The sequence below is a fragment of the Taurulus bubalis genome, assembly GCF_910589615.1.
Source record: "Taurulus bubalis genome assembly, chromosome: 3".
NCBI lineage: Eukaryota > Metazoa > Chordata > Actinopteri > Perciformes > Cottidae > Taurulus > Taurulus bubalis.
In genome coordinates, this window is record NC_136591.1 from 30,701,436 (window position 1) to 30,826,433 (window position 124,998).

The 124,998-nt window shown below is 39.3% G+C and overlaps 2 protein-coding genes across 2 annotated transcripts in view; one reads left to right on the top strand and one right to left on the bottom strand.

Annotated features, from left to right (window-relative positions):
• lama2 (laminin, alpha 2) overlaps positions 1-33,288 on the top strand; it is a 177,849-nt gene extending 144,561 nt beyond the window's left edge. Inside the window, exons 49-74 of the mRNA XM_079214692.1 lie at positions 1,053-1,207; positions 1,666-1,809; positions 5,392-5,525; positions 6,627-6,786; positions 6,865-6,989; positions 8,082-8,244; positions 8,826-8,970; positions 9,285-9,423; positions 9,918-9,929; positions 10,478-10,598; positions 11,437-11,592; positions 12,084-12,137; positions 15,550-15,701; positions 15,913-16,089; positions 19,029-19,212; positions 21,135-21,221; positions 25,503-25,615; positions 28,012-28,105; positions 28,673-28,768; positions 29,217-29,297; positions 29,485-29,562; positions 29,753-29,831; positions 30,292-30,423; positions 30,651-30,781; positions 31,377-31,596; positions 31,753-33,288. Of these exons, the coding sequence (XP_079070818.1) occupies positions 1,053-1,207; positions 1,666-1,809; positions 5,392-5,525; positions 6,627-6,786; positions 6,865-6,989; positions 8,082-8,244; positions 8,826-8,970; positions 9,285-9,423; positions 9,918-9,929; positions 10,478-10,598; positions 11,437-11,592; positions 12,084-12,137; positions 15,550-15,701; positions 15,913-16,089; positions 19,029-19,212; positions 21,135-21,221; positions 25,503-25,615; positions 28,012-28,105; positions 28,673-28,768; positions 29,217-29,297; positions 29,485-29,562; positions 29,753-29,831; positions 30,292-30,423; positions 30,651-30,781; positions 31,377-31,596; positions 31,753-31,913 (3,293 nt within the window). The 3' untranslated portion in view covers positions 31,914-33,288. The remainder of the gene's footprint in view (positions 1-1,052; positions 1,208-1,665; positions 1,810-5,391; positions 5,526-6,626; positions 6,787-6,864; positions 6,990-8,081; positions 8,245-8,825; positions 8,971-9,284; positions 9,424-9,917; positions 9,930-10,477; positions 10,599-11,436; positions 11,593-12,083; positions 12,138-15,549; positions 15,702-15,912; positions 16,090-19,028; positions 19,213-21,134; positions 21,222-25,502; positions 25,616-28,011; positions 28,106-28,672; positions 28,769-29,216; positions 29,298-29,484; positions 29,563-29,752; positions 29,832-30,291; positions 30,424-30,650; positions 30,782-31,376; positions 31,597-31,752) is intronic.
• A 4,872-nt stretch (positions 33,289-38,160) lies between these two features.
• LOC306734890 (regulator of G-protein signaling 6-like) lies at positions 38,161-108,300 on the bottom strand (the record flags this gene model as incomplete). Its single annotated transcript, XM_079216298.1, has 17 exons — positions 38,161-38,211; positions 39,574-39,627; positions 40,506-40,595; positions 43,780-43,966; positions 45,762-45,887; positions 46,916-47,026; positions 50,141-50,202; positions 50,598-50,699; positions 51,105-51,179; positions 51,377-51,458; positions 52,613-52,689; positions 52,930-52,994; positions 54,426-54,477; positions 56,776-56,882; positions 57,735-57,785; positions 59,567-59,663; positions 108,079-108,300. 17 exons carry the CDS (start codon positions 108,298-108,300, stop codon positions 38,161-38,163), a joined length of 1,611 nt encoding a protein of 536 aa, XP_079072424.1.
• Between the last annotated feature and the right edge of the window lie 16,698 nt (positions 108,301-124,998).

Sequence of the window (124,998 nt, forward strand, 5' to 3'; positions counted from 1 at the left end):
ACATTTTGGGGGCTAGTTCAGCATTGATGAATACTTTTTATTGGCAAATGAAATATTTACCATTGGGATAGAGTAACTAAGAACTATGACCGCTCTCTGAAACATATTTGCTAATGAACTTCTTTTGTGTGAAAACATTTGTTTATTTCCTGTTTATCCATTACTTAATTAATGTTGTGTTTTTCCACCTAAACATTGTAGTTTAATAACTGAAACTTGAAACTCTGTGCCCAGTGAAAAATATTTGTATGCTGCTTTTTAATGTATTACTTTGCGGGGGGTATTGTCTCAGACATACATTGGTGAAATCACCCAGTAACTGACATTTGGTCTCTTTGTCTCTCTTTTTTTCAATCCCCACAGCCATCAGTATGTATATTTCAATTACTTTAGTATAAGAACTTATAGTTATAAGTGGTGCACCAATACTATGCTGTAATTACCAAATAATGATGAGTGTAATGTTAACACAAATGTTGTAGGCATCTGTTGGCTTTCCTAGTAAAATAATTTATCAGGACATTTCCAATCACCACAAAAACATTTTCTCATCAACAGCATTATTTAATGGCGGGTTTTAGCCAATCGATGACAAAATTATCTGATTTCAACAACAGTATCGGTGCACCACCCATTAGTTTTATGACCATCTTTAATAGCTGTACAGTAAACAGTAGTTGCTTCTAATAGCCGTTCTACCCGGCTCTGCTCGAGCATGACAGCTCTGCACACTGCAAAGCATGGAACTTTTTATTTCCATCTCTCTTTCTTAATTTCTATCGTATTCAGCTTCAAGCCTATATTTGACTTTAAATGGTATAAAAAAAGGTTCTCTTTGAATGCTGAGCTACACTAATTGTTCGGCTCTCACTGGCTTCTCCATCTTTCTCGCTTGTCCTACATTTTTCTCCTCCTTCTTTGAGTAATATTAGTGATTTCCACAGCTGCCATCATTCCATGCTGTCTCACCTCTAATACTCTGTACAGTATTTATGATAACGACTACTACACTGCTCTGTATCACTACTCTACTTTTATCTCTCGCCCCTCAGTCCACGCTGCAGGAGCTAAAGTGAAGGATTTAGAGGATGAAGCTGACAGGCTCTTGGAGAAGCTGCAGCCAATCAAAAAGCTTCAGGACAATTTAAGGCGAAACATCTCGCAAATCAAGGAACTGATCAACCAAGCTAGGAAACAAGCTAACTCAGTAAGTCATCAACACACTGTCCGACTGAGAGTTAAGTGTATGACGACACAATCATACCCTCAACAATAGTTTTACAATCATGTACTAAGATTTCATGGTCATAAATATCTGTAAACTCACCTTGTATTGTTTAATAAAGTTAATTAATTCATGCAATTATTTTTCATGTATTATTTATGCTGTATTTCCTGCAAGTGCAGTTTAACGTTGGTCATTTCTTTGTAAAAGATAAAAGTGGCTATCTATTCCTCTTTTCTCTCCAAACCATGTTTTCCATGACAGTAATTTAAGGCGTCTTTTTACGATCTGAGATATACATTTTATACCAAATACTTTCTTGTTACTTGTCAGTTTGGGTCGCAATGTCAATTTCCGAAAATTACAGAAAGGTTCATGACAAAAATTTGAAAGAGGTTGATTTTTTTCTTAATTTCTCTTCTTTTTCTTCCTCTTTCCAGATTAAAGTGTCAGTGTCATCAGGTGGTGACTGTCTTCGTAGTTATCGCCCTGATATCAGGAAAGGGAGGTACAATACCATCATCCTTAATGTTAAAACCACCACACCTGATAACCTGCTCTTCTACCTGGGATCAGTCAAATATGTAAGTATGCGATTGAGTACAAAGCACAAATATACAACATTTAAGTATTTCATTGTCAAAATTACAGTAGTAGGTGCACCTTGTGCTTTATATTGTATGCTCATTCTCTTGTAGATATTTTCTGGAAGCTTATCTTAACCTCAATTATAATCAGAGCAGCAATATGACTGGAGTTAAACCATACTCTTTAGTCACAAACAGCTTCTTTTTTTTGCATCTGGCCAAAATATCAGAAATGTTTAAAAACCAGAGGGCTGCCAGGAGTTGGTCCTCACAAATATAGATAACAGCATTACCAAAACTTAACTGTGATCTATCATCTATGTACAGTAGATATTTAAAGCTATCAATCAGACTTGTATTTGCATGATAATACAATGATAATAACACTCATTTGGTCAGTTTTAATAACTAATCCGTCTGTTTGGCTCTGGGAGAAATAATGATCAAACTTTGTCTATATATGGCTCTTGTATTATTGCTAACAAAATAGAACATCTAGTTGACACTTTCTCATTTTTTATGTTACATATTAAAGCATTAATCATATTTAAAACAATGTTGAGGGGTTGTATATTGTGGCGCATTTGTCATACTTCAAAATGTTCCAAGGGTGTGCACACACACACACACATAAACAAACTCAGAAGTATACATGCACAGAGGGAAGCACACAATTGCATTCCCCTTTCTCAGCCACACACACAGCCTACACACACTCCCAGAGTGATTTGTCTAATATAAGAATAATTAATACTTCTTGACACATACTCACTAACACCCTTATAAACATAGCACACTGCTGTTTTAAGGTACCACTGATAATCCCTAAGTGTGCATATTTGTGGGGACGTGTGTGTGCGTGGGGACGTGTGTGTGTGTGTGTGTGTGTCCTAAGGAGCAGCAGCAATTAACAACAAGTTTATGTTGCTATCTGCTTTAGCCTGATTTCCCCTGAGAAATCACTGCTTTGCTTCATCTGACTGGGAAGTCTTGAACGCGCATTCAAGTGTGTGTTTGTGTGTGTGTTTCTCTCACTAATATTCTCTAATAGGGAAGAATTCAGTATGAATAGTAATGCTCTGTTTGTGTGTGTGCGTGTGTGTATGCGCGCACACCTCTACCATTTCACTAATAGTGTGTAATGCCAGTTGAATAATAAAGATGCTGCACTGTGATCTGTGCTAATGAATAATCGCCATTACCCTGGAGAGTCTAAGTGTGTGTAGCTGTGTGTGTGTGTATGTGTGTCATTTGTGTCTTCAAATGTGACTCCCTAATAATACTATATGAATAATAATGTCCGTGTGTGAATGTGTACTTCAAAGACAATATCCAGATGAGAACATATGCTAAAAATTCTCTTATTAATTTTTTGGGGCTCATACATAAGTAATATGACCGTAATCAAAATACAGCAAGATCCTGCGAAAATCTACTGATAGTGTAACGGTTAGAAGGACTAGGACCCAGAAGCACGACTCACGAGACAGAGGTAGCAAACTCAGAATCCTTTACTTCACACAACAACACTGGAGCGCTTGATTCCGAAACACAAGACAATCTGGCAGGGAACAAGTGCAAGTGAGGGGACCTAAGTAGTGAAGACTAATGAGGGAATGTCCTACAGGTGAGACGGGGATGGGCCAGGTGCAAGGAATGAGGGCTGACGAGGAGGGAGTGACTGATGAAGGGGGCGTGAAGCAGGATCCGTGACAGATAGAGACAGATGGAGGAAACTTCAGCCTTTGTACCCTCAGAATAAAGCGTAGTGTGAAGACGCTCCACCAGTCACTCATGCACTATTCCCACAGTGACAAATACTCCATAGGGTTCTCTGTTCTAAGTAATCTCAATAGAAATTTTGGGATATCTATTAATCATCATCATTTCGCATCACTGCCGACAGTGTTGCTTAACTCATATGTTCTCTCATCTCAGAAGGCTGGAGTTGCATTATACAAATTTCGACAAAAAAACAACAAATTATCATGTATTATTTTATTTATTGCATTATTTAAAGTAAAAGTCGCTCTAATCCATCCTTTGCTTGGCTGGATACAGACCGTCTTCACACCTGAAGGCTAGAGCTGTATCTGATGACCTCTGGTTGAGATGTGTGAGATCTAATGATCAGTATGCATATCTTGCCTAAATTAAAACTTAAACTTGGCATGTTTAAGTTGCTATCTGATTACACAGCAGTCATTTATAATGCACATTCGAGTCGGACTGAAAAGCTGGGAAACAACCAGGGGGTTAAAATGGGGGAACCCTCACAGCCGATCCACATATATAGAAAGTGTTTCATGGAACAAATAGGCTTCATTTTATAAAATGTATCACCACAGTTCAGGATTTATATTAAGGGGCGCTGGCCCCCCTTAAAACCGCAATTATTCTCTCGGCGCCCCCCCTACGATTTGTTCTATTTTAAGGCTATTTTTATCGCGTCTAGTGATGCGTAATCTTCAAATACAGCTGTTCAAAACAAACAAATATCCTGTTGTATTTCATTACAGGCAGATTCCCCTCACTCCCTACGGTGGGTCGAGGAGATAAAATCAAGGAATCAATACATGCTCCTGTAGATTCGTTGATTTCTGTATTTACAGAAGACTGAGTCTTCCTCACATCTCGCTTAGGTTTCGCTTCCAGTGTTTATTCCGGTATAATCCGCGGCTGTATTGGTGCAGCGGAGAGGGGGGAATTACTGTGGGGTGACATTATACTTTCTGACTTGTTGAGTGAGTATCTCGATGCCTTGGATAGAATGCCACACTGCAGCGCAAAAAATCAACTCACTTGACATCCTAATGTATGAAACTGCCATGTGTTTACTTATTAATGGAAGGTGCCGGAACGCCGCTCTGGATTGTTCAGGCCCACTTTAACCCCCCAGGGCGGCAACTAAATGAAACTTTGATTGTGGGTTGTGGGCAAATTCACTGCTGAGAAAACTACTTTGACCAGCTTTTCAGCCCAACTCCAATTAACTTTCTTGTTTGTGCAAAGACCACCATCACAAAGTGTTGGATTACTTCGTAAATGTCCTCCATGTAATGTTCCCGATAGCATTTAAAGGGTAATTTCCCTGATTTTGACACACTGATTGTGGACCCAATGTAGGGATTTAAAGTCAGGATATTTGGTCTGTTTCTTTTAGAACCCACAACTTAATGGCAGTGCAGCACAAAATTCATGTAGTACCTATTAAATATACTTGAAAGCCCACCGCAGCCCATAATAGATACAGTACATCTGTATACAAACAAATGAATAAAGTATACAGTCTATCTATCTATCTATCTATCTATCTATCTATCTATCTATCTATATATGATGGCCTTGTGATGGCCAATTAACTGAAGCAATCTGGTTCAAAATTGGGGGAAACAATACAACAAACCTAAATAACAAAGAGATCGTCTTTATTTCTCTCTCCTGCTCCTCTCTCCTTCCTTTCTCACTTTAATTAATTTTTGACATGATGACTTATCACAAGCAATATATTGCACAATGTCATATTTCAAAAACAGATAATATACAGTACATTGAGCATATGTCTTCCGTGTGTCTCAGGTTGATTTCCTTGCCTTGGAGATGCGTAAGGGGAAGGTGAATTTCCTCTGGGACGTGGGTTCAGGTGTGGGGAGGGTGGAATATCCTCATCACACCATCCATGATGGGAACTGGCACAGAATAGAGGCGTCTCGGTAAGGAGTTAGCACACACACACACACACACACACACACACACACACACACACACACACACACACACACACACACACACACGCACATTCATGCACATGCTTTGTATCTCTGACACATATACAGTGTTTTTTTATTCAAACTGGTTTCCAAAGCCAACACCGATGCTGTGCTGTTGTAAAACCAGGAATATTGATGAGCATAATGATGATACACTGCTCTGGCACTTACATTATATTCAGACATACATACATTTGCATAACATGCACCCACAAACTGAACTTACAACGTTCGAAATTGGCATTACAAATGCATAGCACATACTGCATCTCCAGGTCCCACTCTGTCTGTATCTTACTAACAGGTTGCTGATCTTTATCACAGTATTTATATACCTTATTATTTATCTATGAATATTTTTAAGATTTTAAGAAAGCCCTATTCATTGCAAACTCTTAAAAAAAATGTTATATCCTTACTTTTTAATATTATTTTGGGGTGTGCCAAGGATATCAAATATAACACTACACTACAACCTAATTCAAACAACAACCAATAGTGTCAGCAAACATAACCCAACAACCACAGGACATCATTCTATTCAAGCTGCGGTGGAAACATGTTGTCTCACTTGGGAAATGCAGCCTTGACAGTGTGGCGCATCATTGCAGAGATGCAGTATAATCTAGTAGGTCTAGTTTTTCTCTGTGAAAGCTACATTGGTGCTATATACAGACTATCCAACACCAGAGCCATTCACAGCAGCATCATATATTACCATGCAAGAGATTTCCCAAATGTGTTTTTCAATGGGATCACACAGACTATAAGTCTTAAAAATGTGCCCCTACTCGACAGAGAAATGCTGTTCCTGCTTTGAAAACAAACTCCAAGGTGGGAGATTTCACTTTACAGCTCTGAAGTTGCACTGCTACAAACTTGTTCCACTACGCATTTCTATCATTCATCTTAAGCACCAAGAGTTCATAAAAACTGATTCCAAGTGGCTTCGACAGCTTCAGTCATTGTAACTGTCTTTCAGGAAATATAGAATGGCAAACAAAGTAACATCAAACCCGTCTTTCTCCTTCTCTCTGTCTCTAGTAATGGGTTGAATGGCACTATATCAGTATATCCTCTGGAAGGCGCTATGGCTGCTATGATGCCGACCCCGGCCAGTGCCAACTCGCCCACAGCCTACACCATCTTGGACGTTGACCAGAATGCCTACCTGTTTGTAGGAGGAATATTCAGCACTGTCAAGGTATGTCCGTCTCTTATATGTGTGTAACAGCATCAAGAAACCTGTCGATCTAATTATTTTCCTCCTTCTATCATTTAGAAAGCAGATGCCGTACGAACAACAACGTTCACCGGCTGCATGGGGGAGACCTTCTTGGATGGTAAACCTGTTGGACTGTGGAACTACAGAGACAGACACGGAGACTGTAAAGGATGTGTTGTCAGGTATACAAACACGTATTCATAAAGTTTTCATATTTGATAAATGCTAGTGCAGTGCCTGTTCAAAACTTGCCCGTTCAGCTGTGAGAGAAGCTACAGGGTGCCTTGAAACTTAAGCATACTTCAGAGAACCAGTTGTGAGAACTGCTTGCTGGTAAATTATACCGAATCATTCATTTAATAGGCAGTGTGCAATCCATACTGGCAGTTACATCCGGCCCGGCTAGGGCAGTTATTTTGCCGGCAATAATGTTGTAATAGTGGATATGGATGCCCCCCAATATCCGGCTCTAAACGGGAACCGATAAGATAAGTAAATAACAGGAGTATCAATGAGGTCTGGCGTTAACGGTTCGGTACTCTAGAAGTTACAGAGTGAGATGTCCGCGGAAAAAAGCAGCGTTGCAATACTCCTCTCTTTCTCTCTGTGTCTGTGTCTGAGTCGTGCTTTACTCTGACACACACACACCGACCCAATACAGCGTGAGACACACATCATGGATGACAAAACAAAAAGATCCAAAGTGTGGCTACATTTTACTGAAGTAGGTGCTGAGAACTCTCGTATCAAATGCAATAAAACCCTCACAAGTAAGGGAGGGAACAGCAACAGTTCATCACAGCCTTTGGCCAACAAGCAGAGAATACATTCTGTGGCGAGCAGCCGTCCGTCCTCGTCCATAGCCGTTAGAGATGTCATGCAGAGTTTGGTAATGAGAATAGGCTAAACAATGACAGCTAATCGCACAGCTAGTTGTTTAACTGCGACTGTATTTTAAGGATGTGGGAACTTGTTGTAGATTGTCAGGCTGAGGCTGCAGCCATGACCCAGCAAAGTTTAATTGTAGTCATCCAGCATTCATGTGGCGTTAGCAGGCTATATCTGGTAAGTAGTGAACCGCAGTCAATGAGCAGCTTTCTTTCCACTGTGGATTACATGCTAAACTGGAGAGAGAGAGAGAGAGTGAGAGAGAGAGAGAGAGACAACAGGCCACTACATTGTTACTTTGCAATTTATTTTTGTCAATTCCAACTCCTTTGACAGTTGGAAATGAAGCAATAGTAAAATGGATTATTTCTTATCTGTTTTTGTAGCCCGCAGCGTTCAGATAGTGAGGGGACAGTTCAGCTGGATGGCGAGGGCTACGCCGCAGTGGGGCGACCCACCAGGTGGAACCCCAATGTTTCCTCCGTGACCTTCAAGTTCCGCACATTTTCCTCTGAATCTCTGCTCATGTATTTGGCCACTGAAGATATGGTACGTATGCAACATAGTGAAAGGGGATGAAACCTAAATGATTATAATCCATGTAAATATCAGATCTGATAGCCAGGACTAACTTTGCTTTGTTTGCCAAACGAATATTTTAAAGGTACCACCCTTCCTCCACGACCGATGTAGAACCAATAAGAATAATTTTAGTGCGATATAGTCACAGTTTAGAACAACAACAAAATACAACAAATTATAATCAACACACACACACACACACACACACACACACACACACACACACACACACACATATACACACATGTTGAGCTGACAAGTTTGCAAAGTTAACATGCTGCAGGAAGTTAAATTATTTTAGAGTAATGTCTGGAATGTGCTCTTTCGTTTTTAATTCCCATATTTATATGTTTAGCCACAAGACATGTATAAATACATCAAAATAAGTCAAAGTCAGTTTTATTTGTCACTTCTTCTATTTGTGCAAACATACAGAAGATCTGAAATTGTGTTTCAGGATATATTGTTTTCAGCCTTTCAGCTATTGGATTGTTTTGGGATTTTAAATTTCACTACCTCACAACAATTTCTCGCTGCTACCTCTGTAGAAGGACTTTATGTCCCTGGAGCTGTCAGAGGGCAAGGTGAAGGTGAACTTTGACCTCGGGTCAGGAGTTGGCAGTGCCGTATCAGCTAACCGCCACAATGATGGGCACTGGAAATCCCTCACCATGTCAAGAAACAAGAAACAAGGTAACACAACAGCAACAATCTACACTAGGCCACGAGTCGAGAGCAGCATGAAGGAGATTTGATAATCTGAAACAAATTATACTATTATATTAGTCTAGATTACATAAAACAATAAGTATTTATCTTTGTTCAAACAGGTAGTCTCATTAAGATGAATACATATTTTCTTTTACTCATAATTTACATACACAAGACATTGGTTCCACATGAAATAAAACAATTACAAGTAGCATATCAAAGATTTAAATGTCAAAGTATATCATCTCTGTCAGCCTGTTCTGTTGTTATTTATGTCTCTTCACCTGTTTACAAAGCCACGGTGACCGTAGTGGACATTGACAGTGGTGCTGAGGAGAAGATAGTGACCTCGTCTCAAGGCTCAGCTGCTGGTCTGAACCTTGGGGAACACCAGAAGATCTATTTTGGAGGGCTGCCTACCATTGGAAACTACAGGTACACACACACACACACACACACACACACACACACACACACACACACACACACACACACACACTGATTTAAGACATTCAAGTGCACATTTAGACAGTTGCATATACTGTACATGTATTTACTGTAAAGTAGGCCGTAATATGTTATGTATATTTTATTCAAAGTGAAAGCAGGATTGTTCACTTTTTGAAGATAATGTAGATAAGGAAGTTTTTCTAATTAATATGTAATATACATTTTAACCAAATTCTCCTAATGTTAAATGTCTATGACACTTAATTGCTGTTAAATTAATCTAGTTAGACTGTTTTTTTCTTTAGATTAATGAGTAGGTGAAGTACAATCATCTGTTTCACAACAATTATAACTCTTCTCACATCTTTTAGTCTGTCACAATCCATGTGGCAGAATGTTGATGAGTTTAGATTAGTTATTAGTTGAAACTGTGTTTGTGAAGTGTGCTAATGTTCTGATATTATGTTTTATCTTAACAGCATGACAGCCAGGTAAATAAATACATCTTATAATAAGAATAGTTTGATTTATTTTGCCCTCTGCATGAGGCTAGCAGTGCTGATGACGCTGTACATTTCAAAGTAAATGTTTATGTGCCTTTGTTTGTGTCTTGGCTGGCATCTGATGGCTCCTGCTCCTTCACACGGCAGCTGGAAATCACTTTCTCTATCCTTTATTTATCAGATTTTTATGTTTGTCTGTTCGGAAAACCTTTACGTGGAATTTCTCACAATTTTGACTCTGCCTTATTTGAATCATTACTATAAACATATTCAAAAACCTGACATTACATATACATGAATTATGCTATGAATGGATTCATATTATACATTCTGCGTAATATGGACACACGGCATATCAAGACTTGACTTCCAACCGTCCCTCTGCTTCTGGATACATGATGCAATAGCTTTCCTGCTGCAGTAATTCATCTTTTTTATTATTTGTATTACACCACTGAGAGACAGGAAATGCAATGGAGTTTGAAAGGTCTTCAGCTGTATGTACTTTTATTAAAACTATTGTAATATTGTGATAGGTCAGAGGTCACTTTGAAGCGGTATGCTGGCTGTCTTCGGGAGATTGAAGTCTCCAGGACTCCCTATAGTCTCCTCAGCAGCTCAGATTATACCGGGGTCACTAAAGGATGTAATGTAGAGGTAAGATTGTCTACAGCTATGCAGTATATTTATACTCTCACAACACTTAGACTCTATTATAGAGGTAATAGAGGACTGTCTAATTGCATGTAGCATATGTCAAAATAAACATCTGCAGAATCTGCTAAAACCTGTATAATAGTGTTAAAATTGTCCACTTACATTGTTCCATTGGAAGTGATTTATCATAATTTATTTTGTACATAACTTTATTCAGGAAATAAAAGTGTGTTTCTGTAAGACATAGTAGGAAAGAGAGAAAGAGTGAAGGTTAGAAATGTAATAAGCAGTTAAAACTGTATACGCATTGAATCATCTGCATCGGGAATTTCAATAACATGACATTCACCATGATTTCTATACACTGGTGCCATTCATTTGTAGAAACATTCAGCCATGGTTGCAGAGTTTATAAAGATTGTATGGAAGATTATAAAGGCCCAGGGTTGAGTACATGTAGAGTGAAGGTCTTTCGGTTCCTTATCCGTCTTTTTTCTTCCTTCACCAGTCTGCTAGGCAACGAGTGGGTGGTGTGTGTGTCTGTGAGCGTGTGTGCGTGTGTGCGTGCGTGTGTGCGTGTGTGTGAGTATTTTAACTTTGAAACCAACTCAAAATAATGAGAAGTGACTGATGGTGCATCTGTAAAACGGCAAGCATCTAAAAGTTATTCTCTTGCACTGTTATAGTTAAGCTTGTTAAGACTTGTTTTTCACTACTTTAGCTTTTCAAATCCTTGTTTTACTTTTCCATCTGACTGTGATTTATATAATTTAAGATTTAACAATTCACCTATTCACTGATGTATGTTTAAATACTTGTAATGTTCTCCTTCTCACAGAACCTGTATACAGTCAGTTTCTCTAAGCCGGGATACATGGAGCTGGGCGGTCTGTCGCTGGCGGTTGGCACAGAGATCAGCCTGTCATTCAGCACTCGGGCCGACACTGGGACCATAATGCTGGCAGTAGGCGGAGCTTCACCAATCGGCCAGCAGGTTCCGTTTCATATGTTTTGTTCATTTAAATTGTGACTCACTTTCTTCACGTTGCGATTTATTTTGCAGGTCCGTAATTTCTAAATAATTCCAGGAAGAATCATGGAAAAGACTTGGCTTGAATGATGAATTTAAAAACCAAAATAATAAACCAAACCAAATACGAAACCAAATTAATACATTTGTTATTAATTTATTATTATATACTTAAATCTTTATGTTGAATTGTATGGTTGAATGTAATGAAATTATTTAGTTTTTGGGTCTGCGTACAGTATACATTATTGAAACTGATTCTTTTTAAGTTTACAAAATTAACACTTTTTCTAATTTCCATATATGGTATAATTAATAATATATATCAAATAATCATTAATAGCGGTTAGGTATGAATCCCTATGTTGGAAAATATAAGTAAACTTGGGAACCTGTAAAACAACAAAGCATCAATCCATTTATTCGCCTCTTTTCTGAAAATCTTTCCACCACAGGTCCGAAACACAAACCTCCTGAGCTCCAAGAGGAGACGCAGGCAGTCGGGAGAGGTGGGTTCAACACATGGAGACACTCTCACACGCCCACACTGTACCCTTTACCTAATGATGTTTTCATAAGTGCATATTAATGAGATTTACATTTTTTGGCAACTGGGCTAATTGGATTCCCCTTTATCAAACACACACACACACACACACACACACACACACACACACACACACACACACACACACACACACACACACATGTCCATTGACAGATACATATAGTAGCTGTCCTAGCTTTTAGCTGACCATGCAAGCATGCATGCACACACACACACACACACACACACACACACACACACACACGCACACACACTCATACATGCACACAAGCATTCTTTCTTTAAGTGAATGAAGTTTCCATAAGTGCATATCAATGAGATTTGAGTTTGTTGGCAGCTTTGCTGATTAGATTGTCTTACGGCTAAAAACATTCACACACATATATAAATACACACACACACACACACACACACACACACACACACACACACACACACACACACACATGCTGACTCACACGCGCTTCAAGTCCCTGTACTGATACAGCCCTCTTTCATCCTAATCACTGATAAATAAACAAATCCAGTCCTTCATCTATGCTGGAAACTGGTATATTTTGTGTTTAAGTATTGTGTCTGCACTTGTGTCTGTGTGTGTGTGTGTGTGTGTGTGTGTGTGTGTGTGTGTGTGTGTGTGTGTGTGTGTGAGAGAGAGAGAGAGAGGACAGAGGGTTACCTCTGGCTTATCCATCATCACTGGTTGTTGGGCGCATAAATCTATTTTTACTAACTATGCTGGCAGGCAGGGCGTGTGTGTGTGTACATGTGGTTGTGTGTGTGTGGAGAAAGGTTAAGCGAGGTTAAAAACACCATCAACTCAACTTGGCCCTGACTAATGGGTGTTTTAGAGAGGGACAGAGAAACAGGGGAGAGAGAAGGGGACAGGAGACAAAGGATGGAGGGATAGCGGAGGGAGATTTAGAGGTGAATGGAAGGAGAGAGGGGAAAGAGCAGAACCGGAAAGAAGTGAAATGATACGAAGGGGGAGGAGAGGAGAAATGACGGGGAGAGTTGATTGTAGACAGAGAGAATGGTCACAGAGAGGAGAGATGAAGAAGAAAGTAGTGTGAGTGTAGAGTGTAGTAAGATGAGGGAGAGCCAGAGAGGTAGTGAGAAAGATGAAGCCAAAAGGAAAGAGAGAGGACAGATTGTTCAGCTTGACCTTTCACAATATATATTTCACAAATCTGGGGCATTTTTGCTTAAATAAAGAAATTATGCAGTAATAGTAGTTAAGTACTGAAGACATATAGACGAAGAGATAAATATTAAACAAACACGAAACACCCTCCGTCACCCTGTCTGTATTCTGGACACAGTTCTGGTCTGCCATACTTATACAACCTTGCACCAAAATTGGCTCACACATGACACCCAAAATATGATCATACATGTATAAACTTCAAAAGCTGAGGGGTTGAAAATACTGAAAGTAGAAGAGATGTGTGAATGTTTTACATGTGATTTTCTCATGAGTGTGTAGCTCTTTCCATGCATATTAGCTGCAACACAGTCTGTTGCATATTCTTTCATGTGTGTGTGTGTGTGTGTGTGTGTGTGTGTGTGTGTGTGTGTGTGTGTGTGTGTGTGTGTGTGTGTGTGTGTGTGTGTCTGTGTGTGTGTCTGTCTGTGTGAGTTCATCTGCAGTAGTCTGCCTTTGTCTGTACGTGTGACATGTGACTGCGTCCGTACACCTGCGTGTGCGTGTGCATGCCTTTGTATCTGTGTAAGTGTGTCTGTGCGAGGCAGCTCGGCGAGAGGCATGTTGTAGCTACATCTCAGTTCAATTTGTTGCCGACCTCAAATTGAAATTCCATTTTCAGGTGGTAAATTGTCTCCCACTTCGCCCTCTGGCACACAGTGAATTAAAATTCAAATTAGCCTGACCCTGCACCACTGCTCTCTAGCACCTCTCTGTCTGTCTCTCTCTTTCTCTCTCTACCCATCTCTATCTCGCTCGCTGTTTTGCTCTCTGCCCTCTCATCTCTTCCCCCTATTATCCTCTCCTTTCTGTTCCTCTCATCTCTTGTTATCCTTTCCTCTCCTTTCCTCTCCTCTCCTCTCCACTCCTACCTCTCTTATTTCCCCCCAATTTCTCTCTATAAACCCCTTCACCTCACCTCTCCATACTCATCTCCTCTTTCGCCTTTTGACTTCACTTTAATCCCCAGTCTTTCCTCCCTCCTGTTTGTCATTTCTCCTCCCTTCAATCTGTTTTTTTTTTTGTCCTGCCTTGTCCTTCCTTTCTCCTCCTCTCCTCTTCCCGACAAACATTTAAAGAATTACAACATGCATGAGGTGGTCAAATGTAATCCCAGTTGGCTACCTAATATGCATAGTGATGGGATATACTATCAGATGAATCCTTAATGGAACCGTTTTGAACAGATTCACTTTTATTATTTAAATCCTTGTTTCATGAATTCAAGCAGGTAGCAACTACTGCTGAGAACTTTCTCTTCAAAAAGTCCAAGCTGCTGATGTTTTAAATTCAGATGTTTTACAGGACATTGATTTTTGTTTGGCATTATTAAATATGTCTAATGTATTTATGTTTTTTTGGTTTAGCAATAATTGTTTAGAAGTTCTACCTAAAAGCTTTTTCCAGACATTTATTCCACCTTAAAGACAGCCGAAAGCTCTTCAAAATTATATATTTATTTTAATGTATTTGATACATTTGTTTTGTTGGTCAAACTACTACAGTCAGAAATCAACGTTAACGCTCATTTTATTATTTCTAGGAAACAATCTTTAATCTGATTTTATTCATGATTTTGTATTTGCATTTTTGTTTACTTCTGACCTTGTGAGACTTTTATTATCAGTTTTATGTTTTTATTAAGTAACACAGTAATCTTATTACTGCTTACCTCAGACAGGAGACTCTTGAAAAGAGCTTTCTTATCTCAACAAGGTTTGGTCATGGTTAAATAAAGATTATATTTAAAGAAATAACAGACCCACTCTTATAAAGGCTTTAACATGAATGCAAATGTTAATATTAGATGTGTGCTCAACATCAAAATGTTTGCTAGTTCCCCTTCATTTGCTTGTAGTTTCTTTCATAATACTCACTTTCTTATTTTTAGGTACCCATGTTGAGTTCATAATGTTGGATTCTCATATTTCCTGTACTCTTTCCTTTTAAAGGAGTAATGTAGGATGAAATGGCTTTTAACGTGGTATATACTGTGTATCTATAATTGTTGGTTTATAGTAAAATTCAAAGCAATCTTTCATACATCGACCTTAAATGTACCTTTTACGTTTCATCTCCAGCTCTGGGTCTTGAGAGTAGTATGGATTTACAGATTTCCACAGATAATGAAGTGTGTCTCCATCTCCTGCAGCCCTACCTCTCAGTCTTGCTGAACAAAGGCTCTCTCGAGGTCTCGTTGTTTACCGGCAGCCACAGTCTGCGTCGTGTCATCAGACGACCTGACCAAGGCACACTGAATGATGGGATGGAGCACTCGCTGCGCATAGAGAGGCTGCCTGGCAGGTTGGTGTGTGTGTGTGTGTGTGTGTGTACGTGGGTGCGTGCGTGTGTTTGTGTGTTCAGGCCGTGTTGATGTTCCTATCTGTGCCACACAATGTCATGTTGCTATTGAAGACTGACTTGTACTTTGCATAATCAATTTTATACTGTGTGTGTGTGTGTGTGTGTGTGTGTGTGTGTGTGTGTGTGTTTGTCTGTGGGTGCTTTCTATCAGATCTTTTGCAGTTCAGGTGGATGAGGAGGCCAAGAGGGAGGCAGCGCTTCCCAACGACCAGCCAGTGAGCTTGCAGCGCATCTTCCTCGGTGGTATTCCTGCAGACGTAGAACAGACCTCCAACAGAGCCAACGTCCCATTCCAGGGATGTATATGGAACCTCATGGTCAATGCTGTGTATGTAACATCTCATCCATATATGCACCCAGATTTATTGAAACAGGCTTTTCTTTTTTTTATCTGGGCACTTTGGTCTTTCTTTTTTGAAGTACCAGTATTGGAACCGATTAGAGAAGTTCAAGTTCTTTATTTAACCTATGCACAACAACTACATTGTACAACTACAAGTATGTATAAAAAAGAATCATGCAAGTAAAAACAAAATAAGACTCTAAGCATACATTTGTGCAAGTTAAAATATGGGACGAAATATAATATACAAATACTAAAGCCATGTTTTATTATTCTGATACATCCACAGAGTAATGTGGTTCTAACATCACAAAATACATATATAGCAAAAGAACAGTCAACTTTTGATTGCTTTTTTATTTTTAATTCTCTGTCAGTATTTCAACCCGATGGAGGCAAAACTGACCAATTTGATATGATATGATATGATGTGATATGAATTTTATTCGTCAGCTGGTGCTGAAATTTGTCTTGCGACCTAGCAGCCATTGCATGTTTAAACAGAAAACATGAATTACACACATTGACATGACACATTGAAACACAACAAATTTACATACATGGGTACAGATAGTCGAGAGCACATTGTCCACCACTCCGCCTATCTCCGGTTTAGCATCAAAGTCGATTGATGGACAAAAGACTTTTTTAGTCTAACCTTCTTGAAAAGTGGTACCTCGTATCTCCTTCCTGAGGGCAATAACCTGTATTCACTATACAAAACATGATTAGTGTTTGAGGTGATGTTTTTTGCCAACCTCAGCATGCTGTTGTCATACGTGGAAGCATACAGCTCCTGAAGTGGTTGTCCAACAATCTTTGAACAAATGTTTAGTTGTTGTAACATTTGTGACTTTAGGGCTACAGACAGACATTCATACCAGGTGGTACTGCAGTACTGAAGGACACTCATAATGACAGAAGTGAAAAACAAAAGAAGAATCCTTCTACTGGCACCAAAAGATCTTAAACGGCGAAGGAAATAGATTCTTTGCTTTGTTTTCTTACACACTGATTCGATCTGATCTTTCCATGAAAGAAGATGGTCTATTGCTACTCCTAGGTATGTGTATGAACATACCTGATCGATCTGTTCACTATGAATAGTAATAGGAGATTTGCATATCTCCAGTGGTGTACCAAAAGCAATCTCTTCTGTCTTTTTTGTGTTTATGATGAGAGCGTTGTTATCACTCCATTCAACCACCTTATTTACTCTCTGCTGGTGCAGTCCAGGGTCACTGAAACTATTTAAGAGAGAAATTAAAAATGTGTCGTCAGAGTACTTTAGAATGTACTGATCTGGTCCTTTGCTCCTACCCTCAGACAGACATTCTTCAGTACGACAACTGTCAGTATAAAGAGTGAAGAGTAGTAATTTACTTTATTCAGTAAACTTTAACTGTTCACTTTAAATGCACTATATTGATACTTGTGCTTCAAACAATACAGCCTTCCTACTTCCCAAATGTTTACCCAATAATGTTTCCTGGCAATGGAAGACGGACATCATTTTGACCTCATACACTGCTGGGTTAAAGTGTTGTTAATATGATTTCAGGAAGTCATGATGATGCTGTTGAGGATTATGATGATAAAGTCAGCGTCTCTTTCTGCCTGAACAGCAGTAATAGAGCTGTCCAACATCATACAAATACTCATAAATCAAATTACACTCTCATCTTTGTGTGTTTATGATTTTGTCTGTTTATCGCTCATCTCATTTCACCGCTATCACCCCGACGCTGTAACTTCTACGTAATATACATCGGACTGTCAGTGAGTCTTCATCATTCTTTTGTACATTTTCTTGGAACCTACAGTAATTTATATTGAATATATAATATTTTTCTTGAATAATTATATAGATACTTCTTTTTTCTAGCACATAGGAACCTTGCCAGTGAGTGTACTGTGCTCCTGACGCTTGATCTTGTTCAGACTACACGAAAAACACATTCTAGAGGCTATGATTAAATACAAAATTTATGGAAACACAACTGGATGCACATTTGCTCTAGATGGCACAGATTTTCACCCCCAAAATCTACTAACTCTGTCAGTAGCCATTGTAATAGTAAGTTACGCCTGAAGGTTCAATGGTACAGATCTATCATGTATTGTTTCAGCTTAACTGCTTTGGCCAAGCAAATTACATTACATTTCATTTAGCTTACGCTTTTATCCAAAGCGACTTACCTTTTTGCTCTATACACCAAATGGGCTGGGTTCTAAAATGCATCAATTTAAAGTTTCTTTAAATATTTCAGGTACTTTTTCAAATACTTATCAGTCACTTTTCATTATCCACATGAACCCTAGTTTACTTTAAAACTAATGTATGGCTGGTGGGTCATAAACAGAAAGCCTAAATCAGAGCACACAAGGCCAAATTGCCTCCTACCATATAAGCGGTTTCTGATAAGCAATGTAGCATTCAAAAGGCTAATTTTCAAACGAGTCCGGAGCAATGCTCACGCTCTACATGAAAAGCACTGCGGCTCCATTACATCACTTCACAGAGAACAATGGGGGCAAAACAACATCTATTTCAAGCTAATATTTTCTGGTCTCGCTCAGCTAAAAACTAACTTGTTCAACTGTCTTTAGCAGTTTAGACAACAGACACTTGACTGTCCGGCTGTTATTACAGACATGTGCACTAACCACAGAAACTTGCATCGTTGTTGCAGTTCAAGGCAGCGTGCTGCTGCAGAATGAATATAGGGGATAAGTGGATATTTGGCATTATTTTTGGCATAAAAAAAAGACCTGGCTTGGGTTCCGCTAAAATTATAGCGGAAACACTAACATGTATTGAACACCTGTGCTGTATTCAAATTAAAATAGACTGCCAAATTGTTTCTGTTGGAATCAGATAAACATCGCACAAGTTCAAATCTAATCGCTCATCCATCTCTCAGTCTCTCAGATTTCTCACTGCCTGTGTCCTTTGAGAATGCCGAAATCGGCCAGTGCCCCAACCTCACCCCTCCGCCACCGTATCTGCCAGAACCGGAGGAACCCGAGAAGGAAAAGGATGAGTCGAAGCCATTCAGTCCTCCACTGATCCCAACCACAGTTACACCAGCTCCAGGTCCTCCTGCTGTAAGTGGGTCAAATAACACATGAACACACACTTTGACTACTTAACCTAACAGAAGGTCTTATGGTATTAAAACTCTATAAAATATGTTAGAAAAGTAAGAGATGATTCATACTACACCACCGTTTTATTATTTACAGTAATACAATAGCCAATACTTTTGTTTAGCAGCCTATGTTTTTATGTACAGTGACACAATATACATATATATATATATATATATATATATATATATATATATATATATATAGAAACTGTTTAGTAAAAAGTAGCACACACACCTGTATGCACACACTTTTACAGAAGAGCACACGTGTCCTACTCCATATATATATTTTCGGACCTACTCACACATGCACACAAACTCACACCTATTTCTCTCTGATGAAATGCAGCCATGGCCTCGCCCTGTTAGCTTTGCGCTTCATCACATTGCAGTTGCACAGCCCATTAATTCTTCTTTATGGTCCCTTTAGCCTTGAGCCACAAACTCCACCTCTGGCAGCCCGTCATACAGTGTGGAGCCATGGCACTACGCTACGCTAACTGTGCATGCCATTTATGCTTTATGAGCCAAAACACTCAGCTAACATTTAGCCACTATGCTAAGAGGCTGGTAGGCAGTCATTCACATCATAACCTTCGCGTTAGGATAGAGTAATTCATATATGTAATATATTATAAGCCTTACAGGGGGCATAGTTTATCAGTTTACCCAGTTACTTGCTAAACTACACCTCTAAAAGGACATTGATCATGAAGCACAGAGACAAAGAGTTGGCCAGCTTTGCTATAACTCTGTGGTGTGTTGCTTTATGGGCTGTAAGATCATCTGCTTTATAATATACAGTAGCCTAAAGCCTGTGAAAAAGACATAGCTCTACGTTTTAACGGAAGTGGAAGGTACGTTTTTTTCAGTGAGCGTTTTGATTGTTGGGTGTTTTGGTAATGTCGATCTTGCTGACTCTTGGAGAATTTCCTTTACAACCACAACAAATTACAATATAAAAATGTCTTGCCAGATTTCAGCGGAAATCTGAAGATTTGTTTAAAAACAATTAAGTCTTAAGAGGAGGTGACATTTACTCCACCAACATCACTGTATTATAGAGAACCAACGTCTCTTGGAATGTAGCTTCTGTTCCAAAGTGTATGTGTGTGTGTTTCAATACAATGTCAATTCAAAGTCATTGTATTTAAAAATAATAATAATAAAGATTTTGATGTGTAGAGACAGTAAACATAAATAGTTTCCACCTTCCGCAGTAGTTCCCATGTTTCTGTTTTGATGCATCATGTCCTCTAGTTAAACGCATCATTATGAAACAGCTTTTGTTAATGATTATTATTATTTTAATTAAATGTTGGGCACAATCTTACACAATTACCGTAATCATTTTGTATTTCTATTTTGAAATGGTTGTGCAGCTGCACCATGTGGCTCACAAGTTGCTCCATGCGTTTTTCATCAACAGCAAAAGGATATTGTCTGACTGAAGAAGTAATCACAGCTGACAGTAAACAATAGTCTCAGCATGTGCTTGAATAAAGAGGCTTCTCTATCTTCTGTCACTACATATTCTGTACTTTTTTTAGATATTGGTGGCCACACATTTAGAGGATGAAGAGGCTCTAGAACAGGCACCTTACAAGCTCCATTGAACCTCTGAGCAATAGTCTACTTTCACTTCTATTACATATTGTTTAGTGGTTGTGTGTTCATTGTGCTTCAAATCAGGGTAAAAAGGGGTGTAAAAGTTTCTCCATTGCTTCATTAACTTCTTTGACCTTGTTTATGACATCATCGCCTGCCTGTTGCCTAATTAGCGGGCTGTGTGCTTGTCATAAACGTTGTTCACCATGCTGGCTCTGTGGCTGCAACTAATCCCCCTTCCTTTCCACTTCCTGACTGCTTACCCTGCAGGAGGCCACGCCCCCTGCCGCACCTGCTGCCACACCCACTGCTGCTGCAGCCCCGCCCACTGCTGAACAGGAGCCCAGCTCTGATGTGGTATACATACACACACTTGCACACACTTGACAGTGTTTAAAGAATGAGGCCGGTGTGATATTCTATATTGTTGTGTTTGTTCGACTCTCAATACTTCTTACTTCCCTACCTTGTCAGACTCTGAGCCTCCAGCCCCTTGGTTACCTCTGTCGGTGAAAATCTTTAAAAATGGGTCCCGAATATATCAAAATAAACACATAATGTGATGGGTCAAGTAATTTCCTAAAAGTACGTCTAGTAGATTTGAGCAAATGTTAGTTTAACAGGAATACATAGTGTTTCAGTTGGGGACTATTTCCAGCCATGGATTTGGTATTCTAGTAATTATACATTTGCTGCAGACTGAAGGTGTATGAGGAATTGATTAAAACAAAATGCAATGCCAAATTCATGATAGTGAAGCCAGTGCAATGGCTGACACACTGATATGTTTTAATAGTATTTTATCAACACTGGAGCACTATGGCTTTGGTTACTCCGACAAAACGTATTAGTCAGATCAATACATTGTTGGTTTTGGTCTTCTTGCCAAAAAATATAGAATATCATAAAACTATTCCTAATCCTATAACTCACACACTTGAGTATGAACCATTAACCACTGTAACCTCAGAGCTTTCTGACTTGCTCTCTCATATATCTTCCATGTTCGCTATCAATCTAGAATATTATAATTTAAGGACATTCAAGTCTGATGATGGCAAACCAGATTACAGCAACGTTTCATTTTAAATAAGATATCCCAGTTATAGGAGATACGTTATTCCTTTCTTCCATTTTAAGTGTTTATTTTCTATTTCGACCCATATTCCCCTTGAGAAACAGTTAAGTAAAGCTTTTTTTCACCTTTGTACAGAGCGTTTTTGTTGACCGCAGTCTTCTTATGGCCACTGACCAGCTTGGCTTGAGCAGCTGGGGGTTAAGTGCTTTGCCCAAGAGCCCTTGACATTAATTATTGACAGAAGGGAGAGCCTTCCTCGTTTGATACACTTATGGTGAAGTGTTGTAACAGGCCACCCAGTTGCTGTCTCTCATTTCAGCAATTGCATTTCTTTTCAGGTAATTAGTTTACATAGTGATGTACTCTGAGTGTCCTTTAAAGCATGGGTTCTTAACCTTTTTGACCTCTGAGCCCAACTTTTCAAGTATACAAAGTGCCTCTGGGCCCATTCAAATATTAACACTGTATTGATCATACTCTTGGTTTGATTTGTATTCAATAACTAAATCAAATCTACCTACAGTTTAACAAGCAAAAACCTTGTCAAATAAATGACATGATGCAATGTGATCATCACAAAGACATGTATTGATCATGTGTATCAACAAGTCATGGAACAAATCAAGCTAATACAATAACTAATTTAGAGGCTCAAGTCAGGCGTATTAACACAAAAATAACTAATAATTAGATTTTTCTACAAAAACAAGGGAGACTCTCAAAAAATGAGATTTTTTTATTTATTTGATAAACAATATGTGGTAATAAAATAGATGCACTGTGCGAAATTATTATGAAAGTAGTTTCTTTAAGGATTAATTGTATTATTGAACAACTACAGTGCTCTCGGTTAATCCAAAATGTTAAAAAAAAAAACTCAAACTTCAATATTTAAGACAGTAAAAGTGAGGTTTTTTATTTCTTAAGAGAATATCTGTGTATGCACAATTATTGGGCAACTATTACCACACAATTCAAAATAATAATTTTCAAATTAAATAAACTGTAAATAACATTTAAATAAAGTACAAATTAAAATATAGCCTTATGATGTGAATGATATGCTTCAGCAGTCTTCATGTTTGCAGAACCAGAAGTTGCTCTTCATATCTGTGACAGCTGGCTTTCACAGCACATTTGGAGTTGCCAGTCAGTGACAGACAGACCTTTTCTACATCTGGTACATTGTCCTTTCTCTTGAAAAATCCCACCGGCTTCCCCAACATCTGTTAAAAGGAGCATTGCACTGTACTGTCTTTAAAGTTAAGCAGTGAAAAATTGTAGCTAAAGCTAATTACTACCAGAGTAGCTTCTCTGAAAACTACAAAAAGCAGAGCAAGGACTTTTGATCTCTCATGAGTGGTGGCAACGACACACACACACTTATACAGAATCCAGACTAATGACTTCAATTGGTGTGACCTCCAACCCAAGACCAGCAACTCTAAATGGAAGACAGTCTTCCTATTGTTAGCTTAATGGAAAGATGCAGAGGGAATGAGAGAGAGGGAGGGAGGAAGAGGAGGATAGAAGACAGAGAGGACAGAAAAGGTGCAGCCATGGAGGAAGAAGAGGAAACAGAGAGAAAGAGGGAGAGTCTTTCTGAACAGAGTGGCCGCCGCCTTTTGTTGGCTTAATGGAAAGACGGACAAGAGGAAGCCAGAGAAGAATGAAAGGAGAGGCAAGGAATGAGTTTCTGAGCAAGCGACATCTCCCTTTTGTTAGATAGGGAGAAAAGGGAAAGAGGGAAAGAAAAAGAGGGAGGTTGAGGAGGAGGAGCGGATATGAGGACAGAGCGTGATAAGAGGTGAGTGTCAGCTGTAACAAAGCAAGGTCACCGTGTGGGGAATGTCTTCACTTGAAAGAGAACAAGAGAGGAGAGGAGATTAAGACGCACGTATACACACACAGAGACACTTGTGTGTGTGTGTGTGTGTGTGTGTGTGTGTGTGTGTGTGTGTGTGTGTGTGTGTGTGTGTGTGTGTGTCTGTCTCAGATGCTCTCCCTCTCTCTAACTGTGTCTAACACTGACACTGGAGGTATGACAAAGCCGCTTTGTTAATTAATAGGAGATGTATCCAAGAGCGGAAAGGAGGAAGCCCAGAACGGAGAGCTAGGAAGAAGAGATTGGAGGAAAGAAGAGGAAGAAAGAAGGGGAAAGAAAAGACAACCAGTTGAGGACAGGTTGAAGGTCTGGGAATGCCTTCCATTGGAGGCAGGGGTGGGTGACAGAGAAGAAATAGACAGGTGAAGAAACATGCACAGGTAGGTAAGGTCTGAAAAGAGAGAGCAAAATAGACAAGAAGGGCAGTGAAATGAAGAGGAGAGGAGGAAAGATAATAAGAAAGGAGCAAAAGGAAGAAGTGGTGGTTGATGAGATGGGAGGAGATGAGATTTGGCAAGGTGGGAAAAGTCAGAAGAGCAAAAGAAGAGGAGGGTAGGAAGACAATTAAGTACATGTTGTAAAAAGGTGAATGAAAGGAGGAGAGACAGGTGAGAAGTGGGTGAAGAGGACACAAGGTGTCGACAAGATCATAAGAGGTGGAGGAGGACACAGCAGGTAAAAAAACAGGAAAGTAGTAGGATATAGAAGTAGATGGAGGCAGCAGGAGGAGAGTGAAGAATAGAAAGGCGGGAAAGATGGAAGGTGGAAGGAGAGAGAGAACACTAGAGGAGATAAAGGTAGATAGAGGAAGAGGAGTTGTTCGGAGGATAAAGCAAATAGTAAATAATGGAGGGGTGAGGTGGACAGGAAAGCAAAGACTAGAAGAGAGAAACGTGAGAAAGTGACATGAAAGGGGATTGGAGAAGTAAAGTGAAGAAAAGAAAATAGTCACAGATGGAAGGAAAGGAAGTGTCCTTGTCCAAGAGGAATCTTGGACAAGGACACTTCCTTTCCTTTTCAAGAGAAATCTTGGACAAGGAGAGTAGTAGTAGATAGGAGTAAGAAACTACGATGCCATCATTTGTACTATTACACTGACATCTTCTGGTCACTGACTGAACTGCGCCCTGTAAAATGACAAGGGGAATAGTAATACTCATCTAATGCTTTGTTTACCATGCTGCTAAAGTGAGGCATAAATCAAATGGAAATCAGACTAGAGTGTGTTTGATGTCTGGTTCAGATGATAATGAAATATGTGCAGGATTTATGATAGTCGAACTGTGGGAGGGTCCGTTGATTTGATCAGCCAAATCCACCTTGGCAGCAACCGATTTGAGGTGATGAAGAAGAAAATAAACATTATTGCAATTAGACCGATTTTAATAGACCTAATGCTGCAACCTTAAAAGTTTCATATCGTATTTGCACAATAAAAATAGTATACTGTGTTATTATTGCACATCCAAGGCCTATTGTTGTATATAAAATAACAGTTTCATGACCCTTTGTGACCAATCAGCCCTTTAGGTCCCTGAATATCAGACGCAGAAACCCTATTAGTGTGATTGACACGTTCTGCTCAGGTGTTATGGTTCTTATTGACAAGAGGCAATACAGGAGCAGTGTGGTGTGACCCTGTCAGTGTACCTGACATGTTCTGTCCAATCTCCAGGATTCATGTGCATCAGCTGTGGCCCCGACTGCACTCGAGAAGGCCTATCAGTTTGGACTGACCAGGAACAGTCACATGAGATTTGCTTTTGATGACACAAAAGTCAGAGAGAGGTATGTATTCACAATGAATAATCATTTCAGTATTTTATTTTGTGGTGCCTATTCATTCCTGCCTGAAAACAGTTCCTGCCTTAAGCAAATCAGATTAAAAAAAACAGGCTCATTGGAGCCTTACAAGCTATCTCTCATAGCATGCGCCAAGCATGATAGGCTAGAAAGAAGTCATGTGAAAAGAGATGCAAACGCGGATATAATGACACAGCACAGACTAAAACCAACTACGAATTGTGAGAATCACAAACATTATGGATCTTTGTGACAAATGATCGTACATCTTGCAATGCTAGTTACGCCCACCCGCCGGTTTGCACTGTTAGCTGCGACACGCCAGCTCAGCCGCCATGTTGAGAGCTGTGTGGAGGCAATGTATATGCTCAGAATTTAGCACCTTAAAGTAGAAGTATTATATGCAAAATGTACTTAAACGTGTCAAAAATAAAAGTGCTCTGAAAGATTGCTTGAGTGTTTACATTATATATTATAACTAGTGATGGCGAGGTGAAGCTTCCTGAAGCATTGAAGCTTTCCATCCAATTGGTTCGCTCATGTGCCGAAGCTTCATGGAGCTTCATTTGCTCTACTGCGCCACCAAGTGGACAATACATGTAAAACAGGCAGAGTGATCATAACGACACCATGGCTTTGGTGTGTGAAGTTTTAAATTGAATAAATTATGTTTGTGACGCCAATACATCAATTATTAACTTATTAATATTATGTCTATCTTTATGATATATTGGCGGGGTCAAAATCAAAACTCGAAACCAATTGGGAGAGGGTTGTGATGTGACTGTGGGTCAGTGGTTAGAATATCCAACTTTCAGTCAGAGGATCGGTGTTTCGAGCCTCGGCTCCGCTAGTTCATGTTGATGTGTCCAATTTTTTTTAAGTAAAAATAAGAACTTCTCCACAGTGCTGGGCTTTTTGAGACTATTTCGCCTGCTTTATAAAATACCCTTTCACAGGCACACATGAAGCTGGGTACAGAGAGGAAGGGGGAAATCCATTGAGTTTCTCTGCCTCTTATATTTCAAATCGCACGGCAAACCCACGAACCATTTTCTGAATCAGTCACGTGGTACGGCGAGGCTTCAAACGTCACCGCATACGTCATCGACACAAGCCTCGATACGCGCTTCACCAAAATCTACCTGGATTACTCGACACGCGCATTGAAGCCTCGACACGAAAGGACACATCACTAACTATAACATTATTATTAATGATGCATTATTAACGTGTGAGTCGCATTGACTGTTAAAGCTGGTCGAGCTGTAGCTCATGTAACTACTTTATATTTTGTTGAGCTATCTGTCAAAATGCTTCGTATTTTATTAAGCTAATGTTAGGTTTGTATGTAAAATCTTGAACCTCAAAGTAAGTTGTAGTAGCCATTACATTTAATATGGTGGAGTTAAATTAGAAAGTAGCCTGAAATGTAAATACTACTAATTACATTAAAAGTATTTTGTACAGTAAATTGACTTAGTCACATTCCACCAATGCAAATGTTGCTAAAATCTTGCCACATGTAATAAACCACGGTGCTGTGTACCTTGTCAGGTCTATGCTTAGTTCCCACATTATGGCGTGCAGCTCTAAATAAAGGAAGGAAAGTGAGTGATAGTTTGGACGGGAGGAGATACCAACACACAACATCCTCTATAAATAACAGTGTGTTGAATTACTTATCATGTCCTTGACTTGACCAACCTTTCTGATCCACAAACTGACAAAAACAACTAAATGATGTAAGGATGAGGAAATACATCCCAGACAGATATACACCCATCAGTTCTTGAGACAAGGCAATGTTTTGTGTACATTTTAGGCATGATATTAATCGAATAGTTGTGTTAGTGGATGAGTGGAATAATGAACGGTAGGATGTCCAAAGACTTTGGCTGTATTTGGGGATCAGACTTAACATGCACTTACTGGGCATTTTCTTTAAGATGTAAAGCTTCTTTGTCCAAATCAAAATGCCAGCGCTGGAAAATTTGATCAATCGGCAAGATCTGTGTTTGACTTTCTTAAAACCTCTATTTGTCATTTTACCATGCCCTATTAAATACTAATCATTTTATTTGAATATTTTACATTTGTTTTAGAAATTAATTCTTTGTTTTGTTATTTTAAGTGAGAATATATATTTTTGGGGCATTTAAACCAACAGCCAAAATATTTCAAAATGAAACGCTTCCATCGTAGGAAATTGCTTTTAATGTTGCTGTGAGAATCCAGTGTTCTGTTCTTTTTTAGCATCACAAAGACAGATTGTATCTGTTTTAGATGATCTACTGTGCTTTTGGTGCATGTGTTATTATATGTACATAGTATATGTACTGTTTTATAATCAAAGATTCATGTTTGTATGTGTGTCTCAGGCTAATATTGGAGTTTGAGCTGAGGACGAAGGAGGAGTCTGGTCTGGTTCTCTACATGGCGAGAATCAACCACGCAGACTTTGTTACCATACAGGTATCCATCTACTGCCATTCTAGAAGTTTACTTTTCCTTGTTGTTCCCACAGTTCTAGTTTTCTTTACAAATGTATTCAAGTTGGTATAACACAAGCTGCTTCTTTGTAGTATAAAGCAAAGTTTTTGACATAAGCTTCAGCCCACTTCTTTTTGGGCTGTAAAGAGTAGCTCACAAAGTATGACAGCGTGGAAGTGATGTCTATTTTATGAGAAAAAAAAAACAGAAAAGAAAAAGTTAGAATTTCGAATTAGAATCAGAACCATTTATTGCCACATATGTTTTTACATACAAGGAATTGGTCTTGGCAGGACGTACATAACATTTAAACAATAAACACAGTGCAAAAAATAGGAGCATATTAAATTAAAAATGTCCCTAATTGTAAATGTAATCTCATATCCCCCACCCTTTTTCCACATTGTTTTCTGTCTGTGCACTGTGAGACTGTACAGGGACTAAACTTGTTTGTCTGTTTCACCAAGGAACAAGGTCCATAGAGGGTCATATTAACCCTGTCAACTTGTCATCCCTCCGTCATGACCCTCTGTCTCTCTCCTCCTCTAGATCAAGGACAGACAAGTTTGTCTCGGTTATGATCTTGGTCATGGAAACATATCTGGCTGCGTCCCCTTCTCCATAAATGATGGGAACTGGCACAAGGTAGGACAGTCTTTCATTCATGCTTGTTCATTGTCTTGGTTAAATACTGCGTTTTGAAAAATAGTTCCAGGACAATAATACTCTACTGGCCCACCGTATTTTGTCCCTTTCATTTGGCTGTGTATAAAGGGGATAATTAGTTTTAGATATAAAGATACTGTTGCATATTGATAATTTTCACCATTTGTTTTTGTCAAAGCTTCCTTGCTTTCTGCTATCCTGAACATTCGGTACTGGAGACTAATTTACCAAAAGTCCCAACTTTCTAGAACAATTAACAACTACGTTACATCATTAATGAACACATGTTGGCAACATTTGTGTTTCTTCACGTCCAAGACAACATGACCAACAGTCTCTGTTGATGCTGTGACTGAAGTTGTCTATTGCTCTAAAATATTTAATGTTTAATGTTTGTCCATCTTTCTAACCTCCTTTCATTTTTCAGATTCGTGTGAGTCGGAATAAGCAGAGATGTTTACTTATGGTTGATGGGCGATACAGTAAACAGATGATCAGTCCAAAGAAGGTACAGTATTTATTTCCATTCTAAAGATTTTAACCTTTTCTCACATAGGTTCATGGCAGACGAGTAAGAAGAAAATATAAAGAAAAGGGATCTAGTAATAAACCACCAATATTACAGCCATGCATTTGTTGATCAAGATTGTAAAATTATTGTTTTATTATTGCATTAATAACTTCTTTTCCAACAGGCTGACCTGTTGGACGTGGTTGGAATGCTGTATGTCGGTGGATTACCACCAAACTACACCAGCAAGAGAATAGGACCGGTAAAAGACATACAGATACACATACATTGTTTAAAGTTTGCCCGTTAGTCCAGGATTCCATATTTCTGTTTAGTTTCTATTTAACACATAAGAACAGATTATTAATATCCAATAATTGTGGGTTCATTGATTGGTATTTTTTAATCATTTGTAAACATGAACCAAACATTCTCTCCTCTTTTGTCTCTAGATTCTCTACAGTATCAATGGATGTATCCGTCACTTGAAGATGGTTGGAGGGGCTGTAAGCACCAAAGCTCCAGCAACAGGTCAGAAATATGTATTTACGACTGCACATAATTACAGCATGTAATATGTTAGTACATTTACTCAAGGATTGTGTATATTGTGTAATATTATTTGTAACAAATTAGTTATGATGTTCTGTTATTGGATAAAATAAGAGTTTATTGATCCTGGGAGGAGCTTCACAAACGTCTAAGGCGTATATAAAGTGATTAAAATGATCTCTTCCTTTACCAGCTTCAACAGTAAAGTGCCTTCTTTATGAGGACTTTTTACTTTAATGTGATGTTGACACATTTGTACTTTAACTAAAGTGACATTAGGAATGCAGGGCTTTGACACGAATGTCTTGCTACTTAAGTAGAAGATCTGAGTGACACACTCGTAACTGTCATTTGTTTGTTGTTTATCTTAAATATTTGTGACCATGCTGTTTTGGTTTTGCCTGTGGTTGATCAATCCCTCCTCTCTCTCTTGTCCTAGGCCGCGCTGAGGCGGTTGTTGAGGACTTTAAGTTGAACATGGCCACGCCCACCTCCAGTCACATGATCGGAAGATGCTTCGTTGCCACTGAGACTGGAACCTATTTTGAAGGCACCGGCTACCTGAAAGCAGGTGAGATGAGACCCGACTCGTGTGAAATGGAAACATTAGTTATGAAATCTTGTCAGTCATGTGTTTAGCTACTGGACTGTCACAGCCTAGCAGCTGTCTTACGACCACCTATCAGTGACCTATGAAAAACAGAAACCCAGTCCAGTTTTACTCAGGAAGGAAGCACTGTTAAGTTTTCCTTTTCTTGTTTTAAAGATTATTAATACACACTCTCGTCGTCTCTCCAGTCTCTTCATACAGAGTGGGTCTGGATGTGTCGATCGCATTCGAGTTCAGGACCAGCAGAACCAGCGGAGTGCTTTTAGCCGTCAGTAACCAAGCAAGCGATGGACTGGGACTCGAGATCGTCGAGGGCAAGGTACGTAACCATGATCATAGGAATAGATATCAAAATATATTCTTGTTTGTTCTGACAGAGTTTGGAACATCTAACCTAACTCTCTGTTTTCATTATTGAGCAGACAGGCATGAGTGGTACTATGCTTCTTCTTCTTTTATGTCTAAAGCTCACTAAATAGTTGAATCCATGACCCGAAAGGAGGAATGTATCGGACAATTCCTAGACTGACAACCAGTGGCTGTATCTGCTCCCTCTTTTAAAATGACACAATTTCCCCCTTAAGTTTTTCTTAGGATTATACAATGGGATACAGTATAACATGTTTATCATGAATATTATTGTTATTTTGTGGTAAATTAATCTAACGGACAGTTGTTATCATCTAACTCGTCAGAAAACAAAATTAAAAAAGTATACTTCCTAAAATGTTGAACTATTCATTTTAATCTACTTTCTTGAAGGTTTTATGACACATATTAGAATATGCAGTATCTGGATTGAATATGTGTGCTTAAAAAACATCACAATACAGATACTTATATACACATACAAGTATATAAATGGATGGCTAGATTGATAACGGAGAGATTTTTTTAAATTTTTCTTCCTCTAGCTGCTCTTCCACGTTGACAACGGAGCTGGGCGGATCACAGCGGCGCACACGCCTGAGGGCGACGGCTTCTGCGACGGCCAGTGGCATTCCGTCACGGCCAAGAAGCTTCGCCACAGGGTGGAGCTGCTGGTCGACGGCAGTCAGAGCCAAGCAGAGAGTCCCAACGCACGCTCCAACACGTGTGACACAAACGACCCCATCTACGTCGGAGGATATCCGGGTATGACTGCCTTCGAAAACACGTCCATAAAATAGCGAATTTACACGTGTCAACACATAGGAATTGTTATCTGTTGTGATGGAATCCAGAGCAACTTTGGCATGTATCTCACCACACATTACGCTGTGAAATGACACTGTTTTATTTCTCTCTCAGATGGAGTTCGCCAGGCAGCTCTCTCGACCAGGACTTCCTTCAAAGGTTGTTTGAGGAATCTGAAGATCACCAAAGCTTCCAAGACCATGGAAGTGCAGTTCAACAAGGCTCTAGAGATTAAAGGAGTCCAGCCTCTCTCTTGTCCTGCAGTAGCTGCCTAACCGGTACATAGAGCTTCCTTTGTTGTTTGCCTAATACATTACTGTCTCCGTCTTTGAACCTACACTGGGGACAATGTTTGTATCAATGAGTAAAAAAAAACACACACCTTAATTTGTGCAGGTGTGGGGTCCAAAAGGATATTATCTGCATCACAGGGACTCGAAACGTCAAAATGCTTCCTTTCAAAAACTGTTTTTCTTCAATTAGTTAAGCAAGAGTCCCGAGGCCCGATTGGCTCTTCATTAAGTACAGAGGTGTGCGGCTCGTACCACAGAATTAGTGCCAGACTCTCTCTGTAGCCAAAGTAATGAGAGCGATAACACAGGCAAAGTTACCTGATGCAGTTTTCAAAGACGAGAAGAAAACAGACTCTACAAAACCTTAAATTCAAAGTTCACCCTCGCATTTGCAGTCTGAGACCCTGACTTTATGTCCAGTGTAAGACTGGTCAATAAATATATCCTGGTTTCAAATTGAGAACTCAAACGGTTTTAAAATGTGTTTTTTTCCACAATGTGATATGTTTTAAGACCTGTGCTGTTGTTACGGGTGCTAACAGTATTCAAGCTAATTACATTGTGTAATATGTGTGAGCATGAGAGCATTACATCAGATTTGTTTTTCAGTGGAGTTCCTCGGAGGCTGAGCAGGGTATCTTGAATCTTTCAGTTATATCATTTTACCCTCGTTACATAAGCTTCTTTGGAAGAGAATGAAAAATGGAAATTTTAATAGATTTTGTGTGTTTTCTACACGTGTCCTTCGTAAACCTTGTTCCCTGAAGTCTTGTTGAGAAAATCTAAATCATGTTGTCACTTTTTTCATATCATCATCAAAAAACAATAGATGAAGTCGAACTTCTTTTCCGCCTCGGGTCAGCTAGAAATCTAAAAATCACACACGCACAAGAGACTGTTAAGACATAATGGTTCTAAAGCTACACAAGAGCTGCAGCCCAAATGTCCTCTACCTATTTTATTACCTTTTATCCAAGCAATTACATGTGGAGCCTACCTGATAAACCCAATGACATGAATACGCTTTGTCAAATAATGTGTTAGTTGTTTAGAAGAAAGCTAATTCAGCGAATGCTACATTGACCCTTCACTGGTGCTTCAATATACAACATGGAGAGTAAATGATCAAAGCTTTTACTTTGTGTTATGGTGCAATATTCCTTTAACATTCCACACTTATATCAATTGATTTGATTGCTATCATTGAAAATTGTCACTCAAGCTGGAGCTTGTGTTGCTTTTCTGTAATATTAAGGTTCAAGGTTTCTTTCGGACACTATTGGTGGTGCATGTTCTGCATGGTGTGGCTGAAAATAACTCAGCAGCTGTTTCTGAAATATATTCTTTGATCGCAGCAAACAAATTGTCCTGTCCTTCTTTGAAACTGCAGAATATGATTATGAGACGAATTATGTTGAAATGCATTATTGTAAAAAAAGATCAGACTCATCTGAACCAGAAGGATGCGTCAGGACCCCATGAGGAATCGTTCCTCCACACTGTTGAAGGACATTTTAAAAACGAAATTTTTTTAAATGTTTTTAATGTAATTTGTTTTAATGAAGTAAGAAGTCTGATAATTCATAATTCATGAGACCCTGTTGCTGCTTTTCACTGACACTCCACTAGGTGGTGCTACTGCACTACACAGTTACTATGACAGCTTCTTCACAGGGTTTTAAACAGAGTACTGTCCACTGCTTTACGTGTTTCATTGTATCCAAAAACTTAGTTAGTGAAGTTTTAGACAAACAAATACATTTTTGGGGGATGTCAATTATTTGTGTTTTAAATTGTTGATTTAAAAAAATTATATAGGCTTGTCATCCTGATTTGATGTAGTATGTATTATTGTTCCTAGTTACCAAGAGGGACAGTTGAGACGGGGCGTCTGCAGGGTCTTAACAAGTATTAGTTGATAAATCAAATTAGCAACAATTTAGGCCCTGAAAGTATTACAACATCTTCACCGTTTTCTGAGATATTCATGACAGACTAAATTATGACTTTTTTATGCAGGGATTCTCAAAGTTTTGATGATTGAGGACAATTTAATGGAGCCAGCATATGATTGAGGAGCACTGTGGAAAAGGAATTGCTAACCCCTTGTGTGGTGTTCGGGTCTGTGGGAGCCGTTTTAATTTTTTATCAAAAAAAAAATGATACGATTCATTATTTTTTCAAACTCACTTATTGGCCTTGGCTAATGTTCTGTGAAGAACATAAATCAGCACACATTTTCAATGACCACACACTGTACACCCCCCCTACACATTTAATTTGCATACAGGATGTTCAGGTCCACTGGACTCGGGGCTAAGAGTGTGGAAATAGGCCATGTGGCATATATCCTAATGAGAAAGCAAAAGGCATGCGCCTAACCCAGTTTGAGGGATTGCACAATCTGAGATGAATAGATTAATTTATGTTAACTATAGTCAAGACATCGTTTCCTAGAAATGAAGAAGTTGCATTGCAGGCTTGAGTTGGAACGTAGTTTTACCAACAGGTTTTTCTATTATTACCATAAAAGTTTGGAGAAAACTCATATGATGTATGTTTTAGTCTGTAAAATTGGGAACGGTAAGACGCCTGATACATTTTCATGTAACATTCAAATATTAATAGCTGTGAATATGGAGACAAAAGATTCCAACTTTTATTTAAGTAATTAAGTTTAAACAGTAATTGATAGGGGAGACTTGGCCTTCGACTAAGGTTGTGCTATAATCAGAAACATGATGAAACACATCTTACATAGTTTTACATATTTATTTTGATACTCTTACTTGAGAGAAACATTCAATCTGCTTAAAACTAAATCATGTCATCAGCATGTTGTAAAGCTTGCATGTTCAATTATGTTTTTTGTATTTGCAATACCGTTCGCTTAATGAGCAGACACACTTTTAGACTTCCGAGTTTATTCAGTTTAAAACAAAATGAAAAAAGGACTCTGGCAGAAATCCTTTTTTGAATTACATGGTCTTACAAGCTGCAGTAAAAACATGGTTTTTATAGGAAGTGCAAAGACTAGTTCAGGTTTTTGTGGAACAAACATGTCGTGGCATTGCAGTCCATGCTTTATGTCTATTGTGTAGCTTGGGAGTCAACATTCAATATTGTCAAACAGAATTAATGGCCAACCTCTTTGCTCATCTGATAATCGTTCTGAAATGGTAGAACTTCTGAGAGGCTTTGGCAACAAGTAATGGGATAATACAGATCACAGATATGAAGAGAAAGTTCTGGTTCTGCAAACATGAAGACTGCTGAAGCATATCATTCACAGATTATAAGGCTATATTTTAATTCACACTTTATTTAAATATTATTTACAGTTTATTTAATTTGAAAATTATTATTTTGAATTGTGTGCACACTTGTCTGCACACTAATAGTTGCCCAATAATTGTGAACACACAGATATTCTTCGAAGAAAGTAAAAACCTCACTTTTACTGTCTTAAATATTCAGGTTTGAGGTTTATTAACATTTTGGATTGACCGAGAGCACTGTAGTTGTTCAATAATACAATTAACCCCCCCCCCCCCCAAAAAAAAAAACTACTTTCCTAATAATTGTGCAGTGTATTTATTTTATTACCACATAGTATTCATCAAATTTCAATTTTTTTAAGCTTTACATACACATTGAGTCACGTGGGACCACCAAGTAGGATGGCTGCCTGACTGGATACGTCCCGGTAAACCCACCTAACTACCCCAAATTAGCTAATGATATTGGCGTGACTGTGCTGTAAAGTCATAGAAAGTGATAGTTAAACACTGTTGTAGCTGAGCGAACCGGTGACTCACGCAATATGACAACGAGAGCGGCCAACAAGAGTGCTACTACTGGTGATGCTAATGCTAAGACAGCAAACCCTGAGGGCATGAGCAATGAGGGAAGCGTGCTGCAGGCTATGCAACAGTCCCTGGTAAAAGCCATGGAGGAGATGGGGCAAGTTGGGAAACTTTTAACGGTTTTGCAAGCAGATATGACGGAGATTAAAGAGATCTACGACTCATCGGCCTAAGGGAGCTCGACAACGGTAGTTGTATCGTCTTATAATACGCCCATGGACTGTAACGCCTGTGCCGTGAATGTATGCATGCATTCCGTTAACGCAGGCAAATATTTTAACTTGTTTTGTTTAGTTTCACAGGTTGCACCTTATTGTTATTATCTTTAAAATATATTCAGTGCAAAACAGGTTAATTGCAGCCAATAAGCTTTTCTTTTGCCAAATATGAGTTTTTTTTCACAGATATAACTTTATTTGCCTTGTCCTAACAAAGTGATTGCACATGTTATTGTTTTTGTCTGATGGAGAAATCGTATTTACTTGAAAATTATTTAAATTTTCTTTATTATATTACATGAAATAGCACAGATGGCTGAGTCACAAGAAGTTATTTCAATAAAAATTCACCATTTTGTTACAATTTTGTTGTGGCGGTGGGGCATGAACTTTTTTGACCTCAGGGTTCTATGCTCCGACCTCAGGGTTCTATGCTCCAACCTCAGGGTTCTATGCTCCAACCTCAGGGTTCTATGTATCCATTATCCAAACCGCTTATCAAATTCAGGGGTGCCGGGCACTGGAGCCGGGCGCTGGAGGCGATCCCAGCTGACAGTGGGCGATGCAGGGTTCCCCTGGACAGGTCGGCAGCTTATCTCAGAGCACAGAGACAGACAACCATCCACACTCACATTCACGCCTACGGGTCCTGAACCCTGAATTGTCCTGTAGCTTTAAATTCAGTTAATTCAGGTGTGAAGTGGTGTCACCCAAAAAAAGCCATGATATTCTATTCTTCTCATCTTCTAAAAAAGAGAAACTTGTGCACAGTGACTTTACCTGTGGTTATGGAAACCACTTCAACTCTATTGTAAGTTACAAAAAACAACTCATAGTATAGTATGATCTTAACTATACTATATATAAATACTATATATTAGTAATTATTATCAATATTTTTTTTATAACTTTTACTATACAATTCTTTCATGATTTTTAAAGACGTAATGACCATGACATACTATACCAATACTTTCATTATTGATAAAAAATAGTATTAAATCAAATAAATGTTTTAAATTCAACTTCAGGAATCTTGGAGACACATTTCCCAGCATTGATATTCCAGATGCACTAGAGGGCGGTATGTGACTACAAAGAGCAAATAAGTCTCTTCTACATGGAACTGCATTCAAAGTTTGGCTCCATTACCACGTGTTTCTAGAAACGTCACATTTACCCATTTCCTGTGACGTAAAGGTGCATTTCTTTGTAGCTTCAGGACGAATAAAATGGACACATGAAATAACAGGACAAGTCCATCTCTTTGCTGTGCATTCCTCTTTTATTACCGTGGTCCTCTTTATATAAGGTGAAGAATGGTTAGAGGTGAGCTCACTGACACCTTGTTGCGACCGCCTGACGTGGAATGTTCTGAAGATATAATAAAACCTTACATCAGATCGCTCATTTAAAACACTTTTTGTTCAGATTAATTTCGCCAGTACTGTGACATTCCTAAAACAGACCCACCCCCCAAACCAAAACGTTTAATTTCACCGCTTTTCAGGAGAAATTAATAAAAGCACATTATAATTATCTATCCACTACTGGACACACAGAGGTTGTTGATCTTGTGTCATCGCACATCAGCAGATGTAAAAGGTGTTGTCCACCTGTTTCACCATTAAAGCTGCATTGCCATCAATGTGAAGGTTAAGGTGAAGTTCAGATGTTTACTCTTCTTTCCTAGCCAGCTACAGCATTACCCTAAGTCTCATTTGCATTCAAGCATTCCACGTTTATATTACTGAAAGTAAAGCGATAGCCCCTTAAACTACCATATTAACATGAATGAGTGTAGATAGTAGACAAAATAACTAGGGAGAAATGACAAAGCCTGCGTTGAGCAGGCGTTTGAGTAGAAACCTCCGAAGAAGAGCAGCATTGTTTATCCTCTACCATGTGACAGCACTGTCCTGATGTCAGGTCTGGTGACTTATTGCATGCTGTCAGTCCTCTTGAACTGATCCAAGGTGAGTTTCAAACGTGTATGGCGGTCCAGTCCGGCGGTCTAGGCATGTTGGCAGCCATCACCCGTGTCCCACAGCCACACCCCAAGCCCCCAGGGTCCTTTTCCACCTGCACCCCAGGGTGAAGCAGCTCTTCTGGGCATGGTTCCAGCTACTCCTCGTCCACGCCTTGTCAGGACAACGGCATGAGGCCCGTCAGTCGTTTGCCCGTCAGTGACTTGCCCTGGTAGGAAGCAGAGAGATGGAGGGAGGTGAGGGCGATCGCTGTTAAAAGCTTTTGTAAGGGTTGAGAAAAAGCAGCGTGGAAGGAAAACTGGAAGAAATTAAAGACTGCAAAACATGTATCAAAGCTCAAAGGAAAATAAATTGTGGACGCATTTATTGATTATGATTCTTCATGCTTATTGTGCAGCTCAACGCATTGTTTGGCAAAGCAAACAAAACCTGACAGAAACTACATGAAGGAAGCAAATAGATTTGAGCAGAGAGGTGTCCTTATCTTCTTATATAGCTTGAGTTGTACATCCTGAAATAAACATGTATCCTGCATACCCTAGTCAATGTTACTGCAAGCCATTCTTTATCCGTGGTAATAACGCTGGATAAATTAATGTATGCAGTGAACAACTAATTACCCAGGGCTCTCATTTATACGCACAAAACAGAGCCTGAAAGAGGCGTACACCACTTCCCAAAAGTTGTGATCTATAATAACAAAACTCTGACCCATGCGTACGGACATTTTGGAGAGACTAGCCGGCGCAAGTATTGGAGCTCCCTTGAGTCACCGCGGTGACTGTCACACACTCTGCCTTCTCCAGTCACTTTAGCTGGCATGTAATTACACTCGTGATGCGTTTACTCTCCGCTCGGCTTCTGCCAATCGGCTTGTAGCTCCGTCACTGAGAGCTAAACACTCAACAAAGTCACGACTGTTTGGTGTCCTGGCTCCTCAATGGTGGCATGCAGCAGAAAGCAGAAAGTCTCTATATCTTCTACCGCAAACTAAAAGTACATATTTTCCGACCTTGAATAAAGAAAGTAACACCTTACTCGCACGCACTCATAGCACTTTGTAACTTTGCTTTTTTGAAGGAATTGTACTTTCTTGATTCTTGTTGTTCTGAGTTTGTACTCGTGGTTGAATGCATTTATTGTAAGTCGCTCTGGATAAAAGCGTCAGCTAAATGAAATGTAATACAGCACCATAGATACTCTAGTCCAGTTAGGACTTAATGGAAGAATTGGGAGGAAACAAGTGTTCAGGGATCCCTTCATCCACAAGCTTCCTCTTGTTAATTGCCGTGATTCACCTTAAAAGAACCACTGATCAGCAGCTCATTTCTGTGCATCAACATTCATAAGGTGCTTTTCTTTTTTTAAATTGACCATTTATGGTTGAATGTAAAGGCGCGTAGAAGGCGGGATGCGAGTCTGAACCACTGTAATTTCTGGGAGTTTTGCTCCCAAAAAAGCTGAGTCACTGTAATCTTTCTTTATTTTTGCTAGTATATAATACCAAATCCCAAACTCTAATTTAATTAATGCAGTTCAAGAGTTGAACGCAGAGCAGCGGGACACTCACCACACTGCGAGTGAACTTCTCCAGGGAGGTGCGGCGGCCCTGCTCGGTTTCGGGCTGGAGAGACAAAGAGAAAGTAAAACGGTGGACAAGTTCAACATTTCAGTGTTCAAAGCCCAAAAGGAATCATTAACGTTATGCAGAATTGAATATGTGGTCATTATAATTATTGCCTTTCCACTTCTCTGCTTCAAAGATAGAAACCTCTGGAGGAAAAGGTGAGTTTGAATAGTTCCAGTGAAGCAGCCAGAAGGCGTATCATTGATGCCCATTTACAAAGCGACCTCTGTGAGATCCCTCCAATGATACTTTACTATGACGTACAATACTATGACTTTTCACAAAATTTATTTTTTGGGGGGCTTTTGTTGCCTTCATTAGAAAAGGTGAAGATTGTCAGTTACGGGGCTTAGAGATGAGAAGATTACTTTTTAATGACAGTTTTGAATGATTTTATACTGGAATTATTTTTTTATTGGATTGTTATGATAAACTATTACTACAACATATTCATGAGAGCATTTCACTTCACGTTCAGGGGCAGCGCAAAATGAGAGCCTGCAGTTTCCACTTTTAGTAACCATGTTTTATATTTAACTAACCAACAGTATTTAAATACGATCCTCAACCTCTACAGCAGTGAAACACACACATCAATGCAGCAGTAATATGAAAGTGTGATATTAAAACATCATGTTATAGTAAAACACTGATGGGGACCATCTTTCTGCAGAATGAGAGCTCTTACTTTTCTCCTTTAAATAAATCTTGCTGATAATACTTACATACTTTCACTCAAGGTTTTGAATGCAGGACTTTTAATGAAATGGAGTATGTTCTCAATGTAGTACTTTTACTTCAGTAAAGGATCCATATTCAACTTATAATTCTTCCACCACTTGTACAATCATACAGATTCACACCGACACACTTACTTTCTTCCTCGCCGTCAGCAGGTCCTGGTACACGTTGGAGCGCAGGAAGCGTGTGTAGCTGTCGCTCTTCATCAGCTTGTAGATGTGGTCCTGAGTGGAGGCAGAGAGAGCCCTTGTTTGTAAGTATGTGCTCACTAATGATGTGCAAAACTTGTCAAAGAAAGAAGAGATTACATTTGCAGTTGGTATATGCAATTCAAGTGGCTGCCATAAGGTTTGACATATTTGGGGATTCAATTTGGGAAAAAAAGAATGCAAACTAATACTCTCCAGTTATTCTGGTGTACACAATCAGACTGAATGGTAAATGGACCCGTACAGCGCTTTTCTAGTCTTCCGACCACTCAAAGCGCTTTAACACTACATGACATCATTCACCCATTCACACACTGATGAGAGGAGCTACCATGCAAGGTGCCACATCAGGATGATCAACCATTCATACACCGTAGGCGCAGATACGGGAGCAATTTAGGGTTAAGTGTCTTGCTCAAGGGCACATCGACATGGGCTAGCTGAGCCGGGGATCGAACCGTCGATCGAAGGACGACCCTGCTCACCACTGAGCCACAGTCGCCCACAAGTGGCTAAAGAAGTGGAGGTCTATCATTATCTAAACGGTTATCAATCAGCCTTTTCCCTTTCCCAGTTATCAAAGTTCCCTTGATAGAGTGCTGTCCTGGGTCAGGATCGAGGAAGAACTAGTGGCCCCAACTACTTTGGAGGCATTCCTGTCTTAAACGGGAACTTTAAGATTTTTAAGAATCCAGCACTATGTTTTGTAAAACTATGTGTGGGTGAAATTATTTGGAGACAATTAACTATACAATAATAATTTGAGGGAAAATTAAATGAACCCATTGATCCCCTTTTTTTTCCTTGTGAAAGGGTTTTTACTATCTTTATTGGGGGAGTTTTTCCTGATCTGAGGTCCCGGGACAGGGATGTTATATGTACAGATTGTAAAGCCCTCCGAGGCAAACTTGTATTTGTGATGTTGGGCTTTATAAAATAAACTGAATTGATCAAATTAATATAGTCAATATAATTTTTCCAAGATTTTTTTTGCAAATCAGGGACTGTATTCTCCCAGAAGAAAATAAATATATTCTGAGCCTCCAACAATGAGTAAGACGTTGTTCCACATGATTTGGCATAAAAAAAGTGATATGAGCCTATTCAAGATTTGACAATGAAATGTGAGTGTAAAAATTGCAGAAGACCGATAACAGTTTGATAATAATATAATAGTTGTTCAAGTGACGCTCAATCTCATCTCACTTAGTATACATTATTAAACAACTGGAACCAAAGTATATTAGCTCGACTAAAATGAAGGGAGAGTGACACCTACTGGAGAAAGAAGCTCACATGCTGTATTTGTGTGAAGAAACAAGCGCCTATGAGAGGATGATATTACCTCCTGAATAAACAGATTCAAGGGGAGTTGATTTAATCTCCAGCTGTGTGTATTCTGGCTGTGTCACCAGACAGCATCATTATGAATGAACACAAGAGGTCATGGGTCCATCTGGCTGTAACAACGGGATGTAGAACAATATTGAGACACTGGAAACCGTCTAGCCAATGTGGTTTTAAGTAATGGACTCAGCCGATGACAAAAAGGTTCTACATTTGTCATCGTGAATGTCTGACTAAATTGGTACTAACACCTGGTATAATGAAGTGGTACATTTAGATGCAACTGATATACTCAATGCTCCCTTTATTTTAGTTTGATTTTATCTCTTTACTTGAGTGCTCTTGTGTTGTCCACAGTTGTGTCTCATGTGAAATGGTATGGAAAGCAGCATCCAGGTTTACTTTTGTGGCCTTAGTTCTGTTATTCTCCTCTTTCTATATATTGCTATATAGGATGTTGTCTGTGTTTTCATTAAGAGAAAAACATAAACTAACGAGGGAGCAGTGAGCAGGTCTTTTGAATGTTGTGTTAAACTGTTTTGTTAGGTTGCCCTGTCCAAATATATATAAAAGGAGTTGTGAGAGTGAACTAATCAAGAGTCACTGGGGCAAAACTATGCTTGTATCACATTGCCAACTAACTTTTACATTTTAAGCCTGTAGCAGGAAAATAGTTGACAGACAGCACCCAGACCCCAACACGTCTTTCCACTAACCTTATCCATCTCTCAGCGAGGCCTATTCTCTAGAAATCACTCCACAGTATAAACCCTAGTTGACATTGGTGAAGCGTGTAAGAAAGACAAATGGGGCAGACAACAGTGTGGGATTGAGTTTCTGAAGAGGCAGTACTGACACTGATCACCTGAAGGGATACAAATTAAAAGGGTGATAACGCCATTCTGAATGGGGCTTCCAATAGTTCCCTGCAGTGTGAGAGCTGAGCTGTGTTATTACTGTATACACCTCCTCCTCGTATACATTGGCCTCCGTAAGAACGCATCCTTATAGGAGCTACAGTATGTGGCTGAGAAATCCTGTTGCACAGAATATCAACGACAGATTTAAAAGCTATAGTTCCACCTTTTGAGGTAATACGCTTATTTTGCATTACATTGATAATATTCTCATGTCTGTAAATTAAATATGTAGCTCCAGTCAGCGTCTTATTAGCTTAGGTTGGTATAAAGGTATATCATATTTTATACATCACTTTTTTTTAGGGATTAAACAAACAAGATATAATGTGTCAATTTGTGAGTTTTAGAGGTGCTAGCTGTTTCTCCCTGTTTAAAGTATTTATGCAGAGCTGTTAAATTAAATTTGTATATTTACAGACAAAGTATCACCCAAAAAAAAAAATCTCTCTCTCTCTCCCAAACTCTCTCTCTCTCTCGCTCAACCTTTAGCTGACATGTGGGAACAAAACACGTTTGGATCACAAAAAGAAACTCTGCATGGTATTTTAAGAACATGGATTATTTTCATGCTCTCTCTTTTAAATCTAATTTGTGAATGGCAGTTGTGTGTATTGTTATTCCTGTGTGTGGTAGAGGGAGTTAATGAGGCTCTGTAAAGTGTTTAATTTAAATTGGGAATGTTAAAACTGGAGTATCTGTGGGGTGAGGAAGTACTTTATCTATAATTGTGACAATATTACTGTTCTTGCGCCTCCATAGAAGTCTGTCTAATGAGAATGTTTGACTGGTTGGATGACTGATTTTCAAATCTAATTTTGAGTGTAACAACTTGTTAAGAAGGATGTGATGATACGTTTTCCTGAACTCAAATGCAATCTTACTAATTATACACTCCAAACTACTATTCCTTCCTGTATCTTTTGTTTCCTCACCTGTGCGTCCTCATAGCTGTATCGTCCAGGGTCTTTCAGGTTCTGGCTCGTGCGCTCGTAGCTGTGGGAGTCCAGGTTGATGGAGCTGGGTGCTCCCTCCGCCAGAAACTCCGCCCAAATGTCCTGCGCCCTCTGGGGAACCTCCTGCTGCGGCATCCTCTTCAGGCCCTGCACCGCCAACCAGAACCTGCAATAAAGATCAAACTCCCCTCAGATCATTATTGACTTAAAGATCATGTCAAACAATGCAAATCATTTATTTTTTCTGTGGTAATTTATCTGCAAGAAATTAAGCACTTTGACGCAATTGTATTAAACAAGCCATTTAAGATAGAGTTAAACATTTTTCCCTGGAGAATTATCCACAAATCTAAATGTAAGGTTGGCGCCTTTTACTTTTCCACAGAAAAATTCTGAAATTATTGAATAAAAACATATAGATAAAGTTGTGTCAGTCAGATTGGACAACAAGAAAACGTGACCTCTTTAAAAGATAAATTGTGAAACCTGGAAATAAAAATACTTTTACCACATTAAACATTTTAAAGGCATTCTTTTATATGATTGACTGAGGTGTTTTGGGACGTTCAGACTTGTACATATCCAGTATAAGACAGTTGGTATAAAGGGAAGCATACAATGAACTGTGTTAAACATCAGAGGCAGCAGAGAGCCACAGGCGGACTGCCTCCAATATTAGTTTTGTATCTATATTGATCTGTGGACTGGTTCAGAGATGATAATATTGAGAGAGACACTCTGGGGTCTGCTTCTCGGTTTCTCACTCGCCGTTGCTCTCCCCCTCAGTAGTGCTCTTCCAAAAGCTTCCTCATAAAAGCAAAAGCAATTAAAGGCCAGAAAAAAAGAAACAAGAAGGAGCGAGAGAGACGCGAGGAGGCAAGTAGGATAGCCAAGAGGCGAGTAGTGATAAGGGTGTGGGCTCTCTGTCGTGTATGTGTGCATTGTGTCCGTATTTAGCTCCCAGGCATCAATGACCTCCATGTTATCTCTGAGTTCATTCCCAGACTATAATTCCCAACACATCTCTCGTCTCCTCCTCTCTCTCTCTGCTGTTTGAGATGGTCACTCTCCCTCTCACTCAGACTTATTGCTGCTCCGTTACATAAAGGCCTGAACGCGATGAACGGCCATGAATCTGTTTGTCGAAGGAAGGATGAATATAATATCACCGTGAATCAATAAGCAACAACGCTGTGAAATCAACGTCATTAAATTACAAGAGCACACACTTTCACATTAGTGCGTGCACACACACACTATTATCTGTTTATTATTAGTTCAATAATAATAGCGAGGTTTGCAGTCTTTATGCTAAGCTAGGCTAGAATTGCTGGGAATTTTTAAATATGATCATATTTGTAAATATGTTCTTAGAGGTAAAATCATTTCAGAGAAACCAGTTATGTATCTTGCTGAGCAAAACTCAGAAAGTAACTGACTTTCAAATTGACGTATGCAGCTCAACAGGATAATTTTTCCTACTCTTATGAATTTTCAGTTTATGACATTTTGATTTCGGCTCCAGATCTCCTACGGGGAACAGGAAAATACTTCACTCGTGGTTTGTTTCTTCCTGCGTTTACAAGTGCACAAGTGGGTTGAAATGGTAGGTTGGAACAATAGGGATGCCAAAGAGAAATCTGTCTTTTCTGGCTATTTTCAGAGCAGAGCTTTTAAATAACTGTTGTACTCTTTTCACAATGTCACAAGTCGAAATACCCCCAAAGTGTGATTACACAAAAAGTGTGATTGTACAGCCTTAAATCTACATCGAACATATTGTATGTCAGCAAGTTGAATTTCTCTAAAGCTGAATACCTCTTTCCTCCACTCTCTTTACAAGAAACCCTCAAAGTTAAAGGGACCACCACCACGCAGATGTAAAATATTTCATGAAATGTCGAAAGTAACTATAACATAAAAATATTGTAAATGAGTATTACAGATTCTTGAGTGCTCACCGCAGGTTTTCTGAGCTAAATTCTGACTCCAGGAACTTTAGGAAGAGCTCCTGTCCTGCCGGGTCCTTCAGGGCTTCCTCCAGAGAGAACCCCCACTTCTTCATCCTCTGTAGACTGGGCTCCTTACTGGGAGGGATGGGAGAGGAGATACATATTAATTAGACAGACAGACAGAGTAAACTTGAACCTGAAGTTTCTATAGGGTTGTTAAGATTTGAAAGGTATTTAATTAAAAGGAAATGGTGGAGAAATGCTCAGTGTTGAGAGGGCTGACATGAATTAAGAGGAAGGGATACGACTTTGAGAACTAAAATGCAGTCAATTGTTTAAAAGGGCTGATGTTGATGTGAGATTTGTGTCAGGAAAGCTGCGCTTTATGCCAACACTCATCTGAAATCAGTCACTTTCAATCTCTAAGGGTATGTATTTCTCCGATCCTACAATTAATAATTTCAGCTACATTATTAAACTACATTAGGCACAATGATTATACGTCTGCTCTAATTACTTCCTGCATAATTCAGAACAGGCCAGAGCATAGTACGACTCGTTGAGCTCTGACTGCCCTCTCTTATACTGCAGTTCATTACCTGCATTTGTCAAGAGGACAATTCAAAGGATAACCAATTATTTGACACTTTACAGGTGGATTATTTGATTTGGATTGAATGAGAAAACTGAATGACTGAATTCCATTCACTAATTCAGATAAAAGGCCAATCGCTTACTGATTGTAACTCATTGTAGCATGGTTCAAGAAACAATAAAAAAAAACAAGCTGAAATACTCAAAAAACGTTGTTCCAAAAGATATATTTCACAATGGTCTATTCTTTAAATAGCATAAACAGCCTATCCTCAGACATATCTCATGTAATTTAAAAGAGTAGTCCACTGATTGACAGTGTTATGTGGCTGCAGTGCTCAGAGTTTTTTTTTATTATCAAAATGGATGGAGCAAGTGAGAGATAGTCTTTTTTATAGTCTACACATCCTTCTTCTTGGTCAAAATCTGACACCGACATAACCAATACACTCTAAACATTATCACTTTATATCTGACTGTGATATGTGACTGGCCAGATAAACTATCAAATGATAAGGGCATATTCACTGGCTATGAAAGTGAAACCGCTTTGCTTTCTGTTCTCATACCTGGCCTCCAGATCCCAGAGGGAGGGATCATCGCTGGTCCAGGGGTTGGGCGGCTCCAGTGTCATCACAAACGGATCATAGTCCACGTACTGCTCAGTGTAGCTTATCAGACTGACAAACACACACACACACACACGACAGGTTGAGGGCATAGCTGGTCAAAAGACAAAGTTTAACATTGCACCCATTTCGAATGTTTAAATATTCAATCAATCAATCAATATTTCCTCAGTTTACCTGATGTAATTAATTGTGACTTGAATGCTATCTGAAGTTAATTAAGTAAATTATGAATAAACACATCATTAAGCAGGAACATCTGTTCTGATGTGATCCCCCGACCGCTCTTTGATAGTCTGCAATGAACAAGAACCGAGAGGAGAATAAAGTGCAACAACGACAGCAGGACTCTGAACATGTTTTTCTGCTCGCAGTTTAAATTGCTACTGAAGAATCTAGAACACAACATGGTTTCTTTACGACGTCATGTAAGCCACTGTTGCATCCCTCCATGACATAATACAGTATCTGTAGAGTAGCTATAATACATTAAAAAACAAATGAGTATGCCAGGTCATGGTCAAGGTTTTAGTAATGAAAAATACTCAACACTTCCTCTGAGACTGGGCAATATAACCACAGTTTAGTTTTGTATTTAAACTAATTTAGAACTTTTAATTATGATGACCATCTAATATACGAGAATATGAACTCTACAGAAAACAACTCGCTAGTACTTTAGTCAGACCATTCTTTAGGAGTAACTATCGAGGCAATTGGACCTAAAGAGACACCCTGAGGTTTTGAGTCAGGCCTGGAGCTTGTAAAGTAACAGATAGCACAATATGACACTATTAGCAACAGAACCCAACAAATCAGTCAACCAAGAAAATAAACTAAAACAAGCATTCAGTCAAATATAGGATGTGAGACAAAGACCATGGATAAAACATGTAGACCATAGCTTACATAAGATCAAACAAAAGAAAACGTATCCCAGATGTATGCAGTATAAGTGCACAAGGCAAGGAGAGACTCAGGACCACGGACAGCGACAGCCTGAACACAATCATTAAACCCGTGCTCTTAGTTTGTTTGGGTGTTCATGTGCAGCGCTTTCGTGAAATGCGATCACCATTATACTTCCATAAGTAAAGTTAAAAGATGAAGGTGATTACAAATAAAATGTATGATACTAGTCGCCTTGAATGTTATTACTCAAAATTATTTTGGGGTTAATGCCCCCAAACTATCCAGAGCAATTACACTCAGCTCCGGATGTGGAGTCCAGAGGTTAAAGGAAAGAGCAGCAGCAGTGATCAGTGCGATGCTGTGTAACGTCCCGACTGACTGAGCAGAGGATGGGACCGTCGGGCCAAGTAACACGCGGAGGATAGAGACGAGACACATGCATAAACATACTGTGTATCTATAGGGAGGGTGGACAACATACCAAGAATGCCTGTACAAGTTAATGCAATATATCAGAATAATAAGTTAATAGGTGTAACATTTATGAAGCTTACAATGGGTACATCCTCAAGTCTCTTATTTGCATCCCCGTTTCTCTCACTTGATTTAATGGTGTTAAACTACTTATACTAATAAAGACACAGTTATCATCACTTACAGAGTAGAGATGGTTGATCTCTGTATTCGGTTACCTGGTTAACACACTGAATTGAGTATTTATACACAGTGTGTGGTATTTACAGTATACTGTGTTCGGTGTCCTGCTTATAAGCGCAGGACCGGAAGAATGTCTTTGTCTTATTTATTACGTCTGTATGTTTTGAAATTCTGATTGCAACGCCATTATAAAATAACCCAGAATAGATTTATGGTTTCTCTTGGAAGCTGGAATTTATTTATTCGTCTTAATGTTTCGGGGAAATTGAAATTACACAACTCATCAAACCCGACACTCGGGGACGATCAGCCTCACGTGACTGAATGGAAATGACTATAATAGTATCCATAATAAAGTTATTGAAGGAATTAACAGATCATGAAAAGACAAATCTTTTTTTATAAATGAAGAAAGTGGTTTGTGATCATTTTGTTGATCAGACCTTCAATAAACAAATATTCTAGCAATATATGACTCAGAACTAAATCAAATATATAACTTGAGTTTATTCTGTGATCCGTCTTCACTCTGATATGAAACTTCAGCGATCAGGCCGATCAGCTACAGCATCCAATCAAATAACTGATGATCAATGTCGAGCGTTAAAACACTTCCTAGAAGCTCGCTCTCGTGCCTCCTCGCTCATAGTTCCTCAGAGATCCCTCCTCGCTCTTTGATCCTCGCTCCTCAGAGCAGAAATAAGAGCTCTGGGACGGCTGTCAATATGACTCCTGTTCAAGTGAGAATCAAGGAGCGAGGAAACGACAAATAAGAGACTTGGGATGCACCCAACGTGTGCTTTCCAGTTTGCTCTGATTTGAACCATTTCTACCAGAATGCCAAAACCAAGACGGTAAGATGTTTGAACTGCTTCTAAAGCAAATCAGTTTAATTCCAAGAAATAAATAAAACATCCACCTGACAGTCTTTTCAATTAGGGTGCAGCGACATGCAGAGTTATTTGTTGTTACTTAACTTTTTAAAATAAAGTAAGATTTTAGGAGAACAGACAGAAAGGAGTTTAAAGAAAAATAATCTTTCAAATGTTTTAAAGCAACTAGATTAGATCACTAGATCATTAAAGAGAGGTTAGAAGATTCAGAAATACTCTATGAGCACTGCAAAAATAAGGTTAGGTACGACAGCTCTTATTGTTCTCCTTTCAATGGGCTGTCACATAAATGGGAATGGGAGTGACACGCAGGTTGACTTGTGCTTTGCTCTTGGACCCCTATTCCACAATACCAAACCAATGAAGGGCAAGGAAATCCAGGGAGCAACCACAACCTACTACACCTGTAAACCTAACCCCATTCAGCCACAAACATAAAGCATAAATGCTGTGGAATTTAAACTCATCACACTCTAACACTCTACCAAATGTCAAACACGACCGGTTTAAAACAAATCAGCTCCAACTGCCACTGCTCTTGGTTTAGAGACAGCGCAGCAGATGTGAAAGCAGGCAGGCGTCCTCTTTATGAGAAAAGATGGTGTCTCCTTCTCAGCTAACATGGTGTATGTATTTAAAAGATAAAGATTAGACATGCTCTTCATGATGTGCAGTATTTTTAGATCTGTTTCCTGTACTGTACCTTTCAGCAACTTTAGACATCTTCATACGGTGACGGTCTATCTGGGTGTTCAGGAATAAGATCTGAAAGAGGAGATGACAGGAGTCGGTGCTTATTTATGCTGGTTTTGTACAAAATAAGTAAACAAAACACTATATTAAATGTCGTGAATTTTGTTAAATTTCAGAAAATAAGCATCTTTGTATTGGTATAATAAACAAACAAGACCACGTTTGAGTTGGTTGGCAGCCTCAGTGGTAATATTAGTGTTACTGTTTCTCATAATCAAGATACATTTTCCCATTAACCAGTTGCATGCTGTTGTTTTTGGTTGTCTTCTTGTTTTGTGGTGAAAAACAATCCCTTTGTGCCAGAAAACATTAGAGTTCCTGCAATATTTGACCATGTAGCATAAAGTGTAATATGCAAGGAAGAGCCTGTCAACATACATACATCCATCCTTTGGTGAGCATTTTACCTCTTTCTCTACATCCTCCTTGGTGCCTTTGCTGCAGTGGTGCGAGGGAGTATGCATGGGACTTTGAGACTGTGTTCCCTCCTCCACCAAACCATACACTGACTGGTGGTTTGAAGCGGGAGAGATAAAAGAGACACAATGTGTACTTGTTGTTTTCTCACAGCTCAGATAAAACATGAAAACAGCTGCTAAGAAAGGCACAACGCACTTGTAAAATTAAAGAGGTACAAAATTGAAATTCAAAAATGATTGCTTGCATGAATATGCATGTCATTAAGAAACAGTGTTGTTATGATTGCGTTATTTGTCAATTTATGCCCACAAAAATTTAAGTAATCTGCATTTTAATAAATTCAGTGTCTTTCATGTACATTTATTGTAGTATTTGTTGTATTGTACATTTATCAATCAGATATAGTAAGTGGAGGTATATATTTTTTCTTGAAAAAGACTTTCACCTTCAATGACAAACATAGCATACCAAAGGCTTTTCATTGGAGCTTATACCTTCTTAACTCTATGGGGGTTCATTATGCGTCTACATTTCCTGATGTCCATCTCTGTCGTGTTCACACATCCAGGCTGGAGAAAACACAAGCAAAACATAATAATAATAATAATAATAATAATAATAATAATAATCTTTATTACAGTCAGTACTGGTGATTTTCAATGAACCCAAAGAGAGCTGTGGATGATTAAAAAAAGTAGACAGTATATGTGTGGACGATGAGGTAGATGGCTGCAAATTGTACATGCACACACACACAGAGGCTTACCACAGGTCTGTGGACGTCCCAGAAGGCTCTCTCCTGACTGTCGAGGATCTTCCTCTCCGTTTTATCCTTTTTTCTGTCGATCCTGCAGATGAGCTCAGTCAGTGTGATAAATACAGCATGCAGCTTTGTACATGCAGCCGTTGAATCAGGATAGAAGGACAAGAAGCGGAGAGAGATAGCCTGGATATTATAAAGTCTGCATGCCCATCAGTTTTTAACAATATTGAAGATCATGTGCTCAAAGGCTTGGTATGGTCTGTGCACCATCTCTTGTGTGTGAGCACTGTTCACAACCACTGATGTGTACACACTGCAGCACTGACAGTACACACTGTGGGTCAATCTACCAAAAGGACATCCTTCCTTTGTAGTTCAAATAAAAAAGCATCTCACAGTGTCTTTACTTGGAAATGAAGGCTGTAGCCATCTTGACAGAATGGCATTCCCAAAGATTAAATCATGACATTTTTTACCACAATTTTTGTAGTAAAAGTACCTTAGTTAAAACTGTCCAAGGTGTTCATTTTTCATATGGAGGACATCCAAATTGTAAAAAATGATAATAAAAAAAATCAATATTAAGTCATGTGGACAAAACAACATAGTGTGACCACTGGCTTTTTCAAAACTGTTGGTCACAAATACAAGAAAGCAATTCTCAAAAAGATGCTGCATGCAAGGCACAATCACTAAGTCCTATATTATTATTATATGTTTGCAGGTACACACACGCACACGCACACACACACACACACACACACACACACACACACACACACACACACACACACACACACACACACACACAATATGTCGCGTCCATAATGTTTTCTTTGCATCGAAAGGTCTTGGGACTATGTTGAACATACCGTTCTCTACACCTTGGTTTCGGTGTATGTCAATACATAAATCAAGTGCTGTGGTTCAGTCCGGTATCCATCTGTTTTTTCTTCCTTTTTACCTTCTTCTGTCTCCATTTTCCAAGTCATATAAGATATACCTCAGAAACATACAGCAGTAGACCTCCAGAGCCCTCGCTGGACAGTTAATGTTGTAAGAAGCCCCATGACAGGAGGGTTAATGGAGTCTGTCAGAAACACTCACTGTTCATGACATGGGATGTCATGCACTGAGATTTTATTGTAGTGGGTTTTTTTTACCTTAAGTGTGAGTGACACTGCACACACTGCATGCATCATAGTTTTATGCGTTGCTGTGGTAACAGAGCACACTTACTTGACCTGGGCCTCAGCCTGCATGTAGATAAACTCCCACTTCCTGGCAAAGGCTCTCTGCAGCCTGGCTAGGTTCTCCTGTTGGAGAGGAGAAAGAGACACAGATAGGTTGTGATAAAAAAATCTCAAAAGAAACATTATAACACTTAATTAAAATTAAAACAACAGTTTTGAAGTTTCTGAGATAATATAGACATATTATATTATTACAGACGCACATGAATCTGACCTTCAGGTGATTGTGATGTTCTGCCTTGAGCTTGACACAAATCAATGAGAAGTATTGATCTGTTTCTAAAGGAAAAATCTAGCACTCACCGCCTCATAATCTGCCAGCTCCAGTCTGGTCTTGTTCTGCATGGTCCGCTTGCACAGGTAAATGGCTGCAAGAGGGAAGAGATACCGTCAGAAACTGGGATGTATCAGTTGGCCTACCCACATTCCCTTTCATCCATGCATCTCTCATCCACTATGCACCTGCCTCACCTCTCCTCACCTCCCATGGTATGAGAGTATAATCAGTTTTGGAGGCCACCTGTCCACCTATGTGTTGCTTTAGGAAAATAAGGTGGAGTGTGAAGAGGCCCTGAGCTCTAAACTCCAACCATCTGTGAAAGGATGAAGGACAGGAAGTGGAGTGGTGGTCCCCTCTACAGCAAAGGGTACAAGTTGTGCTACAGTCTATCGCTCAGTGGGAGGCCATTGGTATTTCTATTCAGGTATAACCTGGTACATAGGTGTGTTTAATCCTATAAAGAGGGTACTATCATTAAGCTTTTCACTATATCAAATCCCCTTTATTTACACTGTATATGATACAATATCCATTTAATGCATTTATATTCTGTAATTACCTCTCTAGAAGTTAGTTTTCATTGTTAGTGGACCTCCCACATGGGATGCAGGTTTCCTCAGAAACTCAAAATGATTAAATCATTGTATTGTTAGCAGCTCTTTAGCCAGATAAACCACTAGACCGTGTTGAAAAGAAACTGAACTTCATTCAGCCTTTGAATGAAAAGTTACAAAAATTGTTTTGCAGTAAAATTAAAACATGAAATTGAACTTCAAGTTTGGCAGACATCATATACGACTGGTTGAAAGCAACACATTTAAACACTCAGTATATGCAAACCAACATATTGGCCCAGCCCTGAATAAATATTTTGTTTTCGACGTGTCATAGCACTTTCACACATTTGCATCTGAAGCAGAAACTGAGACAATTATCTAAACAGTATAGTTGTTTCTGCAGATAAGATTAACATTGTGGGAGTTGAGCTGTACTCTACAGCCGAGCTATAAATATTCACTTACAGCTACACAAGAATTAGTTTTCAGTCTTTATTTAATTAGATGTTGCTTGGTGAAGATAAAAGAAGATTTGTAGGAATAATTTTTTTTAAGTGCTGTTTGGGATCCAGATTGATCCCTTTATTAGTTCTGAATATAAACAAGTAAAGGTCACAGTTATGTATGGATGATTGCATTATGCTGATTTTGGAAGTGTAGAATGCACTCAACTTTACCTTTAAAAGCAAGTGAAAGCGCTATGAATTTAATTTACAGACCGAGTAGTATGACAGTTGAGACATTGATACTGATCAATACTCCTTCAGATATCATATTGTTGTCTTTGAGCCGTTCACTGGCACTACGCATATTTCTATATTACAACACTATTCGAGGATTATCAATTTGATGAAAAAACATGTATCCTTCAAACATGGAGGCATAAATACTGAAAAAAGATTTCTCTCAAGATGTGTGAGAAAATAAAAACAAAAATGTTAACATTAATGTATCCCTCTTACCATAATCTGTGTTCTCAGGCTCCCAGCAGTTGGACGGCCAAAAATACGGTGCCTGGCGGGAAAACAAAGTGAAAAATTGAGCGTGAAAAGACGTGGCTCAACCAGAGGTTAGTATTTCAAGGACGTAGAGACAATGCAGGCAATTGCATACTTTAAAATCTTGTGGTGACGACCACCTTTACGAGACCGTTGTGATGCCTCTGACACACACCAGTGCACATGATTGCAATGCACCACTATGTGAGCAATACAATGTCTTTTATTAACAGTATTGAACAGATTCAGAACAGCTGACTCCTAAAACTTTTCTCCTGGTAAGTGGCATCCTGGGGTACTGCAGAGGCGTGGGAGTACCGCAGCAGCACAACAAAGTGAGAAGCGATGAAAGCTGCAAAATAAACAATGGGAGAGCAGAATAATAAAGCCAACAGGCAAAGCACAGATGTTGATAAGATTGTTTTTTGACGTGGCTCGCAGGGTTTTGAATCGCAGTTTGTTGGAAAAATCATCTTTAGTTGTTTCAATGAAGAGAGATTGTTACAGGGAGTTAATTATTTTGATTATCCTCCTCTGTGTTTCTCTTTGACTGGAAAAGGAAATGCTAATGAATGGTGATTATCTCCATGTAGCTTTTCTCCGATGGTGAATGGCCCTCTTCCTCCTCCTCATCTTGTCTTGTCTTCCACTTCACTTTGAAGGAGAACCAAGGTCAAAGCCCGGTAATGTGCACTTCCGTCTCGTTTAATTTAACTGCTTCTCTAGCTAGAGACTCAACCCTCCAACAAGACTCGGTGAATAGGAAGGAGGAAGATGCTACACAGAGATCATTCTTATCTCATTGGTGCCGCCTTGCCGTTCCCCACTGAGGAATGAAAACAGTGTTTCCTATTTTTAATTAGGAAATTCTGGATACAACTGTCTGACATAGTTAATCAGTGCCTTTAATGGCACCGTTTTATCTCTGAACCGTCAAGGAGGAGTAAAATGTCTTTCTTTTTGTCCCATAATGAGACTCTAACTCTAGTGCACTACTCCACTACAGGTTTTCTGTAGCCGCCTACTCCCCCAAACCCAAACCTGCTTCCCTGCCTCGCTTGATGAATATTTCAACAGATCACCATTCATTTTTAATAGGGTCACAGGATCCCAATATAGTACTGAAAACGCTGTAGACATCGGACAGTGCCTTTTGTCAAGATCAAGATGTGTGTGTTGTAATTACATTACACAACAAGTAATCTTCAACGGTTGATTACGGTCTTTATGAAAAGCAAGCGCCCTCACAATCAGATTAACTTCGCTGGACTTTTTAATATCGTTCACACTAATGCAGGATTAATTTGAGTTTAGGTCTGTTAAGAAAGGCACAGGAAATTTGCATTTATATAAGAAAAATAAAGAGCCATTATTAGAAAATCAAGCAATTACAAGAATGGCATTCTAGTGGAGGCCCTGGCTTTGTGTAGTTTAACCACTTATCAAGCTCTTTTCACTTGTTGAAATCTCCACGAGCATAGCTTTAACAAGACTTAGCAGAACAGTGCTTTGAGCACCATGACAATGCTAACATGCCAATAGTTAGCAGATATCATGTTATGTGCTATTTAGCACTAGTGACAAAGTATTGCTGGGGCTGATGGGAATATGTCATTATTGTTTCAGGTATTTGGTCATGAAGTAAAGTTTGGGATAATTTAATATGGCGCTACGTGCTAGATGAAAAGTCGGGGACCAAGTGACAACACATGCATTGCTAAAAATAAACGTTTCTACACAGGTATGTTATTGTTTCTTAAAACAAGAAACATTTCCACAATAGTTCTTCCTGTCACTACGAGGACATACTTTTGAATATTGAATCTATACATTGAGGATCTGGAATGCTGCCATGCAATATTGTGCATTTACTGTAAAGTAAATCCTTTACTCAGTGTGTTGTAAACTAATCCAGCAGATGTCTCTCGAAATTCAATCTCAGGTCAGAAAAAGCAGAATCAGATACTTTCTTAGTTCTCTCAGCAATGACCTCATACATGTAATGGTAATTATAACAATGTTTAAAAAAATCAATTTGTTAGCCTTGTTGGCAACATTTGATATTCCACTCAGTATCAGGTGACAATAGAGAAGTTCAATAAGGAGTCAATTACCAATTGCAGGTGTCCCAACTGACTATGTAACCCTCTTAGCACGAGACACACCAAAAAGCAAATGCTCACAGAATTCTCTTCACTGCACGCCGTCGGTCATGAACCATCTAAATATAGAGAACATGTTATATTGATACTAACCACGTCTGCCTGCTGCAGCCTCCCCTGTGTCTTTATCACCTCTTGATTCTCTTGCTCACCTGAAAGCGGTAGAAAGTGCCGTCATCTTTGAGGGAGAGGACGTGGTCCGAGATGGGGAAGAAGTACCCCTGAGCTGCAATGAGACTCCCGATGTGCATGGCCTCCGCTGTGACAGGAAGAGAGCACACTGTGGGCTCAAAACGTCACTTGTAAGGGAATATATATCTATATCTACTTGGATGGAATTAAGTGATAGCAATATTAAGACAATGCAATCCGACTAGAAACGGTGAAAGTGATGTTTTAGGGAATAAGGTGAAGCAGCTGGCAAATATAATAATCTTCAGAATAGGATTTTCTAAATTGGAAGATTTGGAAAAAAGCCACACATGTAGTCTTATGACATTACAGGCCACACAATGGCTGCATTCAAAGCGTCTGATAACAGTTTACCATCTTCCATAGCCTGTTGTATTCTCTTGAATTTAAATTGGATTTCAGCTATAGGAAACAGCATTGAGGTGGTTTGACTGCAGATGTACTCGATGACTCAAAGGCTGTGGGCAATTGCACTAACAATAAACACTGCTCTCCCACCACCATGCCTCTGGTCAGCTCAACGAAACACATTCACAACAAAATAGAGCTGTTTTTGTTAAAGCCTGTGTTTTCTTATTTCCCTGCTCATTCTGTTGTTTTTGGACTGTAATTGCATCTGTTTCTTAAGATGAAATGTCAGGAAAACTGCAAAGACATTTTATTAATTTCTAACACACCCGAATTTATGTTTCTGAAAATTTAACATTTAACAGATGTCTTTCTATATGACCTGTAGTGCCTACCACACAGTGTCTGACCTTTCATAAAGTGGACCGCTGTGACAAACTCCTGCCTCCTGTTATCTCAACAATATATAACAAGAGTTTTGTCATCATGGTAGGCTGTTGCTTTTAACAAAGACACTATATTCAGCAGTGCAGTCTTATCAGTATCAGAAGTATCGTTTGTCAAAACCTACCTGCATCCTCTATGGACAGGTTCTTCATCATCCACTGAACAATATCTGTACCTGAATCAGGTTAGACAGAGGAGGACAAATGATGATTATACAGTGTATGGATACATATCTAGAGATGGGGTGCCATCCCTACTCTTTTGAACCATTTTCGGAGCTTAATGTAAATGTGTAAAGTATTTACCATTACTTATCCCTTTCAAATTAAGGGAATAAGACACAATTCATTAAATTAAATGAGCCGCAAGAAGGGTCATCATAATAAACTTAAACTGCATTTGAAATTTAACAGAGGATATTCAATCTTTAAACTAAAACAATTATATCTGCAAACTAGATTAAAAAAATAAGAGAATCCAATGAAGAAATAATAAATATTCTCACTGCTTCATCTCAAGCAGTCTCAAGTCTCAAATTTAAAATGTTGTGATAATTTACGATGGGTTAAGATCCTAAAATGTGCAGTTAGAATTTCATCTTATCTGTGCTTTCCTCTCTGCTTTCTGAATCCCGAGGGCGGCCGTGTTTAATTCTTCACCATTCATTAGTTCTCTGGCCCTCGGCACTCGGCTACAACCATTTGAGCTGCTGTTCTGCACATTCATCCGCTGCTGTAGTAATTGTGTTTATTGATACGCTCTGCTTATGGCATGTTGGGGTAATGCATTTTCCATAAGTGCAAGGACTGAGAGAGCGAAGAAGAATGTTAATAGCCTTTCTTTGTTTCCGTCATTTGTTAGGGGTGTGTCAAAGCCTCCCACTGTGGCTCCAGACTTTAAAGTGATTTAGATTATCAATCGAAGCAACAACAACCAGCTGACTTCAATCCCCACCTGAGAGGTACAACTGCCTTATAATGTTATTTTTCTATTTTGAATGTCTTGCGCTTTTCTCATTAATGCAGTTCAACACATTGACACCTCTAGTCCCAGCTCTACTGAAGCAGTTGGAGGTTGATTGCCTTGCTGAAGGGCACCTTGACAGTGGAAGAACAACATTATTCATTACGTCTCCACACTCGCACTTTCTTTCAAACATTTAATCATATGTTGTCCTCCCACTTTCCCTTCAGCTATTCTCCAGTGAGCCACTGCTGAAGAAATGGAGCAGCAGCCCAAACAGAACCAGAATGAAATGCATGTACATCAATCCATCCACATTCAAAGAGAGATAGAACGATGAATAGATGGATGGATATTGCAAGTTAACAGCAAGTAGAAGCCTGAAAAAAGTCGATTACAAAATAAAACCTTTGGGAGACTATGCTGGCCAGAAAAACAACAGCATCGCTTGTTTGATGAAATCTAATACATATTTTTGACGAGCCTACAGATAATTATTCCCCACCTCTGCAGCTCTACTAATCATCTACATAATCAAGAGATGAGAGAAAATAAATGACTACCTTTAGTGGAAAACATGATAGTTATCTCTCGGCAGCAAAGCGAAGAAGACAAGAACAACTGCTGTTTGAGTCCCGTTTCTTTTTCACCATGGAGACAATCTGTCCTTTAACATAGTTTTAAATATCTAAACCAACTTGAACAATATGTGGCAGATCAGAAACTATTCTGGAAAGGTAATCTTGCAGATGTTTTGGAAGGCAATTACAACCAAACAGTTTGTAGCTTTAGGGTTGAGGACTTGTTGTTTTAGAAGGATTTAATTCAATAAATCGAGGAGAGAACTGAACAACCTACCCTGAAAACAGGATCCACTTAGAGGATCGGGAGACGGTCTCCTCAGGGCCACCTTTTGACTTTGTCACTTGTAACAGTGTGTTTGCACAGTGCAGGTCTGCCCGTCTTTAACATCTTTCTCCCACTACTTCTTACCTGTAACCACACTGGGGATCTTGGTCATGAAACTCTTCACAGTCCTGATGGGCACACCCTCCGTCTCATCCTGGATAAGAGTGACAATGTCTTCAATCTGCACAGGATGGCAGGCAAAGAGGACACAAAGAGGGACACAGACAGAAAAGGGAAAAGTAGATACAGTTAAAACATGTTAATTAAGATTGAAGACCACACATGTATAAGCTGACCTGTGTAAAGAAGCGGCCTGTGAAATTAGACACAGCTAGTTTGTGGACCTCAGCACAACATTTGGGTGCAAACTGAAACAAAGCTTTCAGAGTTTCTGGCGTACCAAAGCATGTGATCAATTTAACCATGAAATACTAATGTTTTTACACGCTATCAAGTGGGCAATTGAACCTTCTGGACAAATGCTGCCGGAAGACAATTAATTTGGAGTGGTGAGCTCATGCTCGCTAGTGGTTCTCCACTCTGTCGTCACTAATTTCTCATTGGTTTATCTTCAAGATTGATCCGTCGCTCTAATGTCCTGCCCGAGAACCTAGTTTTATAAAGTAAAGAAATCACATTAAGGAAGTAATCCTATTAAAATACAAAAGCTGTAATGAGATCCCTATATGGTTGCTGTAGATTTGCTACAACAGCAGAAGATGAGGTTCAGCTGGATCAGCGCGTGCCATGGGCCTTTTATTACAACTGTACAGATATCAAACACAACACAACACCCACTTTACTGTAGTAGCCAGATCCGTTGTTTTGATTGCAATGTTGACACCCCCTCTCTGCACAGATGCTTTCTTGTTTGTGTCAGTGAGTGGGATGTGATAAGTTGGTCGCTTTGGAGACCGCTTACTCAAAACTACCACAGATTTCAGCACTTATATAGAAAGGAAAGAGAGAGGGACGGGGGCTACACGTGTGTTTACACCTGGAGCATAAAAGAGATCACATTGAAGATACAAAATACAACATGAGCACATTCACAGTCAAGGATGCACAGATAAGAAAAACACTTTTGAAACCGTTCTGTGTGAACCAACTACTTTTGTTGCCTAAACAAAACCACTTTGTTGTGTTTTTGTTTTGTTTCCATTTAGTCGTCATCTTTTTATCAAACATAATCAAGTAGTTTTGTTGCCTAAACCTACTAAAGTAGTTTTGTAGCATTTAATGTTTTGATTTGTTTCAATTTACAGCATTAACCATATGTTTTAAACCGTTTTAAAGACCATAATTTAGGAGAAAAGTCATTGAGAGTGCAGTTTAGTTGTATGGAAACGTGATTTTGTAGGGGACAGGGTCCACATGCTGTGTGCAATTTCTTGTCCCCTTTAGCTTCATGAGTATATTTATAATCTTGCCGTTAGTGGAGTACAATTCTCGCAGGCACCCACACTGGGTCAAAGCTCACATGACTAATTCCACAAAAGCTTCTCACACACACACACACACACACACACACACACACACACACACACACACACACACACACACACACACACACACACACACACACACAACTTAATGTACAGTGCTTTAGATAGACTCAACACACTATACATCCTACACCGTAAAAATGTTTCAAGATCTGTAAGCAGACATTGCTTGCATTGCAGATTTTTGATCGAATGAGTACCCTGCAATATAGTTGTATCACATGTCTTTGAATACAAGAAAAGTGTATTGTTCCAACTGATCATATAACCAAGACTATGTGAATATTTACAGCAGATGGAAATGCAGGATGTAAGACAAATTAAGCTGCTTCTTAAAAACAAAAGGACAAAAGCATCATATTAGTTTTGGCCTGTGTATTTTTGCACAGCAGAGCTTGTTGAGTGTTTCTTCTGCACTCTAGCTCCAACAGCGTGACTGACCTTCAGCAGGCTTCTTGAAAATGTCCCGATTCTTTGTTTGGTTTGGATCATTTCACTATAACCATCGAATATATTTATAAAATACCACATACTAGACGTATTTCCATTGTTGTCCACCAACCCTAACAGGGATGGACACATTGGCCTAAGATACACTGGGGATTAAGGACAAGGCTAAATATTAAAGAAAAGAAAAGCTCAAGAGGCGCATCTCATTCACCTCGATAGACTAGACGTCCCCTCCCTACCAACATTCAAACTGACGAGCCTTCGGTTTCTACATCTCTGGCCATCAGTCTTTTGCCACCCTGTTCCTCTTTTTTGTTGAAAGAAACTGACCCTGGCTGTCTGCCATAAGCACGGGCACGGGCAGCTTCGGGCTACACATCAGAATCAATATAATTCTAATAAGACCTTGATGTGTGTGGAGGCAGCTGCTCAAATGACCTCAATGGCCTCCGCTGTCAAACAAACAATTCACTGCTGCACCACCAATCAAATGGGTAATCACAACAGGTTTATTACAGACCACAACAGCCGTCAACTCAAGAATTTTAGGAAAAGAAAATACACAATTGCCGCCTGGATGTCTGATCACAAAATGCTGCCATTTTATTTTTTTATCTTCAAAACTCAAGCTTGAAGATCAAACAAGACAAATATCGCCCACATCAACAATCACTGAGCAGAAACTGACAAGCAATCACAAAGAACTCAAGGAGCATCTCTTTAAAGTTACACAAGGTACCTGAACGCATCTCTGTTTCCCTGTTTTTTTTTTATTGCGAGCCACTCCATTCAACACCCAGTGGGGCAGTGGGCTGAATGATTACAGCGCCATCGCTTAGCATGGACCAGCTAGTGGGCTGCAGACAGGTGGGCTTAAGGGCAGGAAGGGCTATGCTGTTGATTGTGGTTTAATGATCCCCTCGGGCAACAGGATGGCCCAACCAGTGATGCGGAGGCCATCGTCTCCATCCCTCAGTAATCTGTTTATCGTTTGAGTGAGCATCATTCTTACTAGAGTCTTACACAAGACAGGAAGAAGCATCTGACGGATAGGGAAGTGTAGGGAGGCAAAAATAAGCACAATATTCTTCCAAACTGATATTATGGCAAGGGTAACTTCGTCTTTAGAAAACGTGGAAGCCATTCACGGTGAAGGAAGTATTCAAATGTTTTACTTAGATAAAAATACAAATATTGTGTCATATATATACATTTTGTGAAATGTATGAATAAAAATAAGGATACTCATTTTGCAGAATAACCCCTAGCAGAGTTATACATTGTTAAATATTATTGTTATTTAATAATAATGTGTTTTAGCTGGTTGAGATGGAGCTGATTTAAACTTTGTTTAAAAATATTGGTATTTTATTCTTAAATGCATAATTTTATAGTTTGAACATTTATTTAACCTAAAACATGGTGCTGTCTCTCCTAGCCAAAGAGAGAACAGTAACTTACACTTTCTTCAGCATGAAAGTGGATAATACATTCTCATTTTCCACATGAAGAGACCACATTAACTCTTAGCTGGACCCACAACCTTGCATGAACATATCAAATACATGCGGCAAAAAAGTACACTTGCTTCTCAAATAATAATACAACGCTCTGAAATAATACCCTGAAACAGCTGCAATGAGGTTTTCTTTACTCAAAGATACATTTGTGATCTTTGGAGAGGAGGCAGACAAGGCCATCACAGTGCTATAATGAAGCAGGTATACATCCTGCTGAGAGAGAACATGTCAGCCTGACCTTAGATCTATTCATGGTGGCAACCATATGCACCGACTCCCTGCCAGCTCCATGGGCATGTTGCACAAACATAATCTTTTGGGCATGATGGAAGTTTACCAATGGCAATCAGTGATTTATTATTAGCAACACTATAACATACATATCTCCAATAACAAATGTGTCTTATGTTCATGAATGAAGCTTATCAGAACTTTAAATTAATTAAATTTAAATAATGTAAGTGGTTAAAAGTAGCCATACAATTAAATTACAGATCCAGTGACACAAAGCTGGATTTTGGCTCAACTTCTAAAATAGATTCAAAGAAACTCAATCTGCAATTTAGGTCAATGTCATGCACACATCTTTTTATATATGTTTATTTTGGAGCCGTTTTAATATCGGACACGATATGTCTGAGGAGACTCATTATATTTACACTCTGCCAGCATGCCGTATTTTACACCACAAATTCAACAAACTTGTCACTAAAAATAACTTCATTATGACCCTTGAAATGGAAAGCAGCTCATTTCAGTAGAAGCTCTTATAATATGATGCTATGTGCAGAAAGGTTGAGCATCATGTTGCTGCTTGAGCTATCCATTTATCAAACAATTTAAATTAAGATGTTTGAAAAGGTGCCAATAAAAGTGTACCTCAAAGGATCAATGACATATACAAGTATGCTTGTATATCCTAATCTTATCCTAATATTCCAACTCACTCTACACTATCACCATCATGATAATGTATTAAAAAAAAAAGTCAAATGAGTAAAAACTACCTAATAACTCACAACTGTTGTGTTTGCTGTTGCATTTAACATAAAGCAGCCTGATCTCCAGGGAAAGCGTATAAATAGCATGACATTTTAAGGACATGATATTTTAGGCTTTTCATGTGTCCTTATATGTCGCTCTGTCACAATGAGGACGCAAAGTAGGGTTTAGGCAACAACACCGCTTAGTTCGCTTAGGAAAAACATCATGATTGGGGATAAAATAAATACATAAACACAGTAAAAGGTCAAACATAAGCATTAGTATGGAAAATATGTCAAACATGAATTAAAAATAGCTCATGAACACTGGTCTCAAACACTGGACTGCAGGTTCTGTGTTTGTTTGATGCATCCACCTCTCACTTTTTATGCTACAACGCTCTGGGCCTAGCATATTTACGTGTATGCATTTAAACTGCAGTCAGTCCAGACGACATGGTGCGTAATGATACTCAATGTTTCTGCCCGCTAGATGACAAACTGTCTTGTCATTCATACTCCATTCGGTCGGACGGGCGCTCTAAATGTCCAGATGTTCTTTCAGGGGACCCAATTAAGTAATCGTGAAATCCAAGCTCATTTTGTGGGCGGCCATAATGAGGTTCAAGCTCGTCACAACAGCAGTGGCTGTCATCAGATCCACCCCAAAACACTGTAACGTTTGAAATTCACTAGGTTAAATATTCACTTTTTTAGCTCGAACTTAATCGAGTGTTATAGCCATAGTTTGGTCTAAGAATCAGGGGTGTTTCAGTCGTGGTTTCATACTATAAGCCCTTGTTTGCTCCTGGATCATAGCACAGCACAGTTGTTTTGAACAATGCTGCAGTATAGTGATCGAGCTGAAGCAATATGTCTCTGTAGTTGGACCCCAGGCGCTGTATATGTTTAGAGACAACAGTGGAGTGAGCAGTGTGTGGAATGAGGTATGTATAGACGCTTTGGTGTGTGCGTGTGTGCGTAGGTGTATGAATACTGTATGTGTCATCGTGGGTAACCGTTCCTTCTGAGCCCAGGTTCTCCCATCAGTAGGGCAACTTGCCTCCCCTACAGTGCCTGAATCCCACAGCTGCTGCACCGCTAGATATCACATGGATCTTTGCATAGATCACAATCAGGCAAAGATTAGACCGCCAGGGGGCCATTCTTAGGATAACTCTCCTTTTTTGCACTTTAATTATACCCATCTATCCTGTATTCTGCTATATCCCATACTGCTAAGGATTATAGCATTGTAATCTTATTTGCAATGGTCTGAGAATAAAGGCTTGTCTGGGGTTCTCTCAGAAGTATATGTTCAGCTCCAGGATCATAACACTTTAAAAAATGTAGTAGATTAAGGAATCATGAATGCAGATTGAAACATTATGACCCCACTATTATTATTCCCATATAAGAACACGTAATGCTGCTGTATGATAATTTAATTAATCCAGCTAATGAATGAACAGGGCATTTTTGGGTAGATTTTTTTTTTTTCAATAAATACCATATATAGCTCTAATACCCTCCATTAAGAAAGGATCTTAGATACGAAAAAGACAGATTTCTCCCTATTAGTGTCAAGATCAATGTCTTGTTATAAATCAATAAACTAGGATGATCTTGGTGATAAAATATTTTAGTCCCTGAAGCTCTGGACTAAATTCAGAGAGAATAATGAGCATACATATTTATTAAGAAATTATCTTTGTGAAACACTGTATTACTCCACTTGCTGTGGGGCACCAAAATGTAAAATTACAAAGCCGGCAAAAAGATAAACATGATGCGCAGTGTTATCATAATGACACGTAGACCAAGTGACAAAAACAAACAATCCTGCACAAAAATGATTGATGGTATTTCTATGGACTCAAAGCAGTCGGTTCTTAACCCCAAGCTTTCACAAATGTAAGATTTAATTCATTTCATTTAATTCTTTTATTTCTGTGTCATGCCAAATATTTGGCCTACATGGAAATACAAGACACTGCTTCACCTTCCCGTCTCATTAAACTCAGAATCCCAGATGAGCAGTTTCCATAAACACTTTACAGATTACCTCTTCTTCCAGGCATTCTCCAGATAACCAGCTAATTGATATGTTCTGCATGTTAACAGCCAACCCAGTGCATCATCCATGGGGAAAAAAGGGATGCCACTATGAGGTGTAGTCGTGGTAGCAAATCATCTGATGTCAAAATCAGAGAAGAGAGGAGGAGTTTTGTTTTGAAACAGAATTTTGAACTAAACCATGTTGGTTTTGCAAAAGCTGACTTTTCAGAATGAAACGGATCACTTTTCAGTATGTTTTCAATAATTCATAGACATTTTCCAATGAGCCTCATGATTATTTTAAGTAATTTGTATATCAAATTGATTACAGCTTCGTCATAAAGTTTCCCGGAAAGAATTTATGAACAGCTAATATGAAAGTTAGAGATGGGCAATCTCTTGGCCAAACATTGGGGCGGAAATGCCTGTCAATGTTTTCACCAGTCATGCTAGAAAATAATGTAAAAAGTGCTTTAATGAACGATGAATCCACTGAGATGCACTACAGGGAACAACCCAAGGCCCGGTATCTCGCATAACACTGTACTTCATTTTTTGTTTCTGTCGCTACATCATTTTTATTTTGTCATTGATACAAGCAACCAAGACTACGTTAAACATCCTCAGTGAGCCGTTTGCTATACAAAGTAAAGATATTCTTTGCACACATTCTCAGTAACACAAAGAGGCTAAAGTTATATTCGGTTGACCTTTTGCCAAAGTGTGCCGTAATAAGGTTGTGATAATGAGTCATCCTTGTGATGGAAATCGTTTCATAAAGTCTGGGCACTTACAGTCCATGAACATGCGCTCCCATAAGACTACTGCAATAAGAGGACTCTGGTAATCTGACATTCAATCTAATAGCTGTTGCAGGATATTAGCATTTTTTTTATTCATGAAGAGGATGAGCATGCAAACCTGGCAAAAGTCAAATTAGTTTCATCGAACTTATTAAATGTAGTGCCAAATTGTACGTGTGCGGGCATCAGTCACACATTAACACACAGCATCTCACACACACACACACACACACACACACACACACACACACACACACACACACACACACACACCAAATGAATTGCCATTCACCCAGAGTGGGCGTAATGACTGGAGATGCTGAGCCGTCTGCCTGCATTATAAGGGTTTATGTCTGAAGGTCAGACACGATGGCTGTGCGACAGCGATGATGCGTCTTACTGGTTTCAGCCCAGTGAACCTGGCAGCAGGGTGATGTGACTGTTAATGGAAGTGTAATGACAACAGGATGACTGACACAGTTGACTGCCAGTGCTTCTCTGCCTGACAGCCGATGCCATCCCTGAGCAATTTATGAGGCCGGTCAGGATTCTGGAGGACAAAAAAAAAACAGTCTTGTTTGTTCATCTGAAAGAAATTATATTGTTTCTCCTACAACATAATCTAAAATCATACCGCAGTTATTGAGTCTATTTCAAGTGGCTACATGCAATATTGTATGGCTGAAAAATGAATTAGGACTTCTATACGGACAGGATTTGGAGGAAGAAAAGCGTATTCTTGTTTAGAAGTTGTTCGATACGTTTCAAACATTGTTTAGTGCCAATGTCTGCAACCATGCTTGCTGCTCTGTGAGGCTGTACTTAGTATTTAGCTCTAAAGACCGCTTTGCCCAAGGCCAGTATGTCAAAATGCTTGCAAAGAACATTTATAAATGCTGATTAGAAGTTTCCTTTTTACCCAAATCACCATCTTAATTTAGCATGCTAATGTTTGCAAATTAGCAGTAAACACAAAGTACAGCTGAAGCTGATGATAATGCCATTTGTTTAGCAAGTATTTGGTCATAAATCAAAAAATTTAATTTTGGCCTGATGATGGCGCTAGATAAAAAGTTAAGTGATTGCCAACATTCATTCTGAGCAGACAGTAACCTCAGGTTCGAAAAGTTAAGCCAATGCCTGAAAAAGTTAAGCCAATGCCTGAAATGAAATTGAGCAGAGACGTCTCCTCTGATTGCAAAAACAAGTCTGATTGTAGAGAAGTCCTTGAGAAAATTGTCCTACTTCTCTCTTGATTTACTACCTCAGTGAACTTGTTATATTGACTTTATAGTCTCAATCGCTAGTTTCAAGTCTTCAAAAATACAGCATGATGTTCATTTCGTCAATCTTTGTTATATTTAGCATAAAATAGAGGATGAAGCAGATACTTCCAGTTCCAAAAAAACTAATTAAAATGCCAAACTGTGGGCTTCAAACCCGTAGTGCACCAACAGATGGGTGACGTCACAGTGACTAAGTCCAGTTCTTACATGTCGTGTACGATTCTGAGGGAACATGAATATATAGCATATATGTCATAGCGATCTATTTATACATTTTCAAAGCATTTCACTAATAACCCAAAATATTAACCTGCTGGTGGTGCAAAAGGGAAGGTCAATAACTTTCAAAGTTATTCCCATACATCATCTGGAAACCACACATGTCTGTACCAAAGAATTGTGCAAATCCATCTTGTAGACGTTATTTCTGGTCCAAAGTGAAGAACTGACAAAAAATAAAAATAAGTCCTGAAAAGGACTTTCTTCCATCCAGTTAAGTTAAAAAGTTAAAAACTAAAATGATGCAATTCACTTTTTGACTCGTGCAAAACCTACTGCACGGTGATCACTAGTGTAGGATAACAAAGTAAGACAGTCACAGTTAGAAATGCAATAATCCATCATGGCAAATGCAAACCTAATCCATCTAAAGCGCAGCCTCAGAATCATTAATCATGCTCAGGTGCGTATGGTTACATACACCATTAATCTGATGATTAATGGTGTATGTAACCATACGCACCTGAGCAATGAAGTAAGTGGGAATAATTGCATCCTTATTATTCAATTAGGGGGAGCAAAGATAGTTTTGCGAGACACTTAAAAAAAAAAAACATTGTACAGTTGGGCGATTACTTTTAAGCAGCCTATTTGACCATTTTACTTTTCAGCAACTGACAAATTCACCCGGCTCACCGTGCCAATCCCCACCGGTCACTGGATCACACACTTCCTGACACTGGGGGCAGCAGGTGAGGCTCGTGAATCCCATCCAGCACCCAGACCATCAGTACCGGCACCCCTCCAGGGAACGAGTGCCTCAGCTGTTCTCCCTCTACACCAATAATCATCATCATCATCACCAAACCATCACCATTCTGGACGCCTTCAAGGTTCCGGGATCCAGCATCTCCCAGGACCTCAAGTGGACCAACATAGACGCCATCAGGGAAAAATGCCCTACAGATGTATTTCCTGCACTAGGAATTTCAACCTACCTCAATTGCTGCGGATCCAAATGTACTCTGCAATAATCCAGTCTGTTCTATTCATGAATATATGCTGTGCCACTTTCTAGTGTCACCTGGCCTTAATGCTGTTGGATAGAAAAGTAGATTGATGAAGTGCAGCTCAACTGAGCACCAGGATTTCAGTTTGAGCATGTACATTTTCACAACGTAGAATATCATTTCTAAAACCGCCATACTGCATAATGCTGGAATATCAGCATGTCCGACTCCACACTGCTTGGCCAACCTAACCCAACTCGTTTAGCTGTTAAGACAATGAGGAAATTATGAATTCCTGAGGCAGAAAATGTTAAGAGGTCAAAGTTCTCCTAAGAAAAACTTGCCCATTGAGTTTTCCGTCTGGCAGAGAAGCGAGCGGCCACAGACATTAGAAGTGAACTGAGGCCAAACACTCGCAGGGCAATAATCAATCCAGACAAGTTTTCATTGCTCCCAGCGAGGGACACCAACAGAGCTGACCTCGCGTCTCAAACCCAGACACATCCATACCTGGCGGAGTGTGAGTAATCATCTCAGGGGAGGCTGATTATTTTCTATTCTTCCCGTTCACCCATGGCTTGCCTACAGCAATTACTTTGCTATCAAATAAGAACCTATTTTGCACCCATATGCAAAAGGTAAAAAATGGGCATTTTATTATCATCATCTTTACCGTTTTCACCGTTTTTTGGTTTTGTTCGAATAGCTTTGAGCTCAGTTTGTGCCCAATCAGCTGACTTCTTTCTTGAAATAACATTAGTTTATTATTATTGATTATTGCATAACAAGAACAGGCAAAACAACACCGATCGTGTGACATACCGAATGTTTCAAAAACTACGGCTGCCTACGGGAAATAATATTGCCTATTGCTATTTGAAAATGTCCTTTGAGGAGTTTGAGCTGTGTGAGAAATAGTGCATAAAGTACATTTACAAAAGACATACACCACTTTAAAAAAAAGAATAATTCAAATAAAGGCAGCAGGGGGAAAGAGCACTTGGCATTTCCTTTCATACACGAGACTGTGCCCATTTCAAGTTAACTCTTAATTTGTCAGAGAAATCCATTAGCCTACAATTTACTGCTCTCCTAGCGCACTGGACGTGGGCGTCTCTGGAACGGCACTCATTTAAATCTTTTTTTATCTTACCTAACACTTCAAGGATTCAACATGAAACATCACTTATGGAAGGATGACAGAACTCTTTCCAAAGCTTTTGGGAATCTCAGAGCTTTGAAGTCTGTCAGAAAAAAAACCATTATCTGTTGAAAATGCTTTTGTTTCGACAGACTACTGTCAATCTCATTTCAACCGTCTCCCTCAAGATGCAATCTTGTAAAATGTGTAGTGCTTCAGTTTTTCCACGAAGAAGTAAAAATCTTCGTAGCTTTAATGAGTTGGTGTATGTGGCTCTCAGCTTCTGTAAATAAATTCTTATCTACATCATAATTAAAGCCATGACTCTAGGGATAACAATGTCAATCGTCAGACCAAGACTGAAATATATCAACGAATATTGGATGGAGTGCCAATTGTTATGATGTCATTTAATAAATGCCAAATGGATGTTGGACCTTTAATTTTCCATCTAGTTCCATCATAGAGTCAGAATGTGTGCAGTATTTTGGTTTATGACCAAATACCTGCAAAAGTAGTGACATTCCCATCAGCCTCAGCGGCACTTTACATCCAGCATCAATTAGCAAACGTTAGTCTGCAAACCTGCTAAACTATGATGATGAACCTGGTTAACATTACTTCTTTAAGATTAAAAAGTAAACATTGTCATTGTGAGCATAATGTTAGTGTTTAACTCATGGTTGTACCTAAAGCCCAAAGGATCTCAGATCTGCTACTTGTTAAACACAAAACCGTTGTTGCTACATAAAGTGATATAGTCATAAATAGACAAATGAATCAGAATTGATCATTCCAATTTCAATAAATACCGTATACATGCAATTACAGAGAAAAGCATGCGGACACACACACTAATTTTCTTGAAACAAAACTCAGAATTAAATCACACACACACACACACACACAGAACTAAAACCTGGCTGCAAGTGCACCAATTGATCATTTTACATTCCCATTGATCAGTGGGCGACAGAGCAGTCAGGGACATGTGGCGGTCAAATGTCATTCAGATTGGACCTGATTAGAGCTCATTTACAGGATTAAGAGGGGGATGAGTGGGGTGTTGAGGGCCATGACTCCCCTCACCCTGAGAGGCTGTTTCTGACCGCAACAAGGGAGTCAGGATCTGAGAAACAGACCAAAGGCCCTCGTCTTTGAATAATAACTGAGATTCTAATAGCTCTGAAGGAGAAGTGCTCTCCTTTGCTCTCATGCAGTATCCCTGCAGTATTTCTAGCCCATTGTCCAAGCACTAAAGAAAATCGATGGCCGAAGAGCAATGAAAAAAGATCTGAAAAATGCACTTTTTGTGAATAAAAAAAAAAAAAAAAATGCTATTTGTTAAGGATACCCAATACATAATACCCCCCAAAAATAAAAAACACATAATGTTTGTTTTGCACTTTGGCCATTCATATGTAGAAAAAAAACTATGAACATTTTAAGATTAAAGTATTAATTAAAGATGTTTTTTTTGACACCTTGACCATCTCTTAGACGCTGGGCACAACAGCTGATGTGAATCTGATACAACAACAGCCTGATCCTTTACATTGCATCTCTGCTATGGATCTTGAGAAAATGAGGGTATCCAAAAAAAATTCTGCATACCTTTGGTCTGTTTACAGGCTATAATCTTCTGAGTGTCAATGTTCAGCTCTGTTGTGTTCAAATGAACCGGTGCTGTGAGGCGATTAGGGACCAGAGAAGAAATCCAGTCTTAAAGCTGTGTGATGTTTCAGTGCATAAAGCCCGAATGCCTTTAAGATGCGTCTGTAATTTATTTATATTTTGAATTTAATCTCATCGCTGAATCAGTCTGAATCATGGGGAAAAGAACACCAAGATGTTTAGAGTTTTAAATATGCGCACAGAAAATATAACATTTCACACTAGTCTTTTATCAGGGATTTTGCCGCACATGTAGTGCACAGTCCAGATTTGCTCCAGGCTTTCGCATTTGGTCACACTTGGCACAATGCAAGTAAATGCACATACTATTTGGATTTGGGTCGTTATCACTGTTCAAAATTACAAAGTAACTCCTTTGAAGCTGGTCCGTTTCATAAAAGTGAAGTCAAAAGTTTAAATAAGAAATTGTATGGATGTATTGTATGGAAGGGCCTGCATTGCCCTTGGTTGCAGTACCTGCTGATAAAGGACAACCAGAGTAACGTTAGAAGAGTGTGTGTGTGTGTGTGTGTGTGTGTGTGTGTGTGTGTGTGTGTGTGTGTGTGTGTGTGTGTGTGTGTTTGTGACAAAGAAGCCTGTGATCATACGAGAGAGGCTGCAGGTCTGAGTTAGTGATCTTGTGGCTTCACCAACAGATTCAACAACAAAGCATGCTGTCTACTTAACATCCTCAGAGGTCCAATTAGAGTGAGAGTGAGATCTCTTTCACACTCCAACACGCCCCACTGTAATAGAGCCATAACGCCTTCAACGGATAATTATTTCTTTCTTTCTTGCTGATAAAAAAAAAACACACTGTGAAAAATCCTTCTCACAAGTTATTTATTCTTATGTTTATTCTTAAAATCTTCAATGCTTACAACATCAATTATTCACGTATATTAAGCTACTAGCTAGGACTGTTGGTATTAAAGAGTCCTTTAGTCGCAAGTCAGTTGCACAACATTATTTGTCTTGACTAAAATAGTCTAATAGTCTAATAATAGTTATGTTGCATAGCTTTTCTTTATGATACAACCCGTTAGCCTTCTAAAATAGCTAATGATGACTAAACAAACTGAGTGCACTGCACTGATAGTGCCAATTGCAAAGTTGAAAGATCAGAGTCTGTGGGGTCCATCCTCTGGGGATCATGAATATCTCGACAAAACTATATGCCAATGTTGTGCTATTTTAGTCTGTGGGCAGATTGGCAGAGCCATCCCTGGAGTGGCATGTGCTAACATGGGTAAAATGTCAAATTACCAACTAATTTTAAGTTTCATTTGGTCTTAAATGATGTGAAAGTCAAGCACTTTATTATGAAAATGAGACCATTACTAATAAATTGAAAGCAATGTAGAGAAAATGTGCAAATTATAAATCAATAATTCGTTAACCTTTCCCTTAAAGGACCATTGGTATAAATGCTGCCTGACGAGGCAGTCCCATCTACATTACCTAAACATGGCAGTTATGCATCTTACCCCGCAGGGCTCGTGTCTTACTCCAGAGCATGGCCTCGGATTCCTCAGGGCCATAGATCCAAGTAGGGGAGCCATTTATAAACGTTGTCTGCTCAGGATCTACTGACTCAGCATTTCAGCAGCTCCATTCATTTGAACCAATATGGTCCGACACGGCCTTTATCTAGGACCAGAGCTCTGTTACCGCCAGCTATAATCAAACTGAGGTCATAAAACACTCATCTGGCATGAAATACTGAATATGAAATACTAAATATCAACTGAACCTTTATTTAATTGTGTATATATTTACAGCTTTTCATTTCAAGGTGTGAATTATGAAATGCTCCGATGATGTTTTGCAAAGTGACAAAAATTACCCATAGCCTTTTAACCAAAACAGAGAGTAGACAGCTTTAGCTGCCAGGGAAGAGAAAAAGCATTGAACACATGAACCAAGAGACGATTCACTTACTGGTGTTAGTATTCAAGGTGCAACAACCACAGCACAAGTTTCCTCCAGCTCTGTGGAGAGACCCCCGTATTTCAGCCTTGTATATTGCTGTGACGGCCCCCCAAGAGCTGCTGGCTGGGAAAATAGTGGGGGAGCCATATATCGCTCTTCCAGCCTTCTGCATCCTCACAGGGCCCAGGACAGGTCTATTCATCCTGGCCCCATCTCTGAGCCAGATCCTTTTTTTCTTTTCTGTCAATCTTCACAATGGCAAAACCAATGGGAATATTCATCTCTGAGACTGCTTTTTATGCCGTCCTTGAGAGCCCTTAGGCAGGGAAGCATATAAGTGCATGCTTTGACAAAGAATGATGGAGAAAACACTCTGAAAATTCACAAGTGAGTGGGGCTGGGGGATGCACAACACAGCCAGACAGGAAGTGTATATCAGGGAGAGAAAGAGCTCATCGTGATGGTTCACTTTGACTTGAAAGCACCAGAGGACACTCCCATTTTTTAAACCTCTTCTGGTCCAATAAAGCAGCAGTTCAGACTGCAGTATCACTTTAGCTCAGCTTCCCTGAGGGCCAGTCAAGCCCCCCGGCCACTCATAAGCAAGCTATGCTGAAATTAACTGTGGCGAAGTGATAATGTAGTCATTATGATATTATGATACTCAAACTGAAGAAAACTGGCTATACCCCACTTATTAAATTAAAAAAGTCATTACTAAAAGAGCTGGGAAGTTTATGGAGGATATGGCAGAAAAGTGAAAATTCTGTGATTTACATTTTTACAGAGTGAAGGTTGTCTAGTGAAATCAGCATGTACACTACATTTTACTCTTTGGGAAGCAGAAATGCCATAAACAGTAACTGAATGAAAATAGAGATTGGCTTGAATGTCAAGTGTCGTAGACGAGGCTTCATTCATTGCTACCGAATTTGGCTTGAGCAGTCAAGGAAAGCCATAACGTTGGAAAGTCATTTCTTTTCAGCGCAGCAGGGAGGGAGATAGCAGCATGCCATTACCAAGCACAAGGAAGTCAGGACAGTTATTCCTTAGGGCAGCCAGGAGGTAGATAACACGCACGCACGCACGCACGCACACACACACACACACACACACACACACACACACACACACACACACACACACACACACACACACACTTTCAATCTCTGTGATGCAAACGTACACACACGTTTTCCATTTGTTGCTGTGTAAAGCACTTTGACAGCATGACAGCGTCAAAAGAAAGGCATGAATAAAAATGTACTGAAGGACGGAAGTGAAGTCTGGAGGTGAAACGGGGAGAAAGGAAGAATGACAAAAACAGCAGCCAAACTCCTCTTCATCTCAGTTCCAAGGAACTGGAGTTGAACGCAATATTGAAGTCATCTCAGCAGATGGATGAGGATTTTCCCTCACTTGCCAAACTATCAATTATTTACTCTTGCGTGCAAAGACTTACATGCATGGGGAGAAAGCATGCATACTGCATATGCGCGCACATGCATACAGTTTCTCATACAGCTGCAGTCATCTTTATGCGGTTTCAAAGGATGTCCTGGCATTATGAAAAATCCTGATTTCAAAGTGTATATATTATTAAATACATCTAACTTTCTAAGCTCATGTAAGTCCTCCAATCTTTCATAACATACATGCATGTACACAACACATACACTCACAACTGTCATTTTGACACCGAGCAGGGGGCCCATTAGTCTGTGATGATATTTAAAAGGTGGCAAGTGATAACGTAGAGCAGTGGGAGACTTCTAGTCACTTCTTAGAACTGTTAAAGGCCATTATGATTCAGCTAATGACAGAAAAAGGAACCTTTGGCCCTGTTAACGAGGTGATAAACCACATACAGGGCAGTGACATCAACATGAAATAGCACTCTGTTGAGAGCACTGCTGGTACAGCTTGTTTGAAGTCACTAAAATGCATCGCATGGAAAGTAGTGCATTGAGGCAGAGCTTCCATGGATAAAATGTAACAGTCAGAAAAGTTCATTTCTGCTGCCAACTAATAGAAATACAAAACAGCATGTCATCATGATTTATGAGGGTAAACATATAAAGCAGTCTTACATGACAAGCTTGGGAAAAGCTGTTTTAGATAAAATTGTCTTCATTCATTGGTACATTCCCGCAGTCGATTTACACACAATGGCGAGAGATCAGTGAATGTGACCCGGCCTGTCGCTGAAAAACTAGATTTGTCGCCATGGTTGTTGCTGTACTGAATTGTGAGTGGTCAATATTTGCTGTGTTCAAGCCTATTTCAAACCCCTTTGTGGGAGCTTAGATTTTTCTTGAATTAGGCAAACAAAAACAAGCTGAATCCTTTGCACCCTGTTACTTTCTAGCATGTCTTATTCTTAGATGGTCCACACAGTAGTTGGGACAATTATAGCAGGGATCACAATGCAAATGATTATCAGTTTCTTTGGCTGTGTTTCCGATTGCATTATGCCGTCACAGTTTTCTACTGGGTAGATCGGCTGAGCATACAAGGTCTTTCAAAGGTGTATTTATCAATTATGCATAGAGACGATAAGATTATTCATAGTGGACAGGACAGGGCCCAAAATGTATCCCTGCTGCATATAGTATAGTTGCCAGCAGGATTCTTGTAGCCGTATTACTTTTCTACTTTTAAATAGCCTGTAATGGAGCGATTTGAGCATGTTTGAAGAAGTTTGGATATGCGTTTTCATGGTGGTGTTTTAACTGATAACTTGACTTAATATTGTATGGTGATGTGACCATCTCTGTATATTATATGAATATCATATTTAGATAAAGATTTATGTTTCAGGCAATTGGGGAAAAAATGAATTTGACGCCTATGGCCGTCAAAAGCTTCGACCAATGCTGACAGCCATCTCCTCCTTCATCGTTTGGTTCCATGTGAGCCAATTTACAAGATCTCTGAATTCATCCCATGGGTGCTAATTGAGTGTCAAAAACGATACCCTGGTTCATACACTTCGTACCATTATATGCACAGAACAATCTGCCCTTTCAATAAAGATTTTTGAACTCGATAAAAACAAATTGTTTGTGATCATCAAAAGCAGTATTTGTATTAGTTTGGCCAGAACCATTATCTTTCTAGTAATAATAAAATTGGTGGTGTACTCAAAACGATTTTGCAAGGCCGCTGATTAGTAAGCAAACGTTACAGCCAGTGTTGTGTGAAGCACAATAGATCACAAGGCCGGAGGTGTTGTTTGGTCCTCCGGGTTAATTAGACCACAGATGAAGCAGACTCTTTAAAAAAATGTCCCTGTCTCTACTGATTAGTAGTCACACACACACACACACACACACACACACACACACACACACACACACACACACACACACACACACACACACACACACACACACACACACACACACACACACACACACACACAATGTGTGTATTTGTGGGGGTTGGTATTCATACACTAAGCATTGCAGTGTGCTCACACACACGAAGCAATTAACCAAGGGTGATGGTGGCCATTAGAGGACTGATGCATCAATAGATCTAAAGGGCAGCGGAGTTCTACATAACATGCCACGATAACTCGATGACAGAAATATAATTATGTTTGCACATTGCAAACCTCTGCACGCTCAGCCAGGATGCTGGTTAGCTCTGTAATTTGATCTTAAACTATGCCAGGAAGCATTTGATACATGGGGATGAGAAGAAAGAGGTCAAGTTCAGTGTTTTTACAACTTTCAGATGAATGCAATTTTCAAAAGCCGTATAAATGTTCATAAGCTCTTGTAAATCTCGTATCTGCTTGTACGTTAGGAAGCATCCAGACCCCTCAGGTCATGTGAGACAAGTTTACTCAGTATTCAGTGTTTTTAGTTCTCATGCTCCCTACATGTGGAACATGCTTCCTGAAAAGCAAAAGGTCTGCCGGTCTGTCAACCCATTAAGTTGGGGCTTAAAACGGTAACGTTTATGCGGCGTTCCTATAAATAAGATACAACATATCTTTTTATTCTGTAACTTTTTGTTTGGTTGTGTTTGCTTTTATTGCATTTTAAAAATGCAGTTTCTATCTAATTTTTAAACAACAGTTTTGCTTGCTCTAATTATCTGTTTTGGTTTTCATTGTACTTTAAATGCAATTTTAATGTTTTTGAAACGCCTTGTGTTTAAATTTATATTATTGATATTTGTATATTGCTATGCCTGTTAAGCCCTTCATAAAGTACATTAATACAAGTTTTATACATGGGAACTTTGATTTATTGATTCAACTCATTTGACTATGTGTCTATTTACATTACATGTACAGATACAGACTTCTTTTGGTCTTCTTGACGACATCATTTTTGTCTAATGTATCAGACTAATGTTAACACACGAACACTATTACGATCACTGTAACCACCTCCAATTATATAAACCAATTACTTGCTAACATTTCGAGCATCTAACACTTTGCTGTGAACAGGGTTCAAATGAGACTGACCTCTCTTCCCTCTTCTCACATCTTCTGTCTTTCATGTATGATTGGAGGGATGCACAGTATATGTGTGTAGATGCAGATTAAAGTCAAATTGAGTCAATCACAACCACTTTCAAACCCTGGCAGCTTCGCGACCGGCTATGTGTGATGGCAGTCGGGGAATTTTTGCCTTTTTGTTTCCTTGTCAAAATCTCAACCTGCCAATTACAGATGGCTTCTCTGTGAAGAAAAATAAAAGAAATTAGCTGGGGCCACTCCATCTCCATCACAACAGGCAGCGACTCGATTAGGATGAAATACACCAAAAAGGGAAGTGTGTGCAAAAGCACGGCAGTCCATTTTTTTCCCAGACTCTGATTGCATGTGCTGAAATGGCCTGTCAAAGGCTTCATTGTCTGGGTGCTAGCCATTAATAACGAGGCAGAGTACATGACTGATATTTCTATTTAAAAAAAAGGTGCTCTATCATTTAAAAATAATTGTGCATCTCAACCCAGTGAAACTTGCTGCTCGACCATTTGCTTTTCTACAAAGCGAGATACTCTCACTGAAGTTCAAAAGAACAGAGGAGACTCATTTCATTATTCTCATTCAGTAGGTTTAATTGTCCATTTTATGCTATGCATATTATGTATTCTATTTTATCTCATTTTAATAAAGCGTGTCTTTTGCACTTCTTTTTTTTTGCTTTTAATGTTTGAGGTTCATGTAAAGCACTATGAATTCCCTCGTTGCCAAAAGTTAAATAAACTTGACTTGAACAAAGTTGTACAGTGTGGGAAATGTAGATAGTTGTCTTAGCCTGAAACATTGAAGATGTAATATGCAAGATTTATAGAATTAGTTTCTTAATATCAATATTTGTACCTGTGGGCGTGCATAAATTCCCTCACCAGCCTGTTATTAGCTTTTCACTGATTTGGGGGTTCTAAACCACTGTATGCGTCTTTATGACAGTGGTTAGTTAATTGTAGATTTGACAAGGCAGAGATGCAACAAAAAACAACAATGACATACCATTGTACTTGCTGTGTCAGAAGAAGCTTCTGCATATAAATGTTTAGTCGATAAAATACTGTAGTTAATCCCACCAAAAAAAGACTAAAACATGAGACCCTTTTCCTCGCCTTTTCTTTGCTCCCTGAAGAGCACTGGTTGAAGCAAAAGAGGAACTATGTTTTGTGTTTCCTTAAAAAGGACCAAAGTGACCAGTAGGTCTAGTGGCATTTGGCTGAAATGGAAACCCTCTCTGCTTCTGAGCTACTGAAAACACAACCATTCTTAGTTTCAGGTTATACGCTAATGAAAACCTAATTCTGAATATAATATTACATGCCTGCTACTAGATCCCCCAAAATCCTCCACACTGGACATTTAAGTGAAACTGTAACAACTTGATTATCACCCTGGGGCCAATCTCACCCGTGGGTGCCCCATCACTCTCCGCACACTGTATGTATTCTGCACACCCACATAAACTGTAGACTCTGAAGACCTAATCTGACGCAGTGAGCATATTGAAATGCACATGGTAATGTGTGGTCACACATTACCATGTGCATGATTGATTATATATTGAAAGGCACATTGGGTTTATTTCTGTACAGACACAAACCATATGCATGGTTAAAAAGACTTTAAAGAGTTAAAGTTAATAGCTATTTATATCCATTGACACAAACAATCTGAATTATGTGCTTCAAAGAAGGCAACGTATATCACCATGGTTAATACTGCAATTTTAATTGTGCCCAATCAGTTGCTCCTTTGGCTTTTCAGCTTCCAGAGATGACACATGATCTCTAGCACTGCAGGTGACTTGCTGTTGGTAATGTTCTTCCCGTATCGACACCCTGACAGAAAAAAAAGATGGTCATTATGGGGCAATGAAAACCATATCTATTTGTTCTTTAATTAAGCCTCCCATTGAACTGCCACCTGTTTCATCATTGACTGATCTCTGCTGCTTCACACTGGGCCGACCGCAGCCAGAGGTCTTCAGACTTGATTGATTGCCCTTAATGGCCTAGTGACATACAGAACACTTTTCCCATCGTTTCCAGCACATCCACAATCTGACATAATTGCTTTGCTTTGAAAGGACTGACAGCCTGAAAGCCATCTGTGAAGCCTCTGTAAAAATAATGACGAAGCCTCGGAATGTGTAAACTGAATATATTGTTTCTCACAAACCCAACCTGCTGTGCCAATAACCATCAGACTCAATGACTTTATGCATTGGCTTTGAACAAAAACCTTGACAAACCCGTAGCCTCTCGCTGCAGCAGCTTGATTAAGGTTGTCATAGAAAAAGTAATGAAATGCGTCATTTTCAGATTTCCTGTCAAGTGGCATTAACCTACAGAAAAAACACAATAATGGAGACTCCATCTTAACCCCTCATAGTGGGCGAATAAGAAGAAGAAAAAATATATCAAGACTCAAAGAGAGTCGTCATCGCTCCATCCTTTCTCTGCCTCGGTTCAGCGATGCCATCAGATTCCAAAATGACATTTCTGTTCTTGGTAAGCGGCCCCTACTGTTTTCAGTATAGCTGCTATGATGGTGCTCAAGTTCACACTGAAATATAATGTCAGCATTTTGAACTGATGACAAAATGATCTGTGCAATGTAAATACTACGTATTGGCTTTTAGGTGACAGCAGCAGCACAGAAAAGTAAGAAAAGTGTAAACTTGATTAAAAGACCCTCATCTGTTTGTCCGTCAATAACCACCAATGCAGCATTTGAAATCTGAATTTAAAGGAACAGTTAAACATTACTTTCTTGCAAAGGGTTTGATGAGCAGATCAAGTTTACTCATATCAAATACACCAATTGGAGCCAATTGGATCTGTTGGATTGATTTATTGCATGGAATCATGTCAAACTTAGCCGGTACTGAGTCCTAATGACTGATCAATACCCAAAATGTCAATACAATTGATACAAAATCCTGTTTTGTGTATATAGCATCAATAAGAGGAGTATTGGTGCATCTCAAGTAGGATGCAGCTCAGGTACGATCACCTTTCTTAATGCATGAACTCTTTGCTTCTCTGCTGCGTGTCCATGTGCTAAGAGAGGTATATGTATTAATATAGATGATTACAGCCTCTATTACTTCACGCTTAAATGGACAGAATTATTGACAAAGACACTGAAATACATGGCTAAAGTCTATAGTGTCTTATCACAATTTTGGTTTTAAACCAAAACCAAAATGTGTGGTATTGTCCACCCCCACTGAATCCGACAAATATAGAACTTTTAAAGAAGGAAAGACAAAGTGTTCTCCGTCCAATTTATAATATAAAACTTGTCTATCAAATTACCTCATTAAAAGAAAAACACTAAATAAGAATTTGCCAAATCTCACAACCGCTATTTAACTTTGAGAAAGTAAAAGCTCGTCGATATACAGTATGATGAAAAACCAAATTCAAGCCCAGTGTGTGAATTGCTTTCTGACTCACACGAATGAAATTAGCAATTATCTGACAGCTGTGAGGGAAACATGATGAGATCCTTGAAACCCACTGGAGATTATATTTCATCATCTCGGGGGATATTATGGTAATACCCCATTAGCAGAGCTTATTGTATTGAATGCTGAAATAAAAGAATATTGTGCCTCATTGAGATCCATTTTCACAGCAAATCCACCAAATCGAATAAACATAAATATACCAAAAATGCTTTTCGAGGCAATTCAGCTAAAGTAATGGAGGTTATTCTTTCAAATATCCCTCCAAGGCAGAAATGTGTACTGCCTCCTACACAATGGCAATTTCCTCAAAAAGACCAGAGCTCAGTGCTGCCTACAATGCATCGCCCCTGCAGCAGCTTGAGGTTAATTGCTTGAGGTCGATGGCACTTAAGGAAGGTTAAGAGGCAGTGAAGGTGTAAAACCCTACAGCAAACCAACCAGCAAGTAAACATCATCATCATCATCATCAAACTTCTAAAAAGCTTTCCACCCCAAAAAATTAAAAAAAGAGTGAGATTTACAAGTTATTTCAGACTCAAATTCGTTTTGAACAAATTGATACCGAAATAGCTGCAAATATCGCAGTTATTAGAGTTATATATGCATGTATTCTTGCTCCTTCCTCAGTTGATTTTTTTCATACAGTACCTGCGAGTTTACCGTGACTCAGACTAATGTGTACATCCAGCCCACAGCATAGCATCTATGTAGGAGTAAGAGCTCCAATTATTTAAATAGCTCTCTGGATCTCTTTTCAAGCCACGAGATGTAACATAAGTGCATTTCCACATGATGCAATTTAAGATAATTATCGGATATTGTCAACGATTATTAATATCTATTTCTGCCATTTTCCACCAGATTTGGTCCCTGCCTGCCTTGAGCCAGACAACACAGGACAGATTGTTGTTAAAGTATGTGGCACCTTTAAGTTATTAGTTGAGAGAAGAATAGATTAGGACAATGTATTTGAATTCAATACAGTCTGAGTCACCTGCACCTACTGTATCACATTTCTTTTTTGCAATTTTCCTTTTTCTATAATTATTTTTGGTGTTTTTAGGCTGGGTTTGAAGTTACAAACAAAAGTTTGTAACTTTAAACAAGAGTTTATCTTTTATTTAATTAACTTGTGCAGAGACAGTTACGTGCTATCTCCGGACTCTATTTGAGTCTCTTTTTTTGTTCATTGTTCATGGACCTGGTGCCTAAGGTCTAATTTGTTTGGATTTTGACCAGTTGTATTTAAGACTGGAGAGCAGTAAAAGATGAATGAAAATGTGTTTGGTTTGTGTATTTTGTAACTGTTGAGCCTTTTGTAGCAGGGTTAGCAAGCTAGCAGGTAAACCCTCTAACTAATTCAGGTAGCTTCCATTTTAAATGACCGGGTAGAAGGTTCAATATTACCTTACTCTCCTGTCTGGCGCCCAAGGCCTACCTGTAACGGTTGAAGAGAAACCTACGCTACAAGGTACATCATTATGTTAATGTTAAATCAGTCAAATAAATAAGGATACATTCTCTCTAAAACACCCGGGCAAATGACTGCAAGTGATTTACAACAGCTCCCTCTTTGCTCTTTAAGGTGGTTACCATTACCGAGCCTAAATGGCAACATTTATCGAATCAACTTCCCCATCTTCTGCAGAGTAAAATGTCTCATCTCCTGCTCCCAATCTATTCACCTGCCCTGCGCTTCGTATTCGACTCCCTCTGGCGTGTCTCCCCGCCTCTCTGACAAGCAGCATTTCGTCTCCAGTTGAAAACAGCCTCTCTCCGAGCCAGAGGAATGACTGACCAGGGAGGTGGCTTTGAAATGAATCTTTAAAAAAAAGAGGCTGGGGGTGGGCTTGTGGTTTCCTAATGGTTTCAGTTACAATGAAACATACCTTCTTATTAGGAGGTCTATAGAATCTTTCTCTAGCGGTGACCCATGGGGTTCAGAGCAGGATGAGAGGATGCAATTCTGCTGGGTAACAGGGACATGATTATAGCAAGACATTCAGGCTGTGGTTAAAAGAAAATGACATGTCCATCATTGCCCCAAGAACAGGCATTTTAAAGCATGCACACACAGTTACACTTCCATACAAACAACTATATACAGTATATGCATGCCATCTTGACAAGCATGCAACCTTTTCCCACACGCAAGGGATGTTGCAAGGTGTTACAATGTAATACGATTACTTGATTTGTCAAGAGCATGTGTCAATGTGTCAATCAGTGAAAAGCCGAATGGATTTACCCTTTTTTCCCCATTGATTCTCTTCGAGAGCTAATTCCCCAGATGAATCACCGTGGCAGTTTGCTTATCCACGAATCCTGTCATGCCTTGCAGCGTTTTGAGAAGCAGCGCAAAGCCATGTCGGCAATGTTTTCTCCTAGTATGACTAGGGTAATGACTCAAGGAATAGACGCATGATTAATTCATCACGAGACGAGAGATGATGGGATTGAATGTAATGAAGGCAACTCATCCTATGGATAATAAAGTGGTGGGAGAATAAACTATAGGTTGTTGTTGTTTACTGTGAGGTGGATGATGATAAATGTTAAAGAGCAAAGTGTAGTACAGAGCGTTTTCAGAATAAGCAATTCCAAAGTACCAAACTACTTCAAAAATACCAAACTATTTCAAAAATATTACATATTGGAAAGAGCAGTGAAACTATTGCTTTATAATACTACTGTATTCTATCATAGTGATCAGACAGGACTTTTACTGGATGCAGTTGTATAATAAAACTACAGGACACTCCATTATGCTTTAATGACTTAAGTGTTACATATAAATAATAATGATGATAATAGTTTAAGTGGCTTGTTCACGTCCCCTTGCCTCAGTAATTGTAGTTCCTATCTGTTGTTCTACGGGGGACAGTTGTGAGTGTTACAGTAACAGAGCATGTGCAACAGTGAGCAATGAGAACCCTGAGAGGAAGAAGTTGGGTTTTTTCATGTTTTGCCGTGTTAGTGTTGACTTAACCCATTTTAAGGCTGCATTAGTATGTTTGGGACATATGCCAAAACATTGGTTTTGATTGGTCAAAAGTCTTACAACTTGGTAAGATAAAATAAAAAAGCAAAAAAATGTATCTGTAATAAGGACATTTTTTTATCTAGTTAAAATGCTATGTTGTGATTATCAACACTTTCCCACAGGATTTATTTTTACACTGCATTCTTCATTCATAGATACCAAATACTTCATTGTGCTCCTTGGAATTTCTGATATACGGCCATTTTCTTATATATGTAGTCTTTGGACAAATGGGACTGTTTTTTTCTAAAACATATTATGGAGTATATTCCAAAAAGCAGCAGTCCCATGTGCTTTAAATACTAGATCTAGTATGATAAGAAAAACTCCTGTTCAGCTAAAAGGTTTGATACATTTTGAAGAGCACACGTCCACCGACTTAAATTTAAAATTTCTGTTCGAGGCACATGATTTAATTAAAATGAACTGTAGCCAGCTTATTACCCTCAACCTACAGCAACTTCCCATCCTCAAAACAATTTAATTATTAAGTTAGAGTACTGAAATGCAAGTAAAAGCTTCCCCCCCAAGAAAAACATCACATTTCTACAACCAGGGAAAATTGAGTCCCATAGTCTCCAAGCAGCAGCTTTTACTAACCTACTGACCCTCCTCTCCAGTTAATCAACTGTATGTTTCATAGAAGAAGCCCAGCTCCAAGGATTTCATACACCCATAAATAATGTATTATTTAACATTAAGACTTGCTGTTTTTGTACTTTGGTGCCAGCTCAGTGGCAACTAGTGGTGTTATCCTGAACATAACAAGTGAAACTTTAGCTGAGTGAACACTTTAATACTCCCAACGAACCCAGAGGCTCAAAGTGTTTGGCTTAGTCAGCCTCACATACACACACACACACACACCCACACACACACACATACACATATTTCCTGAGAGGGTAGACTAGCAATGAGAAACTGAAGCAATATCCACAAACTTCTCTCAGCTAGATGAGCAAATCTAGCATCTAGGGTCTACTGCGTTGTCTCAAAGGTCACCATTAGCAAACCTGAAACTTAAAGTATAGTAAACATTTCTAGAAAGGGCCAAAACACACTTTATGGTCCACCCTCACTGTAAACCACTGTGGACTCCTTTCAGAGTTGTTTACTCTGGTTGTACTTCTGCCGAAGTGACCTCTCTCTCATTTTTTTGTTTTAAAGAGACAGGCTTTTGCCAACATTAGCCAGACGGCACACCATCAATGGTCGGGAGAAAAACAGGCATTGTGAGAAATTCAGGGAAAAAGTACACAAGCTGCAAATGGAGGATAACGTTTTTGGACATTTCACTGTATTTTTCAGTGAGGCAAGTCGTTAAAAATGTATCACTTCATGAAAGTGGCGTCACAAAGCGAGGGAATCTGCAGAGGAGAGCCCAGGCAGATAAACAGTGGGCTGATGTCTGACTTTTTGGTCTTTATGTTTCTAGTTCATTGTAGAAAGACCTTAAAATAGGGTTTATTATCCAAAAACCTTCACCAATGATTTAAACATAGATAAATGTTGTCGTTATGTATGCGTTATTATGCTGTGATTTTACTGGTCTGGTCCACTTGAGATCAAAATGGGCAGCATGTGGCCCCTTAACTAAAATGAGTTTAACACCCCTGGTCCAACCATCTGAACCCCTGCACCACATCAAACGTATGAAATATTAACACCTACTGGCAGAGGCCAAACTCCCGGATCAATGCATCTCAGAGAGCGAGGTGCTCAAAACTTTGAAGAGAGAAGATCTGGATTTTTGGCATCCTTCAAATCCAAGTAAGCCTCTCTTATTTCTTTACAAGTAAATCCTCATTCAGTTATTGCTACCCAGCTGCAGCCGAAATTATCCCTTCATGTGCATGATTGTGGTTGTGGGTTTTCAAGGAGAAGAATAAATAGTGAAGCGTTTAATCAACCAAGCCACTGAAGACAGGAGGAAAGGCTCAGCAGTGTCAAAAGACAACACCTAAATGTTTCGGTTCGGCAGGTTCTCACGTTTATCTTCACAAAGGCTTCTTATGATTGTTTTACACATTTTTGCCTTGAAGCAGGAACTTCCACAAAGACTTAATACATGGGCAATATGTCTCCAGCGACAGTAACAATGCAAAGATTAGGAGGGTGTTTTTGGACTGAGGCAGCAAATTAGCAGATTCATCACAAAGCAACAGCAGTTTGCCTGAAGGCTTAGAGGGAAAGAAGATGAAGAACAAAAGATTACACAGGAGGTGAATTAAGGAAATTGTAGCATCATCTGCGTGTCTTCGTAGGAAAAAAAAGATATGGAGCTGTAAAGAGAACAAAATGTAAATGAGAGAGAGAGAGAGACATCAAGTGAGAATGGGTTCATATAACTGATCTGTCATAACAGATCAGCCTGATGGTCTGATAGAGCAGGAAACTTTTTCCTGGATAGCTTGAAGTCGTCGTCTTAATGGGCTCTATTGACGGAGAAGACAAAGGAGCAGGGATCTATAAAATCTATACTCATCTAGATTGAGTAAACACCTCCTTCATCTTCTCTTTTTGGCATTAACGGGAATGCCATGTGGGGGAAATAGCTGTTGTCTACCTAGCCTGACAGATTTATCTGGATCCCAGTCTTTGAGTCATCATCTGACTCCGCTGTTGCTGGGCTATTCCTCAAAGGCTCCTTCTTCCCTTCTGCCATTTGTGCAGCATGGCATTGTTGACATCACAGCTTCTATGTGATTCCCATTCAGCTGACTATAATAGCTTCACACTTTGCTCTTATTTAATTATTTTGTTACTTTTTATTTTGCATTTTCAACACAACAAAACAATCCTTTGCATTTAAATCAACATAGTAAAATATATAGTAAATAATCAAAACAGTAATATTAGTATCAGTAGTTTGGCTTATAGCAAGTTTAAATGCTAACATTTATATACATGCACATCTACACCGACACATGTTTATACATATGCATCTACATATACACCTCCATCTACATACATATCGCATAGCATTGCTCTTCGTATTCAATTAATTTCTTCTCTAAATGTCTTTTGTCCCATTATTCTCTTTCTCTTGTTCTCCATTCTAATCATTAGCAAAGTTTCCAAACAACTGTAGCATACATTTGTTTGGATTTCCAGAAAATTGGAAAAAAAAAAAGCTAATTAGTCAAACCATAGGAGAAAAAGACGGCGCAACAAAATTATGTAATTAAAAGAGCTCCAGTCAAACCTCAAACAGTGGAAAACAATGTCTTGTCTATAAATATGACTGTTTCATGTATTGATTTGAGGAACATCTTTATCGCTCTGGGCCCTCGTCACGCACCCTTACACCTCCAGAAAGGAAAACACAAGTACTATAGAGATGTAACAATTACGCTGATGAATAGTAATTGAGGAACGTTTTCACTGACCACAGTTGATTGATGAGTCATGCATATAAAGCGCAGCTGGTGCTAAAGAGATTCTACACAGGACGCGTCACAGGAAGGAGGGGTGCTGAGGTTGCTGCGGCAACCCCGCCATCCGCAGGTGGGTGAGGTATACTATGTGTATTGCTTTTATTGTTTTTCTGTCACGTTGCACCCCACCTCTCTGTCCCTGTCGTCCGTGATATCTTTTATTTAATTATTGCTAGCGAGCGAGCCAGATGGTTTCTTATAATATTTTGTATCTCGTCTTCTCTGTAAACTATTGGTCCGTCAGGGCAGGAAGGTTTGGACTTGATTCAGACTGATGAATAAAGCAGTCTACATTTCTTAACAATGCGGTTTGTACACACATATTATTTCGCCGACAAAATGTCCCATTGTGTTTCTGTCAAGATATGATTTACAATGTTGCAAAAGGTTTTATCAAAACATATTTCACACCCGCCTATAATTAAGTGTCAGTGTCAAACTATTTATATTAGCTAAATTACAAATAGAACATGTAAATCAACAATATATCCATAGTTGTTTTTAATGATAATGAATGCCCTGGAAATGAGAGGCCCACTAAAGAAGTTTCCTCTGGCATTGGGAAACAGAGGTATGATTATGATTAATTTGCATAAGATCGTTGCATTTTATAACATCTATTTGATTTATCCTCCAACTTTTCCATCTCAGCCAATCCATCTCTTGTTTGCTTTGTTTAGTTTTCTATCAAATTTCTGGCATTAACTTTTTTTCATTTGCAAAAATGCAAATCAAGCTAACTGTAAATGTTCTTACTGACAGATAAATTGTCACACTGCGGGCTACTTCCTCATAGCATCATACATAATATATATATATATATATATATATACAAAAAAGCCATGCCATTTAATAATTTGCTGTCTGACTGTTGGGGGGAGAAAACTGGGGTGACCAACTAAAAAGAAAAAAACAAAACAAAAATGGAGAAGATTGAAAATGTGGCTTGTGGGGCTGTACTGAAATGTGGCTGTGGGGCTGAGTACATCATCTGGCTCCCATCACCAAACACTGCAAAATCGACTCATCATTTCTGCAGAACATTACCATAAACCAGGGGTTTCAATCTCATTTTGATACCCCTCATGTCAAACTCATTTTAGTGAAGATCATTTTGATCTCAAGTGGGCCAAACCAGTAAAATCACAGCATATTAACGCATACATAATGACATTTTTTCTCTATGTTTAAATCATTGGTGAAGGTTTTTGGATGATAAACCCTATTTTAAAAGGTATTTCTACAATAAACTAGAAACATAAAGACCAAAAATTCAGCCCACTGTTTACCTGCCTGGGCTCTCCTCTGCAGATTCCCTCGCAGTTGAGCAATATGTGTAGTAATGTCAGTAATCTAATTAATTGTGACTCTGGGTCAATGGATAGCGTGCCCGTTTTTCCAATCAGTGGATCAGAGGTTTGAGCCCCAGCTCAGATTTTTTAAATTCTTCTCTTTTAAAATCTATCCCGCGGGCCGGACTGGACCTCCTGGCGGGCTGTATGTTTGACACCCTTGCCATAAACTCTCTCCACCACCACCACCCTGTAATAAGACCCAGTGCCATTACAGAATGATGTCTGGTTTTCATGAAGCAGTTAACACATTTATTGAATGATATCCCCAAAGACTCCCCTTCTCAGCAAATAATTCGTCTAAAATCATCAACCGTTTTCATCTGGAACTGAAATGTGGTTAGACGGCTGCAAAGTCATTGAAAGGACTTCCTCCGAAATAAGATACATAAATGATATCCACCCGTGCTTATAACCCCAGCATGTCCCTGCTCTGCTGACTCACTGTGGTGGGCACGACGCAGCCTGAAGCAGGGAGCTGATGTGTGGCGGCCTTCAAGAGATACTGGTGCAATGACAGGAGGAGATAAAGACCAGGAGAGTTTACATGATCTTACTTTCTCCGTCAAAATGTTGACTTACAAATATAGTAATGTGACAAAGATAATCGACTGTGTAAAGTTCTCTCTGCACTGAGAACTTCGTGTTTGGGGAGTTCGTATTCAGACAGTTTGTAGTGTATACAGGAGGATATGGGAGGTTCTTAATCTCACTCACCAGCTCCTTATCAGCCTCGACTTTTATTCTCTTGAGTAAAATTAGAAAACTGTTAAAAGGACAAGTCTTTTTTCTGTTCCTTTCTGTGGAGCCAGTTCTTTTTTAGGCTTTCTTTGATGTCAGTTTGGTTAGAAGAGCCTGAGCTAGCCAGTTTGGATAAATTAATGGCATTAATCATTACAAACTTTGCTTTGAGCTGCTGAACTAACCTTTGACAAGCAACAAAATATATCACATATATCAACAGTTCATTGCTTGATTTGAGTTTAGCATAAATCCATATTTTATTCACAAATTAGTTTAAGTACAAGTCGTGTCGGTTTGTGTTCCCAAAAAATGTGATGCCTTTGTAGATTAGGGTTGGATAAGACTACAATTATGATTGGGAACCAGCACTAAACTAGATTGAAGGCGCATGAGGAAATGTGTGTATTATTACTTTAAAAATCGCAGAGATAATCTGCATAATATAGTGTGAAAGTGTATGTGTCTTCATGCATTCATCCCTCAGACACAGCGTTTCCATTCTTACTATAGTGTATGATTCAACAAAGCAAATTCAAGCCATAAAAAATGCCAATGTTCCCTCTCTTTTATTGTTTATATTATTTCTGATCAGATAAAAAAACAAGTGCACCTAACCAAAAACACAGCACATCTAAATCCATTGATAAATCCAACAAGTTCTTCAATGACAAATCAATTTGTTCACACGCTACACAGGATGACAGACGCTTTTTCTGCTCCGACGCCACTGTTGGCAGGACGATATAATTTGCCAGTGCCTTCCAAAACTATTCTAAAATCCCGGTTTTATGATGCGAGTTAGATTTAGGAAAAAAATCCCAGTTTTGGTGACAATACTCAAACACTTAAGGTTAGGGAATGATCATGGTGATGGTTTCATACCAATGTTGTACACCCGACTTCCCTTATATGGAGTTTGTCACCATAACACTGTTTTCATATACTGTTCGTAGAGATACCAACAAAAAGTATACATTTGTATACATCCCACGTTATCAATTATTTTGTAATACTTGTAATCATAAGCCAGGACCGGTGACACAGAATAAGTAGTCTGCTCAGGGTCTGGGGTGGACCGAAATTCATATTTTTTACGTAAATTGTTGATTTCAATTCGAGGAAGTTGTTGCTTTTCTTGTGTAATGGTATTTTTCAAAATAATGTATGACGCTTTATCCTGAAAGAATCAATTTTTCACATCACTGAACAAAGAGAATTATATAATTACTCTTAACAAGGGAAGCAGGCATACGTGTGACAGCTCGGATTGGAACATTGTTATCTCAAACAGACTGTTAAGATGGTTATCGTATGTGATTATCTAATAAAGTGTCTCGGACGAGAAAATTAATTAGATTTGAAGGTGTTTTTTTTAAATGTGAACATTGTCTGGTGTGAATCCAGTTAAATTAAATGTAGACTGAAGGACGAGGATTGAAAAATGCTTTTTAAATTAAGCCTCCTATACATACGTGTGATGTTTTTTCACATCTTCCTTCGTGTCTCCTTCTCTTTTATATGCACGCCTAAAAGCTGCTGTTCCCTCTGTGTCAGTCATAAAACCTCAAGTAAGGCATGCAATTTCACCACAACTTGAGCTGCTGCTAGAAGGTCAGCATCACAATTCAGCTGAAGGGAACAAAGTAAAATGAAAGCCACTAAACATATTATAACCTTCTGTCACTGAGTGAGAGAGGGTTGGCGTCAGTCTCTGCCAATGTGTTTATCAACCAACAGAGCCTGTGGAGAGAGGATTGTGGCAGCTTGTGTGTGTGTGCTAGGGAGGAAAACAAATAGTACGGCATGCATAAAAGATTAACCTGAACTGTTTCACATTGCTCAAATAAACAGGAGCTCAGAGAGAATAACTAATATGCAGTTTCAGGCTAATATTGGCATTATTGACAGCGAGTTTTCTGGTTTTCCAATTCAGGTATCAATCGTTCTGCTCTGTTTAATCATACACACAATTTGTTTAAAGACCTCATACAGGCCAACAGAGAACTCCTTTCAGAGATTGTGGTCTTTTTGCATTGCACAATACAAACTGGATAGTCATCTTTCACGACTTGTATGCTACGACTTCATTCAACATCATCTTTCCTCTTTTGCATTGCTATGATTCCATTGTGCGCATAAGAGTGCTCTGTGCTTCTACGGATTATCATCACAGCACATGTCACACCACATAGTATGAAATAAGAGATGGTCATGCCTGACATGGACGTTGCCGAATCCCCCACGTCTTTCCAGCTGAGTCTTCAGTGGCTGATCGGGCAGCTAAATAATGCAATGTCACTCACAAGTTGCAGTACTTGCTTGTACAACCAGAATCCCTTTGTTGCATACAACATTGGAGTACTAGGCTTTGATTTACTGCTCCGGAAGTGAGGGCTCCCAACATTAAGACGCTCTAAATACTTTATGACTGGTTTACCACAAACCATGCAGCTTCTCTTATAAACCTCCTCTTTCATAATTTATTTTTATCCGAGAGGTCACAGGGACCTCAATTGCTTGTTTGTAACAGGTCAGGTTTGGCCAGTCAAACTTTGCAACCCAATTCCACATCTTCTACATGCACTTGAACTGCCACGAAAGGAATATTACAGTGTAATGTGACTGCAGCAGGCGCCAGCCTCCTGATCTGAAAAGTTAATTGTTGCATTTGGTTAAAAAGTTGTATCCAGCGTTCAGTTGTATTTAGCTCCAGCCACTTGTGTCACTCTTGGTTCCAAAAACAAGATGGCGACGACCAAAAGGTCGAACTCTAGGCTTCAAAAGTGTCGTCCACCAATCAATGAGAGTAGTGACACCGACTACCGGTATGTCCATTTCTTATGTGCAATCTATGGGCTTCACCTCCAGTCACAAATCACACCACACTGCAGTGCTTTGGCTACTTTGTAGGCCTTCCCACTTACATTCATACAGACACGTATTTTGCTGCTGCTGTTGGCAAGAGCCTCCTCAGCTTCAGCTGCTTTGATTCTGCTCTCTTTTTAATGCACCCTGGGGGGGACTTTATTTCTAAACTGATTCATGTGCCATGCTCTTTCCTATTTAAGAGTATATTCTGTTTTTCCTCAGCAGGGAGCACTAGTAAGAGTATACTAATGCCATTACCATTTGATGTGACAAGTTAATTCACATATATATCCCCTTTGACCCTTCACTCAGGCAACAGCTATTTCACAAATTGTCCTTGCACCCGTGTATCAGACGTCTTCATCGGTCAAATTTGAGATGAGGTTTGAGAGTTGTTTTAACCCCAATAACTCCACATGCAGTGAGCTGCTGAGTTTCTCTAGGCTCTGTTCCCAGTGGAGCTGAGCGCAGTCTGGCCTACTTCTCACTTTACTGAGGTATTATTCTCTGCCAACACCGAGACAAAATTGTACAATAAGAGACAAATTCAGTGGAGAGGGCTTTCACGTCAAACATGAAGTGAGAACAAGTCAGAGCAACTCTGTATGCTGAACAATGTTCTTTGTATATAAATAATACTTTGAACCATTCAACTAAACCGTGATTAACATTTTAATAGTTTGGTTTGGTTTATTTGCGGACATCAAATCACACCCAACGACAGAAATATCAAGAGTAAGACTATAAAGATTGATTTAGGCTCAAGATATGATCCAGTCGACGCCAAGGTAAACAATTAAACTATTGATTCATATTGTCATCCATAACATATTTTCTGGTCAAGACGTCCAAAGATGAATTATAAGAAAATAAATAATAATAAAAAAAAAATCTTAAAGATTATAGTCTTCATTTAACACAATCAACACTGAATTTAATCATTAAATGGAGGACTTGTGGTTCAATATTTTGAATCCACTGTATTCTTCCTCATACCTTAACCAGGAGTTTAATCAGCCTAAAACTAACAACTTGGTGACAGAACACAAACCTTCACTTTCCGAAGTCGAAACATTTGCCAATGAACACACACATGTAAACAAATGTGTTTTTTTTCCACTGGTCTATGTTTCAATATATTACGTCAATGTGTAGTTTTAGACCCTACAGATGACAGTAAAATTGTATTCCACTGTATTGAATAATATACTAACATCAATATGAGCAATTTCATTCTGAGTAATTGGCAAAGCAAATTAGCAGTGCTTAAGTAGTTTATTTTTGGCATCATTGGGCAAAACAATCAGCATATTGTAATTGAAGTGGTACCCCGGGGGAGGCAGTTTTCGGAAAAAACTCCCACCACACCTAACCTGTACGAAGATGAGTCATTCACTTCAGACATCTTCCCGGTCGTGATTGTGATCCTGATATTGCAGTTCTATGAGAATTACTGTCTAGTTGTTTTTTGTGCAAACCTGTGGACCTTGTAAAAGCTTCAAAGCTCTCGTGAGCTACAATATTGGCAAAACGTTTCAGAGCCACAGCCTTCTGCTAACCGTAGGCATGAGATACTGCAATCGTGAATGTTTGGTTACAGTTAGCAGAAGGCAAAACCAAAAAAAATGTTCTCACCATCTCTGAAACACTTTTGCTGATATTGTCAGACTCTTTTTGATAAGTCCGTCTTCCTTTTCTTTGCAGTGTAGGAAGTTGTTGCCAGAAATATAATAGCAGGATATTCCACCGTTAAATCAGGCTTTCACCATCTGAAGAGACGTGCACTTGCATTTGTAGAACAGCAAATAGAAACTCCCTTTCTCTGAAATGATCTGTTATTGACCAAAGTTTCCTGTCGCAAACAAGATTGTTTGGAACCTTAAAACCGAGCCAAGAGGAGGTGCAGAAAACTAGTCTACATGTAAGAAATGTACCCTTTTTAACTAACAAATACAAATGTGGTTGAGATGACTGATGACCTTGATCTCCCTCTTGTGCTTTTCTTATTGCAAACAACTCATTTCCTGACAGTCTTTTGTTTTCCTGTCACAAACTGAATGCGGCTACTTGCAGTTTACCTCACAATAACATTCCCTTGAGGGTCTCACAATGAATACATTTCCTTTTGTGCTTCAAAGAAACAGAGTATATTTCCTGCCAAATCCATCCTGATGGTACACAAAGTAAAATACAATGTACATTCAGGATAATAACGGTGTTTGAAATTAATCTCTTTTATGTCGAAGCTTTATGCCAACTATGATGATTTATGAATGTAATAGGACGCTGCATGTGGCCACTCGTGCAAATGGCTACCAATATTAAATCAAGAGTAACTCTGCAGGAATCTGATCTGCTCGATAGGTCAATATTGTTCTCTCGTGATTGTTATTCATGCCACCTTTAGCTTTGATTAACGCATGTGGTGTGCCAGTGTCATGAAAAGTCATGAACCGACTGAAATAAACTGATGAAAGACAGATAAAAAAAAAAGAAAAAAGTCGTGGTTGCTCTAGAAAATGCTTGTTTCTGTCAGTAAATAAACACATCTCTCACAAAACAAAAGCTGGATGGAGCATACAAGTCAGAAAACAAACACTATTCATCAACTGGGATGTTAAAACTGAGGAGAAGAAAGGTGTGCTGAAGACCGATTGGTTCGACATCCATCTGTTACGTGTACGTTTCTGTTCTCTTCCTTGTGTGCGTTTCTTTTCTGTGAGTCCCTCCGAGTTCTCTAATGGACCTGGGCTACGTGGGGAGCGTGCCTAACAAAAGTTCACATTCATTAGTCATAACCTGCTGCATGGCGCTGCAACCTCTGCTATACCTCAGCTCCTGCCAATCCCCGAGCTCCCTTAGACACTTGAGTAAAGCCCTAATACATCTCATCCACTTCACCCAACACAAAATACTGGCCTGGATCCATCCAGCATTAGCTTCACGTTGTGTTCCTCTGCAGCAACACACAGCCTCATGCTGTAGGCGGCATTCTGGGAGCTTTACGTTTTCTCCAAGAATTCATGGCAACACAAAGTGAGTAATAGTCATGTTGATGGTCAACGATTCCCTGCAAACCTAAGTTAACTAGTTTGTTCAAAAACAGGGGGATATTTAAGTTGCTATGACCCCAAAATTAAACAGTGTGTTGACAATAAACCCTGGCCTTCATTCGAGTTGTCTGGAAGCCAAGCACTCAGCCGACATGACTGGCCGAACAGGCACTGCACTACTCAACACAAAGAATGCATAACTAACAAACATTAACTGCAGTATGTGTCATTTTACATGTTTTGTCATTGTCCAATTAGATTTCTACATAACTGTAAACAACAAAGACTGGTCACACTTTCTGACTCAAGACGGATATGGTTAGTTGTCCAGGAGCTATAAAGCAGACTTAAATACGGATGAAACTCCACACACTCCACTGAGATTCCTGCAGCATACACAGATGTGTTGCAAGTCTTGACAGTCAGAATGAGCTACATACTGAGATAAAGCGAGTAGTGGTCTGGCAGATAGCATTAGCTAACTTTTTGGCTGTCCACTGTAATGTTATTCATGATGATCGTTTTAACAACTTTATGTCGTCGAGAAATCCATCTGGATAAAAAGTTGAAGCAGAAAAAAGGAAAATAAGTTTTTATCCCCATTTGGTTGGGATATTTTTTAACAATGCCTCAAAATGAATGTGGAGATGATTTATTAATGTTCAAATGCTGCCTTCATAATTTATTTGAAACGTATTTAATATTTCCGCACCTCTGTAGTCGGGACCATCCCGTCCCAGCTGGAGGATGATAAGAGAGAATTGCTTTGTGCTGCCTCATTATTTTGGCGCTGTCTGCTTGGTGGGCTGCTTCCAGTGATTGAGCAGGTGTCACTGCATCGGGCTGAAGCAGCGCTACAGGACATTAGCACAATAATGGCTGCAGGTGTATTTATTCACTGCTGAGCTCAAACTGTTATCAACATATTCACACCTTTCTGAATATATTCACCTCCACTTTGTAGAATTCTGCTGCTTCTCTTTCTCACGCTCCCCATTTCATAATTGTGTCTGAATGTGGGGAGGATGTGTGTGTTTGTGTGTACATGTTCAAGATAAAATGTTCTTTGTGCGGTTGTAGTCCTTTGATGTGCAGTCCTTTGTAATTTCAGCCAAAATTTGACAAGCAAGAGGAGATTTCACTACGTCTGATTACAACCGAGGAAACGCCAGAGTCATTGTTTCCCTAACAAAACAAATGTTAATCCCCATAACACCATGAATATCTGGGATATTAATTAGGGATAAACTATTTACTCCCGGGACAGGACCACTGTGTGAAAAACAAAAAACGTGGTGCTACAAAACCCAGATAAAAAACAAAACTGCTCGCTCATTGAGTGTTGTTGCCTATGCTAATTATTTTCTATGAGTCACCATCTGCATCATGAATATATATCTCACATACAGGAAATACACACAGATGCACCCCCCCTCTTAATTCCTACAAAACGTTTTTGATTTTTTGTTTGAAACTGTGAATATAGCATTAATATAGAACTCAAGATGACATTTCTCTGTGAAATAGTAAAAAGGGTCAAAATATCTTTGATATAATTTCAAAACACATTGTGCTAAAGGAGTATGACATACTTTGTATTTTCGGAGCAGTACTGAGATCATTCTAACGCAGGACTCACTGGGGAAAAAAAATCTCAATTAAGTCCTGCATCCAGCATTCAACACATCAAGTATCATTAGCATATTGTATGTAATGAATTGTAATCAAAAGTACTCTCGATGCAGAAAGAACTGTGTAGATTGCTTATACTATTGCAACAATGTAAAGGCAATTATTGATGTAGTTTGATGAACTTAATTTATTTTTGGCATTTCTCCAATATCTATATAATATAATATATAATATTATCTTCCATGTCTGCTAATAGATTCTCCTTAATCCTACACGCTGGACCTTAAAGTAAATGTACGTATAGTGTCCACAACTGATTCTCAAGTGAGCCTCTCCCCAGAAATATTTATCAACTTGTAGTGTACTGTCAATCTAGAAAGAAAAAAAGAGAATATTCTCCAATCTGTTGGTAAATCCACTATGTGTGTGTGTGTATGTGTGTGTGTTTTATACGCTTGGAAATTCCCAAACGCACCTACAGATTGGTTGCAGTCACTTTAGATTCATATGAACAGGTCTGAAAATCTGAAGTGTTGACAGAGAAGCATGGCCAGGTGGCTTCACTCTGACACCTGCTGTCTGACACAACCAGAGCATGAAACATATATTGATGCCTCAATAGACGTGTGAAACCAACTGGCTCTTTGCTGTCAGATATGGGTAAACAAGTGAAAGAGCTTACAAGGAACTCTGAAACTGCGTCAGAACAGACTCATTCAAGTGCATCTGGTTGTAAAGTTGCTCATGTTCCCTTTTGTGATATTTGGACATAAACTGACACACAGCAGCTTGTTTTTATCACTAAAACCACTGCTAATCTAATGTCTTATTCTCTAATCCATATATTTAGTCAACGAAGGACCAAGTCCCATCGGTTTAAGTCTGACTTCACAAAGGATTAAACACAACAACATGTTGGCTCTTGGATCTGTTAAAACAGCAAATAGTATTTCATTGTGCCAGAATTACGACATTGAATGAGTGCAGCTGTAAGTGTACACTGAGGAGGATTAGTTTGGATTAGATACAGGAGCTCAGTGGGGACTCAGGATGTCTTTATTTCTGGAGGCCCAGGGAATACTCCCTCCAAAGAAGAACTGCTGACACTTTCACTGCCATCCCCAAATTCTGCAGTAAATACAAAGACCCTCTGTCCATAACATATACATTCATTTTAATGAACTACCAATAATTAAATCTCTGGGGATTAACTATACAAAAATGTGGTGGATTCTAATTGTCTTTGTCTTGAGATTCAAATTAACACAATGTTAAGGTTTTTATGAGCTCAAGAACCACCATGTTCAAATTTCCACAATATTGCTTGCACACTGCTGCCAGGTTTGAGTTTACAACGGTCAACATAACAGACGTTGGAGTCTCACCAGTATGTGAATACACCAGAGGACAAGCAGAAATGAATGTACACAGCATTATTAAAAGAAGCTTTGATTTATTGAATAACTCACCGAATACTTTGTTTTAACTACAGTATCTCGTCTTTAAGCTATATAAAAAGAATTATGATTATTATTAGTATTATTATCTCAATCTCTCTTGAGTTGAATTTCGGGAGGAATTTCTTTTTGGTTCACTAGCAGTGCGCAGCAATCTGTTTTTAAGACACTGATAAAACAAGAGAATGCTACCTGCTCAGCACCAAACAGACGGCAAACGAAGTTAGAGACCATCTGGTGAACACAGTGGAGCATTTAGCAGTTAAAGAGACAGCTAGGTGTTAGTGGAGACAAAATAAAACAGCTAGGAACAAACATCTGAATGAATCCTGATGCTCAAGGAAATGTCTCCCCATCACCTTGATTTGATTAGCCTGCTGCTCTCTACCTGCTCTGTTGTGATGAGCTTTCCTCAGATATCTGCAGGCGGCTGCACCGTGATTAGATTCGCTCAGTCATTCACTAAGTGACAAGCAGCATCCACACACCCACCCACCCACACACACACACACACACACACACACCCACCCACACCCGCTCTTTACCCGCGTGTTTGTTTTGGGGTTTTCGTGAACGTCTTTGTGCGGACTACGCAGTGCTTCATTTCTGGTATGAACACTATTCGAACCAATCACAGGAAGTCTACCTTGTATGAGTATGGAAGCCCATTTCCGATAGTAAAAGAAAAAAATTATGTCATAATTCTGAGATGAAAAGTCAAAATTAAATTATGAGGCTTTTTATCTCATAATTTCCATTTTATTTTTTTGCGAAAATGGGGATTCATAATGAGTCATTTCATCGGTTAAAAATCCACTTGCTTCTCCTGTTTTGGTGACTTGTGAACCTGTGGCCCATTAGCTACTACTGCATTTGAATTGTTTATCAGAACACAAATGAGACAATAATTAGCTAGCTAGCGCACCGTGTGGTACCTCCACCTCACTCCCCGCCACTGAGAGAGCAGTTAGGAGAGCGATGGGCAGCTGAGTCGTCTCCTGCTGGAGTTAGTGACGCGCCATTTAGACCCAGCCCGTTGTTTGATTCATTTTCTGTAGCATGAAAGCATGGTGGAATTGGCAAGCTGGGTAGATGACCAGCAGCCACTTACTGCTTCCTCCACACACCTTCGTCACAGCCCAGGAAAGCATACTGCTATCGCCAGATGAGTGACAACTTTATTCCGCCTAATTTCCGGTATGTTAACTGTAGCATGAAATAATTAGCTTTCTTCCACCTTTCAAAATGTGCAATATTCCCACATAACTCTCCCCTTTTCCCTCTTTTCACAATCCAGGAACAGCACTCAGGACTAGCATACTTATTACTGTTATTTGACTTCTTTTTTAAACTGTATCTAATACCTTTCTTTTACATACTACCACCTTTTGTACATATACCACCGTATGTATAGTGCTTTCATATTCTTTCTCCTTATTATAGTGTGTTTTTATTTCCCAAACTGTTGAATTAAAGAGCCCTGCACAAAAAATTCCAATGTGTCTGGACGGTCTATGCACAAATGGCAAATAAAAGCTAACAATCTCACCGCTAAATTAGTGAAATTGAACAACTTTGATTCATTCCCACACTCTTGTCCCAGCGTAGGTAATTACACCACACACATGAGTTGTACAAGGAGTCAACTGTATGTCCAATGATCAAACAAGCAAAACAATTGTTATGGTAATGCGCACGCACACACACACACACACACACACACACACACACACACACACACACACACACACACACACACACACACACACACACACATACACACACACATCAGTGTTTAGCAGATTTAACTTCCAAGTGTCATTGAATGTTTTCTTGCAAGTGAATTTATGTGTTTTTTTATGCTGCTTCACATCATTTAGACTAAAAATCAACTGCACAGGCATTTGAAAGCAAATGCAAAAATCTCCAGCAGGCAATGAAGCAAGCTACAAGAATGAAAATCTATTCAGCGGTTTCCTGCTAAAAAGGAATAAAGATATTCCTACGTGATCAAATTACCAATCTTGAACCGCAGTATCTGCTTGGATACTGATGTCATCAGAGTTCAGCAGAAAGCCGTGTAGGGGGTTCAGCGAGCGATGATTCATGTTCTTGCTTACCAATGAATATCTTTGCCACGTGAAATTGCTTAATAAATATGCGCCAGATCGCAGTGACTAGACATGACTGGAATGTTATGGTTCGTAAAGGCGATGAGAAGCTCAAAGGCGTAAAATAAGTCATCACCTTGTGCAGTCTGCATTTCATGTCAACACTAAATAACACAATTATTAAATCAAGTCTAAATTGCAACATTAAATCCCACTGAATCATTTGTATTGCTGCACAGAATACTTAAGAAATGTCCTCTATACAATGTATGGTTTCTCATGTACCGTAGTCTGTCCTTTAAATTGTAATTCTTCTTTGCAGGTATGTTTATTTAAACACATCAGAAGCTACTTTTGTTTTAAAAGGGATCCCTTCAAAGTCACTCTCTCGACTTCAAAGGATGAGCAGCTGACAACAATATGCACCTGAAAATGTGCACCGAGCTTCCCTTTTTTTCCTCAGGACTACTTTGAAGGCTTCTTGACATTTTCTCGGGGCATTTGCAACATGAAAACAAAATAAGACGAGGACAGACGCTGCACAGCCAGTGGAATTGAATATCAACAACAACAAATGGATTTATGCTCCGGTTAGGGTTAGTGAGAAAGGAATATTTTTCACAGACTTTACAGTTTGCTAAAAGCTTTTGAAGTTGGTTTATAGACACAAACTCACAACTCAAACCCTGCAGGTCACAATAAATCTAGTCTTCCTCTGAGTAAAATACATATTTTTGTTTTTCAGTCCTATCTCTTGTTTGTTTACATTATATTTTTCAGGACTTTTCACTCCTGCAAGTAAAAATAATGTTTCAAGAATATAAATGGTACTGGAAAACTAGAACTGGTGGATTTTTTTTATTATAAATTGGATTGATCCAATCCACTACTCGTTGTAAACAGAGTACATGTAAGCCATTAGTTGTGGACATAATGGATAAATGATCGTGATCAATATTTTCTCCATTTAGAGATGTGATGTGTCCTACAATATGTGGAGAGAAAAGCACTACATTAACTCACTCATTTCATTTTCATAAGGGTTTTTTAGCATTAGGTTTGAGACTAAAATAATAAGTTACTTAATATTGATCAAATCTCTTATTTTGCAGGTGACCATTTCAAATTATAATATATTTAACTGTTTTGACAAATATAAATCCCTATATTTGCTATAATATTATACAACCTGTGTCAAAGTGTAATTAATCTAAACCATCTGCCAAAAATCTGGAAAAACTACGATTTCCTGAAGCCTTTGTGGCCGTTCAATGCACCTTCTAAATAAAATTGTGTGACGGAACAAACAAAAGCCCATTGATTTGGCTACTCTTCAAAGTTTTACTGATTACGGTGTCAAAAATGTGGGTGGTACTAAAAGAAAGGCCATAGGGTCATTGAGATCAAAGGTTGAGTATAATGTGACGGTTTTAAGTATTGCTGGACATTTTAGCCCGATGGTGAAGGAAGCAGGTGGTGCACTCTCCCAAACCAACGACCGCATCACTAAAGCTACTGTTGTGAGCCGTTTGGGCCTGAGGCTTTGTTCCAGATGGGGACAGTGACAACATGCGACACAGACCTCATCCGACTGATGGTTGGAGTGTGGAATTTGAGACTATCCTCACCAGAACATGAATAATTAAATCAAATCAACTACACTTTCTTTTTTGTGGATACCTCCAAGTTCTCAAACTTGATGGCTGTATTTTAACTCTAACTTCAACACCTGACTGCTGTTGGCTTTAACCAGACACAATATTTCCCAACTCTTTACCATGACTACAACCTTTTAGCTGCCTAAACTTTACCACAGGGGGGGGCAGATCAGATAACAAGTCTTAAAGCAGATGGAGTGTTTCGTTGAAGACAGGAAAATGTATATATGAACACTCAAATTCTGCCTTTCGTGGCAAACTGGTGTACACATATTGTTTATTGTGGCACAAAATGCTAAATACTCTGCTGAGAATGTCACTCGTTTGCCTCCCTGCTGCAAGGGAAGCATCCAACAACTGTCTCACTGTGGTTTCCCAACCTCTGAGCTCTCTTTACGGTCACGTTCCAGCAGCTCAGAGGAATATGGGAACGGGCATCTGTATAAACAGCTTGCTAAGCAAACAGGCAGCAGTTCAACAGCTACTATTGTCAGACTGGTGAGACCAGAGGATAATGAAAAAATATGCAATAGTGCTGTACAAACACACACTCTAACAGCAGCATACACACATACTCTGCATCCTATTTTTCTCACTCCCTTTCTTTAAACGCATACACACACACACACCATTTGTGAGCAGATGCTGGCTGACAGGTTTGAACACATGCTGGTGAAAAGGTGGGTCAACAGCCTCCAATCTTGTCTCCTCACCTTAACATCACTTGTCCGTGTGTGTGTGTGTGTGTGTGTGTGTGTGTGTGTGTGTGTGTGTGTGTGTGTGTGTGTGCTCGCTAGATTCTGAAAATTAAAAATATAAACTGGTGGTAAGAGTGTGATAAACACAAACATGTACTGCATGTATCTCGGCTGTGTAAATGTGCGACTCACTCAGAGGTCCCCATCATCTCAGATAAAGAGAATAGAAGGGAATGGAATAGAAATAGACAGAATAGAATGAGAAAGAATAAAATAAAACAAAAAATAAAGTACCATATAATAGAAAAGAATAGATTAAGAAAAAAAATTGTAGAATAGAATAAGATAGAATAGGAAAACAGATGTGAATACTATGGAATAAGACAAAATGAAATAGAATGATAGAGAATATTGGAAATAGAACAACAGAGTAGAATAACACATCATATAATGGACTAGACTAACTTAGAATGGACAGATATAGCCATTAAAAAGAATAAATGGAAGAAGAAGAGGAGGTGGAAGAAAGGGTAAAGTTGTACATCATCTTTCTAGCAGATGATTGTCCCTCCATGGGCCAGAGGCATCACTTGTCATCCTAATTACTCTTCAAGCAAAGACTATCAGCTCTCATGTTCCGCCTTAATTTATCCCTCCAACCACTAAAACTGATCCTGCGTCAGCTGAAAGTTGAGCTTGATATTCAGCGTCCCAACGGTTTGTAAACTGTATCTGGGACACAATTTGCATTTTTCCTCATCCCCCTCTTAGCTGTGGATCATTGATGACTCGTCCAGAAAGACTAATGGAAATACATTCCAGGACATACATATTTCATTAGAAAGAAACCTTTCTTGCAATAGTAAATGTTGTGAATCAGTAACTCAGCTGACGACAAAGTATTGTTTTAATGCAGAGGCCGAGTCTTTAATTATTTCATGGGAAATGCAAGTAACACCAAGTTATAGAATCACCATGGTCTGTTTAAAGGCTCCATTATATGTGTCTAGTCATTCGTTTGTGCTGTACTCTGAATTCAACTGTAATTTGAAAGATGGCCAACATTAGCTCACAGTAAACAACAATGACATTGAACAGTGCTAAACATTTTTTATTTTTCCAGTCAAAGATGAATCACACTGATTAAACTTTTTGATGTGACATTTTCAAAGCTTGCCTCCGACTGACAAAAGACTGCTCCATTTTTTTGTGGACAAATTGCCATACCGGAAAATGCTAAACTTCTCAAATATAAGAGATTCAGACTTGTCCATTGCTGCCTGTCACACAATGCATTGGCTAGATTATATAAAATTGCATTTGCTCTTTACCCATGTTTTCTTTTTACACTCCTTTTGCTCTCTAACCCCCCCCCTCTCTCTCCACCCTGCATCAGGAACTCATTTATCACAACCGACAGTGGTTGCTGTCTTGCAATTCCAGATTTTCATAGCCTACTATACTACCACTAGCCTAGAGACACAACCTGTATGTATACATACATACATACATACATACATACAGTTGATATTATTGTTACAAAGTTCTCTTTTAAATTAAATATATTTACATTTTCCATCTTTTTGTTTCCATTTTATTGTGGTGAATGCAGATATGCTGAAACAGGATTAAAACATACTCAGGTGGGTACTTTTTAATGACATCCGTTGACGCCAAAATAAAATAATTCACTGTCAAAAACGATGGTCGGTGAATGTCAGACACACAGTCGTAATGCGGAAATCAATACACCCAAGCTGCCTAACTCCACGATCCTAACATTAAACACTAAATTGAACATTCCAAAACATCCCAACTTTCCTTAAAATATCCTCAGATCAAAAAATAAAAATGGCTTTCACAAGGATAGGCAGACAAAAAGTACACACACTCACAAACAATCTCACGTTTGGAGAACCTATCTTCCATCCTGTGGTTTTGCAATACTGCATTTGCTTTTACAAAAATACCACAAGTGTATTTCTCCCCAGTTACTCTCCATCAGGGATTTGGATTAAACTTTCTCCAGACACCAGTTTTAAGCTCTCAACTGTCACTCTCAGCTAACACTCAAGCACTCAGGCGACAGACAAAGGCTCAGAGTCCAACTGAAGCTACGAGTTCAAGGTGAAACACATCGACATGGCAACTTTTTTATGTTTTAGTTTGTATTGCTGAAGCACAAACCCCACAGGGAGGCTCTACCTGAGGCTGCTCCGTCTTTATGATGCCGACTCGCAGTGCTGTGGATGTTGTCACTGTGTTTAACAGTGGGCTCGTGAAATATTCACTTTGACACATAAAATGTTCTATACAATGGGAAATAAAAGGGCTCGGTTGTATGGCTAATGTATTATTTTCACGATAATACCTTGTTTCATACCTCGATTACGATAAAGCATGTTTTCCAGTAATTAAATAAATACATGCATACTTGACAATGAAGTAACCACATGGTTTTGTACACTTTTGTGTTGATTAAATACTTGACAAATGAAAAGTATTTTTTCATTTAATTAAGAACTTAAATGTAAAAACTTGAGTTAGTATGTCCTTGTTATCATCAATTTAGACGACGTAATTGTGTATCATGATATCCCGATGTATGATTTCGTATACAATGAAAAACTTTATTGATTCCCACAGGAGAAACGGTATATTCGCTTTACCCTGGCACCCTTTCCCTTTACACAACGAGGCTAGAGGTCAGGGTCAGACACAAACATAGGAACAGAATACCAGGTCTTATACTTCTGTGTAGCATTTTTAAACACTAATTTATCATTGCCAAATTAACGTGAAAAGATGCCACAGATCTGGTGCGGACGTGATGGGTGTAGATTTTTACTTCTTGTAGTTATTAAGCCAGAGATTTTCTGTGCCTGAGTCCAGAGCCGGCTCAGGTAGAGGCTTATGAACCGCTGCTGTTGTTCATTATCTCAGTTATTTCAACTCAGTTTGCTCCAGAACAACAACAATGAGGCTTCACTTCTTGTTTTGTGCTCTAAATCCAGCAGATCTGACCCGACAGCTCCAAATGGAAAATGCAGTGAAGGAACCTGGCAGTGCCAAAGCCAAACACAACATAAGTCTTAAGAACACAAAAACCTCTCTAAATGTGTTATGTGCATGTTTTTTTGGTCATTAAAAAAGGACAGTACGTAGGATTTAGTGGTATCTAGCGATGAGGTTGCAGCTTGCAACCAACTGAATACCCCTCCCGAGTGCCAAACTTTGGTAACTCTGATCATAGAACGACGGCACAACATGGCAAACTCCGCAAAGAGGACACGCTCCATATGTAGATATGAAGGGCTCATTCTAAAACAATGTCTAGTTTGAGGTATTTATACACATTGTAAACTACACACTGGGTCTTTCACTTTGAAATGTACTAAATCAGCAATCTCAGTTTGTATTCATTGTTCTAGTTTAAATTTCATGTTTATCTGCAAATCTGCAGCAACATGAAACAACTGACTCAGAGTGAGAATAGACTTATCCCATTTAATATTGATTAGTTCATATATACTGTAGTATGCCGTATTAGTTGTTCCTGTTTTTAAAGTTTGTTGAATACAGTCTTATAGAAGTCCACTGTGAAATTTCAGAGCATCCTGGTGCAAGGGCGCCATGGATAAAAGCATGTTGGAAAACGCTGCCTCGTCTGCATAACAGCTCTTTGAAGCTGAAATGTGCTCGAGGGGATTCAAAGTCTCTCCCTTGATCCTGTAGCACCAACAATAACAAGTTTACCTTTTCAAAAGTAAAACCTTGGACTCAAATTTCTCATCATTATAGCTACCAAAAATGTGTTCCCTGTATTTGGTTAAAAAGTAAAGTAAGTGTCACTGAGGCCAAACATATTCCAGACTCAAACTGTGAACTCTCAGCAGCACCACGAAATCGCAAACTTCACCAATTTCATCAATAAGAAGGAAATACTTCAAAAAGAACAAGAAGAAACCGTGTTGGGATTTTGCTCTTACCTTTCTGTAGACGATCATGTTGGGGGAGTCATCTTCTGGGTCCACGATGCTCATGGACCTCATGGAGCGTAGAGGTCGGGTCAGGGATCTGTGGACACTCTCCTTCGGTTCCTCAGACCCTTCATCAGTCTCGGTCGCCTCCACAGTGCTCTGCTGCTCCTCTTCCTCTTCCTCCGGCAGCGGCTGCTGCTGCTGCTGCTGCTGCTGCTGTGCCTCAGCCATCACTACAGTCTTCCTTTCAGTCTTCTTCTCCTGCGTCGAGTTATCCTCTCTTCTTAATCTGTGTCAGTCTCTCTATTCCTCCTCCTTTTTGTCTTTCAGGCTCACTCTTCAGTGTCTAGAAGCTGCTGCAGAGAGAGTGAGAGAAAGAGAGAGAGAGAGAGATGAATTACAACTCACTACTGGTCTGGCCCCTCAAGTCTTTTTTTCCCCTGTCTTCTGTCAGCAGGCACAGGATGGATAATACGAGGGCATCATGTATTCTCCTAGTTTTCTGTGTTATCTCTTCTCTGATATTCCTCTGTCACATGAGATTGAAGTTACAGGAGGATAGAAGACATCATGTGGAATTTATGCACTGTTTTGTCCCTGCGGCTTCTTCCTTCATCCTAATAATCTATGAGAGGAACATTACATGCTTCTTTGCCATCATAGATAGTGACTAAATAACTGCCTTTCAACTCAACTTTTACAATAAACTTATACTTAAAGGATAAATAATACAATAGAAAAGGGGAAATCTCAGATACATGGATCCTACACAAAGTGTAGAAGAAAAACTGTAGATATACACCTCTATCTCACTTCATTATAACTTTCCAGAATAACCATTAACAGAAACACCAGTACAACAAGATATGGCCCCCCACACACACACACACACACACACACACACACACACTAACTCAGGCCTATCGGTTCTTTTCTAATGGACTGAAAGCTGTCAAAATATTGACACCTGAGGACAGATGAGCTGAGACAAAATGAGAAAAAGAAGAAAAACAACAGCAGTGGAGAGAAAATATAAAAAGGGACAAATGCAGGAAGAAGAGAGGAGAATAAAACAGAGAACACAGGAGTTGGTGACAGAAAAAGATGAGGTTCCAAACTGTTTCTCCTTCTGACTCTGGACCGTACATCTCCATATCCCTCTCCTTGTCCCAGCTTGTTACATCCCAAATATAACTGGGACCAGTTCTCTCTCTCTTTAGCCCATCATAAAACGGCCTTTCACTTCCTCATCAGAGCACATTCATCTCCAGCCAGCTGGTTTCCCTACTGGCTTTATATAACCCCATTAATGTGCAAAATAAGCTCGTAATTTGCCAAATTTCATTACTTGATTAAAACCAAATGGACAAGCACCCAAAAAGCAAGTCTTACTTTAATGCTGTCAACTTTCTTTGTGCAAACAAATGGGTAACAAGAACAAGTATTCCAGTTTTCAGGTAACCTGCTTTATCTCAAGAAACACCGTATTTAAGAAGTTGGTTAAATGTATCAAATGTGTTATGATTAACTTGCTCCTCTATACAGCCTGCTCTCTTGTTTCCAGGGAGATTGAAGTAAAACACTTTTGAGAAGATCAACACACTCACAATGAAAAGCAGCGGTGCAGGAAATGTAGAGGACATAAAGGAAATTCTGTGTATATTGTATTGCTTTCAAAATCTTTGACAAAGTATTTTTCTGCAATTAACCTGGTGGGGAACCAAAGAAAAAATATGAAAAGCACAGGCAGCAGTCAGTTAGCTTAGCTTAGCACAAATACTATAGCGACAAAGGGAAACAGTAAAGCAGCACCTGGCCTACAATTAGTCTGGAAAAGCCAGAACTTTTCTTTTTTTGCTATTAATTAGTGAGCTTTAGAGCTAGCTGTTTCCCCTTGCTGCCAGTCTTTATGCAACACCTACTTTAAAGACATGAAAGTGGTATTAATCCTCTCGTAACGTAATTAATCCTCTCGTAACTCTTGGAAAGGAAGCAAAAAAGGCACGAGAGGGGAATCAGCTATGGCTCAGTCCAAAGTTCATCAGACTGCCTGAAGCTCCGAATGAACAGGTTGTATCGAGTTCATTTAATCTGAAAACAAACAGTAATGAAACGACAACAATGAATGAATTTTGATGAAGTTACACATTTGCCAGCTAATTCTAAGAGACAAAGTGAATACTCACATTTCTCAAAAACATACACCTTTTCACAATTATTCTACATGACAATATGTTATTAATAGAGTTTACAGCAGTGGCACATGACATCATCAGTATTGACCTTTTTGAAGGCTGCAAACATAAAATGTGCTCTAGTTTTCAAAACTGACTTCTAATGCTGACAGTGTGCACTCTAAGTAAAGCATTGGCCATTTCAGTGTGAATACAGATTGTGAGTGAGTGAGTGAATGAGAGAGTCTTTGCTATTGGCACTGGCATTTAGCACCATGTCAACTGCTTCTCTAGATCAATACTCTCATCAGCCAGCTGTTAGAGAAGGTACACACAGAGTGCGCATGTTTGAGCCTCAGAGGGCCGTTCTTAGCACAGGACCATGCGGCGTGTTTGGAGACCCAAATTTGAGTCGAGTTTAATGCATTTCTGAATCAATAGCTTTCAACATGCTTCTTCATTATTGCTGCACCATCTGCTTAACAGGGATTCCAACTCAGAGTGAAAATAAATGCCTGGTTTGTTTCCCAGTAACGCTCAAGTTCACCGTCCCATTGCTCCATCCAGCTCCCGGATCACATGTAGCCCACACGCTGGCCTGGGATCAATACACCTAACATTCCCCCCCACGCCTGATTTTGCATATAAATGTTCAGGATGAATAGGCCCGTCTGATCAGCCTAAATTACACAGTGACTTAGCGATTCTGAGGGGCCTCTTCCTTCTGTTTGCAATGCTGTAGTTCCCCTGACTGTTTTAACCTTTTTAGCACGGCAAGGCAAAGCAGCGCAGCTGTGCCTGTTTTCGGATAATTTTTATTTTATTTTGTTTGAACGTTTCCTTAATTATCTCCAGAACCACATCTTTGTTTAACTTCATTTAAAGTTCTACAGTTCCACAACCCTTGTGAGAAGATGCATATGGTGTAAGACATAATTAAAGTAACTGTTAAGTTTAAGTATTTCCGTAAACTCCGCCGACTATACTGCTGCTCCGTCAGCTTGCCGCGGCGGCCGTAAGGTTTCACTAAATCCATGATAAATACCCTTTACAAAGTCGGATTTCCCTAACAAACACATCTCAGTAATCGTACAGGATGGTGGGAGTCTAACAAAGTAATCAAATCCTTACGAACTCAATATTAGTACCTCTAAAATCACAAATCGGCCGGAGGTTTCTTTCTCTTCTTCTCTGTCTCACAAATCCGCTTCCTGTGATTTACGTGTACCCCCATTTCTAGAAACACCTCACACAGCAAGGGGGGAAGCTTATGCAAATTTTAATACCCAGCAGCCTCTGGTGAGACAATGTATTGTTATAAAACAAGTAACCTTTCTATTTTTGAACCGAACGACACATTTTTTTTTTACTAAAACACCTTCCCAATATATGAAAGCTTGGTTCTACAGTGTTTTTTGCATATTCTGATTATTTAGGTCCTAAGCTTTCCAAAAAGGTGTCCTATTAGTATTTTGGATGTTGGTAAGGGCCTGAACCATGGAGTTTGTAAAAGCTTGGCTACTTTTTTGGGGGGAAATATAGCATGGATCATGCTGGACATTAATAGTTATGATCAAAATATGTTAAAAAAGTGTTGTTGTTTTTTTGAAAATATACATTTTATTCACAAATAAATTCAGTGATATAAATAAATATAAATGATATAAAATAATACAAGTAATATAACTCATTTGGGGTTCATACGACTACTTGAATAAAATAAAGACATAACAAAAGAACCATATACGAGCCTCAGGTTTCAAAAGGTTAAACACGTGTGTAGCAATGACACCAGATCAATCACAGGTTGACTGGTTAGTAAGAGTAAAACGTGTTTTTTATAGTTCACATTTGCTGTGTATTTTTATTCTTTTGTAATGCAAGGGCAACTAGCACACACATTTTGGCTGATGCCTTCATCATTGTGCAACTCAGTGTTTTACTCCTCTGCTTTACAAAAGAATAAAGACACAGCTAGAGGGAACTTAAAGTATGTTATTTTTGCTCTGAGAGCCAACCAGTGTATTGATATGGACACTGCCGGTAAACGAGAGAGAGAACACAGTGATCCTTCACGATACTGCACTGATTTCCCCCCAAATAATTACATTTTTCACAGATTTTAGGCAATCAAGCCTGTACCCTTGGAGCTTCGTTCTCCTCATCACATGCTGTGCTGACAGGAAGTAGAAGCAGAGTGAGACTTCTCGCTGTTTCCCTGTGGACCCGCCACAACGCAACGCCACCCATCCTCTACGCTGCAGGCGAGGCTGGATGAGGAAGTCTGGATGTTTTACGCTGAGGGGCGGTTGTAAAATAAAGGAACCCATCAATCCAGCAGGCGGCCATCTTTTATGCACAAGGATCAATTCTAAATGTTCCGTTTGCGAAGGAAAAAAAAGAAGCAATAACAAAAACAATCCAAAACTGTGATGTGTGACACCAAAGTGTATCCATTGATTGCCATTTTGTCTGATTAATCAAAATATGTCCTTTGATGATGTGTGTGCGCTAAATCACTTCAGTGTCAAATTGATATTCACAAAATTCAATCAAGGCTTCTCCATTCACTGTACTGCACTGGACAAACCAGACTCACTGCACACTGCAAAGAGGCACAAGAGACAGAAATAAAAGACCAAATCCAAAGTATGATTGATCAATAATTCCTGGAGTTATCACACTACCACACCAAAAGTGTGTCCAGTACTGTTTTGGTGTTGTAGTGTATACTGTGATTGTTGAACATCTCAGTCCAAAGCCATGAGCAACAGCATCCGCTCTTCTGGTTTCTCTCTCCACCAGAATTTGGAAGCTGTCTGCAGGGAGTTGGTCCCCTTTGAGCCAAAGTGACATTGGGCATTCTGAATTACAGCCCATTGGAAAGGATGAAGCTCTTTCACAGCAAACTGGGATTTCTTCATGGATGTTGCTTGGAGCATGTTTTTTTTTCTTCAATTCGACTTTCTCATACGTTATTCATCAATACAACAGCAAATTCCTTGGCTGTGAAAACCGACTTGGCAATAAACTAAATCCAACATAGCTACACTAAATATCATTGCAACTAAAAACGCAAACATTGATGGACATACACAGACTAAAATCAGACACGTCGGCAGAGGTGTCCCCAGACTCGTGACCATGAAGTCTAAGCCAATCAGAACTGACAGAGCAAGGAATGACAGACAGCCCATCCATCAAACGCAACCAGGCCACATGTTACTATCCGATCTAATCAGCCTATGGAACAATCATAATGACTTCAGGGCACGATCGCCAAAATGAAGCTCAAATCTCCCCCATGATAGAAGTTTGGAGAGTTTGATGGATGGTGTAACATAAACATCATATCTCTCTGTCTCCAACAGCTGTCTGTGGTCTCTCCATCCTCACAGGACCGATCCCCAGACACAGGGCCAGCAGGCTGCTGCCTAATATCTCTCTCTCTCTCTCTCTCTCTGTCTGTCTCTGTCTCTCTCTCGCTCTCTCTCTCTCTCTCTCACACACACACACACACACACACGCACACACACGCACACACACACACACACACACACACACACACACACACACACACACACACACACACAGACAGTAGAATGCACGTTTTCACCAAACACCCACATGCATATATAGCATAGCACTGACACTGACACACACACACACACACACACACACACGCACACACACACACACACACACACACACACACACACACACACACACACACACACACACACACACACACACACACACACACACACACACACACACACACACACATTGATTTCAAACGCAGTGCCCCTCGAGTGTCACTTAACTAACCAGCCAATTGCGCGCTCATTTCAATCACAGGTGGAATTAACACCATCTCTCTGGCGCGCGCACACATGCACCTCTCCGACATGTACAGTACTGTCTGTCACTCCATCCAATCAGCTGCTCAGTCTGAGATTAACATCGCAGCACTGACAGCGTTACAGTAACATCAAGTGGCGCGTGAAAGCGCCGAGCGCAACAGTCTTCTTTTAGTCTTCATTCTTTTATTTTTAAGGCTATACCCTCTCTATCTTCATTTCTTCATCACCTCCCTCCCTCTCTTTCCTTCTATCATCTCCGCATCTTTACACCTTCCATCCCGCTTGCTTACCTCAGCGCTGCGCTTCTCTCTCGTGTGGAGCTCCGAAGCCAAAAAGCGGCTTCACCGACCCACCAGAGCGCTGCACACTGGAGAGAGAGAGAGAGAGAGAGAGAGAGAGAGAGAGAGAGAGAGAAAGACTGTGGGAAGCAGCCGCTTCTCTAATATGCAGACGTTACTGTTGTGTGTGCGTGTGTGTGTGTGGTGTGTGGTGTGTGTGTGTGTGTGTGTGTGTGTGTGTGTGTGTGTGTGTGTGTGTGTGTATGCGCGTGTGTGTGTGTGTGTTGGCGCTTGCATTACTAACACTGAGGACTAAACCAAACTCGAAGTTCACACAGTCACATCATGGGGTTTTACCATGGCCAAATTAAGTTATTATGGGTTTTTTTTTAGGAGTAAGTCAGCACAATATAAACAATAAAGTTTGTCAAATATATTTACTTTCTAAACATTTTTAAATAACTGCATTGTGATATAGGGCCCCGCTATAAAGAGTTAGATACACTAATAGGGAACAGCCTTTGGTTGATGATGTACTTCAGTGGTACAACATCCCAAACAAATGTCATCAAATGACCTAAACTAACTGGCAGGCAATCATTCATTTGGGACGTTGGTTCTCATGGGGGCCCCCTTGCTTGGCTGATTATTCAGCCTTGGGGCTCACTTTCCATTTGGGTTCCAAAAGATGCCCTTAAAAGATAGACCACTCTTAGGGTTAGGTCTTGGTTTTTGGAAAGGGTTAGGAATGTAGTGGTCATGATTAGTCTCCAGGGAATGAATACAACTTAATGAAAAGCTGATCTGATGAGAAAGGGGAATAATAAAAGTTGTAGATTTGTTTAATTATGTTGAATTGCATATTTCTTGCAAGTTTCCAATCATGGGGTCCTAAATAAAATCTGTGGAGTCACAACATAATTCAATGTAAAAGTAAAAAAAATGTCCTATTATTCCAAGATAGGTTTTTGCTAAAATCTTGCAATGTTCTTGTGAACTGCTGAATACTTTCTTTAGACCCAAACATCTGACAAATCAGTCTTAAATTAAGATGACTATGACTCACAATAATAAGCTGTTACAAATAAATATTATATATAAGGGTAAAATAAAGCAAAAAAGGGTGGAAACCTCTGCGTTATTCTTTGATAGGCTTTAAATGTGCTCAACATTAAATTCCGAGCATTTCATTTGCCTCCAACCAACAAAAGGCAGTGTTGACAGACCCTATAGTGTTAAACTGAGGGGGAACTAAAGGGTGGGTCCTATGGCAATGGTGTGAATATCAGCGCCCAGCTTAGCTGCTCAGGGGCCCATGGGAGGGAGAGAGAGAGAGAGAGAGAGAGAGAGAGAGAGAGAGAGAGAGAGAGAGAGAGGGGCAAGATACATTTGGTGCTTCTGCTGCTGTCCATGGTGCTGATCAAATTACACACAGAGTAAGAATGGCTTTATTCTCTGCTCAGGTAGACATTACTCCACTATATATCTTCACAGAGCAAACAGTTGTTTGCTGCTATTTTAAGGCTATGAATGTCGTACAGAGAACCTTTAAGTATTTTGTTCTAACATGTTAATATTGTATACAATTAGAGTAAATATACAACAACCATAGACTGTATGCACCTTTAGACATGTACCTATGATATAATACAGTGACACTAAAGCAGACATGTTGACTTACTTCATAATTGTTGGTCAATCATTACTTTTTTTGGGGTTGCAAGGATCATAGTGTATTCTAATTAGTCTCAAATTGGCTGCTATCTGGCTCTATCCCATATGAATGTATCTAATTAATGAGATCAACTCCAAAGTCTTTCCCACGTGAAGCTTCACCCTTCTCATTATCTTGTTGTCGTCTTTCCCGATTGAAACTATCAAATGAGGAGAATTAAGTCCTGCAAAAGAAGACGGTGAACTCTCTAACACTTTCTCAGCACAACGTTTATTCATTACTACCTTGTTTAAAAGCTCTATAATGAAACATGAATGTGTTCACAAGGTAATTGCCTCAGGATGAAATAAGTCGTTTTCTCAAGATAACAAGTTCATTATTGAATTAGCTCAAGAAAAAGAGAGGTGGTTTGGCTGAGATAAGAACAAAATGAATCTGTTATCACAAGACAACTTGAGATCATTGATATAATATTCTGAAATAATATGATTCTGTAATTTAAACAAACAAAGCCAATAAACTCCACCTCTTTTTCTTAAAACCTTTCCCCATGTTCACCTCTTCCCCTCTTTTCTCCCTCAGTGTAATCTCCTAATTTCTCATCTTGAACCGAAGCAGGTCAAACAACTCCACACCACCAGGGAGCCCGGCAGATAAACTCTGAGCTGATAATGACTTTTGGCCAAGCGCGGACACATCAAAGCATCTGATGCAATGATAGACTGTGGGAGGAAACGGGCTGCTTACTGTAGTCAGGAGGGGTTACAGTCTATGTGTGTGTGTGTGTGTGTGTGTGTGTGTGTGTGTGTGTGTGTGTGTGTGTGAGTGCGCGCGTGCGTGCAAGCACATCTCACATTAAAGCATGTCAACGCAGAGCATGTTTACGGTGATCGGGGCAGCGTATTCTCACTGCTGGTGCTTGAGACTAAAAATATGTGGTGGCCTAATTCAACAGAACATTACTGGGACAGAGAGAGGAAAGTGACAGTGCTCTTCAAAAGCCAGTTGTTTCTTTCTTTCTTTGCTTTCTCACTTTCATCTGACGTTTAGTGTGCAAATGGGAAAAAATGGACGTCAATATGCTCACAAATCAATACATGCACTTACCAACTAACTGTCGTCAAAAACAATGTTGATACTAATGGACCACTCTGGTCTGACAGATTTACATTCTCTCTCACACGCACACGCACACACACACACACACACACACACACACCATGTCTACTACTAGCCTCCACTCTGGACTGACTGAATTATTGAGCAACAGTAAACAGGAAGAGAAGATCCCACTGGGAAGTGAGTGTGTGTGTGTGTGTGTGTGTGTGTGTGTGTGTGTGTGTGTGTGTGTGTGTGTGTGTGTGTGTGTGTGTGTGTGTGTGGTTTGGTGGGAGTTGCCCCACATTTGGTGCTCCTTTATAGCTACATGTCTCATGACATGCTGTAACACACACATTCACCCATGTTTGCCTGCGTGAATATGTTTGCTAGCACCATGGATGGATTACTCTGTCTTGGGTTGTGAAACCACCACGAAGAGACAGAATAAAATGACAGAGAGACACATAACTTCAACATAGACGCAAAATAACCAAAAAGAGACCAGAAAAAGTCTCATAAACACTCAAAAACGAGCAAAACAAAACAGTTTACCACCACAAAGAGATGCAAAACTACCACAGAGATGTGCAAAAATAAATCGAGATTAAATATTGTACAAAGAGAAAAAAAAGAACCAAAAAGAGACACTAAAAGACACTCAAAACAAAACAGATTACCGCGACAAAGAGATACAAAACTACTACAGAGATGTGCAAAAATCAAATCGAGATCAAATATTGTACAAAAAGATCACGAAGAGATGCAAAATGAGCGTGGTCTGTGCCCAGGGGTGCATAATCTCATAATCCGCCCATGGTTAGCACCGTTTCAGATCAAGGGCTCTGAAAGGGCAAGAGCTGTATAAAGTATAACTGTATAAAAAATACAAGACAGTACTATTAAAAAGTATATAAAAAACATAAACTGGGTGAGGCCGATAACATTGACATAAAAAACTAATATTCTGAATGAATCCTCCCATTTTCTGCTGCTAATTTATATCTGGGTGGTGATGGTACCGCAACAGGGCAAGGAAACGCTCTGGCTTCTCCACGGTTTCTTCCTGCAGCTCCTGCTGGGGGACCCCGAGGCCAGGTGGGATATATAATCCCTCAGTGTGCTCCGGGTCTGCCCAAAGGAAATCCTTCCAGTTGGATGTGCTTTCACGTGCCTCCAGGAGGCATCTTATCTGGCTGCTTGCGATGCAAAGGAGCAGCACTGCTGGTCCAGAAACTCATTTCAAAAGCGTTCGTCTGTGCCTGGGTGGGTACAACCCAAAACTCATGAACTCTAAAGGATAGTGCAGGAGGAGGTGGAGGGAAGGGTGAAGGACGAATCTATTTAGCAAATGGTGGTTTTCTACCAATTTAAAAACGTTTGTATATCAATTTTATCCAATTAAAAGCAAACTGCACACCTACAGAAAGCTTTTGGAATGATTCCTGAATTGACTTTGTGAATCACTTTTTCATGAAGGCAGTCTTTGTTAATGAGCTAGTTTGAGCTTCACACGATGCTTCACATCTTATAAACAACTGCTATCAGAAGTAAACATAGCAGAGATGTCACATATGTGTCTGTGTCTCTGGGACAGTCTGCTACACACAGCCTTCACAGACTGACAGCTACTGTATATTGACTAAGTCACAAAATGACGGTTGGCATCTGGAGTGACAGCAGGCAACACAGCTCTGCCTCTGAAGAACACAACACCTCTACTTTCTCTGACTCTCTTCTTGAGTGTGTGATAGGAGCCGAGAGCCGCACAGAGACATGGAGGCGTTGTGTGGGCTGCTGGAGAGTGTGGTGTAGAAGCGTAAAGGGTCCACACACACGGCACAAGAGGAAGAAAAAGGCTACGACCACATGCTGCCGGGAATCAGAGATGTTTCATTCCCCCCAAGTCATATGGCAGCAGGAAGAAAATGAAGATGAAGCCATGTTAGAATAGAAGTTGACAATCTTCTAACTGTATAGAGTGAGATGTCTGATATTCATTTGTCAAGTTAAACTGTGTGCAGAGCTTTTACAGCATGTTTCTAATTGTTCTGGATACTGAAGGCTGTTTGTGCATTCTGTGTGTTGCTTTCAGCCCATTCATCTCGACGCTTCCAGGTCAGAAACATGTTGATGCGACCACGGATCGACACTTAAGTCGAACATTTTCTCCATAATAACTTGATTGATTTCCGCTTTTTAATTGACTACATATACATTCGTTACAGTGGTAAACTTGTTGTCTAACTCATATAAAGAAAGTGGCTTTTTTTTAGGATTACCAGCTTTGATTTGTGTCTATTTGGGTGTTTTCTGACGTTGTCTTATGGACAAAGGTCACTTAACTAGACTCAGAAGCAGTAAATATTAAAAACACAGAAACAGCAGGTTTGCTAATCTACTTGTACACTACCCGCCCTGCACCAAACGTCAGACAGACTGATTGTAACTCGCTGGTGAACATAGTGGAGAATTTAGCAGCTAAAGATAAGGGAGAGCTAAAAGTAGAGTGACTAACGTTTGCCAGATGACCATACACAACTCCAAATGAGCTCCAATGTTTAAAGGTAACTCTTTTCAATCAGACAGAGACCGAAACATAAAAGCAGGCAGATAATGTGCATATTATTATGTGTATATCATCTGAATCTGCAGGGTAGTTACTTGTCAAAAAGTGAGGTCCCTTGATGACATAGTTAATATTCAACCACTGAGCTTAATATGTTTAATTACCTTGTGTTGTCAGGAGGCACAGGCGTTAAAAGTTATTTGATCTGGTACTAGAAATGATGCCGTTCACAGCTAAAGACTACGGATATTGCATGATTTTTTTGTGTCATATTGGGGCTTCATTGTGGTTATGAATACGTGTCATTGGTTTATCACTTTAAACGGCTCACTATGGCCTCATTTTAAAATCTCCCTGATCAGACGTCCATTCAGGCATCACGCACTCCCTGCAGCGAATCCTTGAAAGGAACCCCAGGTGATTCAGCCCACACATTTTCCACCTGTACCAAAGATGACTAATCGGTGGCCTCCTCCGCATAAAAACTAAAACGATCCTCCTCTGCACCGAGTCTGCAGTCCTGAACAATCGCTGCAGGTAGACAGACGGAAACCAGCACGGGTCAATCCACAGCAGCACAACAACCCAACACGTCTGATCATAGTTCATACTTGTGTTTTGTGCACAGATTAGTCAGATGGTTATTGTTATGCACAGTCAGACACATGTGCTAAAAGACGGGAAAGCATCATTTTATTTGGTGGGTGAAAGTGTTTAGTCCTGGGATTTATGTGTGCAGGGATGAATGGATACTTCACAGAGGTGAAGCAGCTTTTCTTTATAACGGCTTAAAAGCGCTGCCGGCAATCTCTGGACAGGATATTATCGATGTGATGATAATAACCATGGTGACGTTAGATGGATCTGTTGACATGCAAACTCATCTACGATAGGACGTCTGTGTTGTTGTACGTTACGCATCAAAGTTCATTCTAACTACTCGCAGAGGTGAGAGCTAAATGAGAACATAACACCGACTGAGCTGGCTGGCCAACAGAGCCATCACTATGACAACTGCAGAAACGCCATCTGATCAAGACCGTGTCATAGGAATAAAAAGCAAATACATGGACATTGCAGCTGGCGTCTTGCTATTTAACACGTGCTTTCTTAATACTTACTCTAAATAAAGGTTACACATTTATGGCATCACAAACACACACTTACAGAAAAGTCTGAAACAACCTTATTTCTATTTGATCATAGCTCCTGACATCACACTCACAGCCTGGAGGTCTTCAGTCAGACTGTAATGCATATTTGCGTGGAACGTTTAGTTCCTGTGTCGTGTAACAACACTGCTCTTTCAATAAAGTTTGCTGCATTTTGTGACATTTACCTTTCAGCAGTAGGCGTCTACTGTGTGGTGAGTGGAGGAAGAAGAAGAACACACAAGCGAGGGAGTCCCTGCTCCGGTTGTGAGAGCAGTTAAAGTGCAATCAAGTGAATCAGTGGGATACGGGAACAAGAGCAGCCCGAGGCACGCGGTCTGAGTCCGAGTCCCAGACCCCTCCTCCCTCTCTTCCTCTCCTCCCTCTCCTCTTCCTCTCTTCTGGAGGAAATCAGACAGAAGCTCAGCAGGAGAAAGTGAATCCATGTCCACTGTTAAGTGTATTTGAGGAAAACCTGATGACACATGACTGCATGACACATGAAATCATTTTAAGTTCAATTCAAATGTCTTTTATAAATTGAGTAATTTATTGAAACTTTTGACATTTTAAAAACAGTATCATGCAAATAAAATAAGGGATTTGTTTGCATAATGTTTGGCTTTCATTACAATGTATTGATGTATTGAAGTGACAAATATCTTTTAAATTGGAAATATGTATTCATTTTAAATGTTATTTTTTTTAAAGATAATGAATTTACATATTGAAACTGTATTTACACATTTATATAGACGTGTATAAACACACACCAATACATATTTGCATTTCATTCCAGCACATCACTATATATTTGAGTTATAGATCATTAAATCTATCACTATTAGGGCTGCATATGACCACTGTTCGTCCAATTCAATACAGATTAAAAACCAAATTTGGTTTGATATTAAAGAGATTCTCAGAGAACTAATGCTGATATTATTTATAGACCTTATCTTTGCCATCTTAAAAAGCAACCATGTAACCTGGTGCATTAATACAAGTCTTAACATTTAACTTTAATAGAATTGTCAATGGTAATTAAGTTAGGATCGACCTTTGATTTTACAAATCGATATATGATCACCCAAATGAAGATCAATTTGAATAGTTTCTTTTATTTTTGTTCAACCCAGCCCTAATCACCATATCACTTTACTCAATAACATGGGGATAAATTAACTATTGGTGGAATCTGTTTTTTAGAAAAATATACCACATATGAACACATACTTTTCACGGTATATAGCTTTCTCTTGTCAATGTATGATACCATTTTTTCGTATTATTATTTCCTCAGTAAAGTAGCAAGAGCTCAAGACAAGTAAAAAGTAAAAGCAACATTGTGCAGAAACCAACAAGTCAACAGCAGCACCAATTGATACGGCATTTATTTATTTATTTCAGAAACTTTAATACTGTGATCACTGCAAATGTCTTTTTCATACCTTTACATTTTACAAAGACAATGGATCCGGGATGTAAACGGTATTTTCAACTCTGCAAAACGAATGATCCTCTTGAAATAGTGTAGCTTTATCTGCAGTCAGAGCCGAACCCTTTACCGTTTAGTTTATTCTTCCAATGGGGAGGGAACAAAGCGGATCACGACACAGCGATGGAAGCCGTGATTGAGCTTTTGTGAAACCTTCCTCTCTGCTGCGATCACGAACCTCTCAAGTTGCGCTCCACTGAAAATCAGCATCTCCAGAACAAACATTCACCTTCCTCGGGTTGTCAGGAACCGCATTGGCAGGAAAACTACAGCGTGACATCAAGACACGATAGCACAGGAATGGACCAGTTCACCCTTCTTATCCAAAACTCGTCGAAACAAGCATTTTTATAAAACATTGTGCAAAGGTTCTTGAAAATAAAAGATATTACAAAATGGAACATTAGAACATTCACATTTCCCATATGCCTCTGAAAAGCACCAAAAACAAAGCTGAGGAAAGAAACAAAACTATACGCACTGTAGAATAACTCAACATTCACACAGAACTAACTGGGGTGTGTGTGTGTGTGTGTGTGTGTGTGAGAAAGGTGGACAGCTGTATCTAACATCCAACGTCACTTTTAAAGATGCGAGCAAAACATCTGCACTGCACAGTTTGTCATTTGGCCATATACTTCATTTGGAATACAAAAAACTAGAGCACTTTCCATGTACAATAAAATACGAAACATTACCTATTAGTAATTATTTAAGCATCCACATTCTGGTGAGGCAACCAGTGCTCAAAACAATTTACAGTCAAAACCTGGATTTGGGGAAATTCCTGCCTATTAACTATATTTACTGTATATTTTTGAGGATTTCACATTATTGGATGACTACTAGACTGCTTTTCACAACTGGCCAACTTAGTAATACAACCAAATGATATCATCAAGCTAAACATTTAAGCACTTGACCGTTTACTGGTGGCGTTATATGATCCAAGAGATTCTTAAAACAGAACCGTTTGTATCTTTTTGTTAGTAGTTCACTCATCTCCCTGCAAAGCTGCAGAGCTGAATGTCAGTTATAGTAAACTTCATACCTTTAGCCTAGTTCATATTCTCTTTACATTCAGACCGGGGGCCGTTTAGTGCTTTATGGTGCGGGGTTTTAATTGCATCAATTCAAGATGCAAATTTATTTTAAGAGATTCAAAAACAGAGCGTTCTTTTCATCGAAGAGGGAGGGACTTAAGGCTGACACCAGTCGCGTGGACAAGTTTCAACGTTCATGCTCAAGTTAGCGACCTGAAATAACCCCGACACAGACACCTGGCTGAGGAAATAGCTCTGTGGCTCCTGCTTGGGTTGTAAGTAGCTTTGTGATTTGGGGAAACATTTCTTGCAATACCCTCTTATTACAGGGGCCATCTGCACTGAAAGACATACTGCATGCAACTGAATGCAAAGGCACACACGACGACGCGTTTCCATTCATTCATTCACTCACACACACACACACACACACACACACACACACACACTCGTCCCTCTCGTGTCTAGAGTCCGGCCAGCCTGGTTGTGTTCAGTCAAAATATTCATACGAACAAGACAAAAGGCTCTCCGTACAAACACGTATGAGGTCTACAACTGTGAGTATGAGGCTATTTAAAACTAATGCGTGTGTGCAAGGTAAGTATGTGTATGTGTGTGTTACCAGGTGTGTTTATTTTTCAGGATGAAGAAGAAGAGCCTTTCCCTTTCATCTGTTCCCCAGGTGCTGTTTCAAAGGCACGTCCCTGCTCTGCCTGGGAGTAAATTACTAAAATAAGTGACTGCAGGCACGGCTGAATAGACTGATGAAGATTCACACGATGACAGTCACACTGCCAGAGAAAGGTACTGTGGCGCCTTCTTAATCTAATCATGCAAGTCATCTTTACTTTCTCTAAAGATCCTCACTGTCCCAACACGTACTGAACCTGAGGAAAACTATACATGTTTAAATGTCAAACACACCCACATACATCCACATACACACACAGCCTGTTTCCTTTATCAAAAATCCCCCTTTGATTGTCTCTCAAAACTGGCTTTTTTTCTTCTTGCTGTTCTGTGTTCGTGTGGCCTCCCGGTCGATGTCTGAATGATTGTTGAAGAGGTGTGGGAAATGTACAGAGTGACTGGCAGCACATATAATAATCATGACATTTCCACTGGTCATCACTAGAGGGCACTGTAAGCAACACAACAGCAGGCTTGGGCACTACAAAATACAACATAATACAGAATTAAAAGCATATAGTACGGCTTTAGCCAGAATTAAGAAAGAAAGCCATTTAAATAATATCACAAGTGACCATTTTCTTGAGAAACACTGATGTCAGCTGTACTGTACGAATAGAACAACTTATTTATTGGAATTATAATACAAGGAAATAAATAACCCTTGGGGGGAAAAAAACGTCCCTTATAACTTTTCCCTCCCAAAAATGTCTCTGTCATTGCGTGTCAGCTGGCTCTCTGTATTCCAGACAGTGGGATGGCGAGTGGAGTCCTCTCTTTCTTTTTTCCTCAAAGCACGACGTTCACTGCTTTAATGGAAGATAGAGACTGGTGTCTTTTAGGCGCAACCTTTAAAACATCGTTTCCCACATGAAACATCTTCCCGAGAG